The sequence below is a fragment of the Dreissena polymorpha genome, chromosome 15, assembly GCF_020536995.1.
Source record: "Dreissena polymorpha isolate Duluth1 chromosome 15, UMN_Dpol_1.0, whole genome shotgun sequence".
Lineage (NCBI taxonomy): Eukaryota > Metazoa > Mollusca > Bivalvia > Myida > Dreissenidae > Dreissena > Dreissena polymorpha.
The window spans coordinates 49,420,252-49,548,172 of NC_068369.1; the positions used below are offsets into that span (position 1 = coordinate 49,420,252).

The following is a 127,921-nucleotide window of genomic DNA, read 5'->3' on the forward strand; positions in this document are numbered from 1 at the left end:
CTAACTTTCACAACAACAAAAACTTTGCATTTTCGCAACAAATATGGGGTGGTATTTCACTGATGTAAATATGGGGTGGTAATTCACTGATGTTAATATGGGGTGGTATTTCACTGATGTAAATATGGGGTGGTATTTCATTAGTGTAAATATCGGATGATAATTCACTGATGTACATGTAAATATGGGGTAATATTTCATTGATGTTAATATGGGGTGGTATTTCAATAGTGTACATATCGGATGATAATTCACTGATGTACATGTAAATATGAGGTGGTAGTTCACTGATGTGAATATGGGGCGGTATGTCACTGATGTATATTTGGGGTGATATTTCATGGAATATTCACAGAACAGTTTATTTATAATGATAGCGTTAAACTTAATGTCAAATAAAGAATGTGTGTTTTTGACCGAATAAATATAGTTTATATGGTGCAAAAATTAAGGGCCCTGCTGAGAAGACAATTAACCAATCATATTTGTCCTGCTATGGTATCAGTGGTTTTTTTTGTTCAAATTTGGGTCCGGTATGGGGGCCCATTCCATATTGAAAGAAGTATATATATTTTCTCAAATGGGACCAACAAATTCCCAATTGAAAGTTTTCAAAAAAGTTTTTTTATTATAAGGATACAAATTTTAATTATCTCCAAATCCAGCTTTTTAAGTTGAACCTTATAAAATATTATATTGCAATACTTTTATTTTCCGTTATAAAGTATTTGTTAGCATGAAATTAACAAGATTAATTACAAAATTTTAGTACATAAGACGTGATACTTCTGAAATCAAAGTGAACCAGCCTCATTCTCAAAATAGTGAAAAAAACACTGGGTATATTTAGGACAAACATCATGTCGGTTATAATTTTATTGACAGTTGTCTCATTTAAAGACATTGACTTGTAAAATGTATTTTTAGCAAGGCTGTTTTCTGAGAAAACCCGAGCTATTGTCATAGCCAGCTCGTCCGCCGTCCGACGTAGGCGTCAAGCTAAAACCTTAACATTGTCTCTAAAAGTGCTTCCACCTACAACTTTGAAACTTCATATGTAGATGCACCTTGATGAGTTCTACACGCCACACCCATTTTTGGGTCACTAAGTCAAAGGTCAAGGTCACTGTGACCTTTAATATTAAACTTTAACATAGGCTCTAAAATCAAAGTGCTTCCATCTACAACTTTGAAACTTTATGTAGTTGCACCTTGATGAGTTCTAAATGCCACACCCATTTTTGGGTCACTATGTCAAAGGTCAAGGTCATAGTGACCTCTAATATAAAACTTTAACAAAAACCTTAACATTGCCTCTAAAATCAAAGTGCTTCCACATACAACTTTGAAACTTGATATGTAGATGCACCTTGATGAGTTCTACACGCCACACCCATTTTGGGTCACTAGGTCAAAGGTCAAGGTCACTGTGACCTCTAAAAAAATATAAAAAAATTCTGACAAGCTTTCGCAGCCGAGCGTGGCATCCGTTATGCGGTGCTCTTGTTTAAAAATAGCGATACCATGACATTTACTGGTAATGAAACACTTAATTATTGAATATTTCAATCCCAAATTGAACAATTGGGTTGTTTACCTAGTTATTGCTGTTAAATTAATAAAAGGACTTTTTATTTCCGTGTCCGATATCAAGAATGTGTTTTCAACTTGTAGGTGGATCATGCTCAAACTTTCACAGCTGAGGGACATTAGTGTGCAAATATTCGTAAATACATGTAAAGACAACCAGTTGTGTCAGAATTATGGCCCATTGTATGATTTTCAATAATAAATAAGCCCAAATATTTTGTGTGCTCAATTTCTCCTTAAGTTTGCGCCAAATGTTTGTAAAAAACTTTCACAGCTTAATTTCTTTTTTGCTTTTGAAAAACCAAGATTAATACCACGTTTTTCAAGCAAGTTTTTTTAGGTACGATAAACCTGATAACTGCGGCATCCGTGCCGAGAAAGACTCTTTATAAATTTGAATGACTTGTGTTAATTTCAATCTTGCGATTAATTTTGGAAAATGAATTGCGTCTAATATTATGCAATTGCAAACAACTTTAGTGCCTTCAGCGCTTTGATTTTTCTATGGACTATATAGGCCTTGAAAGTGTGTACTCAAACCCTCCTAAACTGCTGAGCCGATTTTGCTCACACTTTTATAGTAGAATGACCTTAATGTAAATATAATTATATAGAAAGGAATTTGTGCCATTTTAGTAGAATTTTGTCATTTTTTATTATTTTATGGGCCCACCGAGTGGGAGGCATTTAGCAATGTACTTGTCAATCAAACTGTCCATCCGTAAGTTCGTCCTTGATAACATCCGTCTTGAAACTTATGCTGTGTATCTCTTTTGTTTTTTAGCTAATGGGTGGATCTCTTTCAAACTTTCACAGTTGGATGGTTTTTATATGTATATGCTTGTAAAGAGGTTTGAAGTGAAACACTTTTTTGGCAGAATAATGGTCCTTGTTATCCCCCGCAAAGGCTGATAGATATAGAAATGGCCTTTTCCGTCCGTTAGTCGGTCAGTTCGTCCATCTTTCTGTCACAAAGCTTGTTAGGGCTATATCTATGAAACTATATAAGATATCAACATGGCACTTCATGGATGTGTAGATATCAATGAGGAGAAGTGCCATGCACAATACACATAACTCAAACTTTCTTCAATAAGAGTTATTGCCCTTTGTTTCCGTATCATGGAACATTTTAGCGCTTTATCACAGATGCCATGCAAGATTTCAACATGAAACTTCATGGGTGTATTAATATTAATTAGGAGAAGTTCTGTGACTAAGAACCATGACCCTTCACTTTCTTAAATTAGAGTTATTGTCTTTTGTTGTTTTTGTACAATGGAATTTTACATGGTTATATCTCAGATATGATAATTCATGGATGTAAAGAAATCAATGAAAAGAAGTTACATGAACATAACCATAACCCTGCATTTTCTTAGCTCATAGTTAATGCCCTTTGCTGTTTTTGTATGATGTAACTTTTCAAGGCTATATCTCAGATACAATACCATATTTCAACATGTAAATTCATGGGTGTTAGATATCAATGAGGAGAATTCATAAACCAATTACCATACACTTAATTATTATTTATGAGTATACCTTTATATCAAAGGATTTGCACCCATCCCCAACTCAATTTATGTTTTGGGGGATATGAATTCAACAAATGTATTGGTTCTTTTTTTACACACCTGAGTACAAAATGCGGTGAGCTATGGTAGTAGCTGGCCCAGCGGCGTGTCGTCTGTTGTCATTTGTAAGAGGTCAGTTGTCAATTAGCTCCAAACCGCCAAGCGTATTTTCATCAAAAAGCACAGATTTCATAGTTGTTATGTCACATCATCAGTGGTCGTTTATAGTATTTTGTTCAAATCTAACCCAGCGACTACTTTAACTACCTGCTTTGACCAGCGCGCTTTCTCTGTCAGTACGATCTCAGACCAGATTGTCCGTGCTTACTAAAGGAAGAGGTGGAGAAGAGAGTGCGTAGTCTGAAGGCAGGGAAATCTCCAGGAGTGGACAACTTCTTTTCTGAGCTGATTCAGCACTAAAGAGAAGCCTTATGTTTAAATGATATTAAAGAAAGGAATTTTAATGTGTGGAGTGTTGCCAAAATTATGGCCTTGTGTCTGTTTTTTGCCACTAAAGAATATATATTCTCAAAATGTGTTTTATTATTTCCTCTTTTACTTCTGTGTGAATCTTTCCATAACTTTCATAGTTTAAGTGCATCAGTAAAGAACGGAATTTTGACAGCCACCAATTTGTGCTGAGTTATGGCCCTTTGTGTTTTTAACCAGGTTTTCCGAAGGAAAAAACTGGTTATTAGATTGGGGATGTCGGCGGGCGGGCTGGTGGGCCGGCCGGCGGAACAAGCTTGTTGGGGCCATAACTTTGTCGTTCATTGTCAAATTTTAAAATCATTTGGCACATTTGTTCACCATCATTAGACGGTGTGTCACGCGAATGAATTACGTCAATATCTCCAAGGTCAAGGTCACAATGTGAGTTTGAAGGTCAAAAATGGCCATAAATGAGCTTGTCAGGGCCATAACTTTGTGATTCATGGTGAGATTTTAAAATCATTTGGCACATTTGTTCACCATCATTAGAGGGTGTGTCGCGCGAAAGAATCACGTCGATATCTCCAAGGTCAAGGTCACAACTTGAGTTTGATGGTCAAAAATGGCCATAAATGAGCTTGTCTGGGCCATTACTATGTCATTCATTGTGACATTTTAAAATCATTTGGCACATTTGTTCACCATTATTGGACACTGGTTATTAGATTGGCGATGTCGGCTGGCGGGCTGGCGGGCTGGTGGGCTGGCGGGCGGCACAAGCTTGTCCGGGCCATAACTTTGTTGTTCATTGTCAGATTTTAAAATCATTTGGCACATTTGTTCACCATCATTAGATGGTATGTCGCGCGATAGAATTACATCGATATCTCCAAGGTCAAGGTCACAATTTGAATTTGAAGGTCAAAAGTGGCCATAAATGAGCTTGTCCGGGCCATAAATTTGTAGTTCATTGTCAGATTTAAAAAGAATTTGGCACATTTGTTCACCATCATTAGGCGGTGTGTCGCGCGAAAGAATTACGTCGATATCTCCAAGGTCAAGGTCACAATTTGAGTTTGAAGGTCAAAAATGGCCATAAATGAGCTTGTCTGGGTCATTACTTTGTGATTCATTGTGAGATTTTAAAATCATATGGCTCATTTGTTCACCATTATTGGATGGTGTGTTGCGCGAAAGAATTACTTCAATATCTCCAAGGTCAAGGTCCCAACAACTAAAAATATATTGATTTTGAAACAACTATGTAACTATGAACAATCAGTAACAATGCACATTTTGATTTTGAGTTGTCTCTCTTTATCAGACTTTTTATGCTCCCGGTAGGGTGGCATATAGCAGTTTAACTGTCCGTCAGTATGTCAGTATGTGTGTATGTCAGTCTGTCTGTCCATCCGAAAAAAAAATTCAAGTTTAACGTTGGCCATTACTTTTGCATTATTGAAGATAGAAACTTGATATTTGGCATGCATGTGTATCTCATGAAGTTGAACATTTTGAGTGGTGGAAGTTCAAGGTCAAGGTCATCCTTCAAGGTCAAAGGTCAAATAAATAATAATTTCAAAGCAGCATTCTTATGAAGCTGCACATGTTGAGTTGTGGAAGTTCAAGGTCAAGGTCATCCTTCAAGGTCAAAGGTAAAAAATAAAATTAAAAAATAAATAAATTCATGAAGCTGCACATTTTGAGTGTTGGAAGCTCAAGGTCATTCTTCAAGGTCAAAGGTCAAAAAAATAAATATGTTTTTTAACTCAACTTTTCTTTAAATGCCGGCAAATTTCACTTAACAGCCTAAGAAAGATCGTATTTAAGTGATCTTAAAGGGAGTCATTTTTTGTGCAATCAACTATTGCAAAATTATGTCTGTCATTTTTCATGTGTTGAGATATATATATATATGTGCGCTTCATAAAATTATGACTGTTTGTAGTATTTTGCTCAAGTATTAAGTATATTAAGAAGATTTTTTGGTTATAATTTATATTTGATTAAATTTGACTGTGTCCATGGGGGATGAGTGTCTGTGACATATCTAGTTCTGTATGATATGGACTGAAAGTGGCACATACATATTAACATTTGTTCTCTTTTTTTGTGTAAGAATTTTTTATTATACCCCCATTAACATTGGTAATGGGAGCTATGTAGGAGTCACTTTGTCGGTCTTTCGGTTGGTCTGTCGGTCGGTTGGTCTGTCGCTCTGTCGGTCTGTACCGAAACTTCATCTGATCTTCACCAAACTTGGTCACAATTTGTATGTAGATACTGTCTAGGTCATGTTTGAATATGGGTCATGCCAAGTCAAAGACTAGGACGCGGGGACACTTAGTGAGTTTTAAACAGAAAGTTTAACCGGACCAAAACTTTGATATTTATCGTTAGATTTTATAATAACTTGGTATGTTTGTTCACCCTAATGGGACGGTGTGTCTTGTGAAAAAAGTACGTCGATATCTCCAAGGTTAAGGTCACCCCTGGAGTTCAAAGGTCAAATGCTTTTCTGGGCCATAACTTTATCATTTATTGTGAGATTTTAAAATCATTTGGCAAATTTGTTCACCATCATTGGACGGTGTGTCGCGCGAAAGAATTATGTCGATATATCCAAGGTCAAGGTCACACTTTGAGTTAAAAGATAAAAAAATGGCCTTAAATGAGCTTGTCAAGGCAATAACTATGTTGTTCATATGTCGTTCATTGTAAGATTTTAAAATCATTTGGCACAGTTACTCATCATCAACGGACGCTGTGTGTCATGCAAAAGAACTAGGTCAATATCTCAAAGGTAAAAAATAGTCACAAAATGAGCTTGTCCGGGCCATAACTATGTCATTCATTGTGAGATTTTCAAATAATTCAACACATTTATTCACCATCATTTGACAGTGTGTCGCGCGAAAGAATTACGTCGATATCTCAAAGGTCAAGGTCACACTTGGTCACACAAAGGTCAAAAATGGCCATAAATGAGCTTGTCCGGGCCATAACTATGTCGTTCATTGTGAGATTTAAAAATCATTTGGAACATTTGTTCACCATCATTGGAATGTGTGTTGCAAGAAAAAAATTACGTCAATATCGTCAAGGTCAAGGTCACACTTTGAGTTCAAAGGTCAAAATGGCCATAAATGAGCTTGTCCGGGCCATAACTATGTCATTCATTGTGAGATTTTAAAATCATTCAGCACATTTGTTAACCATCATTGGACGGTGTGGTGGGCGAAAAAAGTATGTCGATATCTCCAAGGTCAAGGTCACACTTTGAGTTTGAAGGTAAAAAATTGCCATAAATGAGCTTGTCCGGGCCATAACTATGTGGTTTATTTTAGATTTTAAAATGACTCTGTAAATTAATTGTGTTCACAGTCATTGGAAGGCGTGTCATGTGAAAGAATTCAAGAGTTCAAAGGTCAAAATGGCTTTAAATGATAATTGCATATCAATTCTTCCAAATTGCCATAAATTAGATTCTCTTGTTTTGTGAAGACAGCATGCAAAATAGTCTGTGTCAATGCGGCACATGAGGGTATACGTCACGTCTGTGACAAAGCTCTAGTTTTGTTTGCAGATTTCAGTCTGAAATCCAACTTTTCTTTTACAACATTTATGCTTGAAATTGTTCAGTCTATAAACAAGAAATATCTTTAAAAAAGATATACGGCAAATAGTTTAATGAATGAGATCAAGGATAGCGAATGTCTTTTTCTGTGCAGTTCTTAGCTGCATCACACGCAGTACAGGATGTTATGGGGAGTTTTCGCGGCTTATTTTACATTATAACATATTGCTGGTCATAAACCTATAGATACAAAACAGAAAACCAAAAGAAGAATGGAAGTGAAATTTAAACATATGAGTCAACCGGCCACACGAGAAGTATCCGTATTTATAGGCGCGTTCTTCGAACAAACCTGTTTTAGTGGTTTGTCGGGCATTGCTATTTGATTCGATTATTAACAGTATCAATTATCATCGTGCTAATGCTTAAAGTGATATTATGGGCATTTTGCACTGTTGAATTGAGCTGAAAAGAATTAACAGGTCAAAATAGTTAGTTAAAATGTGGTTACTGATTAATTATCTGCAACTCACCTTGCTACCAGTTGTTTATAAAAATATATTTTATATTCGATATTCTTACGTGACCCACCCAGTCCTGTAAGCTGAAATGATCCGTAAAACAATTTCGTGTCTTTGTGTCTTATGAACAAATCTGCACTAAAACTAAATTTAGGTTCAACTCGTAAACGCATGATCAGTTGTCAAACGAAAGTACGGTTGATATTCAAATGCATTATTTTTCTCTTTCTGGTATATTGTTTTAGTATGATGATGCTGCATTAATTAATATAAGTGTATATGAAGTAGAAACATAAAAAATAATCAACGGTTGCGATAGACACCTATAAACTGTTACATGCTCATAATATCACTTTAGTACATTAGGCAATATGGACGAATAATTATTGTTAAATTTATCAACAATAATATTTATCATTGTATTGTTGAAAACACATTAAGAATCTATTATTTACATACCATAATTATATTGCTGAATATCTTCATTTAACATATTTCTGGTCTAAAGAAAATTCCAGGTCACCTAGTTCACGGATAGCGTCTTTATTATATAACGATTATTTTACTGGCCGCCAACTCCGATGATGACCTGTATATAAACTCTGAATGTCTGCGAATTGACCCGATATACCTCGCGGGTTGAAATGCAATGCTTTAAAGTGAGGCCTCGCTTCCATTGCTCTTTATACTTTTACATGTTAACATGTTGACAGGAATAAGGAAGTAAGTACTAAATATGAGAACATAGCCTTTTAAATATAAACGCTCTTGCGCTGGTAATACTCTGAAAATAAAAGGTGTACGCACAAACTGTATTGATGTCGAGAATTGAGTGTAAAACTGTTCTATCTATTAAGCCTTTTCATTCGAGATTAAATTGTTTCATATAGTAAAACAGTGTTACAAAGACGCGGATATGTTTCCAATGTTCTGGTGGTATACTCAAATCAGCCAATGGAATAAATGAAGTGTATTCATTCGTACCTAGCCGCGGGAAATTTTATTGGAATTTTATTGGACACTTACAAAGGTCAGGCTAAGGTGAAAAGCTGGCTTATGCAGCTTACGCCGAAAAAACACTTTTACTTGGAAATTTTGTTATTGCCTCTTTCAAAAAGCACTTTTGATATTTAAACCTTCAGACTGGAGGAGGATGTATGGTACATTGTCCTTTAGTGGTTCAATACAGAGTCAAGAATACACACTTCAGCCACTAGTTTATAACAATCAGTGTTCTCCGTAACAAGGAAGATTTTAGGCGGGCTAGTCTATTAATGATGACAAATTTTAAACTGAAACTGAAAGACACACTCAATTAACAATACTTCATTGTTACTTCTTACTTGGAAAAGTATTTTTAGTATTACTAAGCATTGGTTAAAGAGGTTTGTATTTAGAAGATTCAATCCGCACTCTTATTATGCAATTTCAAACAAGCCCCACAATAAACTTTGCAAACAAATTGTAATTGACGGACATGTATATGTTAACATAAAATATATCAATGTGCTATGTTTTCTCCTAGATCATCTACGACAGTATAGTACTTGCATATAACTGCATATACAATTATTGTTATCATTTATGTTAATGGTTTTCATACCTAGATACAATAAATAATGTCCCTTTTGCCTTATAATAATGTCTTGAGCAAACGTTTTGGTTCAAATTGAAGTCATAAGTGAATTTTAACGAGTTAAAAATTTCACTGCAATTAACATTATAATTTCACCATTGGTAATAGGGCCTATATAGGAGTCACTTTGTCTGTCTGTCGGTCTGTCTGTCGGTCTGTCTGTCTGTCCAGAAATTTTGTCCAGACCATAACTATGTCATTTATTGTTAGATTTTAAAATGACTTGGTACATTTGTTCACCATCAAGGGACGGTGTGGTGCGTGAAAGAATTACGTCAATATGTCCAAGGCCAAGGTCATACTTGGAGTTCAAAAGTCAAATGCTAATCCTGGCCATTACTTTGTTGTTCATTGTGAGATTTTAAAATAATTTGCCATAGGTGTTCACCATCAGCAGACGGTGTGTCCGAGAAAGAATTACGTCGATATCTTAAATGTCAAGGTCACACAGTTTGAGCTCAAAGGTAAAAGATGGCCATAAATGAGCTTGTCCGGGCCATTACTATGTCGTTCATTGCGAGATTTTAAAATAATTTTGCACATTTGTTCACCATCATTGGACGGTGTGTCGCGCGAAAGAATTGTGTGGATATCTCCAAGGCCAAGGTCAGTATACTTTAATGAAAAAATGATCTTGTCCGAGCCATAACTATATCAATGTTTTTTTTTCAAAGTCATTGGACGGCTTGACATGGGAAAGAATTCAAGAATTAAAAGTTCAAAATGGCCATAAATGATAATGGCATAATAATTCTTAAAAATAGACCATTCCAGAATAGATAAATTGACCGCCGCCATATTGTCAGTCACGTGACTGTCCGCCATTACACTACTGCCAACTTCTGCGAGTCAGCGATTCCAAAAGCCAAAGACGTAGCCAATACCCGCTTCGCCGATGTCGGATAAATAAATTACTTAATGAATTATTTTCTGACGGTTATCACATTTTTTGTCGTTAAATTGATTGTTTGAAGTTGAGATTGATTGTTACAAATAAAAAAATTAAAATGCTCTTGTGTGTTTCTTTTGTGTGTGTGTGTGTGTGTAAACAAGTGATAATCATCGGCGAAAATTTGCCGGTTCAGTCGCTCATATTATTTTGATTAGACATTTCACTTATTACTTGTTACAAACAATTCATGCATGTATTGTTGTGTTGATTTTAATAGCCGCAACATCAAGCAGATTATACTTATTAAAGATTCTCGCGCAATTAATTAACGCTAATTGTTTGAAATGGGTAAAACTCTATACTCTAAAATCATAACATATTGTATTGAGTATGGTATTTTTGATACGCCTTCCATTATTTGTCTTGTTCTGACTGAAATCAGATATAAACAAATTGTTGTTTGGATTTAAATTTAATTTTGTGAGCTGGAATTATGTCTCGTACAAAAACGCGAACTTTTGGGAGAGTGATATTGATCTTGACGATCTTTTAGGAGATTATATGGAAGATGAAGAGAAAGTGAATATATCTAGTTGAGAAGATTTTCATCTTTGGAATCATTTAACAGCTATAAAGCTAAAAATCTTAAAAAATGTTTTTTATAGGTTTTTGCAGTAACGCAAAACATATGGATAACGACGCTTGTTTAATCAATTAATCAAAACGAAACTCCGAAAAAAAAAAACGCTTAAAAATATTTCAAAAATATATTATTTAGTGCCAAAAGAATTTATTAATACATTTATTGGCATCTTAAAAAACGCGTCATAAGCATCAAAGTAAAGATTATCTGAAGACTGAAAGGCCGACAATTTGACACAACAAAGAGCTCTATGCATAAGCCGTATTTTTTTTGGCAGAAAAGCTTCAATAAATTAGAATAGTAATACATCTAATTATAAAAATATAATTATGAATGGCATGAGTAAGTTAGTGTGATAAACACGTGAGTGATAGAAAGTGTAAGGGGGTGCTTTGAAAATAAACGTACTACAAAGCCCTATTTAAAGCGAAGTGCATGACAGTATTTACATGTAATTTTAATTTGATGTGTTTTGTACAGAGAATGACGCTATTGAGGAATATTAACATACAACTGAAAAACACAACTTCACATGATGCAAATTGAACTGTGTATTCATGTATATTGAAAACTCGTTACTAGTGAGTATGAGTGGCAAATATCTAACATTTTAACATACATATATCTATATACATAATTTTTTTTAAACATTACTCCCGTTGATGTCAAATGTAATTTCGTGTTTTTATGATGTCGTTCGTGCATTGCCGTAACATTAAATCTTCATACGAAATGACGTAGTTTTAATTAACCGATACCCGCTAAATATGTTAAATGTTATGTTTTTAGGTAAATTTTATAATTATCAAATACTTTTTTTCATAAATTAAACCAGGGATTAAATGGGCTAGTATCTTTACGGTGTACAATTACTGATATTCTATATTGGACTTTTAATTTGTACAATATGTAACATATCTAATGTACGCAACTGTTAAGTATGTCGGAGGTAAAATATTAAACCAAATGACTGCTTAATACTACCAGAAAGAGAAGACATGGTGGCATCATCAATTGTGTTTAATGACTAGACTGTCATCTGCCACCCAGTGTGGTTTATGACACCCCACGATGACACCATGTTGTTAGTTAAGTCTGGATTAGATCTGATCAAAACGTGATAATCGGATTATGCAGAACAAACGGGCAATTCAACACTGGAATGCAAAGGATTACGCGATTTTAAGATTGATGCAAATAATCAAATGATAAATATTGCATTTAATTTAATTGAATGTTTTTTTTTTTATGTGTCAACGTGTTTATTTTCCTAGACAAATACCTAAAAAAATCCCGTTTTTCAAACATTTTTCTGTTATAACACTAGCTTAACATCTCCTCTAGCACTTTATTTCATACAATTTGCATGACAAACAAAAAAGTTTTACAAAAAGAAAAAAATTCATCCGTTGAATAATCGGCGCTCTCTTATATATGTTACCGGTTGTAAGGCAGTAGTGTAATGGCGGACGTGTAGAGTATTCAGGGGAGATAATTGGGTAATTACTAAATTCTGGAACGGTCTATTGCCATAAATTAGGTTCTCTTGTTTTGTGAAGACAGCATGCAAATTAGTCTGTGTCAATGCAGCATGTGGAGGTATACGTCAGGTCTGTGACAAAGCTCTAGTTAATTTTGTTCTAATTAGTCCCCTACCGGTTTCACCGGAGGGGACTTATGGTTTTGTATTCGTCCGTCCGTCAGTCTGTCACACTTTTCTCGATCCTGCGATAACTCTTAAAGTTCTTAGTATTTTTTCATGAAACTTGGAATATGGATAGATGGCAATATGGACATTATGCACGTCATGTCATTTTGTTCCTACATCAAAAATTGTGGTTGCTATGGCAACAAATAGACAAGAAATACTGCTGAAAGTGTTTTTTTTTCTGGATCCTGCGATAACTCTAAAAGTTCTTAATATTTTTTCATAAAACTTGGAACATGGATAGATGGTAATATGGACATTATGCACGTCATTTCATTTTGTTCCTACGTCAAAAATTCCGGTTGCTATGGCAACAAATAGATTAGAAATACTGCTTAAAATGGTGTTTTTTTCTGGATCCTGCGATAACTCTAAAAGTTCTTCATATTTTTCATGAAACTTAGAATATGGATAGATGGCAATATGGACATTATGCACGTCATTTCATTTTGTTCCTACGTCAAAAATTGTGGTTGCTATGGCAACAAATAGACTAGAAATACTGCTGAAAATGGTGTTTTTTTCTGGATTCTGCGATAACTTTAAAAGTTTTTAATATTTTTTCATGAAACTTGAAACATGGATAGATGGCAATATGGACATTATGCACGTCATTTAATCGTGTTCCTACGTAAAAAATTCTGGTTGCTATAGCAACAAATAGACTACAAATAATGCTGGAAATGGTGGTTTTCTGGATCCTGTGATAACTTTAAAAGTTCTTAATATTTTTTCATGAAACTTGGAATATGGATAGATGGCAATATGGACATTATGCACGTCTTTTCAATTTGTTCCTACGTCAAAAATTCTGGTTGCTATGGCAACAAATAAAAAAAAATCTGACAATGGTGGAATTTCTGACAATGGTGGAGCCGGTAGGGGACTTTTATTGCTTGGCAATAGTCTTGTTAATTATCCTTCTACAAACATCCGCGACCTATTTTCTGTAGACAAAGACTAAAATTCAAGGATGTTTTGCGATAAATCATGTGGTTTTACTGCAATAAATCATGGAGTTATAATTCTGCAATCAAAACTTATACATATTGATGGGCTTTTTTACTTCTTTGAGTGTGACCTGCATGTCGCCCGGTTAGCCATCTCACAATTTTGATGCAAGCGTTTTACAAATCAAATATATTCACAATATGTCACAAAAAACAGCCTTTCTAAACTGTTTGGCATGTACTTTTAAGCTTTACACTGTCAAAAGCATACATTTGACATTCAAAAGTACAATATGTGTTGCTGTTTTTTATTTTCATTTCTGATTTTGCAAATTGTGTTTCCCACTCAGATAACGTGTTATGCTTATTTAAATGCAAAAGGCGCAGGGATATAGCTTTGTCATTGTCCGTGCGTCAGTTCATCAGTCCACCTATCAGTCTGTCCATCTGTCTGTCTGTCACTAAGGTTTAGGGCTATATCTCAGACACTATATAAGTTTCAACATGAAACTCCATAGGTGTATAGATATTAATGAGGATAAGGCGGGGGAAATTATCAATTCAAAGAAATTGCTTTTTGTTAAGAATTGAGAATTATAAAACTGGTGAAACCACTGTTGTAACTTAAGATCGGCTTATAAACCACAGTTACCACACCATTGCATTTGACCATAAGTAAGTTGTATAGTCAAACTTGAGATCCCTTGTTTAAGTGCTTTTTCACAGATTTGTGCATGTACTGAAGTTTGTCACTAAATGCTTTATTATATTGATACATGTAAACATTGGATCTAAAAAGTTTCAGGAAAAAAGCAAAAATTCAATTATAAACATTAAATATTAACCCTCAACTCGAACCACTGGCCCCTGGAGTAAAAGTCTTCCTCTTATACCAATCGGCCATCTGTGCTTATACAATCAGGGATGTACATGTATTTTATACTTTATATAAGCAATCGTCAGTTTCAAAAAATATAACGACAACATCAGAACACTCCAAATTATTGAATCGTTTTGCATTGCAACGCTTGATAATTATCAGATTTTAAAATCCTCAAAAGATGCATAATATATAGTGGATATTTTAGATAATGATAAATGTTGAGTAGTACTGTTTTCTCACAAATATCATAACTGTAACAAAAATTTACGAATCTGGAACAACTTTGTTAAATTTAGTCAATTTACCAAAACATGAAAAGGCCCCTTTAAAAAAGTCAGTGTAGATTCACTTTAAACAAGAAATATCTTTAAAAAAGATATACGGCGTAAATAGTTTAATGAATGAGATCAAGTATAGCGAATGTCTTTTTCTGTGCAGTTCTTAGCTGCATCACACGCAGTACGGGATGTTACTGGGAGTTTTCGCGGCTTATTTAAGAAATAATTCGTGTACGTTATAGTTTGTTGTCGAATAACCCACGGCCGGAAGTTTAGATGCGTAGGGATTAAATCACGAGTGCGAAGCACGAGTGATTTGAAACCACGCATCTAAACTTCCGGCCGTGGGTTATTCGACCACAAACTATAACGTACACGAATTATTTCGATTCTAACACGATTTTTACTAAAGATTTATAGAATGTATCTTATTTTTCTTGCATACTATTTTATGTGAAGCTCCGCCCATAAAAATAGCTTTCGGCTGTTCTGTCGATCAGATATCCGCCCTCAATAACAGCCAAACTGGATGGAAAAAACCCATTTCATTTCTCACGTTTAGTTAACTAAGAACAACAACTTGCGTAAACTAACATGTTTTCATTGTACTCTTTAAATTAACGCAAGAGTGTTGAATCTACAAGACAACAACTCCGATTCGAACTTCAGCCATTTCAGTATCGAAGCAGCAGACGAACACCGTGGGAAATTGGGTCAAGTTTACGCATTTCTGTTCATAGCGTAGTATTTTGTCACGTGACTTTCATTCATAAAATACCGGATTATTACGCTGGTGGAAAATGTATCGGCATGTTTTGTTTAGCTACAGCGCGTGCTTTCAGTGTATAAGCTCCGCCCATAAGTTATTGCAGAATAACCCACGCTTGATTTCCTTCTTTGTCTATAGAAAACAAGTCACGTGCCGTGTTAGAATTTACATTATAACATATTGCTGGTCATAAACCTATAGATACAAAACAGAAAACCAAAAGAAGAATGGAAGTGAAATTTAAACATATGAGTCAACCGGCCACACGAGAAGTATCCGTATTTATAGCCGCGTTCTTCGAACAAACCTGTTTTAGTGGTTTGTCGGGCATTGCTATTTGATTCGATTATTAACAGTATCAATTATCATCGTGCTAATGCTTAAAGTGATATTATGGGAATTTTGCACTGTTGAATTGAGCTGAAAAGAATTAACAGGTCAAAATAGTTAGTTAAAATGTGGTTACTGATTAATTATCTGCAACTCACCTTGCTACCAGTTGTTTATAAAAATATATTTTATATTCGATATTCTTACGTGACCCACCCAGTCCTGTAAGCTGAAATGATCCGTAAAACAATTTCGTGTCTTTGTGTCGTATGAACAAATCTGCACTAAAACTAAATTTAGGTTCAACTCGTAAACGCATGATCAGTTGTCAAACGAAAGTACGGTTGATATTCAAATGCATTATTTTTCTCTTTCTGGTATATTGTTTTAGTATGATGATGCTGCATTAATTAATATAAGTGTATATGAAGTAGAAACATAAAAAATAATCAACGGTTGCGATAGACACCTATAAACTGTTACATGCTCATAATATCACTTTAGTACATTAGGCAATATGGACGAATAATTATTGTTAAATTTATCAACAATAATATTTATCATTGTATTGTTGAAAACACATTAAGAATCTATTATTTACATACCATAATTATATTGCTGAATATCTTCATTTAACATATTTCTGGTCTAAAGAAAATTCCAGGTCACCTAGTTCACGGATAGCGTCTTTATTATATAACGATTATTTTACTGGCCGCCAACTCCGGTGATGACCTGTATATAAACTCTGAATGACCGCAATTTGACCAGATATACCTCGCGGGTTGAAATGCAATGCTTTAAAGTGAGGCCTCGCTTCCATTGCTCTTTATACTTTTACATGCTAACATGTTGACAGGAATAAGGAAGTAAGTACTAAATATGAGAACATAGCCTTTTAAGTATAAACGCTCTTGCGCTGGTAATACTCTGAAAATAAAAGGTGTACGCACAAACTGTATTGATGTCGAGAATTGAGTGTAAAACTGTTCTATCTATTAAGCCTTTTCATTCGAGATAAAATTGTTTCATACAGTAAAACAGTGTTACAAAGACGCGGATATGTTTCCAATGTTCTGGTGGTATACTCAAATCAGCCAATGGAATAAATGAAGTGTATTCATTCGTACCTAGCCGCGGGAAATTTTATTGGAATTTTATTGGACACTTACAAAGGTCAGGCTAAGGTGAAAAGCTGGCTTAAGACAGCTTACGCCGAAAAAATAAGATAAGATTAAAGCATGCACTTTTACAACGGAAATAGCTTGAACAAGAAACACCATGTTGCGCAAGTGAAAACACATGAGTAATGTGGGGATGACCAATAGCCAGACAAGTGCAGCAATCTGGAGTTGATTTTGTAGTCTTATCCATTTATAAGTTTAAATATTGATTGAATCTTTCTTTCCAAATTGATTTAATTGCATTTTCATGAAATGCGTTAACATTTCAGACATTGTAGGGAATCCTTCGGGCATGTGACATGGAACAATTATTATTGACAAAGGGTTTAAACTTGGAAAAAATTACATGGCTAACATTTCTCACAAGAGGACAAAAATCAATGTATTACTAATTCGTCAAACCAAGCAATAGACATAACATAGACAACATTTTAATGTTTGTCAAAAGTATTGACTATGGATCATTGACGATACAGTTAACCTGTCAGAATAATGTTGCTCATATGATATACAAGATAAGTATTGCGGCAAAGCATCAAAGGGCGTCGGAAATTTCAGTGTAAAAGGCACCTTAGGAAGTTACATGGAACGATTTTTTTTCTACAGTACATATTAATATATTGGCCGATTATTTTCAACAAAATAGAAACAGATACTGGAGTGGTATAACCATTATCTATAATTTTGTGTTATAACCCCCAAATAACCATCGTTTATGATGTTGTGTTATATTACTCCCAAAAAACCATTATCTATGATTTTGTGTTGTAACCCCCAAATATTTCATAGTTCATTTTATTTACATTGGTTTCCTTTTTTTGCTGGCATCCGTGTGCAGTTTTCATTAATGGAACAGAACTGTGTAGGTTTTAAAAAATCTTCATTTTGTAAGCGTAATTTCATATTATTTTCAACTTTAAGGGGACATGATTCTGAACTTATTTTTACGTTGCTCATTTAGGATAGGGGTTGAGTACTCATTGATATGAAAACACTGTAAAAGTTTGAAAATAAATTGAATGAAAACTGTAAATTGCATAAAGAAGCTGCATTTCACAATACTTTGAAATTCAGTAAAAGATCATAATAGATTTATTTCTCCGATATTCATCATTTTCAATAGGGTTTGAGTAATACTGATATAAAACTCTTAACAAGTTTGGAAAGATTCAGACGAAAGTTGTGAAATCTTTTAAACAAGTGGAAATTGTTAATTTTGTCAAATTAAATAGAAAAAAATTCTGGGCTTATTGCCCCGATGTTTCTCATTTTTAATCAGGTAAAAATGCTGATTGATATGACACTGTAAGTTTGGAAATAATCTGATGAAAAATGTTGACATAATCACCTAACCAAGCAGTTTTTCACTTTTATTTTTAAATTCAAAGAGACATAATTCTGGACTTATGGTCCGATATTGCTCATATAGAGTTTGGGTTGGGTCCTCATTGATAAAAAAAAACCTGTGCAAGTTTAGGAACAATCGGATGAAAATTTTGGACTTCGAACAACGATTTCAAAATTTCTCAAATTCTAAGGAAGATAACTATGGACATTATGGCCGGATAATGCTAAAGGGCCCATACCACCTGGATAATAATACCTGTTGCGCTTCGCGCTCTATATGTGGTTCTTAAAAAAAAAACTCTGAGGAGTGTTTGACTCTAGGGAAACGGGTTGCTGGGACACAGCTCCTCCTTGATAAGCGACTGCTTCCTTTATCGCAACTCATTATTACAATCAATAATACGTGTAGCGCTTTGCGCTATATATGTGGTAGGGATAGTACTTAGGGCCTATGATAGACAACCATAAAAAATACATGGATAATATATGTGTTGTTTGCATTTATTTGTTAAAGGGGCCTTTTCACAGATTTTGGCATTTTTTAACTTATTCATTAAATGCTTTATATTGATAAATGTAAACATTGGATCGTAAAAGCTTCAGTAAAAAATCAAGAATAAAATTAAAAAAAGGAAAAGAACATTTCCCGGAGCAGGATTCGAACCAGTGACCCCTGGAGTCCTGCCAGAGTCCTGAAGTAAAAACGCTTTAGCCTACTGAGCTATTCCGCCGAGTACACATGCTTGACGTATTTTATACCTTATATAAGCAATCTTCGTAGTTCCACAAAATTTAACGACAAAAACAGAACTCTCCAAATTATTCAATCGTTTTGCGTTGCAACGCTTCATAATTTTTAGGTTTTAAAATCGTCAAAAGATGCATATAATGGCTATATTAGACCATGGTAAATGTTCATTATTACTGTTTCCTCACAAATATCATAACTAAAACGAAAATTTGCGAATCTGAAACAACTTTTTTCAATTTTGTCAATTTACCAAAGCGTGAAAAGATCCCTTTTGTTAATATAAAAACACGTGTATTTTTTATAAGATATTTAAGTGATGTAAGACATTTTAATTAACGTTGTCACCACGCGGCATCCATTAATTTTAATAAAAATGTCCAATTGTAGTTAAATGGATTTTAAAATGTCTACATAAAATAAAGCTTTATTATATTCATTAACCTGACTGAAAACAATTGTCAGCCGCAGAACTGTTCCGTTCGTGCCGGAACCTGGGATTGAACCAGGGGCCTTAAGATGATTGTTGCGTAAACAACTTCAGTCTAACACTCTCTCAACTGAGCTATTCCGGCTGACATCATTTATGTACAGCTATAATAAAATTGGTGAAGTTGTGTTTAGCGATAGTTATTATATGTCTTCTAATAAACTAATACATTGTACGTTTTCGTACCACTACGTCTTCCAATAAACTTGCTTGCGCGAAAAGTCGTCAAATATCGTACAACATTGATTTTCCACTAAATAAGCAAATTAGAAAAACCACAAAATAAATATATTTTGATTATGTTTTGTTTTATACAAAACCAGAAAGTTTCGCGTATTTGCCCAGTCCCTGTGATCTTTCCCCTGTGATCAGTTGTGGATCAGTTATTAATTAAAACAATAGGCTTTGCATTATTGGCAATAAATATTGTAATAAATGTAATAGGCACACATGCAGTACTTATTTACACTAATTTACACAAAAAATCACCACTATGCAAGATATTCTTTAAACAAAAATACATACATTGATCCGTAAAATAACTTCTCCCATAAGCGAAAAAAAAATGCATTACATACTAGTCGCCTCTCCAGAGCGACGCCAATGATTTTATTTTTTGAACGCAATGTGCTCAGCCTAAGAAAATATGATAATAGACTTTTTAGTGTACTAAAAACTATGCATAGAAACATAATTTTACAATTTCTACAAGTATTTTGATTTTGCATAAATAAATGTGTTTTCATGACAAATCCACACCTAAACTGCAACAAAAAATGTCAAAGATGACAGTAGCCAAATGCAGATTGACGACGAACATGACGAAGCTATTGGTACAAGTCCTATGATACTTGAGACTGTTGATGACAAAGTCTATGCACCGAGCAATGGTGCTCATGAAACACTGGAAACAGTGGGACAAGTTGAAGATGGTGTAGGCAAATTCATTAAAATACCATTCTTCAATTGGTACAATTCAGAACTTGATTTTCCCAATTGGAAGATTTTGCGACTCATTTTTTCCCAATCTGATGATTTCATGACGCGAAAAATTTCCAAAGGCATGTGTACCGGACCTGTTCCCAATTGGGTGAAAAAAATCACTAAAAGTAGATTACAGTTACATTACAGATCTAGTAAAGAAAACTCCGACATTAAGATATGGCAAATTAAAACATATTCCAAGCAAATTCATGCACATAATTTCACTATAGAAATAAAACTGTTTATCTGAAAAATATTTAGGTCTCGGTAAAATTTGGGTCAATGGATATAAAAAAAACTGGTCAACAGGTTAAAGGTTACGCAAAAATTGTTGAAACTGTAGAAGCTACCCTTATGATTCATTGGTCCGAATTTGTATCATCGAAATATCACAAAAACTGTCAATTTTAAGTTAAGTGTATTAAAAACTTAGGTTACCATTTAAATGCTTAGAAAAACTTATAGACACTGTAAATGCTATATTTTGTTTTAGTCAAATGAAACTTGGTCTGAATGGTTAAGGGTCACATGGTTTATGTAGATTTTATAAATATTAACATACTATGCACCATCAGTGCCCCCATCAACTCGCATAAATAAAGTTGCTAGTATGTTTATTTTGATTTTTTTGCATGAAAATAACCATTATTATTTATTTTTAGGTCATATAGAAAAAATAAGAATTATTTTCCAAAACTTAGTAGTAACGTTGAGAATAAAATTTCAGAGTTAAGAATTCTTTTTGAAAATCTGGTAGTAATTTAAGAATTTCACAAAACCTTATCTGGAGCTCTGACATCCTTTTAAACACTTTGACCAAAACTACTTATAATATTTTATGCATACATAAATTTTTTTATGTGATTGTTCGCCTTCTAGTCTAATTATAGAGATTAATCACGTGACCGATCTAACCAATAATAATCTATCCCAGCCACGCTATGTTACTAACCAATCGGCTTAAGTTATAAGACCACGTGAGCCCTTTGGCCAATCAATATTGATATTGGCCATTATGCGCTCGGATTTTCTACTTACAACTGCTAATTCAATAAATTGAGATTATTTTCAATATTTACGCGTCTTAACGGTAATTTCATAGTTACTCTTTATACCATACGACGCATTATCACTTCGTTTTTACAGAGGATTACATTTCATTTGGCGGCGACCATTACTTTTTGTGTTAATTTGGGATAAAGGTGACAACCTTTGTTAGCTGGTATTCAGTACAACGAAGTCTCGGAAAGAAGTCTCCCGTGACGAGATCCAAGATGGCGGCGCCCATACCGAAGAGGATTCTGGTATTCGGGCACTCTTTCGTGAGCAGGTTGAAGGACTTCATTCGTTATGATTCGTCACTCCGGTACGATTTGGGTCTCGCGGGTTGTCCGGTTATCCAATACTCGGGTTTTCCCGGTGCCACGGTTGATCGTCTTCACAGCAAGTTACACAAAATCTTGGATTTTAATCCGGACATAGTGATTCTGGTAATAGGGACTAATGATCTTTATCAACCACATCAATCACCACTTTCCGTGGCTTCGGCAATTCGCGATCTAGTGGACACGATTCTTTATGTTGATGGAATATCTCAAGTTATAGTCTTGCAAACACTTCATCGACACTTACCTACCTGTCAAACACGTTACCCAGTGGATCCTCAATGGTTCAACACCAGAGTTGATGAAATGAACAGGCTACTCATGCAATGGCTCAATTCTTCACCCAATGGGCGAACCTACCTGTGGCGTCTGAAGGGGTTCTGGTCACCTGACTGTATACTTTCGAACTTTGCGGAGGATGGTTGTCACCTTTCATCTCGTGGCCTGCTTCGTTTCTTCAACAACATCCGAGCTGCAGTGGTCGCCGCCTTGAATCAGTCAATCTGATTCAGTATAGATACGTATTCTTATATTTTGTATATATTGTGCCTGATTTCAATACAGGTTTCTATCTAGTCTACCTGATTAAGATATCAGCTTAAGAGTCCAAGGAGGACTATATTTATAACTGTGTAATATTTTGACAGTTTATTAATTACATGTAGTTCTGACTACTCAGATATTTTCTATATATCCTTACTGATGTTAGCTACCAGCACAAGCTTTCATTGCTATCCACTTATGGCTCAGTTAAGTTAACTGTTATATTGGTTATTTATGTTATAATAGTTATATTTAATAGCTGTCCGGCCGGGCTTATATTATAGTTCTCTACGCAGGACCTATTATGCCCATTATAAATTAACAGCTCAGGCCAGGCTTATGTTTCAATATTTTGTCTGACGTTACTCAGCAATTGTCTGATATTGATGATAAATGGCCCTCCTCGCGGGATCCTTTTTGCCTGGTCTGAAACTGATTTTACAGTTCTCTACGCAGAACTATGTTGCCTGATTTTAGTCATTGGTTCAGCAAGGCTTATTTATTTTCAATATTTTTGCCTGATATTCTACGCAATTCAGGCTGATATTGATGTTATATTCCTCTACGCAGGAATTGCCTGATATTCTACGCAATTCAGGCTGATATTTATGTTATATTCCTCTACGCAGGAATTGCCTGATATTCTACGCAATTCAGGCTTTTATTATGTTATATTCCTCTACGCAGGAACTATTTGCCTTGGCTGATACCAATGTCAAGTTCCCTACGAAGGAACTATTTTACCTGAGCTCAGTTTCAAGTCAGTCCATGGTTATTTTGGTTAATACTATAGCTTATATAGTCAGACTGACAGGTTCATTATGTTTTCCAGATGAAACGTGGGGGAAAACGTAGCAGGACGGCTACATTGAGCGCCTGTCCCTGCTGCGATGGGTCTACAGCCACCCCCAAGCCTTCTAAAAGGTCAAAATCGTCGGCGCCTAATGAGGAGCCGGCCCCGGTCACAGTTGAAGAGCTCGCCATTCCCGATGCACCGAGCAGACGGCTGGTTAGTGCTACCACATCCATGGTTCCCTCCCCTGCTGGTCAAATCCAAAATCAACACTGCTCAGAGGTTCGGCAGGACACGTCAGCTGTCCATCAGCCACTTCCCCTTCCACTCCCATTGGGACGTCCAGGCCTAAATGCGGAACCGGCCATGCCTCTAGTGGATTATGACAGCGACTCATCAAGATCATCGGATGAGGACCATGACCTGACTTTTCATCAGGCTGTTCGTTCACATGGGGCGGACCTTCTACAAGGTACGGGCATGTTGTATGCTGAACCGATCAGTACCCCAATTATCAGCCAAGTTAAAAAGTCGGTGTGCAAAGACATCTGGAAAAACAAATATGTGGACTTGGCCCTTCTACTACCATCGGCAATGTCTGGCCAGGCCACCCAATATACCCTACAAATGGATAGAAACGCACAAATATCCATAACACCTAAATCAAGCTCAAGGAAGATAACCAACATTGAGCTCTGGACAACCGCTTTCCTCCGCTTTATAGCGGTTTATACGTTAAAGTTCCCGGCAGAGACTCAAGCTCTGCTAAAATATGCAGAGATCGTTAGAGACCTTGCAACCCGTCGTCCGGGCTTAGCATTTTCGTATTACGACAACCATTTCAGAATCCTACGGGAAACTATTCCACTTCCATGGGACCGACTCCATACGGAGTTTTGGCTCATGGCAAGCACGTTGGCCCCCTCCATCCCCTCTTTTCGTCCCCAAAGACCCACCCCAAAACCATCGTCGCCAGTCAAAAGATTCCTTGACAAAACCTGCTTCCATTATAACAGACGCTCCCTCTGCCACGTCCCTTCTTGCCCACACCCCCATGTCTGCGGCTTTTGCAGGGGTTCACACCCAGCTTACGAATGCTCCTTCTTCTCAAAGGAACACGCTGCCAGAGCCCCCTCCACCCCCAAACCCGCTGCACAGCATAAACAAGCCAAATAAAACAGCTGTGGTTACCCCTATTTACATTCATAAACTCTCCCAATTTCTGTCAGGTTACCAATGGGCTAACTATTTGATAGGTTTTACTTCCGGTTTCAAATTAGGTTATTTAGGTCCTCGGGTTTCAGCTTCAGCCTCTAACCTTACATCATGTAAACAACACCCTGATATTGTCCGTCAAAAACTTAACGAAGAACTTCAAGCCGGTAGGGTTAAGGGTCCTTTCTCATCCCCTCCCCTTGGCAATTTTCGAGTAAGTCCCATTGGCGTGGTTCCTAAAAAATCTCCTGGTCAGTTCCGGTTAATACACCACCTCAGTTATCCTCCAGGTCAATCCATTAATGATTATATTGAGCCCGAACTAGCTTCAGTTTCATATGGCTCTTTCGACGACGCCGTAGCCCTCCTTTTGAGTATTGGCCCGGGGGCTCTTTTCAGCAAAACAGACATTGATTCAGCTTTCAGGTTAATCCCAATCCACCCTTCTGACCATCACTTACTAGGTATACAATTTGAAGATAAGTTCTTTTACGATACTTGTCTCCCAATGGGAGCCTCGTCTTCTTGTGCCATTTTTGAACGTTTCAGTTCCGCCTTGCAATTTATTTCGGTCACACATTTACACATCCCACATATGGTTCACATTCTAGATGACTTCTTATTCATGGGTCCAGTTAACTCTCCTATATGTCAAAGAAGTTTAGACAATTTCTTAAGATTTTGTGCCCAAATTGGCGTGCCCATCAAATCAGATAAAACTGTCACGGCTACTCCTATCATTACCTTTATGGGTCTTGAATTAGACTCAATCCTTATGGAAGCACGTCTTCCTGCAGACAAGTTAATAAAAGCCAGGACACTTTTAAGCTCTTTCGTTAAGTCACGTAAGGTCACCCTTAAGGAACTGCAATCCCTTTTGGGTCTTTTAAATTTCTGCTGCCAAGTCATAGTTCCCGGTCGCGGTTTCTTGCGCAGACTCATAGATTTGACATTGAATGTCTCCAAACCTCACCATCACATTACGCTAAACAAGGAAAGCCGCAAGGACCTACGCGCTTGGCACTTATTCCTTGAACATTTTAATGGGAAACAAGTACTCACTGAACAACGTTGGCTCTCGTCCGATACTTTGCATCTTCATACAGATGCATCTGGAGCTTTAGGTTTCGGAGCTATTTTTGAGTCACACTGGTTTTCAGGTACCTGGCCAGAAGCTTGGTTGGCTTATGACATAACTTTTAAGGAAATTTTTCCAATTTCTCTTTCATTGGAAATCTGGGGTCAACAACTTAGAAATAAGTGTATCGTTTTACACACTGACAATGAAGCCGCGGTTCACATTATTAATAAACAGACATGCCGAGTCCCTGTCATTATGTCACTAGTCCGCCGTATCATTTTAGCCAGTATGAAATATAATATCCTTTTGCACGCACAACACATCCCGGGAAAATACAATTTATTACCTGACCTCCTTTCTCGTTTACAGATCGCCAAATTCAAGGAAAGGGCTCCCCTCTGGACCAGCTTCCAACAACCATTCCAGAGTACCTGTTCATAATTTGAACCAAACAGTTTACAATTTATTAAACAGATCCCTTGCTCCTTCCACAAAAGCCAGCTATAAAAATGCTTTTCTCCAATACCAACGCTTTCATTTGGCTCATTATCCTACGCTGCAATGCTTACCCATTTCATCTGAACGCTTGGCACAATTTATCGCGTACTGTCACAATCAAAACTTTCGGGCTAACACTATTTCTACATACGTTTCCGCTCTTGGTTACATTCATAAATTATACAATATGGTCAACCCCACGGAATCCTTCGTGATAAAAAAGTTATTGTACAGTATCCGCCGCATGTCAACTGCGGATAAACGCCTGCCTTTCACTGTGGCCAACATCCAAACTTTACTGGCTGCCCTCCATTCCCACATACTGGACCATTACAACCGGGTCCTTTTAAAGGCCATGTTTCTTACTGCCTTTTTTGGCCTTTTCCGGGTAGGGGAACTTTCCATTTCCCAAAACGGTCACCAAAATACCGTGTTGCGCAAGGACCTCACTTTCATGTACACAAATGCCAATGTTTCATCGGCAGTAATAAATGTTCGTAATTACAAACACTCACAAGGTCAAGCTACCGCTGTTCCACTTGCCCTTCAATCTGACAAACAGCTATGCCCTGTTCGTGCATTAGTAAGATACCTACGGCTATGCCCTACGCAAACAGGCCCCCTTTTCCAATTTCGTAATGGGGATCCTGTCACCACTGCTTTCTTTAGGTCAAATCTTCGAACATGTGTCGTGGCTTCTGATCTAAATCCACAATTTTACACATCCCACTCTTTTCGCATCGGAGGTGCTACTCACGCCCATTCCCATAAAATGCCTGCCTCCCAACTCCAACGTTTGGGACGTTGGCGATCAAACGCATATGTTAAGTACATTCGATCTACACCATTACCCCTTTAATACCCCCAACTTATCAGACACTGACTGTGTAGGCGGCAGCGTTTGATTACATTATGGAGGGGAACCATACGTGCTTTGCATCTCTAGCCAGTTCATTTTTATTTTCATTCAAGAATATGGACTCTACGTCTTGGAAGTTTCCTTTTTGTTACCTGACAGTTTAAGGCTGCAGGTATTTATGTGTTTTTCAATTTTTTATTTATTTATTTATTTTTTTTTTTCCTTATGTACATAATTTATGTAACATTTGCTGTATCAATTATATTTTATGTTTTTGTATTGTCTGACGGTTTAAAAACCACAGCCTCATCGCTTTCCTGCAGGATTGCTTACATTTGCATCTAACAGTTGTTTGGGTCACTGTGCAAACGTAGTAGCACTACGTCTTGCAAGTTTCTCTTGAGTTTACCTGACAGTTTTAGGCTGCACATAATTTTTAATATTTTCTTTTCTTGTGTACATAATTTATGTTAAATTTAATGTATTAATTTTCCTTGTTTTGACTGACGGTTAAGGCCGCAGCCTTCCACAGGAGGGCTTACATTTGCATCCCTACATGGTTATGTCACTGTACATTTTACCATAGATTTATGTTCACTGTTCAGTTAGGGTTATACGTAAATTATACCCTTTTTACAGTGCCCGTAGTTTTTCGTTTATGCCAATGTCTGCTGTATAGTTTTCTTTAGTTGTCTGACAGTTTAAGGCTGCAGCAACAAAGTTACATGTTTCACATGTTTTACTTAACATGTTCAGTTTTCCTTTTTTTGTATTTTGGTTTTCACTTGTTTTGTTTCGTGTTTTATATTATGATTTAGATTTGACCGTCATGTACAGATCTCGTCATTTATCCATTGTTCACATCCGTGACATTTTTGTGTGTTTTTCTAGTCGTACTTTGTCTATTTTATTAGCAATTTACATTGTGCAATTGTTAAACCTGCTGGTTATCTCGCTAGTCTGTGTTCAATTTTAATAACCATCCCTGCATAATACTTCAAAATGGCAATGTCTACTATTTACACATATTTTAGACTTCACCTTAAATTATTTTTGCCCTAGGCAATCCATTATTCTTCATAATGCTTTTTTACTATTATTTTATGCAGCTTACATGCAATTTTCGATTTATTCTCAGTAAGTGTCCAGGCCACACGGCTGTTCACTTAACCATACAGTCTACAATTTGTTTTTGACGGTTTAAAGCCACTACATATACCTTTAGGGGTAGCTCCCCACTTTCTATATGAGGTCCTCTCCCGTACTCCATGGGCGGCGGGGTTACCTTTCAGGTTCCCCTTGTGGCGGGTTTTTACCGCCCATTATGCCATTCAGTAAAATTTGTTTTCTGTTCTTTAGTTCTTTTATGGCATTTTAAAATAAATGCCCTTTTTCAATCAATCATTGTCTTTGTTATTTCCTTCGTGGCATACGAGTCCGTCCGGTCTATGACCTTTTCTTTACCACTAGGACAATACATAAATAATATTTTATGCATACATAAAATTTTTTATGTGATTGTTCGCCTTCTAGTCTAATTATAGAGATTAATCACGTGACCGATCTAACCAATAATAATCTATCCCAGCCACGCTATGTTACTAACCAATCGGCTTAAGTTATAAGACCACGTGAGCCCTTTGGCCAATCAATATTGATATTGGCCATTATGCGCTCGGATTTTCTACTTACAACTGCTAATTCAATAAATTGAGATTATTTTCAATACCCACCGCCACCCCTTCTCCGCCTAGAACGGAATTGTTTGTTTTTTATGTGAATTTTTTATGTAGTATTTTCATTTTGTCTCATAATACCTTCAAAGTGCCTTTATGAAAATGTGTTTTTATGATATGTTCTCTTGCTACATGTCTTTATGACAATGGGTTTTTACGATATGTTCGTTTGCTACATGTCTTTTTATTACTGTTCTTGTATAGCTTTATGGGCGGGTTTTTACCGCCCATTATGCCATTCAGTAAAATTTGTTTTCTGTTCTTTAGTTCTTTTATGGCATTTTAAAATAAATGCCCTTTTTCAATCAATCATTGTCTTTGTTATTTCCTTCGTGGCATACGAGTCCGTCCGGTCTATGACCTTTTCTTTACCACTAGGACAATACATAAATAACTTGTTATACTCTGAACAGGCTTGTCACTTAGGTTTCGCAAATTTATTTATAATGTTGTAAATGCATAGTGATTCTCTACATAGTGGTTTAAATTTGAATGCAGTTGTATAAGCTGGTCACAATAAGAGGTTCACACAATTTGTATAACAAAATGACTGTTAAATATTCTTTGCTTTAAAATATTCATTTCATCTTGTATTTTGGTCCTCTAAAAATAGTTTTAGCAAATGCGGTTATTTGCCTGTCAGCTAACCGACTGAAGGGATCGACTTATTTTTCGTGGGAATGTTACGAGTTAGCTATGTCGTGGGAACGGCTTTCTTAGTACAGGGAAAAAATCGAGATAGAAAACAGAGGAGTGCAAAACTAAATAAAAGAGGAGTGCAGTATATTGTTTAATGCAATCCTCCTTTATTTAATGCACTGCTCTTTTTTCATTGCATCACTCATGTATTTAGTTTTGCATCCCTCTTTTTTCTCGTGTTCTCTTGACTTAGTCATTTCCACGACATAGCTAACTCGTTCCATCGAGTTATTATGTTGTGGGATCGAGATAGAAAAAGAGGATTGCATTTAAAACAAAAGAGGAGTAAATGTCACATCTATGGAAACGTACATCAGAGATCTGGATAATATATTTTTATGTCCCCCACCACTATCATGGGGGACATATTGTTTTTGCCCTGGCTGTTGGTTTGTTTTTGACAGTGTTTGTTTGTTTGCTCCAACTTTAACATTTGCAATAACTTTTTCAATATTCAAGATAGCAACTTGATATTTGGCATGCATGTGTATCTCATGGAGCGGCACATTTTGAGTGGTGAAAGGTCAAGGTCATCCTTCAAGGTCAGAGGTCAAATATATGGGCCAAAATCGCTCATTTTATGAATACTTTTGCAATATATTGAAGATAGCAAGTTGATATTTGGCATGCATGTGTATCTCATGGAGCTGCACATTGTGATCGGTGAAAGGTCAAGGTCATCCTTCAAGGTCAAAGGTCAAATATATAGATTCAAAGCGGTGCAAATGGGGACATTGTGTTTCTGACAAACACATATCTTGTTTAAACCTAAATAAAGTGTCTTAATATCATGCCACTTGAAATAAAAGTGGAAATGGCTTTTGCAACCATCATAAAACCAGAACATCCTGCGAGTAACTCGCATGCTCTTCAGGTTTTATGCTGTTTGCTGCTCATCAGTGGCTCATGGTTGGAAATGAAGCCTTTAAACTTAACTAGTAAGAAAGGTATTGTATTAAATTAAACTTTCTAAGGGACATCAAATGAGTCAAAATGTGCATCAAAGTGGTAAAGGGTTACTACATTCAGAAGCAATCATCTATACACAACATGTAGTACTTTCAACGTAATATATTATTTGATTAAATTCTAAATTGCTGACTGACATGGAAAATACATTTAGTATAAAAATATTTTAATATATTCATCAATAGGAACTTAGCTTAAAACAGGGATACTAAATTATGAAGTTAACATTGACTTCAATATCAATGCCAATATGAAGTTTAAAACACTGAACTTGTCAAAAATATAGAAGCTTTTAGTTGGATTTGCTATGATAACATTACCATTGTAAGAATTTAATATTCACTCTCTACATACACACCATCTACATACTGCGAAAGGAAGATTTTAATACTTAGTCATGTCAGCACACTTTAACCGCTGCTCGAAAACCATGAGTGTTCTTCTTTTAACAAGGAAGATTAGTGACAGCTGGTCTGTTGATAGTGAGAAGTGTTCAATCAAAACTAAGTGATGTCGGAAGCATACACAGAATAGAACAATACCCCCATTGTGAGTAAGCACTAGAAAAAGTATTTTGCTTTTATGGAATGAAAACCCCAGTCCGGTCAACAACTTTTTTTTCAGAAGATTCAATGAGCACATGATTGTATTATTATGGTAAAACACTTTTATAGTCAAGTTTATAGTTAATGTAAGCAAAAAATAAATAAATTTGATTAACCAGTTTCAGTCAAATGCCTTGCAACGCCAAGGAACCCAGCCTATTTACAAACTTGTTGAATAAAAACCCTGTTCACAGTGCTCTGTCAATTCTAATACAGATGTACCTAGCTTGTTTTCTTTTTAGCTAACATAAGCACAAAGTGCTTACGTAGTGATTTTGTGATGACATTTATTTCCATTGTTAAACACACATTGCCCGTTATCAAAAATTACACTGTTAACACACTAGAGATTATATTTATTTCAAATATTGACGAAACTTTGTCAGAACATTGGTCTAAATAAAAAATATATCTTTTACAAAACTAGGTCCAAAAACTAGATGGCTACGTCAAATGAAAAAAAAGAGCATTCTAGAAGTAACATGTTTACCCAATTAACCCCTTGATGATCTTGTCTTCAACCATGTCATACCAATATTCTCATGGTTTTCCATTGTGGCTCTTTCCTGCTTACTACTCAGTACTGATTCCCGGCTCTTTCATGCTTACTACTCAGTACTGCTTCCTGATATGTTCATGGCTTTCCATTGTGGTTATTTCATGCTCACTACTCAGTACTGATTCCCTGCTTACCACTCAGTACTGATTCCCGGCTCTTTCCTGCTTATTACTCAGTACTGATTCCCGGCTGTTTCAAGCTAAGTACTCAGTACTGATTCCCTACTTACTACTCAGTACTGATTCCCTGCTTACTACTCAGTACTGATTGAAGTCCCGGCCCTTTCCTGCTAACTACTTAGTACTATTTCCTAGCTCTTAACTCAGTACTGATTCCCGGCTCTTTCAAGCTTAGTACTGAGTACTGATTCCCGGCTCTTTCATGCTTAGCACTCAGTACTGATTCCCTGCTTACTACTCAGTACTGATTCTCGGCCCTTTCCTGCTTACTACTCAGAACTATTTCCTGGCTCTTTCATGTTGACTACTCAGTACTGATTCCCGGCTCTTTCAAGCTTACTACTCAGTACTAATTCCCGGCTCTTTCATGCTTAGCACTGACAGTACTGATTCCCGGCTCTTTCAAGCTTAGAACGCAGTACTGATTCCCGGCTTTTTCAAGCTTACTACTCAGTACTGATTCCAGGCTTTTTCAAGCTTACTACTCAGTACTGATTCCCGGCTCTTTCATGCTTACTACTCAGTACTGATTCCCGGCTCTTTCATTCTTTCTTCTCAGTACTGATTCCCTGCTTACTACTCAGTACTGATTCTTGGCTCTTTCATGCTTTAAGTACTCAGTACTGATTCTCGGCTCTTTAATGCTTACTACTCAGTACTGATTCCTGATATTCTCATGGTTTTTCAGTGTGGTTCTTGAATGCTTACTACATGTTCTCAGTACTGATTCCTGATATTCTCATGGTTTTTCATTGTGGTTCTTTGATGCTTACTATTCAGTACTGATTCCCAATATTCTCATGGTTTTCCAATGTGTCTTTTTCATGCTTACTACTCATTACTGTTTCCCAGCTTACAACTCACTACTGATTCCCGGCTCTTTTATGCTTGCTACTCAGAACTGCTTCCCAAACGAAAAGTTGTGCTTGTCCGAAAGTGCAAGTTTCTTAAATTGTACATGTTGAATATACATATATATTTATAGTAAATAATATAAACAAATATAATAACTTAAAACATCTGCCAATAATACAGACACTCAATTAATCTGATTTAAATATTTTTAATATGATTTAATATATTATAACAGTAATAGAAAACTGAATTAGAATTGGAATACATTTTAAAGCAATAAATAGTTTTGTAAACATGATTTCTGTGCATGTCCCTTAAGTCTGATATCTATAATTTGTGCATATTTTTTTTTAAATAGAAGTTATACTCTAAACAAATATCTACGAAACTCGATCATGATCCCTATAAAGTGAAGGTTTTTCCTTTACAATTTATCTCAAGGGAGATATAAATAATTGTTCTTGCTCGTTGATTTACACATATATTGCCTTTTTCTGGAACTCATTCTTAAAATTAACTCATATATTAACTTAGCGCATTATTGGGGAGCATTGATAAGTTTTACTTATATTCTTGTTTTTTGGCGTAGCTGTTTAACGTCACTTTTGACCTTAGATGACCTTCATTCATGATAGGTCCGAAATTAATAAACCGAATTGTACTTTGGCTAATAATACAAAAATCACCGTAAACATTGGTAGTCTGGCTCCCAGACTAAAAGATTGGATGCATACAGTATCATTTGAACTGAAATATGAATATATTGTAAATTACATGTTAATTACAATAAATTAATAACTGTCATGATACAATACATCCTCTTAACATTACATCGAAACGTTTCTCATTAGTTTACGAAGCAGTATAGCTTTAATCACATGTCTGTACAATTAAACAAATCTATTGTTTACATGCCGTAGCGGCCACACTAAACACTACAAAAACAGGCTAGATTGCAATTTACCGGTACGCAGTTGTTTACCACTATTGACAAAGCGGAGGTTTGGGGGCGGTAGCCTGCGATACTAAGGAAATATATTGGTGTTGGAAATATATCTGTCTATGATTTATTGCAATCCATATTTGCGTTTATTATTGTAAATATGTTTCTTTGTATTTTGTTTTGTTCATTTTTAGCTCCACTGGCCAAAGGCCAGCGGGGCTTATGTCATGGTCCTGTGTCCGTCATGTGTGTGTGAGTGCGTCCGTGCGTGCGTGCGTGCGTTAACTTTTTCTTAAAACATCTTCTCCTAAACAACTGGTCCAATTTTGATGAAATTTCTCAGGAATGTTCCTGTGGTGAACCTCTTTCAAATTTGTTCAAATGATGCCCCTGGGGTCAAATTTGACTTTGCCCCTGGGGGTCAAAAAATTGAAAATTTGCTTATATAAGGCATATTTTGTGCAAACTTTATAAATCTTCTTGTCAAGAACCATTGGGCCTAGGGCTACCAAACTTTGTATGTAGTGACATTTTATAGTCCTCTACCAAGTTTGTTCAAATTATGCCCCTGGGGTCAAATTTGACCCTGCCCCGGGGGGGTCAAAAAATTGAAAATTTGCTTATATAAGGCCTATTTTGTGCAAACTTTATAAATCTTCTTGTCCATAACCGTATGGCGTAGGGCTACCAAATTTGGTATGTAGTGACATATTATAGTCCTCTACCAAGTTTGTTCAAATTAAGCCCCTGGGATCAAATTTGACCCTACCCCGGGGGGGTCAAAAAATTGAAAATTTGCTTATATAAGGCCTATTTTGTGAAAACTTTAAAAATCTTCTTGTCCATAACCATTGGGCCTAGGGCTACCAAATTTTGTATGTAGTGACATCTAATAGTCCTCTACCAAGTTTGTTCAAATTATGCCCCTGGGGTCAAATTTAACCCCTCCCTGGGGGGTCAAAAAATCGAAAATTTGCTTATATAAGTCCTATTTTGTGCAAACTTTAAAAATCTTCTTGTCCATTACCGTATGGCATAGGGCTACCAAATTTGGTATATAATGACATCTTATAGTCCTCACCAAGTTTCTTCAAATTAAGCCCCTGGGATCAAATTTGACCGTTCCCCAGGGGTCACAAAATTGAACATATGCTTATATTGGGCCCATTTTGTGCAAACTATAAAAATCTTTTTGTCCATAACCATTGGGCCTATTTCTATCAAATTTGGTAGGTAGTGACATCTAATAGTTCTCTACTTAGTTTTTTCAAATTATACCCCTGGGAACAAATTTGACCTTGCCCCAGGGGTCACAAAAATGAACATACATGTATGCTTAAATAAGGCCTATTTTGTGCAAACTTCAAACATCTTCTTGTTCTTAATTATAGAGCTTAGCTGGGCTACTAAATTTGGTATGTTGTGATATCTAATAGTTCTCTACCAAATTTGTTCAAATTTTTCCCCAGGGCTCAAATTTGACCCTGTCCCGGGAGGTCACAAAACTGAACATATGACGTTTACCAGGGGAGATTACTGCGGCCGTGTGGCTGTGACCAACAACAACAACAACATCTTGTAAACATGAGATAAAACCCTGTCATTTAGTGCCATTTTAGATCAGATGGTGACTGCTTACAAAGGAATTGAAGTAAAAACATGTGTTCTGAATGTTTTTCTTATAAACTGAAAAAAGTCGGGATTTATTTAAATATGTCGAAAGTGACCATATATCCGGATAAAAAAAATTCGGATGACATGTTTATTTAATGTCTTTTTTGTTGTGTTTAAACCAGTTTAATAATATCTTATTGATTTTAAAACACAACTTCCATGAACATAATTATTTCCATAAAAGTCAATATATGATTCTGCATTGTAAACTCAAACTTTGTATCCAAGAGAAGGTGTTGGATTTAATGAAGTGCAATGTTCTTAACTGTCTATATGCTGCTTTTTAATAACTAATGATTCATTGTTCCATTTGTGAATTGTGACTCATGAATTGTGGAGATATGATTGTCACTTGCTCAACGATCTATATAAATTTCTGATCATTTTATAATTTTCTTAATATAAGTTATGAATTGATCTTAGAAGTCATATGTATTACTTAATTAAATACATTTATAAATATAAGAAATAATCTTTAAATTTTCATAATATTCTCAGGCCTGTTGGTCTAAGGGATGTGTGGGTTGTTAATTATATGTATGCCCCTCTTCGAAGAAGAGGGTGTTTATTATTTTGCACATGTCGGTCCGTCCGTCATCCGTATGTCCGTCCACCAGATGGTTTCTGGATGATAACTCAAGAACGCTTAGGCCTAGAATCATGACACTTCAAAGGTACATTGATCATGACTCGCACATGACCCCTGCTGATTTTGAAGTCACTAGGTCAATGGTCAAGGTCACGGTGACCGGAAATAGTAAAATGTTTTCCGGATGATAACTCAAGAACCCTTATGCCTATGATCATGAAATTTGATAGGTACATTGATCATGACTCGCAGATGAACCCTATTGATTTTCAGGTCACAAGGTCAAAGGTCAAGGTCACGGTGACCGGAAATAGTAAAATGGTTTCCGGATGATAACTCAAGAACGTTTTATGCCTAGGATCATGAAACTTCATAGTTGCATTGATCATGATTCACAGATGAATCCTATTGATTCTCAGGTGAAAGGTCAAGGTCACAGTGACCCGAAATAGTAAAATGTTTTCTGGATGATAACTCAAGAACGCTTATTCCTAGGATCATGAAACTTCATAGGTACATGGATCTTGACTCGAGGATTACCCCTATTGATTTTCAGGTCACTAGGTCAAAGGTCACGGTGACTCAACTTAGAAAATGGTTTCCGTATTATAAATCAAGAACACTTACGCCTAGGATCATGAAACTTCATAGGTACATTTATCATGACTCGCAGATGACCCCTATTGACTTTCAGGTCACTAGGTCAAAGGTCAAGGTCACGGTGACTTCACACACAAAAATGGTTTCCGGATGATAACTAAAGAAAGCTTACGCCTAGGATCATGAAACTTCATAGGTACATTAATCATGACTCACAGATGGACCCCTATTGATTTTCAGGTCACTAGGTCAAAGGTCAAGGTCACAGTGCCAAAATATGTATTCACTCAATGGCTGCCACTACAACTGACAGCCCATATGGGGGGGCATGCATGTTTTACAAACAGCCCTTGTTTGAGATGATTCTTTACAAAGAAAGATGCTACTATTGTATTTGTTATAAATGTGTGAAAGGCTCTAAGAAGGAACCAGAGATTATTAACCTTTTACCAAACACCAACAGGATTTTACGGGTTTATAGCTGACGACTTTATAAAAAATTATGATAAAATGAGAAATTGCTCAAGATGAGCAATTTCTCCTTTTATCACAATTATTTCTACCCTACCTGATTATTTCCTTAATATTCCATTACAATTTAATTGTCGTCTGCAACCTTTTTATGTCCCCCACTATAGTAGTGGGGGACATATTGTTTTTGCCCTGTCTGTTGGTCTGTTGGTGTGTTGGTCTGTTGGTCTGTCTCTTGGTCTGTTTGCGCCAACTTTAACATTTTGCAATAACTTTTGCTATATTTAAGATAGCAACTTCATATTTGGCATGCCCGTGTATCTCATGAAGCTGCACATTTTGAGTGGTGAAAGGTCAAGGTCATCCTTCAAGGTCAGAGGTCAAATATATGTGGCCAAAATCGCTCATTTTATGATTACTTTTGCAATATTGAAGATAGCAACTTGATATTTGGCATGCATGTGTATCTTATGGAGCTGCACATTTTGAGTGGTGAAAGCTCAAGGTCAAGGTCATCCTACAAGGTTAGAGGTCAAATATATGTGGCCCAAATCGCTTATTTTATAAATACTTTTGCAATATTTAAGATAGCAACTTGATATTTGGCATGCATGTGCATCTCATGGAGCTGCACATTTTGAGTGGTGAAAGGTCAAGGTCAAGGTCATCCTTCAAGGTCAGAGGTCAAATATATGTGGCCCAAATCGCTTATTTTATGAATACTTTTGCAATATTGAAGATAGCAACTTGATATTTGGCATGCATGTGTATCTCATGGAGCTGCACATTTTGAGTGGTGAAAGGTCAAGGTCAAGGTCATCCTTCACAAGGTCAAGGTCATCCTACAAGGTCAAACATCATATAGGGGGACATTGTGTTTCACAAACACATCTTGTTCAAATTGGGAAAGTCCAAAATGTGTCGTTTGGTAAAGGGTTAAGGCATTTTGATTCCTACGGGTCTTGTGAATCTGTTTCAAATCAAATGCGTATATTTGATCTTCAGCATCTAAAAATATGTGAAATAGAAAGAACGACAATATTTTTTGGAGAGATAAATGTACTTACGTTATAAGCAATGGGACTGTGCTTCAAAGGAACAATTCCCGGGCTTTTTAGTCTGTTTAGTTAACACGGTAGTAACTTTTTTCATATATAAAAATGCTCACCCTTCCAACTTTAAGCGCCTAATGGGACGAGGGATAGACAGAGAAAGTCACATGCTTGAGTACATTTCAACCCATGCGCATTGCGCGTTTTTTCGCATAAAAAAACAGTGGAGCGATACAGGGCCATCATGGCCCTCTTGTTTCTATAAAGTTCTGTTTTTCTGCAAAAACTTCATATCACTATGATGCTTCCAATATTGACTATTTTATTTTTACATTCTACTAGCATCTGTACACATTATAACACATTATCTTTTATTTCATTCCAACATTATGTTCATAGTTTTTCAGTGGCGAATGTTTTCTTTTTCTATTGAAACTAATGTATTACTCGTTCAATTATGAAAAACTAGTTATTACAATACTTATTGACAATAAAACATGCAATTTCACCTCTTCTTGTTTTTTCATTTTTATGTGTTAATACATTAAAATATATTATCTTATTATCACTCACTACCTTCATTAAAATACATGGTCGCTTCATTCCATCTCCTTTCACTGGTCACAAACATTACAACATCAACTCCGTATATCTTTTTAAAGATATTTCTTGTTTCTTATATAATAAGGACTGTAAGCAACACTTAATAAAGAGTATTGTAGAATCAATTTAATGAATCTCTTTTGTTAAATAGTAAAATTGTTTTGTTTTTACTTTCACTTTCCACATTTGCATTAATATAAATGCAGTGACCCTGTGTTTATCCGGATCTTGATAGTCCGACCATCTCGCGATATGGACGAAAGTCAAGAGGAACGGATTTATTATGCAGTATTTTGCCCCGTTTAGACCAGCATCTCGCGTTCCGAATCCGGACGTAGATTTCGTGCCACAGATCTGTGTATTTTGCTCTAATTAAGTCTCGTTAATAGGGATGCTTCCCAACATGGGGGCTTAATCGCCCACCCGCCGTATAAACAAAAGCACAATCACCGAGGCGTGAAGTATTGTCGTTTTAGGCTAAATGGCCATCCCATCGTTTATACACAAGCGCGCTCACAGAGGCGTGAAATATTATTGTGATTAGGCGCTTTAGCTAATAGGCGTGACTAAATATGATTCGACTTCGACTTAAAACTTAGATTGATGTTGGCATTACACAATGCATCTTAAAAGATGCAATGATATTCTTAAATGTCTTTAATGAGCTGAACACGCGACCAATTAAGACGCTGATTACAATCGGACCGTCATCGTTCGTGAAAAGTTGTGCTAGGATTATTTAAGCAATCCATTTAAAACGCATCGAACGCGCCGCTATTTTAATCATTTAAACATTCTGTTGTATGAGACAGATTATAAATAAGGATATTCAAACAGTATCGCAGTTTTATATTTTATTGTCATTTGCCTTCAACACCCTTGATGTGTGTACATGTACATGTTCTTAATTTCGGTTACACGTTTTTGTATTTACATTGTTTAACAAACATTTTATTATATCCCCATTACCATTGGTAATGGGGGCTATATAGGAGTCACTTTGTTGGTCTGTCTGTCCGTCGGTCAGTCTGTCGGTCTGTCCCGAAATTTCATCCGATCCTCGCCAAACTTGGTCAGAAGCTGTATCTAGATGATGTCTAGTTCAAGCTTGAATATGGGTCATGCCAGGTAATAAACTAGGTCATGGGGACACTAAGTATGTTTTAAACTGAAAGTTTGTCCGGACCATAACTATGTTATTTATTGTTAGATTTTAAAATGACTTGGTACATTGTTCACTATCATGGGACAGTGTGTTGTGTGAAAAAAGTATGTCGATATCTCAAAGGTCAAGGTCACACTTGGAGTTCAAAGGTCAAATGCTTGTCCAGGCCATAACTCTAATGTCATTCATTGTGAGATTTTAAAATCATTTGACACATTTGTTTACTATCATTGGACGGTGTGTTGCGCAAAAGAATTACGTCGATATCTCCAAGGTGAAGGCCACACTTTGAGTTCAAAGGTAAAAAATGGTCATAAATAAGCTTGTCCAGGCCATAAGTATGTCGTTCATGGTGGGATTTTAAAATCAATTGGCACATTTGTTCACCATCATTGGACGGTGTGTTGCGCGAAATAAATTACGTTGATATCTCCAAGGTCAAGGTCACACTTTGAGTTCAAAGGTAACAAATGGCCATAAATGAGCTTGTCTGTGCCATAAGTATATAATGTCATTCATTGTGAGATTTTAAAATGACTGTGTACATTAATTTTGTTCACAGTCATTGGACTGTGTGTCATGTGAAAGAATTCAAGAGTTCAAAGGTCAAAATGGCTATAAATGATAATGGCATAATAATTCTTAAAAATCGACATAAATTAGATTCTCTTGTTTTGTGCAAAATAGTCTGTGTCAATGCGTCACGTGGGGTATACGTCACGTCTGTGACAAAGCTCTAGTTTTTAACTAAATAAATGTCTGCCTAACAAGAAAATATCATTTTTGATGCAAAATAAGTATGTAAATGTACATAAACATAAGGTTTATGTCATAAGGTAAATATTTAACTCTTGAAACGGCACTGGTTCGATTTGTTTATTCGGAAATTTCTACCAGAACGGACGTGTCTGGATAAACACGGGGTCACTGTACTACATTATTAAGTGCGTGATGTTTTCTCAGACTTAACAACACCATTTCGAAGTTTAGAGCACAGACGATGTAAATGATATTTAACGTTTTAATTGAACAATTTGTATTGTCACATTAAATTCTTGTAATTTAATATTCGACCTCTAAATACTGCAGAAGGAAGTTTTTAATACCAAGTCATAAGCGCACACTTCAACCACTGCTTGAGAACAGTGAGTGTTCTTCTTAACAAGAAAGATTATAGACAGATGGTCTATTGATAAGAAAATGTAAGTGTTGTTTTGGTATGATAGAACTTTTCAGGGCTATATCTCAGATAGGCTAACAGATTTCAACATGAATCTTCATGGTTGTGTAGAAATTAATGGGAAGATGTGCAATGCACAAGAACCTTAACCCTGCACTTTTTAAAGGGTTTTTACCCTGTGTTGTTGTTACGTCCCCGGATCGAATGATCGAGGGTATATTGTTTTGGGCCTGGGTGTCTGTCATTCTGTCACTCTGTCATTATGTAACTCAGTCATTTTGTCACTCTTTCATTCTGTCCCAAAACTTTAACCTTGGTCATAACTTTTGCAATATTGAAGATAGCAACTTGATATTTGGCATGCATGTGTATCTCATGGAGCTGCACATTTTGAGTGGTGAAAGGTCAAGGTCAAGGTCATCCTTCAAGGTCAAAGGTAACATTTATGGGGATATGGTGTTTCACAAACACATTGCTTGTTATAAATATTTTCAAATTAAACTGCGATAGTTTTATTTAATAATTCACTTTTAATGTTACTCAGAATAAACTATTCCTATTTACTTAAATGAGCCATGCTCTGTGAAAAGGGTTTAATGCGTGTGCGTAAAGTGTAACACAGATAAGCCTGTGAAACTTGTCATGTTATGGTATGTTTCGTTTACAGAGAGTATCTTCTTTGCAAAAATCTAGTTTAGGCGGAAAGTGTTGTCCCTGAAAGGTGTTTTAATGCGTGTGCGTAAAGTGTAACCCTGATAAGCCTGTGCAGTCTGCACAGGCTAATCAGAGATGAAACGTTTCATTGTATGGTATGTGTCGTTCACAGAGAGTCTCTTCTAGTTTAGGCGGAAAGAGTCATCCCTGATTAGCCCGTGTTGACTACATTAAACCCGCTTTTCCCAGAGCACGGCTCATTTAAATTAATTGACAACAATCTGAGTTAAATATATTAATCGGTTAATTCCATTAAAAGCAATACTTGTTTCTGCAAATGCATACCTGTCTCACAGAATAGTCCCAGCCACCCATCCATACAAATACAGATCTTGCCGTGGAACCAGTACACTCTTCTCCATCCTGACATGGGCTATTGTAACATGGATCTTTAACTGAAAGAATTATATAGAAATAATCTCCTAAAATGTAGTGATCTGCAAACAAAAATGCCAATCAAAGAAACTGTTTATGCCCCGGATCGAATGATCAGGGTTATATTGTTTCTGTCTGTCTGTCATTGTATGTGTATGTCTGTCATTGTATGTGTCTGTCTGTCATTGTATGTGAATGTCTGTCATTGTATGTGTATGTCTGTCATTGTATGTGTGTGTCTGTGCCAAAACTTCAACCTTGGTCATAACTTTTGCAATATTGATGATAGCAACTTGATATTTGGCATGCATGTGTATCTCATAGAGCTGCACATTTTGTGTGGTGAAAGGTCAAGGTCATCTTTAAGGCCAAATGTCAAATATATGGCTTCAAAGCGGCGCAGTAGGGGGCATTGTGTTCCACAAACACAGCTCTTGTTAAGGCTATATCTCATATAGGCTATAAGATTTGAATATGAAACGTTATGGGTGTGTAGATATCAATGAGGAGAATTGCAATTCATTAACACAATTACCCTACACTTATAACTACCTTTTAATTATTACCCTACACTTATTTATTATACTGTATACCAAGGATTTTCACAGACCCATGAACAAAGTTTATCAAATCAACAACTGTGGTTGTTTTGGAAAGATTCAATGTGTCAGTGTTTTTTTTTCATTCAAAATCGAGTCCTGTAATCTGACTCATTCAACATGGAAAAAAGTATAATCGAAGGTTTCCAAAAAAAAATAATTTATGTTTTATATTTCAATTAAACCAACATGCAGGTAAATATAATACTGGACACACTTGTATCTTCAATTTTGAAGCATTTTTTAGCAAAACAACATCAACACTATTTTCCCAATTTTAGTCTAAACGCCACAAATTTTCCCAATTCAAAGGGACCCGGCCCCATTCCCAAAACGATACCCACAAGATGCTAAGCAAAGTAATTTTAGTTGACTGAAATGTATATTCAAGCCACATGCTTCATGGTTGTGCTGTGTTTCCCCCCCCCCCCCACCTTCATGCCAAGAAGTACTCGCATATCCCTGCATACTATTTTGTTAGCATCATATGTCAATATATGTAATATCACGATATAAGAAGTTAATGCCTCTTTTTCTTATTGAACTGGCTTACACATTCAGTTTGGTCCAATTATAGCAGCATTTTAGTTGCTATAAAAGGTACAGCATTCAGCTGCATATTGCAATATCGTACTAATGACTACAACTTTGAAACTTCGTAGGTAGAAGCACTTGCCTGCCCTTTGAACAATTATGTAGCCTGTACATACATGTAGATAATACAAAACAGAATAAATAAGGAACATTAGCACAATGTGTTTTAGTAATGTCAGCTTCTGACATAAGTTTGTGTATTATTCAATGTATATGTGTTTGATTATTTGTTAATCATGGTCAGAAAACTAAATTGTGTCCATGATTCATTATCTGACTTTAATATAAAGTATCATCTAAACATTTTTTAGTTTGTTGTTGACTATGAATCATGGACAGACAGAGACAAGATGCCTTCTGACCATGAATCATTGTCAGTAAGGGACAATACATCAGTATCATGATTAACAACAACATGAACCTGCTGGGAAACTTATTTTACTACATGTTAAATAATAAAAGCTAGCATCTTGTTTTTTCATCAAAATGTGGAATGTTTATCAAACGGACTGTGATTTATTAGATAGAAATTGCTGTTGACCTCCAATCATGGTCAAACAAAGACTATAAACCATGATTAAAATATTACATAATTGCTTACAAAGTTAGAAACAGACACTAGTTATACAATTAATATCAATGTTTGAAAACTTGAATTTGATTTTTTTTTAAACTAACAATATTTCATGGTTCTGAAAACATGTTCTTTTTAACACAGTCAGACCAATGTCCAATGATTGCTGATCATACATGTAGTCATGATCGACCAGAGTCAAAGCCAATGGCACAATCAACCATGGTTAAACATGGTCAAACATGATTCAAGGTTTACATTTCAGCAATTAGCTTATTAAAAAGTAATTTATACAATTTTAAGTTTGATATGTACTGTAGACTTCATATTTGCATATACTACCTGAATAACTGATTATAAAATGGAATACTCTGTCACATAATAATATCAATTCACAAGCTATGGCTTCATTGGATTCTGATGTATATTAAATCAAGTTAAAATAATACTGATTTATTGGTATTACTGCCATATAGGATTACATAGAGAGGCTGAATGTGTAACTGTCTTTTCCTTTGCTAATGCACACTTTGGAGAATACAAGTTACCCTTTAATTTAACATCGATAATTGCACTGCATTCCGGAGGATTCCAGAGATAGCCGATGTACTATCACAGTTGATATCGGAGGTCTGATTTTGATGTTTAAAGTGATCACCCATCAATAGTAATTTTTGCTAGAGGGGTTTCAATACTGGTTCCTTGTTTTGTAATGTGAAATATTATATAATGGCTGTGTATTCAGAAACGAAGACTGATTCTGAATCAGAGACGCAATAGCATTCGACTTAAGAAGTACTATAGATCCACAAAGATATTAACAGCTTGTTATGGTTAAATTCAGTAGCAACATAGCAAAACGCACATAATAAAACAAAGATCATCTTTAACAATAGCATTAATACAAATTTAAAAAGTTTAACTGCAGTTGTTAATAACACACACAAAGTAAAAATATATAAATTATGAAGTGATTATAACTTACCAATATGCCGCAAAGAAGATGGAATGTTTGCACATCAAATGTAACTAGGACAAATGAAACTGACATTATCAAAAGCATAACGGTATGCCAGTAGTTAAAATAAGAATATCATTCAACAGCATGCATGTAGTGGCGAATATTCCCTTCCATATATATCACTGTACATCATTGTGGTAACTGTAAGTTTTAAATAATGTTCAGGGACGTTGGCTGGTGAGGCTATATCCTGACCACTTTTTGACAAAAAAAAAGAGAAAAGAAGGCTGAGCTAGGAGATGAATTGCTTAATCTTCTCTGGATCAGACATATTTTATCATGCTTCCTTATTTTAAAAAAACACCGATTTTTAAAACAAAACTGATGCAAAGGTGATAAAATCCTGGTAGTTCTATCCGTTTTCTAACTTTGTTGTTTTCTGATGGTACAAACGATGGTACAGGAAAAGGAAATACATCAAAGTAAGTAAAATGATTACATTCGCTATATTGCAATAATAAAAATACACGAAAAATGCTATATACCCTTCGTTCACATATTGAAGGAAATGAATAGTCCAAGAAACCCATACTTATAGCTGAACATAAGAAATGCAATATTGTACCGTAACTAGGACGGCAATTCTTGTGCTGATGTTGATTTCTGCCTGACGTTCAATTGAAAGTACGAGACAGATCTTGTATCAGAATCATTTGACCCTGTTTTTTCAAATCAAAAAAAGGAAAGAAAAGAAAAAAGGGCGATATCATGGTGTCCCTCTCCTCAAAATATAAAACTACGGAAGCCAATTCGGGACATTCCTATCTTTTTATAAATCAAATCTGCTCATGTCTACTTAGAATTAATCTTATATTATACTGCAAATAATGAATCCCAACATTGGCAGTTATTACCACAGAAGGTGCACACCTAACAAGGCCATATTGTATATAATAATTATATGTACACGAATCTTACTGACAATGCCAGCTACAAATGCCACAAGCAAGAGGACGTTCTCTGCGCTTCGGCGAATTAGGACATATCTTATTAAGCACAATGTCTCAAACTAGACCCAACAACCTTATGACTGCACGTTCATAAGCAAAGAACGGACACTCTTGACTTAGCTAAAATTGCAGAGGAGTACGTTGCTCGAGAATAACTTTTAAAGGTGTTACAGCACTGCAACTTAGCAAACTAACAAACTGTTTTCAAACTATTTTCCATAGTTTATCGCATTTGCAAATAATATTGAGCCTGGTGCGTCGCCGTGTAACTTAGTAATATTGTGCACTTTATCCTCGAAACCTCCCAGATGTCACAATTCAGCTTTTTTGGTTCAAAAATGTTTCCAGGGGCGGGGGGGGGGCTGGGGGTCATGCCCCCCCCCCTCCCCTAGTAACTTCGGCGCTAGCAGGCCTAAGGCACTTAGAGCCTGACCACTTTCAAAAGTTCGACGACGGCCCTGATGTTTGAGGAAAATGTAACGTAATGTACATATAATATATATAATAATAGAATTTATCTCATAGAACCTTCGGGTAGGGTATACATATAATATATATAATAATAGAATTTATCTCATGTACATTATTGTGTTGTTATTGTCGTGTTATTGTTGTATAAACAAACTAATTTAGGAAATAGAACCTTCGGGTAGGGTGTAATGAAATTTGAAAATTGATTATGTAGATGTGTAATGTAATGGGTTATAATGAATATATTACTTTATGAAAAGTCAATAGAAATATTTCAGCGAGATGTAACTAACAGAAAACATAAGAATCGTGACTCGCAAAATGCATATAAACAATTAGTAAATACATTAAGCTGGGAGGACCAGAAAACATAAGATTCGTGACTCGTAAAATGCATATAAACAATTAGTAAATACATTAAGCGGGGAGGACCGACATTCCGATACGTGTTCCAGGTGTGAATACACCTGTGAATACAAATTGGCTTGTCAAATTACATAGGGGCCCGCGAGTACAGGCGGTGTAAAATCTGTAGGGATCATACATCATCTGTCTATATACGTCAAGATACACACTTTTGACGTCCATTTCTTGTTGACAGGCGTGGGTCACGAATTAAGCGAATACACAACGGGATCGGTATAAATAACCCTCAAAATAGGCAGACGGGACCTCGCTTTCTCTTAGGAATTATTCATGTTATGTTATTTACCTTGACTTTGAAATTACTATAGTACAATTTTGGTGTTAGAGAATAGAGTAAAATAAAAGAAATATTTTAGATATCAGAGACTTGTTTTATCTTCACTAAGTACATTCGATTACGTGACAAAAAGGATCTGATGTATTATAATAAAAATGGTTTATGTAAGAACCTACTTTATTATAATTATAATTACATGTTCATAACATGTCATTTATTAGATCAATTTAAAGTCTGGTGTGTTAAATAATCTGGTTTAAAGTGTTTATCTACAAAGCCTTGTTTTGTGCAGTTTAAAATAATCAATACACTCATAACCCAATAGTTAGGTGACAGTGTACATAGTGACACTGTTTACTCCTATCATACAAGCGCCATTTGACAGTTAACTTGGTTGCTGTTCAGTTTGAAATTTCGTATTACTTGCCTGTTTTTAATAACATTGTTTGTGTGTTTTCTGTGATATTCATTGTACACATGCTTGTAAATAAATATTACAATTGATTTAAGATTGTAAAATCTTGTTTTTTGAAAGGGAATTATGAAAATGGCGACATTGGCAATTTCAAGACATTCACACAAAAATGAAAAATTAACAGCATTGTGTAATAGCCATAGTGAGTTGTGCTGCTCCAGATCTGTTGAGCTTAATCACAGGTACCTGATTTAATTTAGATGTTGTTAATCAGTATTTTAAATAATGGTATTGTATGATGAAATTACTATCGTCCATAGTTAGTCATTGAGATTATTGTTAGCAGTTGCTTTATTTTTATGTCCTAATCATTACATGCGTGTAATTTGTTGGTCAGCTTTTTATTTACTTACTGTTTGAAAAAGATGTTTATTATATAATGCCATTTTTAAATTCAATTAAATAATAACTATACAGATGTAAATCAAATCTTCAATAACTTAAGTCAGAAAACTTAAATCATTGTCCCATTCTAATGTTATCCTTAACTATAAATGAACAAAATCAGTCAACTAATATCGACTTTGATTTATAACATTTTTGCAGATAGAACAAACTTACATACATTTACTTAATGACCTGTCCGCAACTTGGCTTTCAGGCTACATCTTATATTAAACAATAAACCTTTTTATCAATGTATATATTTTATGTTTTCCAACTGGGTGGGAGCTTAATGTATCACTTTATTGATAATCAATATAAAGTTTGATTTCCAGTTTCAATGGAATTGAGTTAACTTGTGTGTAAATCAAGATTCTCTGCTTATTATATCTGTCATACTCCATGCTCGTCTGCCCATCCTTTTGTCTGTTTGTTGTAACTAGTTTCTGGGTTGGACCTCAGAAAATAATGATCAGAATTTACAAAACAGTTGAAACCTTTTTAAAGGGTTGACAAGTTAACCTATTATCAAACAGTTAAAATATATCATAAAGGGACATGCACACAGATCCAAAAAAAAATCCGCTTTGATTAAATTTCATTGAGTTTTTGCAGTTTGGTTAACAATAAGTAAGACAATATTATATGAAATTGTTCGTGTTTGCACACAATTTCATGAACAACTGAACCTATGTATATTAAATGGTGTAATGATTCTTCTGGACGTTATTAATACTTTGTAAAAAGTAGATATCTGAAACATGTAAGCCAATATCATGTACTTTTTTTAGTCAGGTATACAAGAGTTGTGAGCATTTTGTGAGGTTGTTCTGGTCTGTTGATCTGTCAGTGAGTATATACATGTTGACCAAATCGTCTCAGAAACCACAGGGTCCTAGATTGTTAGTTATTTTGCATGTAATACTTTAAGTGGTTCTCTGCTCAGTTTGTTTCAAATCATGTTGATGGGGTCAAAACTTTCCACCCCAAGTGATCAGATGTAGAAACACCTTTATTGTTAACTAAATAAACCTTAAAAAATCTTCTCTTAAACTGATATTTTGTGTGTAACAAAGTATGGTAGTCCTCTTCAAAGTTTGCTCAAATCACGAGTCTGTGGTCAAAACTTACCAAGCCTATGGGTCAAATGATTTATTTAGACTGATGTAGTAAATAACATTAAAAATTGTATTCTCTGAAACCACAACGTCTGGGGTTTAATGTTTGGTGTTTAACATCGGAGGGGACTTAATTATGGTGTGCCCTCTGTGTGTCCGTGAGTCTGTGAGTCCATCAGTCTGTCACACTTGTCTGTCTGTCTGTCTGTCTGTCTGTCTGTCTGTCTGTCCGTCCGTCCGTCCGTCCGTCCGTCCGTCCGTCCGCCCGCCCGCCCGCCCGCCCGCCCGCCCGCCCGCCCGCCCGCCCGCCCGCCCGTCCGCCCGCCCGCCCGCCCGCCCGTCCGTCCGTCCGTCCTTCCGTCTGTCTTGTCAGTCAGTCAGTCAGTCAGTCAGGAAAATAGCAACTCATATTTGGCATGCATGTGTATCTCACAGAGCTGCACATTTCAAGTGTTAAAAAGTCAAGGTCATCCTTTAGGGTCAAAGGTCAAATATCATTGTATTTTTCTTACCTAAAACTTTAACCTTCGTTAAAGTTTGGTCCTTATTTTTTTTTTTTTGAAAATAGCAAGTTGATATTTGGCATGCATTTGTATCTCATGGAGCTACATGTTTTGAGTGGTGAAAGGTCAAGGTCATCCTTCAAGGTCAAATGTCAAATTTATGGCTTGAAAGCGACGCATTAGGGGGCATTGTGTTTCTGACAAACACATCTCTTGTTTCATGAAACTTTTAACATGGACAAATGCAATATGGAGATTATGCACGTCATTTCATTTTGTTCCAACATGTACGTGAAGAATTCTGGTTGCTATTGCAACAAATACACTAGAAATATTGCTGAAATTAGAAATATTGCTGAAAATAGTGGATCCTGCGATAGCTTCAAAAGTTCTTCATATTTTTTCATGAAAATTGAAACATTGATAAATGGCAATATGGAAATTATGCATGTCATTTCATTTTCTTCCTACGTCAAAAATTCTGGTTGCTATGGCAACAAATATATAAAAAATCTGACAATGGTGGAAAAATTCTGACAATGCTGGGGCCAGTAGGGGACAATTATTGCTTGGCAGTAGTCTTGTTGAGTTTAATGTTTATAGTAAAAACATGTATTTGCTCTAATGCTGTTTCTGACCACATTATACTAAGGGCCTTTAGCATCTTTTTGTGGGGTGGAGAAGCATTGATTATATCTGATTGCATATGAGATTATGGATAGTGTGGTCAAGATTTCAAATACTTAAAGTAGAAAACAATACAAACACATAGAATTATGCTTTACGTACATGTACATGTATACCCATATAATATAATTTGTCTTAAAACTGTAAAAATGTTAAACAATTATGATAAACAAATATGAAGATGTGCAAGTAAGGCTTAATATGTTCTTTAACATTGAACCCTATTTCAACAATAATTTTTGTATTTACGCTTCTCACAATTTAACAACAATATTTTTTGCTAAAATGGCCATTGATCTGGTTATGAACAGGGCTCAACATTAACCTCAAAACCAACTTGCCCTGCCGGGCAAGTACTTAGAAAATCTACTTGCCCTGAACGTAAAGCAACTTTCCCAAAAATGAAATATCACTTTTAACTGTTAACCTCATATTTTTTAATAAAGATCAAAATGATACACCACAAAACCTTTTTTATTTATGCACAAAATTTTAAAGGACCACAATGGAAATATGGGTTTACCCATTTTTGTGTTATCCTTGGTGTTGGTATGTATGTAATGGTATATTTATTTTCATGTATGTTATATTTTATATTTTGTACATGTTGTAAATGCCCTTGTATGCATTCCTTGCCGAAATAAATCTATCTATCTATCTATCTAACAAAATGATTACAGCAATTTAAGTCTAATTAAAGTCTAAATTTAATGCTCTTTGTTCTTTTTTGCACTTGCCTGGGCGGACAACTAGATTATAAAATAACTTGCCCGGACCCAACTTTTACTTGTCAGGGGCAATAGGACAACTGTTAATGTTGAGCCCTGATGAAGAAAATCTCTTAACCAAAATATTGAGATGCTAATAGTGTAGGAGGAGATAGTGGCCAATGGGGGTTGGGATGGGGTCGAGTCAGAGATTTTCACTAATTTTAGCTCGACTATTATATATAAAATATATATATTGGAGCTTTCCTACTCACCCCGGCGTCGGCATTTCCATTCCCGTTAGCGTAAGTGTGCAAATGTTAAAGTTTGCGTACCACCTCAAATATTTCATTGTCCCTTCACATATTGCTTTCATATTTTGCATACTTCTTTACCAACATGACCCCAATTTATTAACAAGAGCAGACATCTGTTTCAAGAATTTTGTAAGAATTATGGCCCTTTTTTCACTTACAATATGCATATTATTATAAATCTATGTTAAAGTTTGCGTACTACCCCAAATATTTCTTATGTCCCTGGACATATTGCTTTAATATTTTGCATACTTCTTTACCAACATTACCCCAACCTATAAACAAGAGAAGACAACTGTATCAAGCATTTTGTAAGAATTATGGCCCTTTTGTTAGTTAGAATATGCATATTATTGATAAATCTATGGTAAAGTTTGCGTACCACCTCAAATATTTTTATTGTCCCTTGACATATTGCTTTCATATTTTGCAAACTTCTTTACCAACATGACCCCAACCAGGGTTTTTTTTGGCCCGATTTTATAGCCGAAATTCGGCTATGTTCCCAATCCCAAAAAGTATACTTTTTCCCAAAATGTGGAAAAAAATTCCCAATTGAAAAAAAAAAAAAAAAAAAAAAAAAAAAATTTTTTTTTTTTTTTTTTTTTTAAAGAAAGAAGTGTCTTATGCATATTTTATCTCAATTTAAATTCAATTACATCTAACAAATTTTTTTATGATTTTTTTCTTTTAATTTTAATGATTATAAAGTGTTATATCAAATTTAGTATTTTCCTAATTAGTGGACTTTTCGTGTGGAAAAAAAAGGCTAATGAATTAATTTTCCCAATGTCATGAAAATTCCGATAAAATTCCCAATTCCAAAGCCACGGGCTATCTTCCCAAAAAGTGGAAAAAAAACCCTGCCAACCTATAAACAAAAGCAGACAATTGTATCAAGCATTTGTAAGAATGATGGCCCTTTTTTATCCCCGCAGAAAAAAAATTCGGAGGGGATATAGTAATTGGTCCTGTCCGTCTGTCCATCCATCTGTCCGTCCGTCTGTCTGTCCGGCTGAAACTTTGTCCGGAGCATAACTCCAAATCTATTCAATGGATTTACTTTAAACTTAGAATATAAACAGATGGCAACTAGGAGAAGTGCAGTGACCAAGAACCATAACTCTATCTACCTTAGTTTTTGCATTATCTCCCCTTTTATATGATTTTAAAGTAAATTTTTGTCCGGAGCATAACTCTAAATCTACTGAAGGGATTTACTTGAAACTTGAAATATAAACCAATGGCAACTAGGAGAAGTGCAGTGATCAAGAACCACAACTCGATCTACCTCAGTTTTTGAATTATCCCCCCTTTTATATAATTTTAAAGTACATTTTCGTCCGGAGCATAACTCTAAATCTACTGAAGGGATTTACTTGAAACTTGAAATATAAACAGATGGCAACTAGGAGAAATGCAGTGACCAAATACCATAACTCTATCTACATTAGTTTTTGAATTATCTCCCCTTTTATATAATTTTAAAGTAAATTTTTGTCTGGAGCTTTACTCTAAATCTACTGAAGGGATTTACTTGAAACTTGAAATATAAACATATGGCAACTAGGAGAAGTGCATTGACCAAGAACCATAACTCTATCTACCTTAATTTTTTAATTATCTCCCCCTTTATATAATTTTAAAGTAAATTTTTGTCAGGAGCATAACTCTAAATCTGCTGAAGGGAATAATACTTGAAACTTCAAACTTAAACAGGAGTAGAAGTAGGAGAAGTGCAGTGACTAAGAACCATAATTCTATCTACCTTAGTGTTTGAATTATATCCCTTTATTTAATTTCACAGTTAATTTTTGTCCGGAGCATAATGAATCATCTCCTTTTATTTGTTTTTACAAATATTATTCTTCTCTCTAAAACAAATGTTGTCATACAAGCAAACACATTTCGGCGGGGATTTGGCACTACTGTGACAAGCTCTTGTTGTCTTAGTTACTGAATATTTTGTTAAATTTTGTGTTTAGATCCACTTGACTTATAAAGTATCAAAGCTATTGCTTTCAAACTGCAAATATTTTCTTACCATCATGAGGGTACTGTACCTGCCAAGTTCAATTTGACCTTTACCTTTGAATGACCATGACTCTCAAGGTCAAGAGTAAATTTTAGTTAAATTGCCATAACTTCTTTATTTATGATAAGATTTTATTAATACTTTGACAAAACAACACTTAACTGAATACAACAATGGATTCCACCCGAACAATGCCCCATGCCCCAACCCAGAATCCCTGCCCCCCCTCCCCACCCAAAAACAATAAAAAAAAATCCTTTTTTTATTTTTGAAAGATCATCTCATAAATGACAATACCCCACATTATACCCCCCTCAAATAAAAAAATTTATTATGCTCCCCTTCGAAGAATAGGGGGTATATTGTTTTGCTCATGTCGGTCGGTCCGTCCACCATATGGTTTCCGGATGATAACTCAAGAACGCTTACACCTAGGATCATGAAACTTCATAGGAACATTGATCATGACTCGCAGATGACCCCTATTGATTTTCAGGTCACTAGGTCAAATGTCAAGGTCACACTGACTCGAACCAGTTAAATGGTTTCTGGATGATAACTCAAGAACGCTGACGCCTAGGATCATGAAACTTCATAGGTACATTGATCATGACTTGCAGATGACCCCTATTGATTTTCAGGTCACTAGGTCAAAGGTCAAGGTCACGGTGACTCAACTTAGAAAAATGGTTTCCGGATGATAACTCAAGAACGCTTACACCTACGATCATGAAACTTCATTGGTACATTGCTCATGACTTGCAGATGACCCCTATTGACTTTCAGGTCACTAGGTCAAAGGTCACAGTGACTTGACACAGTAAAATGGTTTCCGGATGATAACTCAAGAAAGCTTGCGCCTAGGGTCAGGAAACATCATAGGTACATTGATCATGAGTCGCAGATGACCCCTATTGATTTTCAGGTAACTAGGTCAAAGGTCAAGGTTACAGTGCCAAAGAACGTATTCACTCAATGGCTGCCACTGCAACTGACAGCCCATATGGGGGGCATGCATGTTTTACAAACAGCCCTTGTTTTTAAGGTTTTGATACTGCGTTTTGTGTATTTATGAATATTGTTGTCATTATTGTACCTGAATCTTATATGAGTAGTTGAGTCATATAAAATAAATGTTAAGGCCACTAGAACAGAACTATTGTTTTATTGTTTAGTATTTTATTGTTTTATATATTTCAGATCCTGATTTATACTGAAGGATTAGCTGCTTTTTGAATTCTCGTCTGCATGTATTTCATAAAGGACTGAAAAGCATTCCTACATTATTAAAAGAAGTGAACTGTGAACTATCTTATTTATGATGTCTTGTTTATTGGGATACAACACAGCCGTAATCATCCGGGTTACAGAATTATAGACTATTTTAACAGAATTATACTTTAACTACATGTACTTTAACATGTAAAACTTCATACACTAGAGTATCAAATTGGCGGCAGGTTCATTGTCAAATGTTGTGAAACGTTGGCCTATGGTTGAAAAGTTTTATCGCACATCTTGTGTTTGAATTTATCTGTGTTTCAGTGTTAATTTTAACTTCTAAGGTTGATAAACTTTTGGAACTAGCTTTATTTCTTTCATATTTCACAAGAAATATACTTGAACAATTTGAACAAAAAGGTTTTAACATTATAAACAGTAACAAAATGGCGACAGGTTCATTGTCTTCGGTTCCAAAACGTTTGCGTATGGTTGAAGACTTTTCTTGCACACGTTGCTTAGAGCAGAATCTTACGGAATCTGCAGACATTTATTGTGAAAAATGTTTAGGGTTTTATTGTAAAAAATGTGTTATCCTGCATAGTCAGTTTTTTACAATACATATGACATGTGGAAGGGAGGATATTAAGAAATGGCCAGTTTCTAAGGCGGTAGAAGATTTTCTCAGGAAGTGTGAGGTGCATGAGGATGAAACACTGACAAAGTTTTGCCATTTCCACAGTCAGCTGTGCTGCTCTTCATGTGTTGGAACAATTCACAGGTATCTCACTCATTTATATTCCTTTAGTTATTAATAATTAACAGCGCTTCTGCTTAAACTTTTAAAAGTTGGAAGTCCTGACTTCCAAACCATAAATTTTGGAAGTCCCAAACATAAATTTTGAAGTCCCACTTTTATTTCATAATTTTAATAGACTCTATATGTGATTTCAATGGATACAAACATGTTCCTTAAATCTATAAGTAAACATATAATATTGATAGATCTTTGCATGTTCCAACTCTATCCATTACCGGATAATCCAGTATTATTACAATTTTTATGTCCTCAACTATAGTAGTGGGGGACATATTGTTTTTGCCCTGTCTGTTGGTTGGTCTATTGGTTGGTTGGTTGGTCTGTTGGTTGGTTTGCACCAACTTTAACATTTGCAATAACTTTTGCAATATTGAAGATAGCAACCTGATATTTGGCATGCGTATGTATCTCATGGAGTTGCACATTTTGAGTGGTGAAAGGTCAAGGTCATCCTTCAAGGTCAAAGGTCAAATATATGGGTGAAAATCGCTCATTTAATGTACACTTTTGCAGTATTTCAATATTCAAGATAGCAACTTGATATTTGGCATGCATGTGTATCTCATGGAGCTGCACATTTTGAGTGGTGAAAGGTCAAGGTCATCCTTCAAGGTCAGAGGTCAAAATTATGTGGACAAAATCGCTCATTTTATGAGTTCTTTTGCAATATTGAAGATAGAAACTTGATATTTGGCATGCATGTGTATCTCATGGAGCTGCATATTTTGAGTGGTGAAAGGTCAAGGTCAAGGTCATCCTTCAAGGTCAGAGGTCAAATATATGTGGCCCAAATCGCTTATTTTATGAATACTTTTGCAATATTGAAGATAGCAACTTGATATTTGGCATGCATGTGTATCTCATGGAGCTGCACATTTTGAGTGGTGAAAGGTCAAGGTCAAGGTCATCCTTCAAGGTCAAATATATGGGTCAAAATTGCTCATGTAATGTCACTTCTGCAATATTGAAGCTAGCAATTTTATATTTGAAATGCATGTGTATCTCATGGAGCTGCACATTTTAAGTGGTGAAGGGTCAAGGTCAAGGTCATCCTTCAAGGTCAAACGTCATATAGGGGGACATTGTGTTTCAGAAACACATCTTGTTATTTTCAAAACCAAAACATGGCCAATATTGACAATGAATGTTTCAAAGAATTTCATAAACACAAATGTACGCCATTTTACACAAGTGCATATACAAATTGAATTGTGGGATGGGGGAATTCCCATTGAACATGTGTGAATCACGTGACGCAATTTGAGAGCATCGAGGACAGTGATTTTTTTACCTGTGAGTCCTGCGTCCTGGACTCACAAAAATATCTGGGGATGCAAAGTTTTGAGGTATGTGAGTCCAAAAAATGCATAGAATTTTCAAAAAAATAATAAAGTTTAATACTTGGACTCGCAGTCGCAGGGGTTTTCAGCCTTATACATGTATATCAGGAGCTTATTAAAGGCCCCTTTTCCAATTAAAAATTTCATTAAAATCATGCAGATTTTCCAAAGATCTTTACTTACACCAGCTTTTTCATTTATCAAAGCAGTAATTTTAGCGAGAATTCTTCCCAAAATCCATAGGTTAGGGCACCTTTCCAATGAAGCGAGGAAAATCCCTGACTCGTTTTTTTTTTATTCGGAGACTCGTAGATTTGCAGGTTATGGAGTCCCAGGACTCAGATGAGAAAAATTGTAAAAAATCACTGTGAGGACCGATCATCAGGGATTTCAATAGATTTTAAAAACCAGGAGTCATCAATGCCCCTGGACTGAAATTTTGAAGAGTCAAACTTAAAAATGCTGGGGTCAATTTTGAAGCGTGCTTATTGTGTTTTTGTCTGAATTATTCATTTTTTTAAATAAAAATATGCTCTAAGAGTAACACAATATCTTAAAAAGTTATACTGCTTTATTAAATAAAAATACCATGATAAATAACACAACATACTTTAATGAATTGGTACACAAAGATAAGGACAAAATATCAATAATTTGTGTGAAAAAAATCGACTCAGGACTTTAAGATTTAAAAAACAAAACAAGTTCATTTTACAAATTTTTATTATTTCTATCACTATACTATGTAAAAACAATAAGTGCTCATTAAATCTACTTCTTCATAACACATTTAAGTCTTTAACACATTTAAGTAATTTAAGATATGTACCGGTAGCAACGTTCCATCACATATTTATCCTCATTATATTATCATCATCCCTATGATAGCTTTTTGTACAAAAACACATCTAAATGCATGGAACATCTAGTATATCTATTACTGTTTATCCAATTATTATACATGTCCGAAATATATCAGTTTAAGAATGCCTTACCAGTAGTAGTTTAACTTAAATAATCCGAATTGTCCTTGTTGTTATCTGGTTAAACAAACCTTACCAAATGTTTGTGACATACAGTTAATGCTTTCTCCATTATTAGATCACCATTACTTGTAATTTGAATCACCATTTTTAAATTGAACACGGGTTAAATGTTAATTTACATTGAATACATCCGCCATTTACAATGTCGAAGGTCATGACGTAGCAATTTAATTCTATATTTATGCATGTTTGCACTATATTCATTTCTTTTTTTTTATAATTAAGTATGTTTGACAATTTTAAATTGAAATAGAATTGAGATATAATAATCATGAGAAACATCTTAAAAAAAATATATATATAAAAATTGTTGTGTTTAAATCGGGGAATTTCCCCCCCCTCCAAATTTTCAAAATAATTTCTAGATTTAATTATTCACTGCAAGATAAGAAATTCTTTGGGGAAAAATGGACTTCTATTTGATTGCTGAATAAAAACTTCGTAGCACAGAGGTCTCTACTTTCTTTTATTTATTTAATGTGGAAAAATTTTCTCTAACTAAAAAACTACTTAATGACCCTTCATCTACAGCGCTACATTCGTTGAGATTTGTCAGTATTGATCTGTGAACAAATGTAAACTTATTGCATAGCTTCACATGGTTTTGGCGTGTATTCGGCCGCCTGTGCGCTGATTGGCTAATGCGCTTACCAAGAAGAATTTGAATGAGAGCTGGAAAAATCAATATTGGCCACTCGCTGAGAAATTCATTGAAAACAGTAGCTCTTAGGCGGAGTAAACGGACTGAATGACCCGATTTACTGTTGACATTTGTAGGTTTTGTGTATTTGAAAATAGCGTACATGCAGGTTATCGGACGTCCAGCTGTTGTATAGTAGATGTACGACTACCGTTTTAGGGCATAATTTATGCCCGGATGTTAACTAATGGAAGCACTGACCCTCAGGTGGGGGAAAATAAGTGTTGTTTTTTTAAAAAGGGAGATTTTGTACATCATTTATTGGTTTGTATTATCTTCTTACTGTCAATACAGTTTAAAAACTTATCAATTCATTACATGGTGGGTGGGGTAATGACATCGAAGAATCGATAATTGTTTGGCTGTCAATTTCAGTACAAGACAGTGTCTCGTCATTTTCATTACATTTCGAAAGCAGAAACTATGTCGAGGTATCGACACATTTTTGATTATGCTCCTTTGATTATGCTCCCCTTCGAAGAAGAGGGGGTATATTGTTTTGCACATGTCCGTCCGTATGTCCGTTCACCAGATGGTTTCTGGATGATTACTCAAGACAGCTTAGGCCTAGGATCATGAAACTGTATAGGTACATTGATCATGACTCGCAGATGACCCCTATTGGTTTTGAGGTCACTAAGTCAAAGGTCAAGGTCACAGTGACCAGAAATATTAAAATGGTTTCCGGATGATAACTCAAGAACTCTTGTGCCTAGGATCATTAAACTTCATATATACATTGATCATGACTCGCAGATGACCCCTATTGATTTTCAGGTCACTAAGTCAAAGGTCAAGGTCACGGTGACTCAACTTAGAAAAATGTGTTTCCGGATGATAACTCAAGAACGTTTACACCTAGGATCATGAAACTTCATAGGTACATTGATCATGACTCACAGACAGGGCCCTCAAACTGTCAAATCCACGGCCGAAATTCGGCCGCATTCCCCCCCCCCCCCCCCCCTGAAAAGTATACTTATTTCCCCTTTTGGGGGGAAAAATTCCCCCTAAAAAAAAAAATATTTTTTTTTTTTTTTTTTTTTTTTAGATCTCATGATTACTATATCTCAATTCTATTTTAATTTAATCTTGTCAAACATACTTAATACTTAATTATGAAATAAGCAATGAATATAGTGCAAACATGTACAAATGTAATAATTAGAGAGTAAGTTAAAAATCCCCCAAAAAGGGAAATGCTGTGAAAATTCCCCCTGCTATGGGTAGCGACCCGCTTCCCCTAAAATGGATTCAGGGCCCTGACAGATGACCCCTATTGACATTCAGATCACTAGGTGAAAGGTCACGGTGACTCAGACACAGTAAAATGGTTTCTGGATGATAACTCAAAGAATGCTTACGACTAGGATCATGAAACTTCATAGGTACATTGATCATGACTCGCAGATGACCCCTATTGATTTTCAGGTCACTAGGTCAAAGGTCACGGTGACTTGACACAGTTAAATTGTTTCCAGATGATATTTCTAGAATACTCATAGGCCTAAGATCATCAAACTTCATCGATACATTGATCATGACTGGCATATGACCCCTACATGTATTGATTTTCAGGTCACTAGGTCAAAGGTCACAGTGACAAAAAACGTATTCACACAATGGCTGCCACTACAACTGACAGCCCATATGGGGGGCATGCATGTTTTACAAACAGCCCTTGTTTTCATTTGTTTTGCTAAGTTCTGTCTCGTCGTCAATTTCATGACCAGTACTTTGAATCGGACTAAGTGTTTACTGGTTCAATTAAATTTCAATTTTCTTGCATGATTTAGAAATGTTTTTCGTCTTTTTCTTTTGATGTGTTTTTTTATTATGCGACATGACAAAAAAGACCAAATGCAGTGATAATTTTTCATGTGCATTTTGCGTTATTTGCGCATAAAAATTACCAAAAGCGCATGTGAAAAAAATATCTGCGTCTAAAAAAGCGCATTGATTTTCAAGAAAGACAAAATAAGAAAGATACTTGTCAATACTTAACACGGCCCGAATTTTTCTGCATTTTATCAGAACGCAAAAGGTGATTTCTACTGTAACATCGGCTATATGTGCACTACATCATTCGTATTTGCATTTCATACTGGTTCTCTGCTTTGTGTTAAAATGTTGAATAAGACGACGTAGAACCACCCAAACGTTCGCATCTGCTTTCGCTTTCTGAAGTGTCAAAATGCCACCCAAAAAAATTTAAAACCCTGTCAAGATCAATTAACTTTGAAGGCTGCATTTGGAATTGCTGAACGTAATAAACATGTAGCATCATCCGAGAGCCTCAGCGAGGCAAGTCTATCTACTATTCTAACAAGTTTTTGACTAAAATGGTTCTATTCAAAGAATTGAACTAATGGAACTCCGTGTTAATGTTATGTGTTTTAGTTATAACAAACTCGGAACTCAGTGTTAATATTAAGTGTCTTTAATTATAGCAGTTATTTTGATAATTAAAATGCTTATGAATCAATAAAAAATTCGTTCATGTTTCAAGTTTTTTTATTAATAATTAAAAAAACAAAAAAGCTCATTGTTTTTGGAGAAAGCTCATTGTTTCAGCACATGTGCACTTTAAAAATTGATTGGTTAAAAATGAAAAATTATCACTGCAAATGTATCCAAATATAAGCTTTTGTTCCCGAATAATCACTGGCCTTTCAGCTATTTTCGTTTATGATGTATTTTAAACCACGTGTTGTTATTGAATCAGAAACCGGAACCAGCTTAAGCAGGTGCGCGGAAAGGTTACACAGCACTAAGATTTTTTTCTTATCCAAGGGAGAATTTTTGTCTGAAATGGGGGAAAAAATATATACTTTTTGACAGGGGGAATGGGGCCGAATATCGGCCCCAAATATTGCATTCAAGACCCCTGCCATGTTCAATATTAACATGTAAGTACACTTAAATGTAAAAACGTGTGTAATACAATCATGGACGTGTTTTGTGTCTTGGAATTCATTACAATTGGGAAATTAACCTTTTTAGCTCACCTGTCACGAAGTGACACGGTGCGCTTATGTGATAGAGTGATGTCCGGCGTCCGTCCGTTAACAATTTGTTTGTGTAGACAGTAGAGGTCACAGTTTTCATCCAATCTTTATGAAATTTGGTCAGAATGTTTATCTGGATGAAATTTGGGTTTGGATTGTATTTGGGTCATCTGGGGTCAAAAACTAGGTCACTACATCAAATAAAACTAAAACTTGTGTAGACAATAGAGGTCACAGTTTTCATCCAATCTGTATGAAATTTTGTCAGAATGTTTATCTTGATGAAATCTGGATTGAGATTGTATTTGGGTCATCTGGGGTCAGAAACTAGGTCAAATCATAGACAAACTTGTGTAGACAATAGAGGTCATAGTTTTCATCTGATCTTAATGGGTCAGGTGAGTGATTCAGGGCCATCATGGCCCTCTTGTAAATGTGAAAACAGCTCTTGAACAGCAATTTACTGTTGCCTTGTTACCATTGAACCATTTTCTTTGCAAATAATGAGAAGATATTTTCAACCATTTTTAGCTCATCTATTTTTTGAAAAAAAAATATGAGCTATTGTCATCACCTTGGCATTGGCATCGGCGTCCGGTTAAGTTTTGTGTTTGGGTCCACTTTTCTCAGAAAGTACCAATGCTATGGCATTCAAACTTGGTACACTTACTTACTATCATGAGGGGACTGGGCAGGCAAAGTTAGATAACTCTGGCGTGCATTTTGACAGAATTATGTGCCCTTTTATACTTTGAAAATTGAAAATTTTGGTTAAGTTTTGTGTTTAGGTCCATTTTATTCCTTAAGTATCAAAGCTATTGCTTTCATACTTTCAACACTTACTAACTATCATGAGGGGACTGTGCAGGCAAAGTTATGTAACTCTGACTGGCATTTTGACAGAATTATGTGCCCTTTTTATACTTAGAAAATTGAAAATTTGGTTAAGTTTTGTGTTTAGATCCACTTTATTCCTACAGTATCAAAGCTATTGCTTTCATACTTGCAACATTTATTAACTATCATAAGGGGACTGTGCAGGCAAAGTTATGTAACTCTGACTGGCATTTGGACGGAATTATGGGCCCTTTATACTTAGAAAATTGAAAATTTTGTTAAGTTTTGTGTTTTGGTCCACTTTACCCCTAAAGTATCATAGATATTGCTGTCATACTTGGAACACTCGCAAACTATCATAAGGGTACAGTAAAGGGACAAGTTGCATAACTCTGGTTGTCATTTTTACGGAATTATGGCCCTTTTTTGACTTAGTAACTTTGAATATATGGTTAAATTTTGTGTTTCGATCCACTTTTCTTCTAAAGTATCAAGGCTATTGCTTTCAAACTTAAAATACTTTCATGTTATCATAAGGGAATTAAAAAAAAAAAAAATTTGCATTTTTTTCGCATTTTTGGAAGATAATGTAATAAATGTCCACACCCCACACTTTACACCCATCTTCACTCCACCCCTCCTTCCTTTGTGATTGAAATTGAGAGTCCCTTCACCTTTAAAAAGAAAATAGATGAGCGGTCTGCACCCGCAAGACGGTGCTCTTGTTTTTTTAAAGTTGTCATTTTTCTTATTTCGTTTAGTATAAAGTAAATTGCAAAATATTATTCATATATTCCCAATTTTTAAAAATCATTAGCTCTAGGCTTGCTAAAGTATGAAATTTCAATATCACATATATATAAACAATAGGCCAATGTCTTGGATCCTTCTTTAAAACATGAAACAATGGCGTCTTCTTTTCCACAAATAGATCATGTGACAACAACAAAAGCAAAATAATCGCAATAGGTTAAATAATGACAAAAAATATTTGGCGATACATGCAGTAGACCAGGTGGCATGTTATAAGCCGCTCATCACAGGCTAGATTGTTCATACTGAGACTATTAAGAAATCAAGGACCTCTTCTAAGATGCGGAGTTATTTTGATTTGCATCTGTCCTTTAGTCTGTTTGTCGGTTGGTCAGTAGACCAATCGTTTCCACAGGATATCTAGAGAATGCTTTGACCTCCAGGCATGCAAAATGCTTTATGTTTACATCTAGGAAGATTAAGAGGTCAATCTGTTTTGAGGTCAATAGGTAAAAGGTCACAGAAGCTTATAACATGAAATTATAAATGTTTAGAAGTCAGTTTTAGAACCTGTAATACCCATTATAACAATCTTTGAAGTAGATTATTAATTATAATATAACACTGTAAGACATTGGACATTGTACAGATATATTACAGTAATGCCATCAGTAAATGCATTTAATAATTAAATTTCAATACACTTAAAGCATGTGTTTGCAAAAATCAGTTCAAGTCAGTTTATTGAACAATATATTGATTTTCATCGCTGGCTTATTTAAGAATTGAATAGCATTTTTCTGCATTTCATCTGTGTATGAACTGTCGGGAAAATTACGCCTAATTTGCATAAACTTTGATGGCGTTTATTATTAATAAGGCGTATTTTCCTGACAGTTCATACCCCGATAAAATGCAGAAAAATGCTATTCAATTCTTATAATTACAACAATTCTATCGTGGCAAGGGCCATACAAGTCCTTTTCAACCTAGCGTATGAATCTATTTTCAGTTTCGGTTTCATCTCCATCAACCGTGAATATCGTTGAAGTTCGTGCAAAAAATATAACGTCATTCGTTATTGACCAATAAAAAGCAACATCATTAAGGCCAGAGTTTTTTTTATAAAATGATTTTCAGATTTTTTTCCAAAAAGTGTCCAGTAGGAGGACGGGGAAAAAAAAAGAAAAAAAAAGATGGTGACCAAAAATGCACTATGCTAAAAATGTTATGGTATGAAGTTCTTTTAGATTTCATGACCAAAATAATAAATGTCAATGAAATTTATTATGTTCTAAACATTCTCATACAAATATTTAGCAATAAACACATTTATTAACAGACCTGCATTTCATACGAATATAATTATAGTTGCATAATTTTCTTTAAATCGAAACAGTTTCTGTTACAAATGAAAATGCACAAACACGCAAATATGTCTTTTGCAAGCAATTCCTTTTAAGACAAAATGAACATCTGTATTAAAAAAAACTCTGGCAAAGTCAATCTTCAAATTAAAAAATCTTAATCTGTTTTCCAATCCCCTATGTCACTGCCTAGGCACTTTAATATTCCTCTATTAAAACAACATCTTTTATATGTAATTCAAAAATGAAACACGCCAAGTGTTGCTTGAGTATTAAAAGAAAATACAAACCAAAATCTATTAGTTACAAAATTAACAAGATTAAGCTTGTAATGGTTATTTAAAATTGTAAAACACAAAGCTGTACAAGTTTCCCACTACAATCTTATAGCAAAGAGGAATTATGTAGAGATAGAATAACACATTTTTTTTACAATATATGCAGTATGAAACTAAATTAAAATGAATACTATCAACTTATAAAGATACGCAGAAAACATGCACACAGCATAGCATGGAATTATTATTATCATCATCTTACAATGTTATTACCAAACAATGGTTAACATAGTCATGATCATGACACAAGTACAAATCAATTTTAATAGGCCAATGGGGGAAATTTTGCACACATATGCAAAGAAACAATATATTGAAAACGCATTATAGAGTACACAGTATATGTCTCTGTAAAGAGCTCTTAATCTGCAGTAAATATCAGGGGTGTGATTTTTCCGCGGATCCGCGGATCGGTTTGTCCTGTATGTCACTTCTAAGATTTGCGTAAATTCGTTTTAAAAAATGTGGGGGAGAGGGGCTACCACCGATTCCGCGAACGTATTTCATAAGCGACCCGAAATATCCGCGGCCCGCGAAATCTCTCCGCATTTTACACTGGTAGATTCTACCTAAGCATTTTTAAAACTAGCCATATAATTGGCTGTCGTTTCCCAATCTTCCAATTAAAATCGTGTTCTTAAAATGCGCTCTGTGGTTTGTTTGCAAATGGCGCCATTGTGAAGAGAAAATTAAGATTATTGAAATAACAAATAGCAATCGAATAAACGACTGACATCACCTAGTCTGATAGGAATAATGAAATGTGTTTGTCAAAAAAAAGACTACGTTTTTGATACAAGCAACACATATTTTGTTAAGAAATGTGCCCACTGAATTTGTGTCACGGAAACCAGTGTTTGCAAATTGGAGTGTAGTCTACTCGCGAAGTTAAACAATTTAGAGAGTATTGTTCGAACATGGAAATAGACAAACATGATTTGATTTTTATATGTTTGTGGGTCTGTGTATAATAAGATTCATATGCATATTCTGCTTTATTATGTTTGTCACGCTGTTCAGTTAACTGAAATAGCTTTGAACTGAGTGAAGATGTGAAATGCAAGATATTGAAAGGTAAACAAATTAAATATATTAATTTAACTCAGTTAATTCATCATTAACACCAGAAGAACACTCAAATGTCAGTGATTTTTTTTAATTTTTTTTCTTACAGCCTGTGCCTTTTGGATTGGGAAAATTAGCGCGATAAACCATGAAATTGGGAAAAATAGCGCAATAAACCATGAAATTGGGAAACATTTTAAATATGATTAGAAGAACAGAATTAAAATTATTAAAGTATGTTTGACAGCATTTTTACACTACGCGTCACGCGATTTTTTGCCTAAATCACCGACACGCAGTGGTCATTATTTATTTTGGGTGAAAAATCAACGCGATCTTGCGCGTTTCATCACGCTAGGTCGAGCATGATCACCGTGTATGCTATAAATATCATCTCTGCGGTGATTCACCGCGATTCACAGTGCTCATGGTCAACGCGGTGAAGAACGATTTTCCTACGTTACATGTGCATGTCTAATCTTCACAGAGATTATAGCAATATGGGATTATTAGCATTGTTGGCAGATATAAGAGAGTAGCCTTTTTAAAATGTCAACATGTATTACACACCCATGTCCCTTACAGGTTAATTTTGTCTTTTTAAATGCTGCGTATAAAACAAAACAGTGTTCGCACCTATGGGTATGATACCGCAACTGGAGGAGTGATAATTGCGTTTTTGATTATGCAATTAACAGTTTGAAGCCATGGAGAACTCATAACTGATTGTAATGTAATCATCGTATTTTCCCCGAGTCTCTCGATTCCCCGATGAATACGTTTCAACTGTCTCAATCACATACATGCAACTTCTTCCGTCTTTATCCATTGCTCGATAATCCCACATATGCCCGATTTCCATTTTAAAAGCGAATTCTGGTTAATATTGACGATAAGAGTCCTAAAGAATGTCATACACGCTGTATTGTAACCGTTACGCTGTTTCAGTTCCTTCATTATTAAACAATTATTATATTGTATACTGACTACACACTTAAATGTCATGTACAGTTCATAATCTTCTTCAACGACCAATAAACATCTTAATTTATATTTAGATTTTATGCAACATGTACACATCATTTTCTGGGAATCGAGAAAGTGAGTTTATTTTGTGAAAATAAACCAATATCTGTTTATTGAATTTGTCAAACTTTTTTATATTTATATATATTAGCAATTCTTATGAAAATAAATATCGTTATTTTAAATGTTTTAAGCAATTTAAGTCTTTTTCTGAGAGCATATATGGGAATTAACTGTGTGAGCTACTTCAAAATGTTAACAGCCATACAATCATTGTTTTGACAGACGACGCGTGCTTATCTTAAGTTTGTTTCTGGTAATACACCGGATATTGGATGTTTGGGGCTTGATTGGATAATAAAACAAAGACGCAGTCGGCGGTTTTCAGTAGAACTTTTGTACAAACGGTTAACCAACTTAATCAACAGTGCACATGCTTATCTAACATTTAGGGATCATCAACACGGGCCCAAGCAACTTGCATGGACCATAATACACAGTCCGATAGTTACATTTAGTAGCACATGTGGTCAGAAACTAACAAGTTCGAGTAATAAAGCACAGAGATTATGATCTGAAAAATTGCATGGGGTCCGAAATGAAACAAAATGCCACCAAATCAAACGATTCACCGCCTAATTTTAAGTGTAACAAACTATGTTTGAAACATTTAAAATAACGATAATTCCGAACGCTCACAGCTTCCATTTTCAAAAGTATATGCTGTTCAACATTGCTCGAGAAATTGTTAAGACAAACGTTTACTAATGTTCCATTAAATTAATTTTACACGCTACTATTTTATTAAATAGATCTAGCAGCCCAAAGCATGGCGATTGGAGACGCGTACATTAACTGAAGCAATGTGTAAATTTAAATTTAGATGCACATTTAAGTCATTTTCTGAAAATCGGGATGAAGTGAAAGTATTTATTTTACAAATAAACCAACATTTGATTTTATTCAAATGGTCGACATTATTTATATTTGTGTCGTCTGTGTACTTTAGCAACTCTTAAGCAAATAGATATCTTTTATTTCGACGTTTAAAGCAAGTCTCATTTCCGATATTAAACTATGTAAATTTCTTCGGTATGGTTAATGACCTACACAATCATTGACAGATGACATCCGATGGTAATTGTATGAAGTATGCAGAGAAGCTGACGAAATGTTAAAACAATCGCGTAAAAGTAAAAATATCAGGTTATTATCTGTACCTGTTTCTTTCGGAGTGAATACTCGTTGTGGCTGCAGAGAAACTTCCAGAACAAAAGAATCTGTAGCTGCGAACTTTGTTGGTTTTGTGTGAGCCGTTCTGTACAATTGTCATTTCAACAAATAAAGATATTGTTTGGAAATCAGGATTCGACATTCAACAAGTACGGTGTTTACTTTCATATTTGAATACATTTTTGCGATCCAATGTGATCTAAGTCTAGTAGTCACCGCGATTTGCGGTGTTTCGCAATGATTCTACAGCTGATCTTTATCGCCAGATGGTCGCAGTGAAATCACGGCGGAATCACCGTGAATAAACCACAGAGTGGATTCACAGCGATTTGCGGCGAATCACTGCGACTTGCCACGTTGGCCCAAACGCGGTGGTCGGTGATTTAGGCAAAAATCGCGGGGCGCGTAGTGTATATTATAAAGTGCTAATTTAATGTGTTCTTACAATGAAGACAATGTTAAGTTAATATCCTTCCACATTCATATGGAACTTGCAATAATCTATATAGATTCTTAAATATACCATTTAATTATAACCTCTTTAACAGTAAGAATTTAATTCAGTATTCTTTTAAATTAAATATCATATGGTGAAAACATTAACAAATATTTATAAAAAAAACGCTTTAGTGGTCTTGCTATGTCAATGATGTATTAAATAGAGTTAAAATAATGTATTTCATTTCTTTACCTTTCAACATCTTCATGATCTTGCACTTCAATGCTATTTCAGTAAACTGTAAAGCGTGACAAACATAATAAAGCAGAATATGCATATGAATCTGATTTTACACAGATCCACTAACATATAAATCATATCATGTTTGTCTCTTTCCATTTTCGAACGATAGTCTACTCATCTTAAATGCATTAACTTTGTGAGTAACGGTAGACTAACTCCAATTTCCCAACACTGATTTCCGTGATGCACATTCACTGTGAAGATTTGTAATAAATATTTGATGTTTTTATCTCAAACGTTGTATTTTGCGTTAATTGACACACGCATTAAATTATTCCGTAATAACCATATGATATCCGTTGTTAATTTGAATGTTATTTATCATTTTCGCCGCTCATTGTAAATTTCTCGTCTGCTTGCCGCCATCTTTGGCTTGTGTAAAAACAGGCGTTTACAATCGGGATACATTGACTATCGTCGGTATCCTCCGCAATATAGAGAGAGATGTGGATAGCAACGTAAAATCGTATTCGGCTAAATTCGCAAAAAATACGTAAGTCAGTTGTTGTTCGGCGACGACTCGGCAACTCGATCGGCACTCGTTCGAAATTATTGCTAAATAACATTGTAATCTTATTTGCTTTATTGGGAAAATTTTGTCTTTTTTTGGGAAATTTTAATCAAATTTTTAGGAAAAAACGTCATCTTTTGCAATTGGGAAGCAGCCGAATATCGGCTGTAATTTCTGGCAAAAAAAATCCCTGAATGTGATTGTTTATATTTAGTCTATTAACTGTCATTCAATACATTAAAAACTGCTGCTATTTCTTACAATAAATACTTGCTTCACTGTTTACTTTGCATCCTCAGTATGATTAATGTGAAGTTTAACAGGTTTTTATAAAGAAATATTGTTATGAATACAAAAAGTTGTTTATTTTAATGTCTGTTTTTATGTTTGTCATTGTGTTATGCGCGCCATTCGCGTAGTCAAAATCAGTAAACAGAATTTTCCTCCCCTCTGACTTTGCCTCAATCACACCCCTGAATATTTACATTATAACTGAACAAGAATATCTGGATTTATTAAATGGGGGAGCGTTCTCATTATCTCCTCCATAGACACCAAGTACTGGTTCTTCCCAAGAAACGGACTCGATAATGTCCATATCTGCCTATAATGCTTGAAAGGTTGATTGACAGTATAAATAGATAGATAGTTCACTCGTGATGGAAAGTGTACGGCAAATCTACACTTCATGGTTATGACACATGAGTTCAATTTAATACATTGTACCTTGAAAAAAGTGGCTACAGTATGTCCTTCAATGTTACATTTTGATGAAGAACAGATCTTTTAAAAGTCACTATTAAAGTCAAATATACCACCTTGCCAAGACTATCAAAACAGATTTGTATTTTATCAATTATAAAGCAATTAACCCTTTGCATGCTTGGAAATTTGTAGTCTGCTTAAATGGTGTCTGCTGAATTGCTACAATTTAATAGCATTTTCTTCGATTTTTTTTCAAAGAATACTATCAGAATAGCAAACAGTTTGGATCCTGATGAGACGCCACGTTCTGTGGCGTCTCATCTGGATCCAATTTGTTTGCAAAGGCCTTCAAAATTCGTTTCTCACACTGAACAGGGTTTTTTTTTAGGAAAAGGGGAAGACGCTGGACGCTGGGTTAAAGGGGAAAATCGAGCGCGAAAGAGACATATTTGGGGAAAAAATAAAAACTGTTCATTTCAATGTCTATAACTCACCTACAGACTTCAGTTTTTTTTTAGAAAAAGAGGCATGTCTCTGACCTTTTTGTTCTCAAACACATAAACAAGTATGATATTAAAGTCAAAGTCCTAAAAAAGTTGCAGGTGTAGATCTAATAATGGGAAATGTTTTCAACTGGGGCCGGAGAACGATGTCAATACTATGATTTCAATTTCATGATGAATGGGTTGACGATCTAGATCTGCTACAGTATTGGCAGTGAAAGGTGCGGCAGCTGCCGATTGTCTACTTTTACTTTCACAATAATCCGACAGTATTAATCGATGTTGATTACATGTACCTCCGAATCCTGCTGGGTTTCAACGGTTTTTGATGATTCATTCTTAAAAAATGCGTCAACGCAATTAACTTTTTCCGAGTCCGAACGTTTTATTTTGTTCGTGTATGAACACCAATTGTGAGACTTTTCTGTTTTAACGTTTTTATCTTGGCTTTCACATAACCCGGATGAAAACTCGACTGGTTTCCGGTAATTAATTGACGAAACACCCTTCTCGCGCAAGACCGGAATCCAGTAAAATAGTCACATAATTAATACGATTAGTTGCCCGGTTTCCATGACGTAATTTAAGAGCTATATATAGAATCACTGGGATTCCCAGATTTGAGTGTTCGTCGGAAGAGATAGAGAGCGAGAGCGTTGTACATGGTACAAATTGGATAAGTGTCGACTTCCCAAAAGAAAGAAAAACATTTCCTTGAGGGTAAAATATTATATTTTGGTGAAAAAATATATATTTTTGGAGGGGAAATGGTATTTTTAGGGGAAAAATTATGGTAGGGGAAGACGCCGAATATCGGCGTCACTTTCTTAGTAAAAAAAACCCCTGCTGAAAGGGTTAATATAAAAAATAAATAAAATCATTACTTTTGGTCAGCCTGCTAATTGCAATGACAGGTTTGCCAAAAAATGAATATATTGCATATATTAAAGACGGTATATACGATTTTTTATATGTGTTTAATTGTAATATATTGATAAAATATGTTACAATAACACAAAATAGGCAAGAAAAAATATACATTAAAGCCGAATTTCATAAAATGTAGCAAAGACAAATTAGCGCCATGAGCCGATAGTGATGTACATATTTTCCTACAATAACCGAAGCATTCGTCTTTGTATTAGGATCGGAGATAGTGTTCGTGTGTCGTATGAATAGATATCGTTGCAGAAATTCAAATAAACCGTTAAACTAAGTTTATATGCACATCGCACATGTATGGTATACATGGTGGCGAATTCGGCTGTACAGCCGTTTTCAATTTCAGATATCTGGCTTATTTCGCATTTTTCGACACATGTTCTTCATCACTTTTATTTTAATTTATATTGAAATATATATATAATAATTTTTTTACACATTTTATATAAATTCATAAATATTTGACAAAATCGTATATACCCGCTTAAAATTGTAAAATTTCTTAAATACTTTACATATGGTTTACCTGGCAGATGGAAGGTAGCAGTAATTCCTCCTCATCGCCATTAGGACATCAAATGCATTTTCTTTTATAATACTACGATCCTGTGGGGTTTGGTACTTTAAAATAGCATGTATGCATTTTAAGTCGCTCTCGACCAAAACATTCACTGGCATAGTTGGGTCACACTTAACCTTATCTGTGTCAATCATTGACTTAGACGCTTCAAGTGAAGCGAGTTCGTCGTGTTCGTTAACAACATGTTTGCGCACAACATCGCCAATTGTTTGGCCACTTGTGGCTTTGATAAATTGTTTTGTTGTTGTAGCATCCTGGTAAATAAGAAGTCCAAACCAGTATAAAGTCATCGTGGTCTCGCCACCATTTTGCATGTTTTCAGTAAAAATGATCGATGTTACAAAAGCGCTTATGATACATTTAAATGCGATATCGGTAAACGCTTTAAATAAATCACTTCTCTAAAACCCGACACGCGTTTTGTGTCTAAAACCTGGCTTTTGGCACCCGAAAAAAAATCCGAGATTGAAATTATATAATTTTTTTTTTTTTTTGGTTTCGTCAAAAATAAGAGTTGGCGGGTCCGAAAATCATTTTATTAAAAAACTCTGGCCTAAGTTTCGCGCAAAACATTACGTCAATTCGGCAACTTGTTTATGATCAAAAAGTAGCGCTATGAGATTCATGTTTTAATTTGAATACGATGTGGGTTCATCGGAAAATGAAAAAACGGTCACATGAACAAATCCAATCATAATGCAGCATTCATATGAATGTAACAGGAGTTGTAATTATTTAAAAATATTGGGAATAGACTTTAATAATAAGTCATGCCTGTTTTTTGTGGGGTGGGGGAGCATTAATGATCTTTTCTCGCTTGTTCAACGTTAACAATACTAGCTGTAAAAACAATATAAGCAACTAGAAATTTGTTCTTAGTACATGGATACCTCTACAATCCAATTTGTTTCACTACTACCTTAATGTTTAACAATTATTAACAAAAATATGGAGTTGTATGAGTTTACCTGATGATAAATATGTTCCTGAATGTAATCAATCTATCCTATCAAAAATCCTTTTTGAGTTACGCTTCTCACAATTAACAAAATAAAATATTTTGCCTATAGGGCCATTACTCTCCTTATGTTATACAAAATTTAACAAAAATATCAAGGTGCGGTATTTCACATTGTGTTTAATATTTTTTATAAAATTTCATCTCACTATCAGCTGTACTCTTTGAGTTTCTCACAACACAATTAAAAAATTTAATTTCTTTGCTAAAAAGGGGTCATAACTCTGGGCATGTTGAAAAGAAACATATCAAAATATGCAGGTGTGCAAAATATATCAACACAATGGTAATAATTTATGGAAAGTTTCAGTCGACACATATTTTAAAATGTAAGTTTTGTATAAATTATGTTGAAAAAAAACAGAACCAAAATATAGAGGTGGGCAAACTCACATGCCTGTTTACTGTTCTCGTAAACTTTTTAGGAATAGGTGTTATATAAGTTATATGTAACAGAAAAGTCACGAAGATGGAAGAACTAAGGGAAAAGGGCAAATCTATATACCTCCAGCCTTAGAAAAACGCTTTCATTTATTTTCCTTGTTTGTTTTTATTTTACAATGTATACTTGTTTGAAGCATTACATAATATCACTGACTATTCCTTGGTATGTACATGTATTAATTGTTTATTTCAGCAAGTGCAGTAAAATGACCCCGATTTCGGAGCTGACCAACACGCAGCCCACAGACCTACAGGGACTGTCAGTGGAGCTGGAAACTGTCATGGGGGGAATCAAAAGCCTACAGATAAATCAGGAGGCCAGTGTTCAGTCATTGCAGAGAACATACAAGGAACATGGGGCAGTCATGATAGAACAATTGCATGGCAATTTAAGTACTAATATAGATAAGTGTTTTAATAGTTCTGTGGGTACATCGGGCAATAATTTAAAAGAAGAAATGTGTTGGAGTGTTCTTTCTATTTTGAATGAATTTGATAATATTACTGTGAAGGAACTAAATGATATAAAAGAGGAAGTTATAAGCATAAAAGGGTCAGTTACAAGTTCTATTTATAAATGCACCAGTCTTCACAATGACTTGTCACAATTCCATGAAATTGTTCAGAAAATTGGAGATAATAAGGAGCTCTGCCTTATAGCCAGCATAAAATGTAAGCATATAATACAGCAGGCACTGACTCTGCTGGGGAAGTCAGGCAAGGTGTTTAATGTCCAGAGTATTACTAAGCATAATGTGAGAATACCAAGTGATCAAGGTGTATGTTATATCAGAGGCATATGTGTTCTTCACGATGGGCAGGTACTGGTTGTAGACTGGACTAATAAGAATGTCAAGCTGCTGAACCAGCAATACCAGGTGGTGAGTCACTGGGATGTGAATGCTCGGCCATTGGACATTTGTTTGATCACACCCAGTGAGGTTGTAGTGGCTGTGAATACTAGTAACATACATGAGGTCCAGTTTATCACTGTCAACCAGGGAAAGCTTGTTTCTGGCAGGAAGTTTCAGTTACAACATGAATGTACATTTATTACCCATCACCAAGGAGACCTTTTTGTCACCTCTGGTCAAGAACTGTACAAATACTCACTGAATGGCAAACTGATCTGCAGACTCTACCAAGATAGATCAGCTGATTTGACAGGTAAGAATCATGGTGAATCCATCCTGATAACATGTGTATTATGTACAGGGATTTGTCTAGCCATTGTGGACAAAGGAGTCTAGTCAAATTGTGTTATTTTAAATCCATACAATGACAAATTTGGGAATTTTTATTGACTAAATGAACCGAGTTGGGATTTATTTTTTTAATCAACAAATATTGACCCATTAGGCCTTTATCTTGTTATTTTGAAAAAATAATAATATAAATTATAGTTACATACTTTGTGAGATGATAATAAAATAAAATTCAGATGTAATAGCAGAAAACCTGCTGATGTATTATAAAAAAATTGTTCTATAATTCATATGTGCCCTTTGAATGCTACAGTACATTGTAGCCCTAACAAGATTCAGAAATATTGATTTATAAATATGAGTAATAAAGTATTTTGACTGTCACTACATGGCATGTCTATAAATAGAAACTGAGTTCCTGGGAAAGAAACACTTTCTGACCCTGTCTTAATTTTGTGGTTGTTAAATGATTGTACATGTACAATATGTTTACCTGTTGATAGAACTGTGCAATTGTTTCAGTTTGTGTAATTGTTTCCATCTGTGTAATTGTTTTGCTTCAATTCATATCTAACTCACTAGTCGCATTTCAACATTTCAAAGGTTATCACAATAGCTCTGCTACTGAAGTTTATTGTCACGCTTAACTATTGAATCATTGAAATGTATGCATATATTTTAGATGTGTAAAGGCCTCTTTATAGCAACATATGCGTAATACAATATCACTGCAGTATGTTTAATAAGATTATTTAATATTTACAGTAATTCAATATCTTGATGTTACTCTGTTTTGCAGTAGACAAGTGTGCTGTGAGTCCCACAGGAGACAGGCTGTACATCATCAACTACAGGCAGCACAAGCTTCTCACCCTGGCCAGGGATGGCACACTCCTGGCTACATTCACAGACCCAGCACTACATGGCCTAACTGGTCTACATGTGACCCCTGCAGGCCAGGTGCTGGTCTGTGGAGGCTTGTCCCACACTGTACTACAGGTGGGCTGGGAGGGAGAGAGTAAGCTGGCTACGCTGGCTACTCAGGAGGATGGAGTGTGGGGCCCACGGTCTGTCTGCTACAGCAGCACCACATCATCCATCATTGTGGGACAGTGGGACGACAACATCCTGGTGTTCAGAGTGGAATAGTGTTTACATGTATGTATGAGTTGTTGTAATTAGTGATTAGTATTTTAATTACAATGTGTTGTTTAGCATACAAACATAGTAGTGTGTGATGTTACAATACAACATAAAGTGTGTAGTTAAAGATACAAATAATTTATGTACATGTACACATATTGTTATCTGCTTATACATATACAATGTGAGGGTTTTTGTTGGAACATTAGATGTAATGCATATTATGTTATGTTGTCATAACATTTGTGTCATTATGGTCCTAAAATTTAGTTCTTGTAAACTTCGCATGAAAAAAACAAAGCATTTCAACTGAAAATTTAGTATTTGTACATAGATGCACATGTACATAGCAACTGACGCTATTTTTAGACTTTCATTTCCATAAACACCATGCCATGTAAGAAATGTATATGGATGAATATTTTTTAAATAAAATATGAAATTGTTTCAGTAATCTTTGGAGGAGTATATATTAATATTTTACGCAATGTTTACAGAAATGTAACACTTGATGTGAGATTTATTAATAATCCCCCGCCAGAGGCGGAGGGATATTGTTTTGGCGTTGTCCGTCCGTCCGGCTGTCCTTCCGTCCGTCCGGCACTTTTGTGTCCGGAGCCATATCTTGGAAGTGCTTTGGCGGATTTCATTGAAACATCGTATGAGTATATATATGCATAAGAGGATGATGCACGCCAAATGGCATTGTACACCATCTGTTCAAAATAGAGTTATGGCCCTTTGTATCTTGAAAAAATGCTTTTTACTACAGGCACTTTTGTGTCCGGAGCCATATCTTGGAAGTGCTTTGGCGGATTTCATTGAAACTTGGTATGAGTATATATATGCATAAGAGGATGATGCACGCCAAATGGCATTGTACACCATCTGTTCAAAACAGAGTTATGGCCCTTTGTATCTTGAAAAAATGCTTTTTACTATAGGCACTTTTGTGTCCGGAGCCATATCTTGGAAGTGCTTTGGCGGATTTCATTGAAACTTGGTATGAGTATATATATGCATAAGAGGATGATGCACGCAAAATGGCATTGTACACCATCAGATAATAACATAGTTATGGCCCTTTGTATCTTCAAAAAAATGTTTTTTTTAGTGTAAAAATATAACACTTCTGGGTACAGAAGTATATAGGCGGGGGATATCAATTCAACGAATTTGCTTGTTTACCATATTTTATGCTGTTGAACATCTGTTATTGATTTTCATTACATTTATATAAATTTGTGTGAATCCTAAATATACATACAAGAAAAACATCAAGCTATTTTGCTGCTCCAGTGGCTGCTGAGTCGGGACAAGGATGCTGAGGATGTGGTGGACAAGGATGACCTGAATACACAGAAGGTAACAAAGACGTTTTAATTATCAGGCCTTTTCATGGCCAATTTGGGTAAAAATGCAATTTTGGGATTTTTATTTTTTTTGTGCGAAAAGTCAATTGATTTCAGAAAAACAAATTTAATATATCTATTTCTAAAACTTAAAATTAAAAGAATAAAATCATATTATGCTAGTAATATACTTTTTTTTAGATCTTATTGAAATGTAATTGAGACATATTAATCATAAGGCACTTATTATGCCCCCCTTTTGAAGAAGAGGGGGTATATTGTTTTGCACATGTTGGCCTGTCAGTCTGTCGGTCCTTCTGTCCGTCCACCAGATAGTGTCCTGATGATGACTAAAGAACGCTAAGGCCTAGGATCATGAAACTTCATAGGTACATTGATCATGACTGGCAGATGACCCCTTTTGATTTTCAGGTCACTAGGTCAAAGGTCAAGGCCACAGTGACTCGAAATAGTCAAATGGTTTCCGGATGATAACTACAGAATGCTTAAGCCTAGGATCATGAAACTTCATAGGTATATTGATCATGACTGGCAGATGACCTCTATTGATTTTCAGGTCACTAGGTCAAAGGTCAAGGTCACAGTGACTCGAAATAGTAAAAATAGTAAAATGTTTTCTGGATGATCACTCAAGCATGCTTACGCCTAAGATTATGAAACTTCATAGGTACATTGACAGTTTTCTGCCGTGGATGCGCCCTGGCGTCATTGGCGCAAAAATAAAAGATTTGTCGCCACCTGTTTTCCGTATATGGGTCCACCAGCGCACAGGAATTAGTAATAAAAACTAACCAATTCAATTGGTAAGTCGGTAAGGTAATCGAGTGAGTGTGTAATCAAAACGAATTATATCATTGGACGTGACGTCATTGTGCAGCCAATGGTAAATTTACTTTAATAACACTTTATTGCATTGGTAAGTTGAGATTATAACAACCAATCAAAATGGCGTAAAGTGACCGGACGAAGAAAACAAAATCCATTGTAGTTTTTGTCCTCCGGCAAGTAAAATTAGAAAATATGACGATAATAATAACAACACCCCAACAGAGTCTTCCCAAGTCCCAACATCATTTAGCAATGACAAAAAAGTCTACCCCTGGCCCTAAACATATGTTCCAAGCAAATTGGCTTCGAAAATTGTCTTGGTCACTGTTTGACAACAACACAATGACATACACTTTGCGCATAAAGCACACAAAAAACGCCTTTACTATCGGTAGTTCTTATTATTGGACAAGTACTTTGACACACAATGCTGAGTTCAATGACCATAAATCTGTTGAAAGTTTTGTGAATATGTTGACTATTGTTGACAGTTTTAAATAGTTTTTAAAATATTCATGGTTGAATTAGAATGTTACGTCCTGTGGACTTGCTGTTAGAAGAAAACAAACAAATTTAAAGCGGGTATATACGATCTTGTCAAATATTTATTGATTAATATAAAATGTGTAAAAAAATTATTATACATATATTGCAATATAAACTAAAATAAAAGTTAAGAAGAACATGTGTCGAAAAATGCTAAATAAGCCAGATATTTAATTCTGAAATCGAAAAAGGCTGTACAGCCGAATTCACCAGCATGTATATCATGCATGTACGATGTGAATCTAAATTTAGTTTAACGGTTCATTTGAAATTCCTGCAGCGATATCGATTCATAGGACACATGAACACTTACTAAAAAGACGAATGCATCGGTTATTGTAGGAAAATAATTACGAATTATCTTCGTCACAATCGGCTCAGGGCGCTAATTTGTATTTGCTGTATTTTATAAAATTCGCCTTTTATGTATCATTTTTCTTGCATATTGTGTGTTATTATAACATATTTGTATCAATATTTTACAATTCAGCACATATAAAAATCGTATATACCCGCTTTAAAAGTGCAAGTAAAATATAATTTGTTTCTGAAAAATAAATTCTGCTACAAATATATTTCTCTGTCCCCATATTTTTCCTTTTTGTCCCCACTTTTTTAACCCTAAAGGGTCCCTGTCCCCAACAGTAAAAATTCATGGCAGAACACTTCATTGATCATGACTGGCAGATGACTCCTTTAAATTTTCAGGTCACTAGGTGAAAGGTCAAGGTCACAGTGACTCGAAACAGTGAAATGGTTTCCTGATGTTAACTCAAGAATAATTAGGACTAGGATCATGAAACTTCATAGGTATATTGATCATGACTGGCAGATGACCCCTATTGATTTTCAGGTCACTAGGTCAAAGGTCAAGGTCACAGTGACTCGAAATAGTAAAATGTTTTCCGGATGATAACTTAAGAAAGCTTACGCCTAGGATCATGAAATTTCATAGGTACATTGATCATGACAGGCAGATGACTCCTTGAAATTGTCAGGTCACTAGGTCAAAGGTCATGGTCACAGTGACTTAAAACAGTAAAATGGTTTCCTGATATTAACTCAAGAATAATTAGGCCTAGGATCATGAAACTTCAAGGGATATTGATCATGACTGGCAGATGACCCCCATTGATTTTCAGGTCACTAGGTCAAAGGTCAAGGTCACAGTCAGGAGTGACTCGATATAGTAAAATGGTTTCTGGATGATAACTTAAAAATGCTTACGCCTAGGATCATGAAATTTCATAGGTACATTGATCATGACAGGCAGATGACTCCTATAAAATTTCTGGTCACTAGGTCAAAGGTCAAGGTCACAGTGACTCGAAACAGTAAAATGGTTTCCTGATGTTATCTCAAATATAATTAGGCCTAGGATCATGAAACTTTAGAGGTATATTGATCATGACTGGCAGATGACCACTACAGATTTTCAGGTCACTAGGTCAAAGGTCAAGGTCACAGCGACAAAAAACATATTCACACAATGGCTGCCACTACAACTGACAGCCCAAATGGGGGGCATGCATTTTTTACAAACAGCCCTTGTCTTAATAACTGTATCTACACATGTGCAGACATGTGGTGTCACCAATGAACGCTTTTAATCCACACTTGGAGATCGAATGCCTAATTCTCTTTTTATGCCTCCCTTCTAAGAAGAGGGGGTATATTGTTTTGCTCATGTCGGTCCGTCCGTCAGTATGGCAGTATGTCTGTCCACCATATGGTTTCTGGATGATAACTCAAGAATGCTTAGGCATAGGATCATGAAACTTCTTAGGTACATTGATCATGACTCGCAGATGACCCCTATTGATTTTGAGGTCACTAGGTCAAGGTCATGGTGACCTGAAATAGAAAAATGGTTTCTGGATGATAACTCAAGAACGCTTACGCCTAGGATCATGAAACTGCATAGGTACATTGATCATGACTCGCAGATGACCTCTATTGATTTTCAGGTCACTAGGTCAAAGGTAAAGGTCACAGTGACCCTAAACAGTAATATGGTTTCTGGATGATAACTCAAGATCACTTACGCCTAGGATCAAGAAACGTCATAGGTACATAGATCATGACTTGCAGATGACCCCTATTTATTTTTAGGTCACTAGGTCAAAGGTCAAGGTCACAGTGACCCGAAACAGTAAAATGATTTCCGGATGATAGCTCAAGAACGCTTATGCCTAGGATCATAAAACTTCATAGGTACATTGATCATGACTCACAGATGACCGCTATTGACTTTCAGGTCACTAGGTAAAAGGTCAAGGTCACCGTGACTCGGACACAGTAAAATGGTTTCCGGATGATAAGTCAAGACTGCTTACTCCTAGGATCATGAAACTTCATAGGTACATTGATCATGACTCGCAGATGACCCCTACTGATTTTCAGGTCACTAGGTTAAAGGTCAAGGTCATGGTGACTCGACACAGTAAAATTGTTTCCGAATGATGTCTCAAGAAAACTCCTAGGCCTAGGATCATCAAACTTCATAGATACCTTGATCATGACTGGCAGATGACTGCTATTGATTTTCAGGTCACTAGGTCAAAGGTCAAGGTCACAGTGACAAAAAACGTATTAACACCATGGCTGCCACTACAACTGACAGCATGTTTTACAAACAGCCCGTGTTAAAGAAAGAAAAACGCTTTGCGTATGGGTCCGTTTCACATACCAATAAACATGCCAGAAAAGACCTGCTTATGTATTCCCTATGTAGTAAGAATGCAAAAAAGATGAGGTGGAAAAGAAAAGTATGAATTTACTTAAGATAAAATATCCTAAAATTTACTTGTTTGTATAATGTAAACTCATATATATATATATATATATATATATATTCATCCGAAATTTTGTGGTCAAAAAGACTTTTACGGACACATTAGTTCATTTTGTGGATTTCTCAGTTCAGAAAAATAAATGATGAATTTGTGTCAGTTACTTTTCTGTGTGTGATAAATTTGTGGATCAGTCAACCCTTAAAATCAACATAAATAATGTCCCTCAAATAATAATGGTTTACAGTGTAACCTGTGTACAAAGAATGTTAAAGATGAAATTGATAAGAATGATATTATTTAATAAAACATAAAATGGCGTCTTTTATTGTGTATATCATGTTTACAGCAGGACTTGTTTTACTTGAGGATCAATAACTCAAACTCTTCTTCAGCTCGATGCTTTCCAACTTATCATACAGGAACCTCAGTTAAACAACACCCCGAGAATTTCTGTCATCCTCATAAGGCCTTGAGTTTTTATAAAGTTGTGAGATATTTAATAAAGCTTATAAATATGATTCCGTGGAATGCATTTGTTCTCAATAAGAAGGACCCCGGCCTCATTCCCAGAACAGTGTAAGAAAAGCTTTAGAGTTAGTTTCCATGCATGCAATGGCAACAATGTAAGGATGCATGTTATGGGAAAACAGGACTTAATGCATGTGTGTAAAGTGTTGTCCCAGATTAGCCTGTGCAGTATGCATATTCCATATTGGTTCGCTCAACGTTACAGCTACTCGCTCAGCAAAGAAGACAACTGTCTGGTGAAAGGCTGGCCATTTACAGTCCAGTGATGTGGGGGGGAACGCGGCCTTTCCATGTCTGGGGATTGCATTAAAGTTAAAAATATTAATTATGAATTGACAGATTAATAAAGTATTGACAAACACTTTAAATGATGTTTGAGTACGATATGGTTTGATTGAATCAATTGTAATGTTATTTTGGATAAGGAACCAGTGAAATGCCAAGTTCAAAATTCATGAGAATGAAGTTTTGCCTTTGAAAAACTTCAACTCTTATTAAGAGACATGGTTTGTTATAGATTGTAATGTAAACCTTTTGTACCAGTTCATATTTCCCATGTTTTCAGGAGAGCCCCGGTTTTGATATAGAGTTGGTACGGCAACAGCACCAGTCGGGCCCGCACAAGCCTCAAGTCAAGCACGACCCCTCCCCTGACCCCTAGCTTCTCCCATTTGACTTCCAGCTTCAAAGGGTCAGCATCGTTGAACAAATTCCTCCTATAAAAAATTTTGAGCACAAAGAGTTTTCACACATGGTTCTCATCAACCACAATTTTCGTGTCGAGTGATCCGCACTTGAGCCTGTTTGGTTTGTTAGACCCGAGTGCCAGAGATGGGACAACCGTTACAGACACAAGGACTTATTGCAGCAGTTATGGCAACATGTACAGTCGGTTCTCAATGTTGGACTTCACAACTAATATCACGATAAATACAAAGTTGGATAACTCGTTCCATTCTTTTTGGGACAAACAATACAACGGAAAGTAACAAGAGAAAATCAAGGAATATTTGTAGAGTTTTAGTCGGAAGTGTATGCTTACCACTGGGATACTCCTGGACAGTCGTAACTTTACGGACAGTCCCGATTTGTCCTCACAGGTGTCCAAACTGTCCAAAGAGAACGCACTTTTGACGCAGTTGCTAACTTAGAAAGGCAGCACCTACTTTGTTGTGAACACTCAGAGCATCCATGGCCATGCCTCAGGCGGGAAGTTCGACCAACAGCTGAAACAAGATGCTAAAGGTGAACCCATCAGGGTTTGTAACTTCCCACTCCAATCCTTAACAGCCTGGCATTGAGTCGGCGCTTGAGAAGGCGTTGAAAAATGACAGCAGTTTTGTTTTGTGGTCCAGTATGCCCTTTGGCTCTCAACCTGATGTTAGGTAGAACTCAAACTGGGCCCTTAGCAATATCAGCGAGGCTAGAATGTCATCTCTGCATCTTGAGCTTCAGGTGAGACCTTACAGTGTTATTTATTTGGTCAAAGCATTCCTAATCTCAAAAAGTCTATTCCATATTTTTCGATAATTACTGGCTTAATTCCCAATTAAATGTTTGCCAAAACAAATACTGTTTTGAATGGGTTGTGACATTGAGTTCATTTCCATATTCAGCTCTATAAGTTGAACATTTATATTTATAGCACTGATTCTAAATTGTTAAGTATTCGTTAGCAAAATGTTGTATTGCGTCATATTTAAAGTGGTATAGTGTCACGTCTAAAAGTGCTTAAGTTATTCCTGTTTTTTAATGTACAGATAAATATGGCAACTTGCTACATAATGTACTTTACCATGTATTCCTCACTGTTTAAAACCCCAAAATTTCCATTTAACATGTTGGTGCGCGTTATTCATTATTACAATGTTATTGTGAGTGCTAACTGGCGAAAAATAAATCATTATGCAATCCTAAATATAAAATAAAGACTCAATGTGTTGCATTAAAAAGCAGGCGTGTTAAGTAAGGTGTTTCAACATACATTGTCAAGGCATATTCATTTGTCACTAAAGACACTATTTATAGTTTACTTTCCATTTCCTTTGCAGAAAACATTATAAGCAAACAAGACAAACATCATGAATGTTTAGGCAATCCCAATCCACTTATACTACAACTCGCTCAGGAAATTCAGCACGCCACCTTTTAACATCTTCTCACAAGGCCCTAAATCAACACTTCCAACAGCCGAGCCTTGGTGAGTTAAACTTTCATCATGACGAGTCACTCGAGATGAAACAATCTGATCCACAGATAGAGCAGACGCTGAGTGACTCGTCTGTTAACGTGACTGACCTTTATATGTTTCTCTCTAATAATGTGAACCTGGCGCCTGAGGAGCAGTGCTGTCCTACATTCCCTGTTCTGGGTGGAGACTTTGGCGTCAAGACTCACACAATCTCTGGCCCTGTCGCAGCAGCAACAAAAACAGGAAGTATTTCAGCTGCACTCTGGGAAAACAGGGCTTAATGCATGTGCCTAAAGTGTTTTACCCAGAAAAGTGTGTAAAGTCTGCCCAAGCTAATTTGTGACCACACTTTCCGAAATATACCTTAAATCAAAGAATTCCATAAAAGCTGAAAGTGTCGTGGCTGATAATTTTGTGCAGACTGTACAGGCAAATCTGGAACAACTCTTTGCGCTTATGCATTTAGCCCAGTTTTTAAAGAGTTTAGAGTTGCACATTTAGTTCACGTTACATCAGCTTTTTTCTGACCTTTCTGTAGAAAAGTTCCTATTACTGATCAGAAATTTTGTGTTTTTAAATTGGTCAAACTAACTAAATAAATACATATAAGAGTTGATTTGACATCAGTTTTAATCATAAAGGGTCAGGGCATATTTTCATACATTTTTGTGCAAAAATTAAGCCTCTAAACCAAAAGGTTTTTGTTTTGTTTTCCACATGTATATTTACAAAATTCCCCTTGCATAAATTAAAGAAAATGCTGGTTATTTTAAATTAAACAATTATTGAAATGCAGTCAACATTCTATGAAATAATTATCTGCATTTATTTTTAAATAAGGATATCTATAAATTAAAATTAACCACCTGTCCATGTTTTAAGTATACAAATACGCGCTGGAGTAAGAATATGCCAGGTTTTTTTTGGGGTTGTGGGGGAAGGGGCCTTTAGCCCTTATGTTGGGGAAATTCTACGCGGGATTTTCCACTTTGGGGAAAAAATGTGCGCGTGGGAATTTTCGCGGCATTTCCCTTTTTGGGGGATTTGTTTACTTACTTTCTCATTATTACAATACATGTGTACATGTTTGAACTATATTCATTGTTTTTTTCATAATTTATTACGTTTGGCATGATTAAATTAATATAGAATTGAGATAATATAATCATGAGACACATCTTTCTATTAAAAAAAAAAAAAAAAAAAAAAAAATTGGGGGGGGGGGGGATTTTTGGTCCTGAAAGGGGAAAAAACCAGCCTAGTTTGGTGGGGGAAGACGCCGATATTCGGCGTCTGTTATATAAGGTAAAAAAAAACTCTGTATGCCCTGAAGATATTTATTCATTATACCCCCGTGATGATTGGGGTATATAGGGTATATAGGAATCACCTTGGATGGATGTCTGTCGGTCTTTGTAAATGTCTGTGGCCTGTGGGTGTTCACTTACAAATTCAACGTTCAGCATTCAAACTTTCAGGTAGTTTCATTCTCATATGAGGTTGTGCATCTACATTTTGTATCATATTTCACTGAAAATTACAACACTTAGACAATCTATAACATCATGCGACATATTATGACTTGCAGAATTGGATGATAGTTTACGTCACAATGGTTACAACTTTTTGTTTGACTAGAAAGCAATGATACCTTTTTAGCTTATAGTATTTGTATACAGATTAGAAGATGTAGTTTCTTCTAACAATTAAAAAACACAACATATTTTGCTTTGGGATATAGTCAGCCACATAACTTGTTAACTGAATGGTCATGAAATAATTGTTATGTCCATTTTCTCAATGATTATAGTATGGCAGTTGTCAGTTACTGGCATAAGTATATGCACTAAATTGATCCAGGAAAAGGTTAATTTAATGACCACACTGCTACGACTAAAATGCATTTTTATTTGTGTAGAGGTCTATTAAAATATGATAAAATTCCTGGATTTTCCTGCAGGACCCCATGTAATCACACATCTTTACACAGCTGAACAACAACAGGCCCTCTGGTCAGTTGGGCTCCCACATCCATGGACAATGCCTTGGTAAAGGCGTCAAGCTCTTGGGTCAGGAATTTTGGGCAAAGCTCCTACCCCCAGGGTACAGCCAGTCTAACCATGGGACTCCAAACTTCACTGCTTAGAGGCCAAGACTACCTCATCTACAAGGTAGGTTGTTATGCAAACAGTATCACAGTCATTCAAATAAGTTTTGGAAGAATATGGATATTAATGTCCCCACTATATGAGGTAAGGAGGGGTATGAAGATTTGCCCTCATCCGTTATTTTGTCTGTCCTTCCATGCTTCCTTCCATCTCTTACCCTTTTGTGGCCGCCATAGATCAAAAAGTATTGTGCTAGAGGGATTGAAACTTTGCATTTATATCAAAAAGCACGTAAACTTGTGAACCTCCATATTTTGATTTGATATCTCTGACATAATTGAAGTGATAGCCCCTTTTTCTGATTTTTTTTGTCATTTAGTCATATTTTTTGCTACTAGAGACCTGAAACTTTGGATGCATTTTGGATACCATGGTATCTGTTGTTCATCCTTTTGCGATGTTTTTGTGTTTGTCAAATTTTTTTCAAGAGACATATGCTCCTGAAGCACTTGACAGAGTTAAATGAAATCTCACAGGAATGTTCCTTGGGTGTTCAATTTTTTCTTCTTTTTTGAAACCCATAGCCAAGAGGTTTAATGTTTGGTGTGGAACAGTGTAAGTGAGTCCTGTAAAAATGTTACCAAATTATATCCCTGGGGTCAACACTGGCTTAGCCCTAGGATATTCCAGTTTTACATAAACATATTTAGGGACAACAAATCAACTTTAAAGCCCAAGTGTTATATATTTGGTATGGAACATAATCTAGAGGTTCTCTACAGAGTTTGTTTGATTAATACACCTGGCCCTAGTGGTCATTGACTGATACAGGTAAAACCTTCGAAAAACATTTGGATGAACCACAACGCCCCTTGGGTTCATATTTGGTCCATGTACTATGTCATTTCTGATTGCATTGAATACATGTCTGAGATTTTTAAAGATCTTTCTATCTGTTCTAAGGGGCCTTTCCCTCACAAGTTCAGGCCCAGAGAACCATGTTACCCAACTCCAGCTCAGGCACTACATCTCAACAGGTAAGTCCCTGTAATAGTTAGTTTCACCACTTTAGGAATGGGGACTGGGGCTCTTTGGATTTGGAAAAAACTGTGTTGTTTTAAATAAAATGGTGACATTGGTGTTGTGGTTGTTTTTGCTTAGAATTGCTTTAACATTTAGGATAAAATGTGTTCAATATTATATTTACTATGGTTCAACTTGTAGAGCTGAATAGGAAAATGCATTTTTGTAAATTTGTTTTGGAATCCTTAAATTGTTAATTGTATTCAGTCATTTTGGAAAAAAATGTATACGTTGTTACGTTTAAATAGGGGCCGAATAACAGCCTCAAACAAATTTATATACAAAAACTGAGGTAGTGCCTTGCCATTGGAAAAGGGATCACTGTGGCACAGCTGTGACCATGACCATCCATGAGACCCATTCATAGTAAGACTCATTCTGGGAAAACTAGTCTTAATGCATGTGCTGCTTAAAGTCTCGCCCTAGATTAGCCTGTGCAGTCTACACAGGCTAATAATGCTAATAATGGACGACACTTTTCACTTTTAGGGATTTTTTGTTTAAGGTTTCTCTACTACATGAAAAGGTTTTGTCCCTGATTTGCAATCAAGCTCTAACAAATTGTTAATACCCAAATGCAAACTCAGTTTTCTGCACTTCACTTAATTGACCAGTATATCTTATTTCAATTTTAGGGTTAAGCGTGAAACAATTGCATCTTGAACAATACAAATGTGAAGGATATACAACAGTTACCTGCTAAACCCTCAAATTGAGGGTTAAATTGACCATCAAGAGCTCTTTTAAAACAACAACAACAACATACAAATTATCTATAGGCCTAAATCAAACTGACTTTGTATCTGTTTACAAAATCATGTTCCCTATGAAAGGTAATTATCGTAATAAACCTGCCATTTATATATGAAGGGGTCACTTGTGTTTGTGCCTTTGCATTAGATGGGTTGTATTTTTGTGGAGATCTCGATTGCAACTTTACTAACCAATAATGTGATTGTAATTGTATGCAATAATAGTAGTAGTATAAAAAGCTTTGTATTGACAACATCAGGAATTTATTTTATTGCTACAGCCCCAAGAAGACTTGTAAGTGATATGTGATACACATTAACACATTTAAAGATCTTTTTTAAGCTTACTTGAGCATAAAGTGCTCTGTAAAGCAATTGTGATAACCCTATGTTAAGCATTGTGCTGTGTGTATGCCTGGTCAACTTTTGGCTCGTTACCACTCTAAATGCCTTATTTGTTAATCCAATCTTGATGAAACTTCGTAAGAATTATTATCTGGACAATATCTAGGTCACTTGCATCCAAAAACTAGGTAACCATGTAACCAAATCAAATCTTTCAAAACCCTTGATGCCACTACAGGGGCAACATGTATGGCATAATCTTGATAAAACTTAGTGAGTATGCTTATATTGACAATGTCTATGAAAATTTAGAGTTCAGTAGATGTGCTAGGTCAAATGTTAAAAAAACCTTCTAACCACTCCAGAGGCAACATTTATGACTCAATTTGATGAAACTTGGTCAAAATGTTTATATTTTAATCAGGGCTATAGATAACAACGTATGTGCGTTATTACACAATTAAAATAACCAAAAACATAATTAAATTCAAAATCAAGCGTACAAAAACGCAAATATAAATGTAATAACGTAATTCCCGCAAAAACCTTGCGTCACGAAACGCAATTCTTACAAACACCGGGCGTATTTTTTAAGACTGGTTATATCCCATACAAAAATGTACCGAATAGTTTATATTCTGTCCTATGAAGAAAAGAAGGCAGTCTTTCCAGCGGTTATCAACCTTTGGGGTAAATTACTGTAATTATTCGTAGACCTGTCCGATTTCTACTTTCATTGTCTTAAAATATCAAAATGGCCACTCATGGCTGTAGAAAGAGAATCGTCACACAAACAAACACCTAAGACAGGTATTTACGCCAGAATATTGGGAAAACCGAAAGCTTCTGTGCTGCTTTGCTGAACGATCTGTTGAAAGATGTGATCATTTCTCCCGAGAATTTAGTTCGCCCGTTATTATCGGAGATTTTGAATGAGGTTGTTGAACCAAAAAATACACGTTATGGGGAGTGTAAGTGAAAAAACTTTAATAAAGTGGCGAAACAAACACCCGTGGCTGGTGATTGATATGGAAAGTGGAGTTATAAAATGTACATAATGCACAAACATGAAAAGTAAACTAACTAATGTTGCTATATTTATTTTTCACATGCACATAATAATATAGTAATCTTAGTAGATTTTTATTATATTATATATGTCATTCCCTAAATTACCCAATGGAGTTAAAAAAAAAACGGGGGTGAAAAAACCAATTAAGCTCAACAGTAGGGGGTTAAATTTTTTGCTAAAACTCTATTGAATTTACAAAAACCCTATTGTTGTCAAAACAGGGGGTGAAAAACCCAATTACCCAAAAAATTATCTTTAGCCCTGATTTTAATGTACGAGGCTTAGTTTGTTTCAATGTAACATTCATTAAAAAACTAGGTCACCAGGTACAATCTTTAAAAACCTTCTTTCACTTTAGAACTCACATTAATAACTCATTCTTGGTGAAACGTGGTCAGAATGTCGATATTGAATGCTGGACATTAAATTCACATAATGTGCATTCAAAAACTAGGTCACTAGTTCAAATGTTCTCAATATCTTGTTACCACTCTAGATAACTAAATTGACAACTCAATCTCCATAAAACTTCATATGAATGATTTTTGTATTTTGTCGAGAACAACTTTGAAATCGGGTCACATCTTTCCATTAACAAGGTAAATAAGTTAAATCTAATACCACTCTAGAAGCCACATGTATGACTCAATCATGTTCAAACTGGGTCAGAATGTTTATTTTTACATTATCAAGGCCATTTTTGAAACTTCAAGTCTTCTACCAAAGTTTTAAGTTGAACTAAGGTAAGTCTTCAGGGTCATCCTGACTCTTGTTTCAATAAGCAAGATGCAAATTATTTTCAAAGAAGGATATATTGGATTGCTTTCAATTAAGGAACTTATTGATGTTTTTAAAGATAATTTTTGCATTAAAGAAATATGTTGTGTGTTGTGTTGTTCAGTGTACTTAAAATACTTATGCACCCGATTGTATAAACGCTGGTTACAGTTACCGCTCGGTAGCATTCAAACATTGGTAAGATTGCGGTTATTCAGGTATAGTAACCTTCAAGGTAACTCGATTGTATAAACACGATATACCGCAAAGTAACCTAACCGCGCATAGTGGAATTTAACCACCGGTAACTTTAACCAAAACATTCCCACAATGCATTTTCTAATGACGTAATTTTCGCGCGAAGTGTCACGCTTATAAACAGCGACATGTATTTTTTTTATCAAATTAATTTACAAATAAATTCACAATAAAATAAAGTGTAAATTTTAACTATGAGTTCATCAAAATGACCAGGGACAAATTGATAATGATGTCGGGATTTGCATCATTTGGCGGAATCCCTGGTGCTTCCGAACTGCAAGAGAGTGCTTACAAAGACATAAAAATTATACATGGTCGCCGTAACATGCTAGACTATTCTTCTAATTTGGCTTATGTTTACAATGAACTTAATTACTTTCTTGTACAATAAGGGAATATACCATAGACAAATAAAACATTGTTCAAGTTTAAATATATCTTTGTATGCAGAAATCTTCAAATGCAACCGAGTTCACCAACGGCTATTATTTGTGTCGTGTTCTGAGAAAACTGGACATAATGCATGTGCGTAAAGTGTCGTCCCATATTTGCTTGTTAAGTTCGCACAGGCTAATCAGGGACGACACTTTCCGCATAAAAATGATTTTTGCTAAGAAGGGACTTCATTTTAACAAAAAATGTCATAAAAGCGGAAAGTGTCGTCCCTGATTAGCCTGTGCGAACTGCACAGGCTAATATGGGACGACACTTTAAGCACATGCATTATGCCCTTTTTTCTCAGAACACGACACATTTGATAAACTGCTCCGGTTCATTTTAACAGCAGTAATGTACATAGAGTACATGACGTAGCGTGTGACAAAGAAGAAAGTTTATTGAGTTCTCATGTGAATATAATGATATGATGGCATAAGGGTCTTTATTTTACTATGTTAAAATAATTATCAAAGACCCTGGATGCAAACTCGTCAATCATTGAATTAAATGGATTATTTATGGATTTTAAAGGATTATTAAAGGTAAGATACTAGTTCGAACGTGTTTCGTTTTTTTGTTTGTACTTTTGTTGTTCCCTGTTCTTGGAGAAATGATTTTAACATGGGCGCCATTGATGCATCGGATCACACACGGCATACCCATAACAGAATATAAGTAACATGTTCTGTGCATCCTTAAATTCGTCGTCCGAAGTCGGAAATCGTATTGCCCTGTAAATTAAGTCAAATAAAGTGTCAGTCGCTGCAATTGTCTGTTAACTCGTCGAAATTGTGAAGGTCGTCGATGGTTAGCTTTTATAATGTCGCGCGCCGTGGCCATTTTGTGTAAGTTACCTCTCGGTTACTTGTACTTACCCACCTAGGGAAGCAGGGTATGTTTTAACTGGGTTTTAACCGATCGGTATAACTAACCAAATTTTATACAAACGCTTACCGACCAGTAACCAACCTGTTACCGACTTTTAACCGCCGGTATGTGGTTAACCGCCGGTTTAACTGTTTATACAATCGGGTGCAGGTGTTTAATTTTAAAACAAAATGTATGTTTTCTACTCATTCTATGTTCAAAGGTCCTCAGTCTCTCTTGCAACAACAAAAGCTGAAGTTGAAGTGTAAAAGAGAGAAAGAGTTGACATGAAATTGCTGCTTCAGCCTTAATTGGAACATCAGCAGCACCAGCAACAACAACACTTAAAATTCAGCAATCAACAGTTCGATTGACGAAGGCTTTCAAATGTATGAGACTTGAGAAAATTAAATTGGAGATTCACCTTTGGTGAATGTTTTTTTTTTAATATTTGAGCGAATAATAACAATTGAGGCTTGAACATGTGCTTAAAGTGTCGTCCACGCAGGCTTATCTGGGTTAACACTTGTAGCTGTAACGGTATTTGTTTTTATAAAGGAAGTCTTTTTGGCAAAAATCTAGCTTAGGCGGATTGTCGTCAGTAATTAGCCCGTGAGAACTGCACAGGCTAACTTGAGACAATACTCTACATACATTTATTCTATGCTTTCCGGTGGTTTAAAGAGAAATATCAGTGAAATAAAACTGGTATTTCACTGTTTTAAACAGTGAAAAATAACAGTGAAAAATATCGATATTTTTCAGTTTTACGGTGAAATGACGTCATTTTTTCGACTAAATGACGTCATAAATTCAGCGAAATTATCAAGTTTATCTCTTTTACAATATTAATAAGCGGTAAAAAAGCATCAAATAAAAAGAAAATGTATTGGATTTGATGGAATATATATTTTAATTCACTTGTGATCATAAAAAATGCATGTTTTCACTCCCGCAGCCTGGCTGCGCCACATGTGAAAATATTATTTTATATGATCACTCGTGAAATAAAATCGATATTCCATCGAATCCAACATATATCCTATATACATTTAACCCCATTTTCACGGAGTGAGGCTCAATTTTGTGAATATTCATATACATGTGGCATTATGATTCTGTCCATGTGACTTTTTCATAGCTCGATGAACCAAATGCATCTACAAATTATAAACTCATTTATTTGTATTACCATTTTATTGTTCAATTCCCTTGTTGCGAAATTACATCATTATTTTGTGCCAACCTTTACACAGTAAATATGACGTTACCGTTGGCATTTACCGGAACCCGAGCAGCGTAGGTTATGTTTGGGAGGCGGGTGGTTGACTTTTTAACTTCCATAATGACTGTTTGTTTTCATCTGTCTATGGCAAAATGACGCATTAAATGATGCCATTAAACAAAAATGAAACCAGATACAATAGCAAGTTAGACAATTGTGATATTTCAGCCTATGTTAACTAAAAGTCTTTGTGTTGTAATTATAAGGGTTTAATAGTAATTAAAAATTATTTACTATGGGTAAAAATGTGGCGTCTTTTAGTGGTTTGCCTTTAACATTCTATCTGCTCTATATTTCAAAACATTGGATCATCATGATAATTGGTGATAATATTTTTATGCCCCCCTTCGAAGAAGAGGGGGTATATTGCTTTGCTCATGTCGGTCTGTCTGTCAGTCGGTCGGTCCGTCCACCAGGTGGTTGTCAGACGATAACTCAAGAACGCTTGGGCCTAGGATCATGAAACTTCATAGGTACATTGATCATGACTTGCAGATGACCCCTATTGATTTTGAGGTCACTAGGTCAAAGGTCAAGGTCACAGTGACCCGAAATAATAAAATGGTTTCCGGATGATAACTCAAGAACGCATTCGCCTAGGATCATGAAACTTCATGGGTAGATTGATCATGACTCGCAGATGACCCCTATTGATTTTGAGGTCACTAGGTCAAAGGTCAAGGTCACAGTGACCCGAAATAGTAAAATGGTTTCCGGATGATAACTCAAGAACGCATATGCCTAGGATCATGAAACTAAATGGGTAGATTGATCATGACTCGCAGATGACCCCTATTGATTTTGAGGTCACTAGGTCAAAGGTCAAGGTCACGGTGACCCGAAATAGTAAAAAATTTTCCGGATGATAACTCAGGAACACATACGCCTAGGATCATGAAACTTCATGGGTAGATTGATCATGACTAGCAGATGACCCCTATTGATTTTGAGGTCACTAGGTCAAAGGTCAAGGTCACGGTGACCCGAAATAGTAACATGATTTTCGGATTTAATTCAAGAACGCATATGCCTAGGATCATGAAACTTCATAGGTAGATTGATCATGACTCGCAAATGACCCCTCTTGATTTTTAGGTTACTAGGTCAAAGGTCAAGGTCACGGTGACCCGAAATAGTAAAATGATTTTTGAATGATAACTCAAGAACGCATATGCCTAGGATCATGAAACTTCATAGGTAGATTGATCATGACTTGCAGATGACCCCTATTGATTTTAAGGTCAAAGGTCAATCTCACGGTGACCCGAAATAGTAAAACGATTTTCGGATGATAACTCAAGAACGCGTTCGCCTAGGATCATGACACTTCATAGGTACATTGATCGTGACTCGCAGATGACCCCTATTGATTTTCAGGTCACTAGGTCAAAGGTCAAGGTCACAGTGACAAAAAACGTATTCACACAATGGCTGCCAGTACAACGGACAGCCCATATGGGGGGCATGCATGTTTTACAAACAGCCCTTGTTTATCATAATCTCTCGTCAAAGTTTTGTTAGCAGCCAGATCGACTTTAGCACTTTCAACATATGTTTTTGTTTAATGAACACAATTTGACCAAATTAAACTTGTCTGCCATTGCACTCACAATCACTGTAACACAGTTTTCTAAACAGGCGTATGTTGTTGGCATTCTCGTTGTTAATTTTGTTTTGATTATGAACTGAGTGAAAAAAATGAGCCCTGTCTAAGCATAAATACCATAATAATTTATGCACTTGGCGTAATTTTCTTGACAATTTACATATCTTTCGGTGTACTGCTCACATTGCAAAACTGTGCAATGCTTTGTAGAATTTATGCCCTGTGTCTAACTTCATGTCAAATGGTGACTTGCCTACTTAAAATGACCTTGTTGAGATGAATAGGATAATCTCGTGCTGATGCAACTGTTTCACGTTGTTGCTATTTTATTTTACAGGAAAACATGTCAATTTACAAAGCACCCTTCCCTGAAAATCTGGCCAAGCTAATAAACAATGTGAATGCATCAACGTGACCCTTCAGAGAAACAGGATTCCAGGCCGAATGTCAAACCGTCTGGGCTCCAGCAGTAGCCTCAGCCGTGGGGGTCAGGTTCATGATGCACCTATGCTCTCAATGCTCTTTGAACATCTTAATCTCACAGCAACAGTGGATAACATGACCTTCAAGTTGGGGATGGTAATGCATGATAATTTTATTAAAACCCGCAAACCAAGTCTTAGAAAGGATGTATTTGAATCAATTTTCTGTTAGTTGGTTAGTCAGATGGGCGTTTTGTCTGCATATTATGTAAAACAATTTTATCAAACCACATCTACATTTCTCAAGGGATTACATTGATACTTCAGTTTTGTGAACCCCATGAAGTCTGGGTTTGATTGGTAGATGGTCATCTTGTGACAAAGCCCTTACTTATCATTGGCCAAGTAACTTTTGCACAAGATCAAATTAATATCTTTGTATCTCACCTCACATGGGAATTCAGAGGCTGTGTAACTTATATTCTTTTCAAGGTTATTAACTGGCATTGTGCCCACAGTTGTGTGAATATTTTTGTTAATAAAAAAAGAAAGCATAAAGCATTTGTATCACTTGTAATCAATAATGTTTGATGAAGGAACAATCATTTTGCAAAATGACAAATATTCCAGAATATATTTGTCTTTTGACGGATCTTGGTCAGTGTCTAGCAGTATCCTATCAACCAAGCCATGTCCTCAAAGCAGCGATTTGTCTTCCACGTTTGAGCTACCTTTTTGCCACGGTGTGTTGTCCACTCGACATGGATTGTTTTAATAAAACAAAATGGAGTTGTAGAAGATATTTGCTGATTCCTGTGTATGATCATAATTGTATATGACACAATACATCAACAACACTCACACATATGAACGGTAGCTAATACAAGTGTTCATGCACAAATTAAAGAATGATTTTCTTTATAATGTTCATTCATTATCAAAAATTCGTTTCCAAACATATTTTAACATATTGATATATTGACCATGCTTTGATTTATTGTTTGATTTAATCACTTTTCCTCTCTTTTACTTACCAGGTTGAGGGTCGCCCAAAACCACCCAGTGCCTTGCGATGAAAACCTCCAACAGGACTGTGACCTTGCCCTTGTACACACCTAATGGTCAGGTTGACGGTCACTTGGGCTTAGATAGTCTCTGCAGTAAGAACATGTAAGGTTTTAAAGGTACTTGTTCACAGATTGTATGAGTAGTTTGATTGACCCGACTGACAAAACTAAAGCACATTTAAAAGTGGCTACATATTTAAAAAAACATACAAACATATAACTACAAAGAATACCAATATTTGCAGTATGGTATTGCAAATTGCTTTTACTGCTTTTAATACATAATAATATTAATAATCTCAGTTAAAAACCCAAAAGAAGGCAGTTTTTTATAATTTTCTTTCTTAATTTTGTATATTAATTACTTTAGGTTATTCCACATACTGTGTTGTTGTGGTTTTAATAATGTTTGAAAAATGATATTGAAAACTCGATGACCAAGTTATATTATATTGTTCCATCTGTATTTGTAAACAAAATGACTGCAGAACAGGGCATCACTACGTAAATCTATTAACATGTGTATTTTTTTTATGCCCCCCTTCGAAGAAGAGGGGGTATATTGCTTTGCACATGTCGGTCGGTCTGTCGGTCCGTCCACCAGGTGGTTTCCGGATGATAACTCAAGAACGCTTGGGGCTAGGATCATGAAACTTCATAGGTACATTAATCATGACTTGCAGATGACCCCTATTGATTTTGAGGTCACTAGGTCAAAGGTCAAGGTCACGGTGACCCGAAATAGAAAAATGATTTCCGGATGATAACTCAAGAATGCATACGCCTAGGATCATGAAACTTCATGGGTAGATTGATCATGACTCGCAGATGACCCCTATTGATTTTCAGGTCACTAGGTCAAAGGTCAAGGTCACGGTGACCCGAAATAGTAAAATGGTTTCCGGATGATAACTCAATAACGCATATGCCTAGGATCATGAAACGTCATGGGTAAATTGATCATGACTCGCAGATGACCCCCTATTGATTTTCAGGTCACTAGGTCAAAGGTCAAGGTCACAGTGACAAAAATCGTATTCACACAATGGCTGCCACTACAACGGACAGCCCATATGGGGGGCATGCATGTTTTACAAACAGCCCTTGTTACAATTTTGTATTTGTATACGGGTGGTGCGGTAGTCAAGTGGTAACACACTGGTCTACCAATTCAGAAGTCCCCGGTTCAATTCCTGGCCTGGGCACTGGAAATTGCAGAAATGCTTCAAGTGTTTCCCACCCATCTAGAGATGCACTGGTATAAAACCCAGGTAATTCTTGCGTGTATCGGTTCTATACACTGAGCACGTAAAAAAACCAAGGGATCTATTCGCAAAGAGCTAGGGTATTGCACCCGGATTCCTTGTATCTCAATACTGTCTCTTCTGCTTGCTGTCTATTCAGCATAAACCAAGGACCCCATTAGAAATAAATGATTGCACTTTCATGGGTTATCCTTGACTGCAAGGTCAAAAGAAAAACACATACACATTTGTCAAAATGACTAAAAACAGGGCATCAACAGAAACATGTTCATTTAAATATTGCTCAATCACTGACAGTGAACAGAAATTCTACAGAAAGGAAAATACTTAAAAATATTGCTCCATTGTTTTACTGTAAACGAATTGATTACAGAACAGGAATATATCTTTAAACATTTCCCTTAAAATATTTTATATAATTTTCAGTAAAGAAGATTACTTCACAACATGACATCCGAGACTGCAGGGATGAAATGAGTGTCCTCACGTCAGCAGAGGAAGCCAAGATACAATACGAGAATTTCCAGCAGCTTACCTGCTTGTATGGGTTATTTTAAACCTAATTATTATATGATTTACTTTGGTTATTATATATATTTATATAGTTTAAATATAGATTTGATATTATTCACTGAAGAAAAAATATGAAAACAATTATTACAATATTTTTGTTCAACATCAGCCAGCCAGTAAATTGTTTGTTTCTAAAAAATGCAAATGTGTGTCGAATATCAACAGGACATTTCGTTTGTCATAAATCAATTTAAAATATTAAATTAATCTATAACATTGCACACAATCTGACACTTTTTTTCCACCATACTTTTTGTCAGTTTGTATGGATGCAATTAAAAAGAGTGTGTATCCGACTTTGCATCAGACCCCTATTAGAAGTAGAGCCCTGCCTATAAAGAGACTAATCCAGTACCGACCTGTGCACATGTCTATTGCAATAAACAAGCTGTCATAATTGCACTTGTCTTTGGCGTATTCTCAGATGAGTCGCTATATCAATGTATTTAATGTTATTTTTTACCTTAAAAAATAACAGTGCATAAATGTAAACCCTGTAAATTCAAGTGATTTCAAAATAAAACACATGCAAATGACTTTTAAGCTGTCCTCACGTTAGTTTCTGTTTTTGTACTGAACATAAAAAAGTGTCGCATTTGGTAAATCATCATATATTAATAACACTTTTTCTATAACAAGTATATTTAAACCCTTTCTTGTTAACCCGCCACGTGTATTTTATGCCCCACTTCAAAGAAAAGGGGGTATATTATTTTGCAGGATGTTTGCCAGTCTGTCGTTGGGTGTGTTGGTAGACCAGTTGATTTCCTATAAGTAACTCATCAACAAATTGATATATTGGCTTGATACTTCACATGTGCATTGGTCTTGGACAGTAGATGTCCTCTATTGAAATTGGGGTCACTAATTCAAAGGTAAAGGTCACTGTCACAATAATTATGAAAATCATTTCTGATCAATAACTTGTCAACAAATTGGCCAATTGGCTTGATACTTCACATATGCATTTGCCTTGGACAGTAGATGACCTCTATTGAAAATGGGGTCGCTTGGTCAAAGGTCACAGTCACAATATGTGTGAAAATCCTCTCTGATCAATAACTCGTCAACAAATTGACTATTGGCTTGATACTTCACATGTGCATTGGCCATGGACGGTAGATGACCCCTATTGAAATTGAGGTCACTAGGTTAATGGTCAAGGTCACTGTTGCAATAAATGCGAAAATCATGTCCGATTAATAACTTGTAAAAAAATTGACCAATTGGCTTGATACTGAACATGTGCATCGGTCTTAGACAGTAGAGGACGTCTATTGAAATTTGGGTCACTTGTTCAAAGGTCAAGGTCACTGTGACATTAGGTGTTAAATTGGTATTCATTCGATATGTCATCAAAGGATTGAGTGGTGGGTGTCAAGGCTCTGTTTTGGGAGGTATCTGTCACAGACCGTGGAGCTCTTGTTTTTATTTAAACATTCTTTAAAAAAAAGTTTGGTGATAAACCAAAATGAACTTGTTTTTCCTCTCTAATTATTTTAGCTTAATTGCCTTCACATTTTTAAATCGCTTTACATCACTAGAACATCGTGGCTCTAGTTAAATATTTTGACATGGCATTGTCGATATGAAAGGTCGAAACACTGACAAGTGTTTTGTCGGGTTTAAATTAGTTTTGTTTGTCCTTGAAAACGCTAGTATTGTCTTTAATTTTTTTGACGCACGATTTACTTTTATTCCAGAAAACCTGGGAAGCAGAGCAATGAGTATGTCCCAGGAGCATTTGCAGTCACAGCAAGTGAACCAGCGGCGGTCATCGTCTCCAGATTCTGAGATCCCCATGCTTCACAACCCTTAGTCTATGAAAATCATGCAGAGCGAACCTTGGGTGAGTTTTCGTGTCATGTGCATGCTTTTTCATGGCCTCACTTTCAGAGATTGGTGGGTGCATGTAGATTTACCCTTTTGTGTCCATACATCTTTCAATCCAGATGTGTTTTTTTTTGTCATGTGTGACCTAGAAAAGTATTGCTTCTTGTGTGATAAAATCAGACATATTTACAATCATGTGAACTTTCCTTCTTGTTTATTCCCCTTAAAATGAAGTTTAGGGGTGTATATAGGAGTGAGCTTGTCAGTCGGTCGGTTCGTATTAAGTGTCCACTCTCTAATTCAAGTTGTTTTCATCCGATTTTCACCAATCTTGGTCAGATGTTGTATCTAGATGGTTTCTAGATCAAGTTCGAATATGGATCATGCCGGGTCAAAAACTAGGTCACTGGATCACTTAGTGCGTTTTAAACATTAAGTATAGTGTCCGCTCTCTTATTCAAGTAGTTTTCATCAGAGCTTCACCAAACTTGGTTAGAATTTGTATCAAGATGATGTGTAGGTAAAGTTCAAACATGGGCCTTGCCGGGTTAAAAACTAGGTCACGGGGTCACTTAGTGCATTTTAAACATTAAGGATGGTGTCCGCTGTTTTTTTGTGAAGGCAACATGCAAAATATTCAGTGTCAATGCGGCATGTAGAGTATTAGTCACGTCTGTGACGAAGCTCTAGTTTTGGTTAATTTTTAGCTCGGCTGTTTTCGGAGAAAACCCGAGCTATTGTCATAGCCAGCTCGTCGTCCGGCGTAGGCGTCGTGCTAAAACCTTAACATTGGCCTTAACTTTTTAAATATTGAAGATAGAAACTTGATATTTGGCATGCATGTGTATCGCATAAAACTGCACATTTTGAGTGGTAAAATTTCAAGGTGAACATCATCCTTCAAGGTCTAGGGTCAAAAAACAAATCCAAGGGAAGTAATAAGCTTTAAATGGACATAGTTATCTGACCTGCCAACGTATATATTTTTGTTAAAAAAAATCAAAGTGGTGCAAAAGGTGGCATTTTGTTTCTGACAAACACATCATGGTAAAAGGTCAAGGTCATCCTTTACGGTCTACGGTAAAAAATACAAATCCAAGGGAAGTAATAAGCTTTAAAGGGAGATACCTAATCAATATTGAACATAGCAACTTGATATATTTGGCATGCATGTGTATCTCATGGAGCTGCACATTTTGAGTGGTGAATCTACAGTCACGGTAGTGGCTTTTAATTATTTGCTACTCAAAATAGAGATTTGTTAGAGACAATTATTTTCAAGGGAAGTAATTTATTTAATTATAAATGTCATATCAGGGGTGGCGAAATCAAATGTCCGAGTTGCCTGAGTCGTACATTTGCTTGTCTGGGCAACTGATTTTTTTCAATTAAGTTGTCCGTGGACAACAAGTTTTTTAAAAGTCGCGTCCAGGTATACAAAATTACATTGTATTAAAGCCGTAATTAAGTTTTACAAAACCGGATGTTGACACGCGATTACATTGTCAGTGCTATTTGCGGAGCAATCAAGCTAAAATACGTGCACTTTCCTGCGCAGTAATCTCCCTTATTCTATATGAGACCGGGAGCATGCCGCATTTTCAACATTCGGCCCGACTGTTAGACAGTGTACAGATTGGTTTCTTTATTTTTACAATCAGACGGAAATAAAAAGTATCAATCTAAGATAATAAAAACACGGTCTACCTTGTTATTTAAGACGACTTTAATGGTAAAGATGAAACTTTTTTTTTAATCTTCAACAACAGAGCAGAAACCCGAAGCTTTGAGCAGCCCACCTCCCAAAAAACTAAGAAAGATTATGATAAAAAATATTATCTAAGTAAACGCACCAGAACTTTTCAAGAAACGTGGCTAACAGATTTTCAATGGTTACTAGTTTATATAATCAAATTGCTACCAGTAGCCGAGCCTCAGTCTGAAGAGGTCCACATATAGGACTAGTTTAATTTGTTAAGATTACAATGTACTTATGTTCAGCACATGTTTTAATAACACTAGCTTCGCAAGATTTAAACATTGAGAAAGTCTTTATATTGTTCATAATATACTGCTATAATGAATGTACAATTGAAATACAATTATAAACAAAACAAGCAAATCATACTCATTTTGATATATTCCACAGTTTGTAACATTAATCAATAAATGGGTTTATAATTTATATAAACATTATCGTACTAGTGAAGTTTAGCAACGGACAAGTTAAATTTCCTAAATGGTTGTTCGTGGACAAGTATAGTTTTTTTAGATTTCGCCACCCCTGCATATTATATATTTCCTTACCAAGAATGGAAGTTCTTTTCACAGTTACTGTACAGATTAATTATTTTGATTATTTATAACTCAAATGATTGATTGGTCAATGTTTTTTTTTAATTATATAATTATCATTTCTTTCATGTTTATTACATACCTGTGGACTTATGTCCATAGATACATGATCTGACGAACACATTTCTTGTTTTAAATGATATAGTTATCATTTCCTACCTGTTCTTATTTTTAAATGCTAGTTTTCATTAAATACCAGTGGACTTATGTCCATAGATACATGATGAACTCTGGCTATGATTTCTTTGATAAACCACAGGCCTAGGTTGTCAGTGTTGTCTGATTTGATCATTTTTGACTGTCTACAGACCCCCCCCCCCCCCCCCCCTCCGGTTGGATTGGACAAAACCCAAGGGAAGTAATAAGCTTTAAAGGGAGATGATTTCTATTCCTGCCAAATGATAAATATAAATTTTATTTCAAAGCGGCGCAGTAGGGGGCATTGTTTCTGACGAACACATCTCTTGTTGGGTCACTAGGTCAAAGGTCAAGGTCACTGTGATCTCTAAACAAAAAATAATAATTTCTGACAAGCTTTCGCAGCCGAGCGTGGCACCTGTTATGCGGTGCTCTTGTTCTTTCATAGTAGTAAAGTTTTCAGTCAAAAGTAAAATGTGGTTGCATCGGTGACTTTTTGCCTACTTCACAGCAGACATCTCAGAAAAACTCTTTTCAACATGTTTTATTTTCTATTGGCTAGCTGGCCCTTTCTTAATTGTTGTAAATGATAAGGAAATATTTTTCCAATGGAAAAATGTATGTTTATGGAATATCATCCCATATTTCCTGATTGATGGAGAGACTTAAAGTTAGTTGGTAGTAAAGTGGTTATAATTAACTTTTAATGTAACTCAATGTATAAAAGTGCTATTATTGTACTTGTTTATCATGGGTAACACACATAAAATGAAAAACTGACATTTACTGTTATGAATCTTTCTTTTTTTCAGACATTGACGAAATCAACCCGGCAAATCAGAAGGACAGCCTGTTGCTACAGTTATCATATTAACCCCAGTCATACCGAAGAAGCTCAGAGATATAAATGCTGTTTAAGATGTGCTAGTCTCTACATACTCCATGTCTGGTGTGAACATGTACAATTGAAGGTCTCTACATACTCCATGTCTGGTGTGAACATGTACAATTGAAGGTCTCTACATACCCCATGTCTGGTGTGAACATGTACAATTGAAGGTCTCTACATACCCCATGTCTGGTGTGAACATGTACAATTGAAGGTCTCTACATACTCCATGTCTGGTGAAAATATGTACAATTGAAGGTCTCTACATACCCCATGTCTGGTGTGAACATGTACAATTGAAGGTCTCTACATACCCCATGTCTGGTGTGAACATGTACAATTGAAGGTCTCTACATACCCCATGTCTGGTGTGAACATGTACAATTGAAGGTCTCTACATACTCCATGTCTGGTGTGAACATGTACAATTGAAGGTCTCTACATACCCCATGTCTGGTGTGAACATGTACAATTGAAGGTCTCTACATACCCCATGTCTGGTGTGAACATGTACAATTGAAGGTCTCTACATACCCCATGTCAGGTGTGAACATGTACAATTGAAGGTCTCTACATACTCCATGTCTGATGTGAACATGTACAATTGAAGGTCTCTACATACCCCATGTCTGTTGTGAACATGTACAATTGAAGGTCTCTACATACCCCATGTCTGGTGTGAACATGTACAATTGAAGGTCTCTACATACCCCATGTCTGGTGTGAACATGTACAATTGAAGGTCTCTACATACCCCATGTCTGGTGTGAACATGTACAATTGAAGGTCTCTACATACTCCATGTCTGGTGTGAACATGTACAATTGAAGGTCTCTACATACTCCATGTCTGGTGTGAACATGTACAATTGAAGGTCTCTACATACCCCATGTCTGGTGTGAACATGTACAATTGAAGGTATCTACATACCCCGTGTCCGGTGTGAACATGTACAATTGAAGGTCTCATCTTTGAAATTGGGACAGGTGGAAAATTAATGAATTGATGCAGACAGAAGTCGCATAATGACTAATCACAACAAAAAGTGGAAATCCAGACAGTCTTGTGGCCAGCCATGTTTTTATGTGACCATCCAAGTTGTGTTCAAAGAAAACAATAGTTCATGTTTTATTGGAACTATGATGCTGATAGTCATTTTATGTAAAAGGCTTTTATGAACTATATTCAAATACTCAGTATAAAAAGATTTAGATTACTTGATAAAAGCAATAATGAACAATATTATTTTAAGAGCAAAATTAGCAAGTCTATCCAATTACTGTGTCTGTATTATGAAATTTTATTTTGGAAATGTTAAGGAAAATATAATGTTACTAAATATATGTCTCTGTTGATGTTAACATTAGTCAAAGCTGTTTAAATGATGCTGGTAACTTTGACAAAATTGAAAGAAAATGTATTCTTTTCTTGTAATGAGACATGCTTCAGTTTTTTTTTTGGCTTAACATGTAATGTAGAGGTGGTAGTAAGTTAAACACATTGTTTAGACAGGTGGAGAATTTTCATGCTATGGCTTTGATACTCTTAAGTGTGCCCATTGGTGTCAGGTGTTTTTGTCAAGCATCTTGTTTATTATGTTAGTATTTCAAGACAATATTGATTAATTTTAGACAAAATCATTTAATCTTCCTTAAATTGTCTATTCGGTATTTACTACCAGTTATTTATTAATTTACTTAAACATGATTTAATAATGACCTTTTTGTTGCTTAAAATGCTTTATATGTTTTAAAACTAAGCATTTAAAAACGAAAATATAAGATGTGGGAATAATGTCTAAAGTTATGATAGTTATTTTTTGTTTTTGTAAAGTTAATTATGCCTTAAATGTTTGTGTATAGACATTTAGACGACCAGATTAACCTGACCAAGAATTCTTGATCAATGTGTATATCGGTCAGTACATTTGTATATAGAGCGATTGCGAAATGATTGTATTGTTAATGAAAATCATGTGTTTATTGTTGCCATTTTGATTTTTGCTGTTAACATTTATTTATACAAACAATTTTCATCATGTACATCTTTTAGGTGCCAGATAATAAAACAAACATTGCTTGTGGAGATGCTCATTTAAAACTTTCTTAATGATACAGAACAACACATTCTGAAGAGGCCAATATCCTTTAGACAATAGGAATATCTTGTTACTAGTATATGTAATGCCTTTCACTTAATAAAGTCAAGCAACTATTGAAAGATTGGTTTAACTTTATTTTGCATTATTTTAAGAAAAATTAATATATTCAACTTGGAAATCAGTCAATTGCAAATCAAGCGAGAGTGATGAATATTTTTAAGCAAGATAGAGGGATGTTTTTGCTTGAAAAAAAGTTGTATCCCTTGTTAGATAATGATTTTGTTCATCTCTCAACATAACAAGTGCATTCATACAGCTATCAAAAATATGACACACTTAATACTCAGCCATCAGTTTGTATTGGGGTTTTGTGGAATACTTACTAAACTAATATACGTCTGTTCAATGAATTAATAGTTATGGTACAATATGATACTCATTGTTAAAAAACATGTGTAATAAAAATATAATGGCATTTATTTGAAATCATAAAATTTAGTTTTCCATACAATGCTTACAGTTTTGCAATTGCGACGATAAAGGAAATTTTCTGCTAAAAAAAATGTCTGTTAAAGACATGTGTATATTATAGCAATTATATTGTACTTATATTTATATTATACATGATAATAATTGACTTATGGCTGATGATAGCGGCAGTTTACTATTTGTGTAACAGTTTGACCATATTTCCTTAAACATGTGATTGTGTATAATGAACTGTAATTGAAAGCATGAAACATTGTTGTTCTGTTGCTTAACAGCTGAAAATAGCTTGATGTTTGTTAATTGTGTGAAATGTTTCAAATTAATCATATTGATACATAGAAAATAAAATTACATTTTGCGTTAATTTAAATGCATATCAAACAATTGTTACCATACAAGCATATTTGCATTGAACTTAATTGATACTTTGAGATGCAATTTTTACATTAATGTGTAAATATTTTCATCTTTTCCAAATGAACATTTTGCATTTGTAAATATAGGGTTTATATAAACTTTATAGAAACTTATTAAATGCTTTATATAAATTAATTGTGTACCTTATATTGATTAAAAACTCTCTTATTTATTGCACAGTTGTGTGTGCATATTTCTGACTTATGTCTTCATAGTCCTTAAAGTTAAATTACTGTAAATAGTATTTTATAATAATGTTAAAATATTTATCTAAACTATATACAGGTTATCTGTTAAATTAAGTTTCATACATTTGCATTGTCTAGCTAATTAAATTGGAGTGTTTATATTCTTGCCTACATGCAGTGTATGGTTTAGACAAAGCACATTACACAATTCATGTTGTTTTATCCATCATTACTAACCAGTGTTAAGTCCGTAGAGGTTAAAGTATACTAAATATTTCGGTTGTGCAATGCTATGCTCTCTAAATAAATCAACACCATTTATTGATTTTCTATGTGGGCACCTAAATTCCTATGACTTTATTTGTGAATATTTATTTGAATGTGCGGTAGGGAAAACATTGTTTGCTTGAATGTTAGAAACTTAAGGTTGACATCTTGAAAGATGGCAGTAAACATTTAACTGCAGAGTAGCTGGGGAAAAGATTGCTGTTAAACAATGTAAGACAGAACTTCACGCAAGATATGTCATGCATGCGATATGCATGAACTATCTTTTTAAAATAATTTGGATCTGAATTATCTTTAAGAAATAGTATGGTTATGAGGGTCTCTATGTGCAAAATGTTGCATTTATTTAGTGTACAAGTTATTGCTTAAACATTGAATTTGTTATGGAAATAATATAGTTTATGTGACTTAAAGAGATTTACATGTTTATGTTTGTGATGTGTTTTTGCTGATCCAAGTCTGTTCCTGCACACTATTTAAAGTAGATAACTACAAGTTATCTCATTTAAATGGGAAAAATATTGTACTGTGAAAAAGTGTTGTGAATTCAAATAAAAATACTATGAACCGTTGTATTAGTACTATATTTGCTCCCCTATTCAAACTAGGGGAGACATATTGATTTTGGCCTATCCGTCCATTAGTTCGCCGTCATACTTTGGTCGACATTGGTTTACAGTCAATATCTTATGAAATATTCCATTAAGAGCTTTCACATTGTAATTGGCGTTCGCGGAGATTTAATATCGTTTGATTTTGGATTTCTCCGGTAAAGTGTCAATGTCACATGGGTCTCTAATGTGAAAATGGTAACAATGACTGGATTAAGACTTGAGCACACCATCGTCTTTGCATTCAGTATAAACTTGACGTAACGTTAAGGAAATCGCTTTAAGGAAAGACACCACTAAGACGTTTGCACACTTTTCTTCATGGTGACAGAGACGTTTTTGAGACGTTGTCAATAATAATAATTTTACTAAATCATGCTGGTAAATCCGAAAATTTGAGAACTGCTGTGATGCAATTTGATGCTGACGAAGTCATGTCGCCAGAATAGCTGCATGCTATTGGTCAAAGCAAAATTTGCAAATGCAGACTACTCTCTGTTGATAACACAGTATTGTTTTCAATATATCAAATAACACACATTTTAGGGAAAGACATTTATGAAAACCTATCGGTAAATGCCATTTTTCTTGTATTGTGAGACAGAACTACCTAATAGTAGAGTGCCTATGATACATGAAGAAGGAAAATCGTTAATTATCTAACCACACATGTGTGACGTATGCAAGTCAAAATAGTCTACGGACATTTGCCAGTTTGCTATAAACAACACAAGGTGAATTTAACTTTTCTATCGGAAAGTATTGTGCTTAGATGTTCTATTTATAAGACGCAATGAGATTTGTACACGGGTCATGCAAAAATTGATCTTATGCAATATGATCCCAACGTAGCTTCAGCCAGGCCTGCGCAATCGCACAGTCTTGTAAGAATATGAATACTGAATAAACTACTATGGAGTTATTATCAAACCTTGCGTGCCTTTTTTAAAGCGGAAAGCGTAGCAATTGATGGGAAAGTGCACAGGCTTGGCTTGAGCTACTCTGGCCGCATATGCCATAAGACCGATTTTCGCATGACGCGGATGATATTTGAATATGTGGAAAAAAACTGCGTCTCAAAGCCAAACAACTTATTTGGCACAGTAAATGTAAGTATAAATAAGAAACATATTTTATCTATGCCAATTAGAATATATCTGGTGGTTACAAAGTAGAAATCGGTCTTTTTTGAGCTTAAAACCTTAAAAATAATCGCGTTTGTCGGAATGGACGTATACGTCTTGAAATCCTACTTTTGGTTTTAAAAGCGGTACCGTTTAAAAGTAATGAATTACTTACTAACTAGGCTATATATTTAATTTTATCTATGTCAATTAGAATATATCCGATGATTACAAGGTATAAATCCATATTTTGTTGCGTTTTAAAACTTAAAAGTAATCGCGTTTGTCGAAATGGACGTATACGTCTGGAAATCCTACTTTCGGTTTGTTTTAAAAGCGGAACCGTTTGAAAAATAATAAATTACTTGCTAACTAGGCTATATATTTAATTTTATCTATGCCAATTACAGTATATCTGGTGGTTACAAGGTAGAAATCCGTCTTTTTGCGTTTTAAAACTTAAAAATAATCGCGTTTGTCGAAATGGACGTATACGTCTAGAAATCCTACTTTCGGTTTTAAAAGCGGTACAGTTTGAAAAATTATAAATAACTTGCTAACTAGGCTTTAGATTTAATGACAATTTTGCACATTTTCAAATTGCATCTATATGTATTGATTAACAAGAATTTCATTTATGGTCAGAGGCAAAGTGTGTGGCTTTAATCAACAATCAACAAACCATATGTTTTGATCACGAAGAAATACATAATAAATCATGTGAGGACACATGATGTGTTCTCACGAAGGAAAATAATAAAACAGTACTTAAACTTTTGTTTTAACTTTAAAAGCATAGAACGTCTATTTTATCTTTATTTATAAGTCAGGATTAATATTTTTTCATTTCTGGTGTGGTTTTGTGTTGTTTTTTTTTGTGTTTTTTGTTGTTGTTTCTTTGTTTTTTTGAGGGGGGGGGGCAGTAGGAAACCCCACCTGTACGGTATGGTGACAACCAACCAAACTCACATGCTGCCAAAAAACGGGAATTGAACTGAGAGTGTGAATCAGAGTTTATTGACAGGTCCTACTGGCCTCTTCACGAGGTCTTTATAGTCCGACCTGCCCCTGTGACCTTTCATGGGAGAAAGTTTAATTTTGAGCCAAAGTAGGTCAAATTTACATCTGTTTTTCCGGGTATTCGCCAAATATATAATTTAGATCCAAATAGACCAGTGCACGGTGGCCAATGAGACCTCAATGTGCACTGGTAGATAGACAATCTCAAGACAAATTCATGTCTGAACGTAGCACCGCCAAGGGACTGCAGCACACAGCTCCGCCTGTATGGCCCACTTGCCGTCACCGGCCGTCGTCTTCATACCCGAGACAGTTTTCCCAGTGCGTTGAGCGTACTGAGTACCGCCGTCCCGGGGTCCCTATATAATGCCACCCCCTCGATGTTCTAGTAGCTACTCCGAGCGCAAAAGTATCCCCAGGTCCGCCCCGTCTTTCCTCCACATTGGTGATCTTGCTGTCCCACTATCCCCGTCCCTCTACAGACGGGACCTCTGGCAGGTCCGGGTCAGCGAGCTCTCGACGATAAACAGCGGGTGACAAGTCCGCTGCATCTTGGCTCGAGGGTGACGGACTCAGCTGGATAAGCAGAGTCACCCGCACAAGTGAGTAGATCTTCTGCGGACGACTCTCGCCTCGGTCGCGACGCGCACGCTCCAGCTGCTGACCGACTTTGACGTTTCTTACGGCGGTGACTGAATTTTAAATTAGTTTTCTTTGTGTGTCTGCAATGTTTTGTACTGAATCAATGGCTTGTGTCTTGTGTCTGACGGGTTTGAAAATAACCAATTGCCATTACTTGTAGGAACGTGTGATATAGTAAGGTGTGTCTTCTGTTTGTACAGCTGATTTGTATGTATATTGGTGATAGATACGGTTATCGCATTTGTTTTGTTGAATATAGTGATGTTTGCAATTTGCTAAACGTGGCTTTGAAACACACGACAGAAAAATTGACGGTTTATGTCCCGAACAACTTTTCCCTTGAATTCTCTGTTATGGCAATACTGTTGACAACAATGGTGTCATTTTCGACGTCTCTTGGATGGAATGTCAAGGAATCGAACAGGCTGCAGGTAAAGGTCGCTTTGTTGTTGTGGGTGCTGATGCAGTTCTCTGTTTTGGAACAGCTTGATGCGCAGAGGAGGTTTGACAGGACCTTCGCGGAAACGTCGATTGCAGTGCCAATGTGAACATATCTTTGGAAAACCGAATAACGTGTGCCTGAAGACGAGAAAACGAGTTGTCAAAACGTCAACGAGCATTTGTAATAGGATTTGTTTGTACATGTATGGATATGTTTTGACTGCGGCATCGTAGCTATCTTCTGTCTTCTAGGCACTGGTCAGTTAATACATGTATCCTAAAATATAAATTCACGCGTTTTTTTTCACGTAATGAGCCTGTTCCAACGCCGACCAGTTGCATATACATTCTGTATTTTTCAATATGAAACCGAGAAAGAATAGTTTTATAAATATCTTACCTACCATTGGCTGCAGAGTACGGAGCACCTTCCACCTCAACCTCACACAGAGTGAGTACATCGTTAGGAGTGCTACGCGTAATCCGTACCCACTGTCCGTACACCGGTGTAGCTAGCTCAAACGTGCATGAAACGCCGACCTCTCCAGGGTGAAACCCTTCACGAGATTGAAAGCCGGCCTCCGATAACCCGACGTTAAGCTCGACGTCTCTAAGTCTAACACCTGAAATACGTATATTACAACTGAAGACTTAGCGGCCTTAGACTTAGAGGTCTCAGTGGTGTAGTGGATATGGTGTCCGCCTAGCGATCGGAAGGTCATGGGTTCGATCCCCACTATGGGAGCGTTCTTTAGATTACCCCTACAAACACCAAGTACTGGTTCTAGTCCCAGGAAACAAACTCGAGAGCGTTAATTACTTTGATATCAACTCGTCCAATAAACAGCTAATATTCAAACTATGGATATGCCCGATACACTGCCCTTTGATGCTTTAACGTGAGTATATTGTCCATATATGGACAATGTTTGATTCAATGCATTTTATTTAGTATTATTTTGATATTTTATTGACACGCGCAATGATGGACAAGTCCTGAGTATAGGAATTATCACTATATGCAGATGCATACTCGTGACAGAAATTATTGTAACCATCCGCTTTTCTTTTATTTTAGACAAGTGACGAATGTCCTACACGACGCATATAAGAATGCGTTCTGAGAAAACTGGGCTTAATGCATGTCTATCTATCTTTCAATACTGCCGGAACCCCCTTGCGGGTACTTTTGGCAGGTGCGCGTGTCAGTGCAAGAATAAAAGGTTTAAAAGCATTGAAAGGGAGACTTCAAAGCATGAAAGTGAGGTGAAGATAAAAGTGTGATAGTGTTAAACAAGAAGAAACATATTTATAGGTTAAAAGTTGTTTAAAAATCCCTGTTTTGTGCATTGAGGGACGACTGGGGAGTAGAGTGGGTCTAAGGCAACGCTTGTACCCCTCTAGGTCTGCCTGCTGTACAACTGAGGCCGGTAGGCTGCTTGTACCCCTCTAGGTCTGCCTGCTGTACAACTGAGGCCGGTAGGCTGCTTGTACCCCTCTAGGTCTGCCTGCTGTACAACTGAGGCCGGTAGGTCTGCCTGCTGTACAACTGAGGCCGGTAGGCTGCTTGTACCCCTCTAGGTCTGCCTGCTGTACAACTGAGGCCGGTAGGCTGCTTGTACCCCTCTAGGTCTGCCTGCTGTACAACTGAGGCCGGTAGGCTGCTTGTATCCCTCTAGGTCTGCCTGCTGTACAACTGAGGCCGGTAGGCTGCTTGTACCCCTCTAGGTCTGCCTGCTGTACAACTGAGGCCGGTAGGCTGCTTGTACCCCTCTAGGTCTGCCTGCTGTACAACTGAGGCCGGTAGGTCTGCCTGCTGTACAACTGAGGCCGGTAGGCTGCTTGTACCCCTCTAGGTCTGCCTGCTGTACAACTGAGGCCGGTAGGTCTGCCTGCTGTACAACTGAGGCCGGTAGGCTGCTTGTACCCCTCTAGGTCTGCCTGCTGTACAACTGAGGCCGGTAGGCCGTTCCAAAGAACTATGGTGTAAGGAAAGAAGGAATATTTACAGTAGTTGGCTGATGTATGGACTTGTCTGAATGAGAGTGGGTGCATATGACGAGTCATCCTCATAGGCCTCTCAAGATATGATGGCGGCGAAATGGCTACCAAGCCATACACAATTTTGTAAAAAAGGGTCAGTCAGGAGAGGTCACGTCGGTCCTTCAAAGTCTGCCAGCCAAGTTCAGTCTGCATACCGGTTACACTGCTGTAGAATGAGAAGTCGTTTTTCACCAAGCGGACTGCTCTACGTTGTGCTTTTTCTATTTTGTCACTATTTTCTTTTGTATGTGGACTCCAGACAGAGGACGCATATTCTAACTGGGGTCTAACTAAGGTCTTATAGGCTACTTCTCTGATGTTTTCATTTTTAGTCTGTATATTCCTGCGGATGAAACCAAGAGATTTATTAGCATTCGTTGTAATGTTGGTAATATGTTTGTTCCAAGAAAGATCATCTGAAATGGAAACACCTAACTATTTAGCACTGTCTACTACTTCAAGGATTTGTCCATGTAGCCTGTAATTGAAGATGAATTTATGTTTTTTTTCTTAGATGTGCGTTAAGTGTCGTTCCAGATTAGCCTGTGCAGCCCGCACAGGCTAATAAGGGACGACACTTTACGCCTTAATTGTATTTTTGCTAAGAAAAGACTTCATTTAAACGAAAAATGACATAAAAGCGGAAAGTGTCGTCACTGATTAGCTGTGCGGACTGCACAGGCTAATCTGGGACGACACTTAACGCACATGTATTATGCCCGGTTTTCTCAGAACGCGACTCATATGGTTAGGGTTCGTGTTAATTGTCTATTACTAGACATGTCTGAATTCCATACGCCGAAGAGAGTTGTGTAAATATGCATTACCAAACACGGCATTGTTTGACCAAACATATTGACTTACAACACATAAAAAGATTCTGATACGAAACATTATATTTTGACAATCTTTTTATATAAACGATTGAACGGTTTTACATTTTACAATATATTTTCATAACGATTTTCCACACGAGAAATGACAACGCACGACAAACCCATTCATTATGAGTTTCATCAAATTAAAGGTTCACACTTACGTCATACATTCCTCTTGTAAATCTTGACGCTTCGGATGAGGAATATCTGCTCGAGATTCACCCATCATGAGACGTTGTGAGACGCTGTGTGGGTGCAAGACTGGTCTTCAATCAAACGCGATTTCGTATTTTCGTCAACGTTACGGTCCGCCGTATATGGACGGTTGGTGTCTGTTTGGTAGGCAGGTTTACCAAAGGCAATGTTAACGGCGTCCGTCTAAGAAACAAGGTTGGATGAATGTAAATGTAGACATTACTACATTGACTTTGAAATATCGCTTTTATCGATAAATCCTCCGTGAAAAGGTAAACGGTGAAAAAACACGCCAATGAAATATATATGTATATATGTATGTTACTTTATCTATTGTGCATCGATTTCCATGAACTCGGTCTTATTCAACGCAGAAATGAATTTCCTTTCTGGAAAGGTACATATCTTGTGTACATGTAAATGAACGTAGGTCACGCGCATTGTGTATCGTGTTATTTCTTAAAATTTGACCCAGCGTTTGTCAAAATATTACAATACATGTACATTTCCAGAAAGGGTAGTTATTTCTGCATTGAATAAGTCGTGATTCCTAAAATTTTGATTTTCTCAGGCAACCGTGTAGGTCAAGTTCACGGGCGGGTTCACACATTAGATAATTGTTATGTTTAATCTGAAATTGCAAACAAACCGTATTATCCATAATCATGAACAACTCTTGTTGGGATATTTTGACGCTTATCAATGGCCTTAGGACTTTTTAAACACGAAATGTGATCATTGAGCATGTTGATATAACGAGTTAAGATGGCAGGTTTCTATTGCAGAGTGATGTATGCCCGTGCACTCTATAACATTTAATAAGTCTATGGAAAAAAACTGTACTATAGGATTCTGGATAAAATTTAAAAAACGGGATTTATTTAAAGAAAAACGCCCAATGGTATCACGTGTCAAGTACTCGAAACGTATTAAGACGGCACCTACTCATGCCAGCGTGGTGGTACTCTTAACCCCTCGATGAATTAAGATTCTCTACCTAAGTGCGTGAATACTGGAATCGGCGGACTTCGCAAAGGAACCACCAGACGATCAACGGGCAAGAAGGTGATTCTCAGCAAGGCCTTGTGGCACGCTACGGGCACGACAAGACACAAAAGAAATCGTGGACGTCCATTACATCCGTCTCTGTCTCAAGCCGTCTCGACCCTGTTCGTCGACGAACTGCGAAAATCTTCCTCACTGAAATCTAAGTCATCACACGAGTCATTCTGCCATCATCAACCTCGCCCCATCGATCAAAACAACAAGTGCTGTGGCGACGGGCGAACGACGAACCGGCAGATGCTGGCACACTGGAAGCCGTAGGCGTAATCCTGCACGCAGGCGGTTTAGGTCATTGGTTCCCCCTTAAGTTACAAGGAGCAGCAGTGGAGTCCGGCAGATACATAGACGACTGAGCAGCCCTCTCTAGGAATCCACCGCTCACTTACAGGTATGAGGAAGGGGCTAGAAAAGGTGCCCTAATAATTGCTCGCTCAAACCTTCCCAAGACTGCTTATCGCGGCTGGAAGGGGGCCCTACACCAGCAGTCGGAACGAAAAGAAAACAAATAGAACGAGAACAGTTCTTCTCACATAAGACGTATTTTACGTGCGCAAACCTGTGCGCAGGTACCATACAGACATACCACACTAGAATAGCTCTGATATGGAACGAACTCGTCAGATACGGAATTGACATCGTAGACTTCCCAGTAAGCTCCCGTTTATGGAAGGAAGGAAGCATTGTACTATGCTCAGCTCCTAAGCCTTCACCCAGAAGAAGTGAAAACAAAGTTCTACGCAGACCTACATACCGTCATTACCGAGTCCTTGGGCACAATGAAGTGGGCCAATGCAACATGAATGGTCTTCTTTTGCCCCAAACATGCGCGAAGCAAGAACCGCTGATCACAAACACGATCTTCCGCCAACCAACCCGTAACTGAACGTCATGGATGCACCCTCGTTCAATACACTGGCATCTTATTGACTATGTTTCCGTGAGAAAGAGGGATTTATACTAAAGCCACAGACACATACATATGAGCCGTGATCTGTGAAAAGAGGTTTTAATGCATGTGCGTAAAGTGTCGTCCCAGATTGACCTGTGCAGTCCGCACAGGCTAATCAGGGAAGACACTTTCAGCTTTTATTACAATAATAGTTTGAAGAAAGTATATTCTTAGAAAAGTCCAATTTAGGCGGAAAGTATCGTCCATATTTGCCTGTAAGGACTGCACAGGCTAATCTGGGACGACAATTAACGCACATGCATCAAACCCCCTTTTTTCCAGATCACGGCCGATATGATACATACGAAATGAAAACATACTTAAGAAATGCTTACACAGGATTAATGGTTGAAACCGGCAATAACACGGTTTTTAAAAAACCCACAAAAGTTCTCATTTTGCAACAAATAATTTGTGTCAGTCTTTCCGATTATGTGCTTTAAAAATCGTATGTAAGTTTAAAGTGTTTGCATGTAATTTGTTACTGTTTAACCAGTTTGTTCTGTTTTGCTGACTGCCTCGTGAAGTTCGCGTTTTGCATCGCGTATTTTGTAATTTTGATAAATCTGTTTTTTCTGTTTTCATGACCCACATACCATTTAAATAGCGAATGCTTATAAAATAAACAACTAAGGCTTTATTTACTGAAAACAGCGTACTATGTAACTGGCAATTTAAACGTTAATTTATAATATGCTTGAATACAAGTTCAGAAGAAAGAGTCCCTGAGCACCGCGACACTGAACGCTTTATACCCTTGCAAATACTGTTTGTACAGTCAAAACTTGCTGAGGACTTACGCGTATATACGATCGTATTACTATTTTTAAATCGATAAAACGATATTGTATTAACGACTTTAATACATTTCAAACGAAGTCGAGAATAACAACGTAACGTGTTTTTTTCAATGGCAAATAATGTTTTGCTTTCTTGTACTCAAAACAGGTACTCAGTTGTGTAATCCCAATCGATTTGTGCAAATTCGTTCATAGGAAACATGGACAAATTGTGGTCAATTATATATCAAACACGAGTCAATTTGTCGGTATTGGCATTAATTTGCTCGTGAATTTTCCATGAAGTAAGAACATAAGAAGTATTTGATGTTTTATATAATCAGTCCTGTTCATAAATTAATTTGATATTGCGATAATAATATGAGTCGTGTACTGAGAAAACTGGGCTTAATGCATGTGCCTACAGTCCGCACAGGCTTATCAGGGACGACAATTTCCGCTTAAGCTAGATTTTTGGTAAAAAGGGACTTCCTTTAAGCAAAACAATCTATTAAAGCTGAAAATGTCGTTCTTGATCAGCCTGTGCGGCTACAAAGCTAATCTGGGACGACCGTTAACGCACATGCATTATGCCCAGTTTTCTCAGAACACGAATTATATATTCACATTGCAATCGTGTAGGCTCTCGTTACGCGAGCTTGATTATTTAAACTATTTGTTAAGAGGCACATCAACTGTTTTTTTTATAAGAAGAGACTATCTGCAAACCAAAAATAACGTAAAAGCGGAAAGTGTCGTCCCTGATTAGCCTGTACGGACTTCACAGGCTAATCTGGGACGACACTTTACGCACATGCATCAAACCCTCTTTTCACAGAGTACGGCCCGTATTTAATCTTTGTCAGAATGCCTTTTGAAATGTGGTCTCATGGGATCTTTCGAATGAATCGCAGCACTTATTAGTATTTGTGTGTGCAAAATTAAAATAATCTTGTATATTTTATGTACAATTAAGTTATAAATTAACAGAACTTATAATTCAGAGCTCCTGTTATCGAGATACAATTCTTATTCGGAACATCACTTACAATAAACTGCAATAATGTAGTGGTAGAAAATAGCGTTTCATTAGTAAACGAATAATTGAGCATAACATGAAAGAAAACGTATTTCGTGAAACGTATTTTGTGCCCATAATATTGAACAGGAGGAGTGCAAACTGGTATTTTTTTTTTAATTCGGCGGTCGAAAATGAAAATGCGAGGAAATGAATGTGTCAACCAGATACTTCAATAACAACAAAAGTTTTGTGTTAGTAACGTTTGATGATGTCATGAGGGAAAGCTGTCGCTTTTAATAATTTAAGAAGAATCGGAAATCAAAGTTATGCTATTGAAGCATGTGGGAAGGAGAAATGCGGATACAATATCAAAGGAAGAACATTTTGTCATATGAAAATAGTGTTTACGAAAGGGAGTTTAAAGCCATAGCGCAACTAAGACCACTGGGACTTTTAACCCATGTATGCTCAGTGGACTCTCCCACTATTCTAAATTGGATCAATTTCATTCCAAAATTAGGGATGTCTAGTATTTTTATTTATATATTTAGAATATTTCTTACAGAAATTCCTGTAAGCAAACAGCGCATCTGAGTCTGCGCTGTTTGCCAAGGCTTTTTTTCTAGACGCTAGGCATAAATGGGTTAATGCATGACATATTTTAAATACACATAAAATTATTCTTTGAACGAAAACACTTGGGTTTCACGTCATAAACAAACTGTTGTTTGTTTTTAAGAAGCTTATAGGAATTTCAATATACCGAATTAATATACGCACCAACGTTAAAATAATGTTGTTGTTTTTTTGTTTGTTATAAAGCTGCATATCCTTTTTGTATAGATGATAACTATCTTTTTTGGAAATAAGTAATGAAACTTAAAAATAAATAAGCAATTATATATAGGGTCTTGTTTCATATTTCTCATTCTGACGTTTAACAACATGCCTGTATAATTAACGGCTATGTTTTATTTGTGTTTGTTTTATGAAAACAACAAAAAAGATGTAAAGAAAATTATTTGGTTTTCAGTAGTTTTAAGTTTAGGTTCTTTCAAAATCGGTATACGAATTAAATATGTGTTTATTTTCGTATTAAGGTTGTCAAATTTAAGAAGAAAAACGAAAATACGGTATGTGGACGGACTCTGTATCCACTGACCATTGCCAATAAGTTTGCAACGACTGCATTTAATTTAACTCAGTGTTCTTTCATGAATATTATGCACATTACACGGACTTTGTTTGAAACTAAATATTTTTTCTTTTATCAATGTTGTATTTGCTCTAATAATCTGAGTGCATTGTCGTCTATTTGCTTAGCGACAGTTTAGGTAGTTTGTTAAATGTACTAATTACTTCAAGTTCTAATTGACCTACAATTTCGCTGCGTACTCGTTCTATCATTTGGAATTCCGCTGAAAATTTATGGAAACAAAACAGGAGAAAACAAGTAGTCCATAATAGAAGTTGGTACTTTGAAATTCTAAATTATGTCTGAAAACACTTTAAAAAAATAACAATCTTCTTTCTTCTTCTCATCCATTTCACATAAAACCACACCGGGTCTCTGCGCAAAGGTAGGATTCCAAAACTTCAGAACTAATCTGTAATCTTCCGTTTTGAAATTCATTACTGATTCATGTGCAGGTAATGTAGACAGAAGATTTTATCGCGATAACATGGACGATAAAACTCTCTTTTTAGAGACCTCTTGTGAACTATAAAAATTATCTGTGATTTCCATAAGCGGAGCGTATCAACTTTTAGTCTCCTCTAATATTCCCCTGATGATCTAACAACTGCGTGATGGGTATATATTATTTATTCCCTTACTTATAGACTTAAATCATCCGCCCCAGTGTTAGCCTTTGAATCTTGCAAGTCATAGTTAAAAACAAAACTTGGCATAGGTCAACGCCAAGGTTTCAAATAACACTCGTACAGACCAAGAGCAGATTATAAAGGGGTCATGCTCTGTAAAAAAGGGGTTTAATGCATGTGCGTAAAGTGTCGTCCCAGATGGGACGACACTTTACGCAAATGCATTAAACCCCTTTTTCACAGATCACAGTCAATATAGTTATTGTAACAGTTCTGATAATATGTTAACTTTAGTAACCTAACGCCCATCATCAGCAATCTTATGCCCTTACTTACCCGACCAATCATAGGCAGTATTTTCAGCTCAAAAGTCAAAGTAGCATTAAAGGATCAGTCTTTATCAATTTCATTCGCGTGCGCTTCATAGTTTTATTTCGACCCATGGTGCAAAAAGGTACCTTGTGTACTTTAAATTTAACGGTATGTGGTACCATTTTGCACCAATGGAGCGATTTGATATAAACCAACAATACAATTTTACATTGAAACAATTCAACCGATATTTCATAGTCCTGAGTAACTGTACTAAATGAGTCTGAGAAAACTGGACATAATGCATGTGCGCAAAGTGTCGTCCCAGATTAGCCTGTGCAGTCCGCACAGGCTAATCAGGGACGACACTTTCCGCATTAATTGGATTTTTGCTAAGAAGAGACTTCATTTTAACGAAAATGTACTGCACAGGCTGATCTGGGACGACACCTTACGCACAAGCATTATGCCCAGTTTTCTCAGAAATAAATCTGTTAACAGGCTGATTCAGATTATAAATAAAAGTGGGATGCAATCACGTGGCAGACAATTTGGCGACGTCCATTCCGAGATTCGTATTTTTCGCCATTGTATGACCTTGAATACCTTTCTTAATGCCGCTCACATTCCAGGCATATAAGCGAGAAAGTGATAAGAACAATAGTAGATTGCAACACTATCTGATTTGAAAGAAGCAATGTATCTAACTCGGCCGAACTACAATTTGATTATTGCCCATTCGCGTGCGTGAGCATTAGGATAAGATGTTTATAAATACTTTTTGTTACGTTAGTTTTTTTACTTGTAAAAAGCTTTTGTATTTGCTGAAGAATTCCCGTATATATCAACCACGCAGTATAATATTAAACCCTCTCCCATTCAGATGCAAAGTGAAAATGACTATGTGCAAACAGCATAAAACCAGAACAGCTTTGGAATAACTCGCAATTTGTTCAGGTTTTATGCTGTTTGCTACTCACAAGTATCTAAGTGTTGGAAAGGAAGCCTTACACACTTGAAGAAAGGCCTTTAATTTCAAAGTACTTTCTAAGGGACTACACATGCTGAAAATACGTATCTAAGTGGTAAAGGGTCAAAACACTCACATACGCATTTCAGGCCATGGTATGTTAAGCCTAGCCGATTCGATAAATTATGCAATGATAGAATAGTAACATATTCTCTGTATGAAGTGGGCATTACAACATAAAACAAGCAATAGATGAGTTTTACATTCCCAAGTTGGGGGATGATCACAACGAGGAAATCAAGTTCAGTAAGATATGCCATCGAGATTTTTTCCGCCAAACCGTGCTTTATTATTTATGAAATCGTTAAATTGTTTGATCATAGAACCACTTTATGAACATATAGTGTATACGTGTAACAAAAATTGTAAAAGTGCACGTGACAAATACGTACTCCACATGGCACCAGACACACTTTGGCGTCGTTTTATTACAATAAATATGATAACGTGATATTATTTAAGAAATAATATATTTCTATCATGGTTTGTTGTCGAATAACCCACAGTGAGGAGTATAGATGCCCATCTATACAACTTACTGTGGGTTATTCGACAACTAACCATCACAGAAAAATATTATTTCGATTCTAACACGATTCTAATTGATTTGGTTCAAGTTTTAGGACGTGAACTATATTTTTAATACTCCGCCTTTCTTAGTACAAAGTTCACTATTTAGTGACGTCATTGAATTGTACAAACATATGACGTCGTTTTCATTTACAAATATTTTGCAAATGACGTCGCTTTCATTGAAAACAACAATCGTAGAAACTTAATGACGTCACGTTTATTGATGCTACTGGAAAGCTTACATGCTATAAATGTTTTCTGAATTACGTTTCCTAACAAATAACATTCTTTGTAGGCGTGGTTATGCCAATAATCACCAAATATACAATTAGTTGTTTCATTACACTTATATACATGCTACATTTATTACATTTCTTTTAGAGCGGGTTTTAGCACGTGCATTTTAATGCAATATTTTCTTTATTTATTCGGAACTATTTTCGAAACATTAAGCTCCGCCCATAAGTTATTGCAGAATAACCCACGCTTGATTTCCTTCTTTGTCTATAGAAAACAAGTCACGTGCCGTGTTAGAATTCAGAATTTTTCTTTCTCTGCAGCTTGGAACTATAGCGAGAAGAGAGAGAAAAGAAGAGTATACCACTTTTATAAAGATCACATGATGAAACTATTTGAGCCTTGTTTTGGGATTACTGGGCTTAATGCATAAGCGTAAAGTGTTATCCCAGTTTAGCCTGTGCAATCCGCACAGGCTAATCAGGGACGACACTTTCCGCCAAAACTTGATTTTCGATACAAAGGGACTTCCTTGAAACTAAAAATACCAAAAAATCGTAAAGTGTTGCCCATGATAAGCCTGTCCAGACTGCACAGGCTAATCTCGGACGACACTTTACGCACATGCATTAAGCCCAGTTTTCTCAGAACAAGACCCATATAGTGTATACGTGTAACAAAATTGTAACAGTACATGTTACAATTAAGTATTCCACATGGTACCATGGTAATCAGTGCAGTAACTCAGGTGTCATTGTTTCGACATTGACTTCATGAAATGTGGATAAAATAATAAAATAGACATTTAAGTTTAAGGTAAATAAAACTTCACATAATATAACACAAGATTGATATTAATAAGATCAACATTACATATTTATAAAAATAGTTTCTAGAGAGCATAAAAGGCGCATGACTGTATAGAATGACAATTAACACTTTCTTGTTGAGTTGTTTGGTATAAATTGTTAAACTTATGTGTTTATCTATGTTTTCTTATTTTATTGTTCTTACTAGTGATCTTTTAATATATTTGGACCGTGTTCTGTGAAAAAGGGGTTTAATGCATGTGCGTAAAGTGTCGTCCCAGATTAGCCTGTGCCGTCCGCATAGGCTAATCAGGGACGACACTTTCCGCTTTTATGATATTTTTCGTTTAAAGAACGTCTCTCCGTGCTCAAAGTGAGCTTCTGTAATCATCCTATGTCAAGCGTCCAGCATCATTTGGTGTGCGGTATGTGTGTATCGAAATATTTCAGATCGTTACAAATCTAGAGGCCACGTTTTCCATCTCATCTTTATGGAACTTAGTCAGAAAATATTGGACTGTTTGAACATTATATAAAGATAGAATTTTAGTCACGTGTTTAAAACTAGGTCACTATGTCAAATCATAGCAAAATCGTGTAACCATTCTTGAGTTCACAATAGTGGTCTAAAACAGTGTATTCCTAAGGGCATAAGGAATATACTGGACTATACATTCCCAGGGTATGACACGCAAAGCGTACGTAAGTGTTAATATAGTATTGTATTGACTGTTACTATCATTAAATACGTATTTATAATATGACATTTGACTATACTATTATACAAAGTTTGTATTAATATTTAATTATAATTAGCATTGCACCTATCACTCCAATAATTATAAGAATGCGGTACCATATTACTAGAATCAGCCCGGGTATGTTTCCGCGCAAGATGTATGATACGTTGGTGGGATTTACTGCCTCTTTCCCAAAGACCAAGATCTTGTCAGTTATCAGAATGTCCAGTAGATATTTGGACAGCTATCGTACGTATTTTTACTTGGAATTTCAATATCCTTGAAGTTTTCATTATTTCCGTCTAGTGTAATCGGTAACGGGATCTTTATTTACGTACGATACATTATTTGGTTCTTAACAGTTAATTATTCTGTCCATTACGGTCTTAGTGGATGTTGTATTTGTAGTGTTTCATTTTCAGTTAGTATTAAATGTTACCATTCTTCATTTTATGCAAATTAGCGTTAAGCGCTAATATTCTATAATCCATAATAGATGTAAATAATCAAAGAAGTCGACAGTGTAAACAGCCCATTTTATTCTCTGTAATATCCGAGAAAACACTGTGTTAATTTATTAAACAAGATAAACATTTGCATGCATAAATATCATTTATGATATATACGTACATATGCAACGATATTGATTTCTAATATATATTAATAAATCACACAGAATATTGTTCAATTTCACTAACAGTTTTCAGGCATTAACATTATTTTGTTAAATCATAAAATAAAGAAATTATTTATTTATGAGAAGACAGTACTATTTGTTTTACTAATATGATACTTATAAAATAGCAATTATCATTAATACACAATATATATTTATTTGGATATTGCGCAGTCAAATAACTTTCCTAAATACTCTACACTGAATGTAGGTGAAACAAATTAAAGTAGTAAACAATAATTTAAGTATGAATATATTTATTTGCAGCAAACAATAATTTAGGTTTGAAAATAAATAAGTATCAACAGCTCACCTGTAATATCCGAGAAAACACTGTGGTGAGTCCCCCGCAGTGTTTTCTTAAATATTCTTCCAGATGCAACTTTCTGAAACCTGATCAGGCTTTTCCTAATACGTTTCTCACGTGATCCTATGTGGTCTCACGTGGTACGCTGATTCACCTACTTTTTTATATTTGTTCGGGTCAAAGTTGTTAACCCTTGGTCATGGAACTTTCCAGAAGTTTCTATTGCTTACGTTTGCGTTCTTGATTTGGTAAACAATTTAGATTGGAATGTGCTATTCTTTGTTAGCTTAGTAAGCTGTTTTCTTATAGTACATCAATATGATAGAGTTTGTAGCTCACCTGGCACAAAAAGTATTCCGGTGTGGTTTTGTGAAAACTGGGCTTATGAACTGCGCAATTCCTTAAGTATTTCTAACAACGTACAATAGTTATTCTAAACAATATGCAATAGTTATTTTAAACAATATGCATTAGTTATTTTAAACAATATGCAATAATTATTTTAAAATTTTGTTAATTGAAATTAATTAAAACTTTATTAATTATGATTAATTAAAATTATTAAATAAGTTAAAGTGAAAATTTAAATATTACAAATATTTCATAAGATTGTGATTTTAATTGGATTACATCTTCCCCTCCTTCTTTTTAATTAGAATTCCTATTCTAATATATGGGCTGTTTAAATTTAACTGCTGTTTAAACAATCCCAGAACATTTAACTGTAAAATATTAAAGCATGCATACATGAATCTACCATATTTAACAACAATCGAAATAGATGTAATATATAGATAATAGGAAAAGAATTCGTAAACACACTAGGCATTAATCGTAAATGAAAATACAACAACTTTAAATATACACTCCGCCTGAAGTGTCTATAACAAAACAACAAATATAAACAGGGTTTCAAATAAACTATATTAGAGAATTAATACTTAGATCATTATTTGAAACATCAATAAGACAAAGATCAAGTACAACGTAATTGAAATGCACAATAATGACAAAGCAGTCTATATACATGTTAGTATTTGTTGGAAAACAAAAGAATTATCAAGTATTATTTATACAATTGAAAAGTTTGTAATTTAATGTTTAGCATAGGTGACTTTAATAGTCACATTTAGTTATACATTTTTATGTTTAGTATGTTCATTTGGGTTCCAACATATACTGTTTTATTAGTTTCCAGTTGAAACATTTTACAGTATGAAGACATAATTTACAAATTTTGAATCCGTTTTGTATAGTGTCATAGGAGCAGAAGATATGATGGGGTGTATGGCAACAAGGGGTTCGACTTAAGAATAAATGAACAAGAGGATCAAGTTTTTTGAATTTTGGACGACAGTGTTTCAGCGAAGCATGACAAACTCGACAATATGTGTTGTCAAAATCGATAGGGATCGATTGGCATTTAAGGGATTGTTTGTAAAGGCGAAAATGTTGAGTCATTAAGTTATTGATTTGTTTAAGATCTGCATTTAAGATGTCTGTAATGGAAAAATCATATAACGAGGGAGGTAGAAATTTTGATTGAAGAAATCTTTTGTGGGCTATTATGGATATTTGGGATTTTGATCCGAACCTTAAAATAATTGTTTGGCAGATTTGAAAATTTAGGGGGTGGATTTCATAAAGTAGATGGTCGAGCATTTGAAAATAGAGTATATTTATGTCGAAGTAGTTTATAGCAAACATTAAGCTTGAAAATGAAATGTTAGAATTATTTAACATGTAGGTAAATAGTAACTTTTTAGTACGTCTATGGATTTTTCTTAGTTTGGGAAAAGTATTTAAAAAGTATTTTATGTGATGCAGTTGATGGTGATCTAAAGGGAGGGAAATGTATAAATTACTAGAAGAGTTGCCATTGTATTTAAATAATAACTTGAAATAATTAGAGAACAATATAAAAAATGAAATGTTAATAACAATATCCATTTTATGAAAATAATGAAATGTAAAATTGACAATAGGGAACCAAAAATGTAACGATAAAATGATATTATATATACAATAGAGTATCAATGAAAATACAAATTTAAGAACACAATTATGAAATACACAGTATATTTATATGAATGATGTATTGTCGTGTGCGCCTGAAATGAGAACAGCGAAAGTATAATTTATTTTTTTTTTTTTTTATTATTATTTTTTTTATGAAGCATGTATGTAATGAATAAAATCAAAGTATGTAACGATTGACATCTAATATGAGAAAACATGTAAAATGTAGTATTTAATAATGAAGATTAAATTAATTCATTTCAATAATCTTCAAAGTATTTATAATGGTTAAATGGAAAAATAAAGAAATCTAACATTGAATAATTGACATCAGAGTTGAAATCCATGCAAAATTTGACATCAAAGTTATAACATATTCAAATATGATGATGACAAAGTGATAACTAATGCTATTCCATTTTTTTTTTTTATTTTTTTTTTTTAAGTTGAAGTTCGTTTAAGTACGTTCCTTAATTCCGTTATGGACCAAGAATAGTTCAGTGTGATTGTTTGTGTTGAGCATTTGTCGAAGTTTGATGTACTGATAAATGCTAATTGACAGAGCAGATGGTATTTCCATTATTATATCCCCTGTAGCGTTCCGAAACGAAATTTCCGTAGTGTTAATGAGCAGTTTTGGAAACAATCCAAAGCGTATGCTGTTTATGTTCAGGTTGACAGGTAAGTCAATGATCCATTCTGAACGACAAGAAACCGAACTGACGATGTTGATATCAATACAATTTAAACCATTTGATATATGTAAAATCAAAAGAGTGCCACGTTGTCGTTTGAATATTTGCAATTTGCGAAGGATTGTTATTAGTAAGAGAACGTGAATCATGGCCAGAAAGACAAGAAAATGTTCATATTTCAGAGACTCATTAAGACTGTTGGTAAATTCCTGAAGTGGTGATAGCGTGGTGGGATTGTCGTATTTAAGATGTTGTGCCGCTGTTGGTTTTATTAGTGTAATTGCAGTTAATAGAATGCGAATTTTTCGTGAAAGAAATATCAACATGAGCGTGTTTCCGATTGTGAGTAATATACCTATGATTGAAATTATATCAAAAGTGGATAAACCTGATTCAATTGAGATTTCACCGTTAAGCATTGCTTCTGTTAGGCTATGGTACACAATTTGGTTTTTCTTTGCTCTTTTCACAAAGGTTTGCATGTCAATTTCTAATTTGTGCGACCGAGCTAATATATCCTGTGTGTTTTGATCGAAAGTTTTAAATACCGGTAATAATACATTTATTGGATCATTGTACGAGATGTTTTTCATCAATTTATCCAAAACCGTATTATTAAAGAATTGTTGGAGTAACGGTAAGTTAATTGGATATATTTGGTCGACAGTAGTATCGTTTGTCAAACATTTTGTGAATTGCTCATCAATACGTTGACTTTTTGAGACTAGTTTACATGCACATGGTACATCGATAATGCAGTACTTACAATCATCTATTGTTTTAGAACGATTTACACATTCAAATTTTAAATTTGATTGCATGTATGCAAGTACCTTAGAACTATTTAAAATTCTCAGCTCTGGTTTCAAGACGTTTCTTACTATCTTATATTGACATATATCTTTCGTTTTTGCATTGTCCCCGTGTTTCAAGAGTTCTACAAAACAATTCGTATTGAAATCGATTTCAAATATAACATTCTGTTTACATAAAATTGTTGAACCTGTTGTCAAACAGCCTCTTAAGAATGATTGGTCAATGAATGTAAATAATAGGTTTTTTCCATTATAAATTAAATACCTAGGTTTTGATGTGAATTCATTAGCATCTTTGTTTTTATATCATTGTCAAGAGGAATTGGAAAGAAATTTAATTCATAAATTTCGTTATCCAAACTGTTTGTCAGTGGAAACAGTACCATTATGTATATTGAATTAGTGTTGCGTCCATAAATAAATTCAGCATGATTGTAGTAGAATGCCAATTCAGTGCTGATCAATTTATGAGTCGGATAGTTGATTTTTAACGACGAAGCTATTTCTGTTAACGTTTGGGACATAAGTTCGGGGTTTATTATATGAATCGACAATTTACGATTGCTCAGTGATTCAATTCATATGGCTAGCCTATCAAACTGTGACCTTATTTTGATCATTTTATCATTTACATCTAGTATTAACTTTTCAGCAGTTGTATGTTTATTTT

At 35.7% G+C, this 127,921-nt stretch overlaps 2 protein-coding genes and 1 long non-coding RNA gene across 8 annotated transcripts; all 3 read left to right on the forward strand.

Annotated features, from left to right (window-relative positions):
- Window positions 1–21,398: 21,398 nt before the first annotated feature.
- Window positions 21,399–24,521, forward strand: LOC127860450 (uncharacterized). The gene is made up of 2 exons (XM_052398534.1): window positions 21,399–21,629; window positions 23,300–24,521. The coding sequence occupies exon 2, from the start codon at window positions 23,300–23,302 to the stop codon at window positions 24,434–24,436; it is 1,137 nt and encodes a 378-aa protein (XP_052254494.1). The 5' UTR covers window positions 21,399–21,629; the 3' UTR covers window positions 24,437–24,521.
- A 22,670-nt stretch (window positions 24,522–47,191) lies between these two features.
- On the forward strand, window positions 47,192–84,987 carry LOC127860449 (uncharacterized). Its single transcript, XM_052398533.1, has 7 exons — window positions 47,192–47,450; window positions 54,220–55,021; window positions 73,412–74,385; window positions 75,223–75,581; window positions 76,866–76,931; window positions 82,202–83,091; window positions 83,688–84,987. Exons 2-4 carry the CDS (start codon window positions 54,687–54,689, stop codon window positions 75,570–75,572), a joined length of 1,659 nt encoding a protein of 552 aa, XP_052254493.1. The 5' UTR covers window positions 47,192–47,450; window positions 54,220–54,686; the 3' UTR covers window positions 75,573–75,581; window positions 76,866–76,931; window positions 82,202–83,091; window positions 83,688–84,987.
- Window positions 84,988–85,769: 782 nt separating this feature from the next.
- LOC127860452 (uncharacterized) lies at window positions 85,770–107,017 on the forward strand. 6 transcript variants are annotated; one of them, XR_008039800.1, is made up of 10 exons: window positions 85,770–85,998; window positions 86,899–86,972; window positions 91,754–91,919; window positions 94,759–95,000; window positions 95,881–96,013; window positions 97,054–97,181; window positions 97,602–97,716; window positions 99,452–99,597; window positions 102,887–103,529; window positions 103,574–107,017. It is a non-coding gene; the product is annotated as an uncharacterized LOC127860452 (long non-coding RNA). The 6 variants fall into 6 exon arrangements; XR_008039801.1 differs by lacking the exon at window positions 97,054–97,181 and adding an exon at window positions 95,474–95,586 and having other exon boundaries at window positions 85,771–85,998; XR_008039802.1 differs by having other exon boundaries at window positions 85,771–85,998; window positions 97,086–97,181.
- Window positions 107,018–127,921: the final 20,904 nt, after the last annotated feature.

Bases quoted from the DNA above. Each gene is read 5' to 3' on its own strand.
- LOC127860450 (XM_052398534.1), top strand. From the start codon at position 23,300: ATGAAACGTGGGGGAAAACGTAGCAGGACGGCTACATTGAGCGCCTGT.
- LOC127860449 (XM_052398533.1), top strand. From the start codon at position 54,687: ATGGCGACAGGTTCATTGTCTTCGGTTCCAAAACGTTTGCGTATGGTT. The intron at 55,022-73,411 runs GTATCTCACTCA...TGTTTATTTCAG, and splicing joins TGTGTTGGAACAATTCACAG to CAAGTGCAGTAAAATGACCC. The intron at 74,386-75,222 runs GTAAGAATCATG...TCTGTTTTGCAG, and splicing joins TAGATCAGCTGATTTGACAG to TAGACAAGTGTGCTGTGAGT.